The sequence below is a fragment of the Hyperoodon ampullatus genome (genome assembly GCF_949752795.1).
Source record: "Hyperoodon ampullatus genome assembly, chromosome: 11".
In the NCBI taxonomy this organism is placed as follows: Eukaryota; Metazoa; Chordata; class Mammalia; order Artiodactyla; family Ziphiidae; genus Hyperoodon; species Hyperoodon ampullatus.
The window spans coordinates 99,869,876-99,981,323 of record NC_136924.1 but is presented as its reverse complement, the minus strand read 5'-3'; the positions used below and the strand labels follow the sequence as shown (position 1 = coordinate 99,981,323).

The 111,448-nt window shown below is 41.0% G+C and overlaps 1 protein-coding gene across 1 annotated transcript; it reads left to right on the top strand.

The window, feature by feature from the left end:
* Window positions 1–12,087: 12,087 nt before the first annotated feature.
* On the top strand, window positions 12,088–94,834 carry KDM5A (lysine demethylase 5A; the record flags this gene model as incomplete). The annotated part of the gene is made up of 28 exons (XM_079716062.1): window positions 12,088–12,252; window positions 14,742–14,819; window positions 16,387–16,509; window positions 24,665–24,835; window positions 26,797–26,931; window positions 38,954–39,059; window positions 40,226–40,317; window positions 40,923–41,081; window positions 42,738–42,857; window positions 43,562–43,720; window positions 45,809–45,990; window positions 47,434–47,596; window positions 48,695–48,814; window positions 51,725–51,919; window positions 59,387–59,568; window positions 59,963–60,087; window positions 60,536–60,686; window positions 62,010–62,124; window positions 64,262–64,617; window positions 68,229–68,367; window positions 70,987–71,166; window positions 72,679–72,840; window positions 74,492–75,043; window positions 75,429–75,572; window positions 82,352–82,511; window positions 83,387–83,607; window positions 85,700–86,107; window positions 93,540–94,834. 28 exons carry the CDS (start codon window positions 12,088–12,090, stop codon window positions 93,744–93,746), a joined length of 5,070 nt encoding a protein of 1,689 aa, XP_079572188.1. The 3' UTR covers window positions 93,747–94,834.
* Window positions 94,835–111,448: the final 16,614 nt, after the last annotated feature.

Here is a 111,448-nt window from a genome sequence, read left to right as displayed (position 1 = left end):
CACCAGGGGACACCCCAGAATGTGATGTTTTAGAATGTAGTATTCTTTAAAGTAGTTCCAAATCCTGAAATTCTATGAAGGCATTCTTCCTCATTATTATTTTCAAATAAAATCAGAATGGCATTTAGTATTTCGATGGACAAGCACACAAAAGAACAGCCTTAGTATGAAGGTTTACTGCAACAAATTTACAATCCTTTTGCTGAAATTATAGGAGAGGGAGATGCAGAAAAGTTTCTAATAACCAAGAGAAATTAAGTGGATATTAAGGTAGAGGACCCATCATGCTAAATTTAAGGTAAATACAAAGCCATTGATATTATCTTTATTTGGTGTGCCGTGTCCATTGTTTCCCATCCTCCTCCACTCAACAAGTCACTCCTGGATTTGTGTGTCTGAGAGTGTTAACCTCCCTTTTAAAATACTGCTTTGTCGTTGAGAGCTCTGAAATCAGACGGACTTGGATTTGAGTCAAGGTTCTGTCCCCTATTAGCTGTGTGACCTCAGGCAAGTTTTTACTTAACCTCTCTAAACTTCAGTTACTTATTAGAAAATGGGGATAATAGCATTATGTCATAAGTTGGTGTAAGGATTAAATGAACAAAAGGGCTGAGCACGTGTCCAACACATTTAAGCACTCAATAAATGCAGATGACTGCTGTTTTCACTGAAAATTTTACTCCCTTGGTTCACAAGGTTCTGTCTTCAGGGACTTCCCTGGTGGTCCAGTGGTTAAGACTCCACGCTCCCAATGCAGGGGACCTGGTTCCATCCCTTGTCAGGGAACTAGATCCCGCATGTTGCAACTAAGACCCGGCAGAGTTAAATAAATTAAAAAAAAAAAAAAAAAAGGCTCTGTCTTCAACTTTCTTTACTACTTCCTCTATCCATTTCTTCAGGAACATCACTGTTCCCACTGCTTTTATGATTACCGCTATCATCTAAAACACTACCTGGCAAAGAGTAACTAACAAGTACTTGTTTAATGAATAAATGACATCTCTTTCCATCTCCTGACTTGAATTTCCAATTATGTAACAGACATTTTCACCTATATGTCCCACTGGAGCTTGAAATGTTTAACTTAAAAAAAAAAAAATCCCAGACTGAAGCACCTCACTCTTGGGTCACGAACCCAAAGATTTGGTCAAAATTTACCTATGAAACTCCTTAATATTAAAAAAAAAAAATCATTCAAGTCACATATTTTTTAGCACCTCAGAGCTAACACTTCCCAAATCAAATACAGCATCTTTGTCATCCAAACATATTCCTTCTTTCATATTTTAGTTAATAATTCAGCATCTTCCAAACTACCTGGACTTGAAATTTTACTTTTTAAATTTTATTTTTATTATAGTTGCTTTACAATATTGTGTTAGTTTCTACTGTACAGCAAAGTGAATCAGCTCTACACATACATATATCCCCTCTTTTTTGGATTTCCTTCCCATTTAGGTCACCACAGAGCACTGAGTAGAGTTCCCTGTGCTCTACAGTAGGTTCTCGTTAGATATCTTTTTACATAATATCAATAGCGCATATATGTCAACCCCAATCTCCCAACTCATCCCACCCCCGCTTTCCCCCTTGGTATCCATACTCTACGTTGGACTTGAAAATTTAAATTCATCATTTCATTACTCCTTCTCTTGACCCTTTCATCCAACCGTATGAAAATCCTCTATATTCGGACAATGGCCATGTTAACTCAGGATCTCCACATCTTCTTACCCACCCTACTACAATGGCTTAACTGTTTTACCACGCCGCCCTTCTCCTGGACCATCTTCTAATAAGTCGTAACATTCATCCATGGCTCCTGAGAGTCTAATGCACTAAATCAAACTTTGCCTAAACGTCATGCCTTTTTAAATTTAAGGACCAAACCTACCTCTCCTACCTTACTTCCCTCCACTTCCCTAACGTGCCCTTGGTTTCCAGATAACCTTGCCTCCGTGCCTTTGTTCATGAGCCTCCCTCCAGCTGGACCACATTTCCCTCCACTCTCATAATTTCACTTAATGAAATCCCATCTCAGCACGAAAACTCAAATACTACCTCCTCCATCTCTTCTCTGCATCTCTCCATCCAAAAATGAACTAACTGCAAAAGAATCCCATTTGTAATTGTCTAAAACTGAACACAGTAGAGTTCTTTATGGCTACCACCTCTCCCACGATGGTGTACGTTCCCTGTAGGTGGGAACATGGTTCTATCTCCCTAAAGAACGATACCCTTGTTTATAGACAAACTACTGAGTTTCAGCCAGCTTCTATCCATCCCTGTGATACCCCTGTTTAGGTATATATATATTTATAGCTTGTCTATTTACAATTAACATCTGCTTAGCACTTGAACATTTATTATTTTCTTTACTCCACAACTCTGTTTAGCGTTTTTATTACCCCTCAACTTTACAAGTGAGGAAAGTGAGGCTGAGACCGGCGGGGGTGAGGGAATTCCAGGAGCCCACATTCCGTACGCTTTTCTCCATTTCTCCCCGTCTTGACCCCTGGTGACCACAGCCCCCCATCCTCCAGCGCCCTCCCTCCACCCCCACAAGCCCTCCAGCGCCCTCCCCGCCCCCCACCAGCCCTCCGGCAGATGCTAACGGTTCCCTCCGGCCTCCCGACGAGCCCTCTCAGACTCACACCCCTCCCCTTCGCACTCTTCCCGCAGTTACTTCCCCGCACCCCGCCTTTTCCTCCCCAGACCCCTTCCCTGACCCCCCTTCCGGAACCCGGAACTCTACTCACGCCGCTCAGAGCCGCAGACGCCGAGAGCCCAACCGAAAAACAAGTCAAACTACCGGGCGTCGCGGCGCCACGGAACGTGCAAGAGCCCGTCCAATCGCCCACTGGTTTACACGGCCCTCTGGATTGCGCACCAATAGAAAAGCTGTTCACACAGAGGCCCGCCCCATTCCCGCTCTCCCTCGCGCGCCTTGCCCCGCAGAGGTCGCCGGGAAATGTAGTTTTCCTTCTGCACACAGCTCTCTGGATGGAGGAGGTGGCCCGGCAGCAACCCAGCGCCTCCCGGTACTGGTGGTGTTGATGTTTGGGGTCCGACGCCCTAGTTCTGGCGCACTTTAGGGCTCCCAGTTTAGGCTTTCTCAACTAGCTTGTTTTCATGAAAGATGATGCAGTAATGCTGTGCATAATCACAGGATTATTATGAGTTGGAATGTACGAGTTTATCTCAAGGAGGTGAAGAGTCTTAAGAAGATAGTTTCTCCTTCAATGACCTGATGGCGTAGAGCCAAGACAGGACCTGTGGATCAGTTTCTACAGTCAGAGGAGTATGTATATAAATGTTGTTATTATCAGGTAGCAGACACATCCTCCTTTTCCTGAGAGGTGTGAGAAACTGTCTTTAATCATATATGTTAGTTCAAAAGCTAATTGTGGTCTCATCTTTGCGGAAGAGTTGGGTGTAGGGGGAAAGGCACTTTAATCTCAGAGCTGCAGCTACTGAGACAGGCTGGGATGTGGGACCCTTTACTGCAATGCTTGCACCTGGACAAACGTCTCCTCCAGCAACAGAATACAAAGAAACTGAGAGACTAAAAATAACTGCATGCCTGCACAGTTGGGGCAAAACAGGAACAGGAAGATACAGCAAGGCCAAAACCCACCTGCCACGATCCCTGCACACAGCACTACCGGGGGGTGGGCAGACGCCCTAAGCCACCCCTCCGGCCCGGTATTGAGCAAGGGCACCTGTTACTTGTTTTCACTCCCTCCCTGCTGCAGAATGAGTCCCAATAAAGCCTTGCCTGAATTCCTCGTCTGGCCTCTTACCAATTTCTGTTGATTGAAAAATCCAAGGACCCTGGTTGGTAACACTACCGGTACGGAAAAGCTGGGACTCTTCACTGGTCTGAGACCTAAGGAAGTCTAAAAGGAACTTGCCATCTTCTAAATCTGCTTTTTTTCCCCCTTTGTGATTTTCTGTTAGTTACATCAAGATTTTCCCAGATACCTTGGCTCAGTATTTTTGTCTCTCTTTTGGCACCTGCATTTTTTTAAAAAACAAATCATGGTGATCTTACCTTCCTACTAGTTCTCAAATTTATATCTTACTTATTTATTTCCACTCTGTGTCTCATTACTTTTAACTTGGATTACTTCAATAGGTTTCTAACTGGTGTTTTTGCCTCAGGCTTTTTTTTTTACTTCTCCAATCCATTCCTTAAAAGCTGCTTTTTCTTTTTTTTTTTTTTTTTTTTTTTTTAAAGCACACTTCTGGATAGGTCATACTGTTACCGACCTGGGTTCTTGGACTCTTTAATCATTAGAAATTGATGAGGCCAGAAGAGAAATTCAGGCAAGGCTTTATTGGAGCTCATGCTTCAGCAGGGAGGAGTGAAAACAAGTAAACAGGTGTCTTTGCTGGCTCGCCGAAGGTGGGGTGGTGAGATGGTCCCTTAACTGGGGTGAGGGTATGGATGGATCGGTGGATCGGCTGGAGGGGTGGCTTAGGGCGTCTGCCCACCCCCCTGGTGGTGCTGTGTGCAGGGATTGTGGCAGGTGGGTTTTGGCCTTTTTATATCTTATTGTTCATAATTTGCCCCGACCACAGATGCATGCAGTTATTTTTAGTTCCTTATAGTTTCTTTGTGGTCTGTTGCTGGAGGAGATGTTTGTTCAGCTGCAAGCACTGCAGTAAAGGGTCCCAGGTCCCAGGTTCCAGCCTGTCTCAATACTCCTGCTCATAACTTCTGGTGACTCCCCACAGAGTAGAGAATGAAATCCAGATAGTAATAGGGTACTCAAACACTGCCACAGTCTGACCACACCTTCTCTATTATAATAACTAGTTATTTCCTGAATGTAGCGTGTACTTTCCAGCTTTGGCTCACACGCTTCTATCTGGATTGACCCTTTCCATGCATCTTCATACATTTCTACCAAGGCCAATGCAAATACCATTTCCTTAATTGGTTGTTATTCCTTCCCTTTGATATTCTGTAGCAAGTTGTCATTATATATTTTATAGCACAGCTTCTATTCAGATGTCATCAATCTTGAGTCCTTCTCTGACGGCCCTATCCCCCCCTTAACACCCTCCACACCCTCCCTTCTCTACTTTTTAAAAGACCTCATCACTGCCTAGAATAGTATATATTTGCTAGTGCTCATGATTTTGTCTCTCCTCACCGCTAGAATCTAAGTTCTATGAGGAGACATACTTTGTCTTCTTGTTGTTGTTGCTCACTGCCCATATATCCAGCACATAGAAGATTGCCTGGCACCTAGCTAAATTCATCGATAATGATGTTCCTCACCTTACAGCAGTCCTTTATTTGCTCAGTGGAAAAGGATAGGTGATTAGGAATCCATTCAAGGTCATACAAATTAAATCATAGTGAAGTAACTAATACTTATATCTTGGGTAAAGCATAAGCTGTGGACACTTTGAGGGAAGGTAGCCTTAGATTAAATATGAGTGTTTAAATATGAATGATTTGAAAGTAGTTGTTGATACCTTAATTAAGGGAGGACAATCAAAAGTGATAATTTGCAGGTAGTTTCTGTCGACTTCAATTAAGGTACAAATATTTTCATTGATTGTCTTGAAGAAGAGATAAAATAAAACTATCAATTACATATGAAGAATATGTCAAGGTTTAAATTTTTTTCAAAAATTGTGGAATTTTAAGGCAATGTTGAAGCCAATAATAAGTTCAGTTAGTACAGCATAGTATTCCAGGAGAAGAAAGAGAAGGCAAATATAGAGGAGCTTTGGTTAAGAAAATACATTTATATCAGAGTTGTTGTTGTTGTTGTTGTTTTGGCCATACCACATGGCATGTGGGATCTTAGTTTCCCAACCAGGGATTGAACCCGTGCCCCCTGCAGTGGAAGTGCAGAGTCTTAAGCGCTCAACTGCCAGGGAAGTCCCCAGAGTTTTTAACATAGTGATCTTTCATTTAAACATTAAGATACAGAAAAGGAAGTTATAAAGGAAGGGATTAATTCAATATTGCACAGCAGTAGTTCATAAGAATTTGGAGATCGCTTGTAAGTGTCAGGCCTACATCATATTCAACGGCTCTGGTAGGAACGTGATCTGAAGATTTTTTTCATGCAATATTTCAAGTGATGATTACAGTTGATCCTTGAAAAGCACAGGTTTGAACTGCATGGGTCCATTTATATGAGGATTTTTTTTCAATAGTAGATACTACAGAACTCCATGACCCCAGGTTGGTTGAATCCATGGATGTGGAATTGTGGATAAGGAGAAACTGCAGATACTGAGGAACCATGGACACAGTGGACTGGAAATCATAGTGGATTTTTTTTTTTTTTTTTTTTTTGCCGTACGCGGGCCTCTCACTGTTGTGGCCTCTCCCGCTGCAGAGCACAGGCTCCGGACGCGCAGGCTCAGCGGCCATGGCTCACGGGCCCAGCCGCTCCGCGGCATGTGGGATCTTCCCGGACCGGGGCACGAACCCGTGTCCCCTGCATCGGCAGGCGGACTCTCAACCACTGCGCCACCAGGGAAGCCCCATAGTGGATTTTTGATTGCATGGAGGGTTGCTGCCCCTAATCCCTGTGTTGTTCGAGGGTCAGCTTATTTCCTTATTAACATCATGATAGGGACTTCCCTGGCGGTCCAGGGGTTAAGACTCCATGCTCCCAATGCAGGGGGTCCGGGTTCGATCCCTGGTCAGGGAACTAGATCCTGCATGCTGCAGCTAAAGATCCCGCATGCCACAATGAAGATCTCTCATGGGAAAACGAAGATCCTGTGTGCGGCAGCGAAGACCTGGAGCAGCCAAATAAAAACAAACAAACAAAAAACATCATGATAAGGGAAGAAGGAATATTTTAAGCCATAGCTTTTCAACCTGTATAGTTCATAAAAATTGAATTTCTCCCTCCTATTCTGATTTGTCCCCTATGAAGTACTTGGAGTCTGTCTTCCCAAACCCCACTTAAAAATGTGTCTTAAGTATATAGTATATGTATTCCTATTAATTGACTCTGTTGGCTTTTACTTTCTCTACTTTGTAGTACAAATAACAATTTTTGTCTCTTTTCTAAATACTAAGTCTGGTTTTGCTAGGTCCATATACATGCCTTCCCCAGACTCCATTCTGACGCACGTTAAGAAGCACTGGAGTAAAGTGATCAAACGTAGCGTTGGGTGGGAACCCAATATTCATAGACATGTTTATTGAATTGAACATAATTAAATTCAATCACAGACCACCAGATACAAAATGAACTGTCATTATTTTGGCCTAAATGAATTTAAGGGTTTGTTAATTACACTTGCGTTCTTGTAATGTTAAAGTATGTCAGAGAACCCATTTTATTGCATCTTAGAAGAACCTAGTGACATATACAGTGTAAAAACTTAAATGTTTAAATATTTAAGAATCAAAGATCTGTTGTTGAGACTGTTGCTCTAATAGGTTATTTACTTTTCTTTCCTCTTTAAAAATTTATTTATTTATTTATTTATTGGCTGCATTGAGTCTTTGTTGCTGTGCGCGGGCTTTCTCTAGTAGCGGCGAGCGGGGGCTGCTCTTCATTGCGGTGCGCGGGCTTCTCATTGTGGTGGCTTCTCCTGTTGCGGAGCACAGGCTCTAGGCATGCGGGCTTCAGTAGTTATGGCACACAGGCTCAGTAGTTGTAGCTTGTGGGCTCTAGAGTGCAGCGGTACGCAGGCCTCTCACTGTTGTGCCCTCTCCCGTTGCAGAGCACAGGCTCCAGATGCGCAGGCTCAGCGTCCATGGCTCATGGGCCCAGCCGCTCCGCGGCATGTGGGATCTTCCCGGACCAGGGCACGAACCCGTGTCCCCTGCATCGGCAGGCGGACTCTCAACCACTGCATCACCAGGTAAGTCCCTCTTTCGTCTTTTTAAAGCAGGTCTTTTCCAGTCCTTTCTCCTTTATTATGTTAATTCAAATTATAGGATAAACCAGCAGTTTTCAAAGTGTGGTCTACAGACTCCTATTTGTCCCCAGACCCCTTTGGTTCCTGAGATACTTTCTGAAGGTCTTGCAGTCAAAAGTATTTTCATACTAATACTAAGATGCTATTTTCCTTTTTCACCAATGATATTTGCCCCAATGGTGCAAATGCGATGGTGGGTGAAATTGCTGGTCCTGTAGCACACACACATCACAGTGGCACCAACACACTGTAGAAGTGGTCTTCATCACATGCACTCATGGTTTAAAAAAAGCCAGTTTTACTTAAGAATACCAGATGAAGCAGTAAAAATGATTCATTTTAATAAACCTTGACTCTTTAATACATGTCTTTTCTAATAGTCTGTGATGAAATGGGAAGTACACATGGTGTACTTCTGCACACAGAAGTGGGAGTGTTTGCTCAAGGGAAAACACAAGCTAAACTAGCCATTTTTTCCATGGAACACCAGAAGGCCTAACAGACAAACTATAGTTATTCAGATCTAGGTTTTTGACAGACATTTTCTTGAAGATGAACAATGTGAGCCCATCTCTTCAGTGGAAACAATGGATGGTATTTGTTTTTTTTTTTTTTTTTTTTTTTTTTTTTTTTTTTTTTTTTTTGCGGTACACGGGCCTCTCGCTGTTGTGGCCTCTCCCGTTGCAGAGCACAGGCTCCGGATGCGCAGGCTCAGCGGCCATGGCTCACGGGCCCAGCCGCTCCGCGGCATATGGGATCCTCCCGGACCGGGGCACGAACCCGTATCCCCTGCATTGGCAGGCGGACTCTCAACCACTGCGCCACCAGGGAGGCCCTGGATGGTATTTGTTGATTGAATATTTGAGCTTTTCCAGTGAAAATTGTAATTTTGGAAACTTGTTTCTGTCAGTATGAGTTTGACAGCTTCCCATTTTTTTTATAAGTTCAATGGTAATATTTTTGTGATTTAAAAAATAATATATGATATGCATCAACATTTGGAAGATCTGTATAACTCAGTGAACCAACATTTTTGAAATGATCAATGCATGATGTTACAAAATGACTGGGTAAAAAGTCCATTCAAGGACAAATGTTGACTACCATTTTAATACAACAGAGTACAAAAAGTTCATTGATAAAATTTTAGATTCCACATTGCTAGCCTCAAAGAAATTACAATGATTTGAAAAGGCTAAAATTTTAAAAAATACTTGTCCCTTTTCCATTCACATCTGTGTGGTGTTGGATTTTCTTCATATATTTTAACCCAAACAACATATCACAACAGATTGAGGGCAGAAATAGATGTGAGAATCTAGCTGGATGCCACTAAGCTAAATATTTTTTTTTTTTTTTTTTTTTTTTTTTGTGGTACGCGGGCCTCTCACTGCTGTGGCCTCTCCCGCTGCGGAGCACAGGCTCCGGACGCGCAGGCCCAGCAGCCATGGCTCACAGGCCCAGCCGCTCCGCGGCACATGGGATCCTCCCAGACCGGGGCACGAACCCGCATCCCCTGCATCGGCAGGCGGACTCTCAACCACTGCGCCTCCAGGGAGGCCCTAAATATTTTTTAAAAATTTAAAAAACTGTAAACCAGGGCTTCCCTGGTGGCGCAGTGGTTGAGAGTCCGCCTGCCGAAGCAGGGGACACGGGTTCGTGCCCTGGTCCGGGAAGATCCCACATGCCGTGGAGCGGCTGGGCCCATGAGCCATGGCCGCTGGGCCTGCGCATCCGGAGCCTGTGCTCCGCAACGGGAGAGGCCACAGCAGTGGGAGGCCCGCATACTGCAAAAAAAAACAAAACAAAACTGTAAACCAATGCCACTCTTTTCACTAAATTTCTTTTGGAGAATATTGTTATTATTTATCAAATATATTTATGTTAACGTGTGTGATGTGTTAACTCGGAGGGCGTTTTTTTGGATGAGATTAACATCTAATCAATGAACTTTTAAGTACAGCAGATTGCTCTCCATAATGTGCGTGGGCCTCATCCAATCAGTTGAAGGCTTGACTAGAACGAAAAGCCAGCCTCCTCAAGCAAGATGGAATTATCCTGCAAACTGCCTTCAAACTTCATCTGATAAAGAATGAGTAGGAATTTAGCCAGAAAAGGGATATAGGAAACTGGGGGTGGGGAAACATTATCTGTGAAGGCTCAGAGGTGAGAAATCATGGTGCATTGAAGTCACCACAAAAGTTTCTGTGGGGCTTCCCTGGCGGTGCAGTGGTTGAGAGTCCGCCTGCCGATGCAGGGGACACGGGTTCGTGCCCCGGTCCGGGAAGATCCCACATGCCATGGAGCGGCTGGGCCCGTGAGCCATGGCTGCTGAGCCTGCGTGTCCAGAGCCTGTGCTCAGCAACAGGAGAGGCCACAACAGTGAGAGGCCCGTGTACAGCAAAAAAAAAAAAAAAAAAAGAAAAAAGAAAAATTTCTTTGTAGTGCATGGAGAAGCATAAGAGAGGAAGCTTGGGGGTAAGACAGCAAACAATAAAGGAGTTTGGAGTTGGCGAGTTTGTTTTTTTTTGTTTTTGTTTTTGGTTTGTTTTTGGCCCTGCCATGTGGCTTGCAGGGATCTTAGTTCCCCGACCAGGGATCAAACCCATGTCCCCTGCATTGGGAGCACGGAGTCTTAACCACTGGACCGCCAGGGAAGTCCCTGGAGTTGAGTTTGGAGATGAAAAGTGACGAGGTGAATTCTGGACTTTAGACCAAGCAACCTGATAAATGAGTGGAAAGAGATATGACAGGGGGCAAGAACTGAGCTGTTATCACAGTCCAGGGGAGAGAGAATTTAAATTAGGATCGTGATAATTTGGATGGAGACATGGGTGGATTTAAGGTTTTTAGGTGATAGAATCTCCAGACTTGACACAGGGTTGTATGTGGGTAGTGAGAGAGCAAGAGTTTAAGGATTACTTCTGGATTTCTGGATCAGGCAACTGAATAGATGAATGAAGTCATCCGTGGAAACTGGAAACACTTCAAAAACAGTGGGGAACTATGAGTTCAAGGCACATTTAGTTTACCAAAGTGGAGTTGTCCATTAGGTAGCTAGATGTACTGGCTTGTAACTCAGGAGAGGAGTCCAAGCTGCAAGTACAGATTCGGCAGTCATTAGCCATAGCTGGCAATTTAGGTCCTGGGGGAAGGTGAGATTGAACAGGGAACATGAGATCAAGCCCTGGGAAGTAAGTCTTCCTTCCAATAGATAATACAAGAACTACCGTTTCACGGTTTCTTCTTTAGTACTTTCTGCGTCATTCTCAGCAACTTGGGAGGAAGCGTCTATGCCCGCTGGCACAGAGATGTTCGACAAGCAGGGCCAGTACAGCTGCCGTAGCTGTCACAGAAAACTGAGAAAGGCTTCAACGGTTGGAAAAGCAAGGTCAACAGCCGTTGCTTCTCTGAGGACGAAATCAATTCCCGGATGGTGGCGAAGGCCGGCCCACGGGGAGATTCGGGCGGGTGGGCTGGACCCGAACCTGTTGCTATGGAGATGGGGCGGATTAAAGTGGCCGAATGAGATTATTCGAAAGGGACACTAACAGTGAAAGGACTAAAAAAAGAGCGATGCCGGAAAAGGTAGTTATCTGGAAACAGACAGACACGGAGGCTGAAACAGGCAGCCCTGCGAGGTCCGGTTGCTTGTGTTCCGGTCCATTTGTACACAAAGGGGGAATCGGGCTCCGCTCGCCGGAAGTAGAACCTCTGCCCCCGGCGCATTACGCATCCTCCGCGCCGGAAGAGCGCCCCGCTCGGTCCGGCCGCTTCCCCCACCGCCCAGTAGGAGGGGCGGCTGGGCCGCCGGGCTGTGCAGCCGGGAGTCGTCGGCAGCGCGGAACTTGGGCGCACGAGAAGCCAGGGAGCGACCTGCGTTGCCAGGAGAGGGAGGAGGAAGGAAGGTCGCGCAGCGGGGCGACACGTCGCTGCGGAGGGATCCTGTTTCTCGTGGCGGAGGGATTTGGTCGCACGCTGACTTCCGGTGAGCCCCGACCCGAGAGGAAAAGCCCCGAAGGAAACAATAACAAACGCAGGAGGAAGCGGTTTTGGGGTACGTGTGTTGAGCGGGTGTCGTCCGAGAAGATGAGCTTCGGCCCCTGTCAGGGGACGTGAGCGCGATCGCCGGGCCCCACCCAGCCCTTCTCCCCGTGGGCCCCCGGTGCCACCATGGCGGCCGTGGGGCCGGGGGGCTACGCGGCGGAGTTCGTGCCGCCTCCGGAGTGCCCGGTCTTTGAGCCCAGCTGGGAGGAGTTCACAGACCCGCTCAGCTTCATCGGCCGCATCCGGCCCCTGGCGGAGAAAACCGGCATCTGCAAAATCCGACCGCCCAAGGTACTGGAGTCTGATCGGCTTAGCTCGACTTCCCGGTCCGCTGCCCTTTCGCGTTCGCTTGCCCTGGTCTCTCGACACCTCGACTTTAAGTTTCTCCGTGTTTCCGCTTTGGTTTCTTTGGGGTCTTATGTAGGCACGTCTGTGGACGCGAGAGAGTCGTGTCCCGGGGCCTATCCGCCAAGAGCTTGGGAACTGATACTTTTCTTCCCCTCTTGGGTTGTGGGCAAGGGTAACAAAGGCTTTCGGCCTTTCGTTGGCCGTAAGGTGACTGAAGTATCGTGACGCGACAGCCCTACCCTCGCGTATAATTCTCGTTACAGTGCGATAGGAAAAACTGCCGTTCCGTCGGCTCTTGCTTTCTCCTAGCCTTGCTGACGCTTGATTTATTAAGTATCTGCAGGCCTCATCTCAGGGTTAAGGTTTCTTAAATGGTAATCTGAGCTCTAGTTGTCCCTTGGTGTGGTATCCCCAAACAAGCACCCCAGACTGATTACTGCTGCAGTGAAAAAAAAAGTCTTCCCGGGGGAGGAGAAGGAAAAAGCAGCAATTATTTTAAACATCTAGAGGTTTAGAAAAAATTTGTCAGTAATGGAGGTGGAAGAAAACGTTGAAATCTTACAAACATAAGAATCGCTGTTATTGCACATTAACTGGGTTTGCCTCTAGGTTAGTTACGATTCTCAGTCTTTACGGTGAGGAAAGCTGATACTACTCTTTGTTTTGCGGGAATTAGTGCTCCAAGAGGTTGAGGGTTTGCTCAAGGTCAAAAGGTTTTTTTCTCTACCCGTCAGGTCCAGTGCTTTCCAAATGATGTTCCTGGTCCACCTGCACTAGGGTCGACCGGATGCTTGTGAAAATGCAGATCCCTAGGCCTCATTCCCAGACTGGAATCAGTTTCGGGATATGGAAGTTCTAGAAACTGCTTTTCTAGCAAGTACTCTCTTGATTCTTAATGAACATTAAAGTTTGTGAACCATGCCTTAGTGCTCCTTAAAGGGATATCTTGCTTTATGTTTTGTCTACTAGTAATAAAATAAAATACAGTCCTTTTACACCTTGTTGCATTTTAAAAAGCTTCTGCTCTCACCACAAACTACCACAGAAGTGTGCAAACTACCACAGTGAATAAAAAGAGCTTAGATTGAGGGAGGAGGAGGAGCAGCTAGTGTAGCATTTACAGATGTTTTCATTTAATATTCTTTGAAGCCTCAGTAGGTAAATAAGGTCATTTTACAGATGCGACAAGTCTGGATAAGTTAAATAACTTATCAGATGTGTGATCGTGGGCAATGGCAAAGTAGATTTTGAATCTAGATCAATCTATTTGTTTCTAAAACTCAGGCAAGCCACTTCCCTTATGCTCAATGAATTTGATTAAGATTACAGACTATCAGTTGCAAGCAAAGGATTAACAAATAATTGCTATGATGAGTGTTGGTACGTGTATTGGCATCCTCCCCAAAGTTCACTTAACTCTTTTATGAAAAATTTATTTTCACTTAATTCTTTTTCTATCAAGATTACCTGATATTGACAAAACCTTAAGCACTGAGGCTTTTCCTAAACCATATTTTCATTTATTCTGTTGCTTTAATGAATTAGAAATTCTATTCAAGATTCCTTCTAGTTAAAAAAATATATATATATGTATAGCTTTTTGTTACTTACAAAAGGTTGAAATAATATACCTTCTCTTTGCGTCACAATGTTATTATTGAAAATAAATGTTGTTTACAAGCAGAATTTAATTTCAATATTGGTGGATTTCTTTAGTTTCCAAGGTAAGATAAAAATTTTTTTACTACTTTTCACATTTTTAAATAGATTACTATTTAGGCTAAATCAAACTGGTCTCTGGAACTCTACTTGAAATGTGCTGTCTCATTTCAGTTATACCACATCTCCAATCTGGAAATTGTCCTTGTTCTGTGGGTTTGCTAATTTTTTTAAAATTTTTAATAAAAAGAAAATTTGGGTGCCCAGAAGCTGGGCTTTGAACAAAACATTTATATAACATAGACTTTAAAGTGCTGTGTCACATTCCACATGAATGAAAAAACACATTGTCCAATTACATAAGTACTTTTAAAACATTACCTTTTGGTCTTTAATTTTACCTTTTTTTATTTCTTTCAAATTCTATTTTCTTTTTATTTTGATAAACTTGGATGTTTACTAGATGCTGTATTGAGATGAGCTTATTGCATTCCACTTGAGTAATTGGGGAAAGCGTAATTGTCAGATATAAATAATGGGACTGTGAGATTTGAGGAGAAAATTGATAAAATAAGCTTAGTATTAGAATGTTAGAGATAAGTAATAATAAATTATTTTATCTAAATATTATTCTTTCGGTCTCTAACTAAAGAAGACTTGTAAGTTGATCTGTTGTCATCTTGATTTGTGGCAACTCACCCCTTAAATTAAGGGAATGAATAGTGCATTCCTTGCTTATTAACCAACATGGTGAAGAAATTTTTTCTATTTAGGATTGGCAGCCTCCATTTGCATGTGAAGTCAAAAGCTTCCGTTTTACTCCCAGAGTCCAGCGTCTGAATGAACTTGAGGTAAGTGTTGTTACATCACCGTTTCTGTCTCCTGATCTGTTCTTTATATCAGGACTCCAGGTAGAGAACTTTAAGAAGTTCATGTACCAGGGCTCAAAATTAATGTTAATTGGGACTGAATGGAAGGAAGTTTCCGATTAAAAAAAAATGTTTATAGTAGTTATTACAGTTTTTTCTGCTTGACTGGGATTGTGAGACACTATCTGTAGCCATGTTTTTCATGGTGGAAATATCCAGTATTTAGCTTTAAAGAACTGGAATTCTTTTTTTTTTTTTTTTTTTTTCGGTACGCGGGGCTCTCACTGCTGTGGCCTCTCCCGCTGCAGAGCACAGGCTCCAGGCGCGCAGGCTCAGCGGCCATGGCTCACGGGCCCAGCCGCTCCGCAGCATGTGGGATCTTCCCAGACCGGGGCACGAACCCATGTCCCCTGCATCGACAGGCGGACTCCCAACCACTGTGCCACCAGGGAAGCCCAGAACTGGAATTCTTAAATTCTACTTTCTTCAGTGCCAATTATTCTGATAAATTTTTCTTTTGTTAATGTTGGAAGATTCTGTATCTTGTAGTCTTTGGAAAATAGTTTTAAAAATTCTTCTATTGGGCTTCCTTGGTGGCGCAGTGGTAGAGAGTCCGCCTGCCGATGCAGGGGATACGGGTTCGTGCCCCGGTCCGGGAAGATCCCACGTGCCGCGGAGCGGCTGGGCCCGTGAGCCATGGCCGCTGAGCCTGCGCGTCCGGAGCCTGTGCTCTGCAACTGGAGAGGCCACAGCAGTGAGAGGCCCGCGTACAGCAAAAAAAAAAAAAAAAAAAAAAAAATTCTTCTATTAAAAAAACCTAGTTTTCAAAAGTGTTTTTTTGTATGTTTGTTTGGTTTTTTGCTCTAACAGAACTTTTCTAGGACTCTTAATCTGATTTATTAAGATCTCCCTTTAAACATTTTGAATGTCTCTTAAACTTCTAAGTTGAAATCTGTTTACATAGTTGTTCTTCCTGTTTCTGAGATTTTTCAGAAGATTCTTCAATGTGGTAAAAAACTTCCAGAGTACAAAAGAGAAATCTTAGACAGCTAGGGCTTAATGTGTCATGCTGAGTTTGTTTTTTTTTCCTTGATGCTCCTAAAACAGTTATTTTTTGAGATTTTAATACCTTTTCCCCCCCCTTTAGTCTCTTATAAGATACTTGATGGAGGATCTTAATATCAGTGAGGTGGAGAGTTGGTGTACTTGAAGTATGCACATTATCTCTAGATGAAATGACAGGTTTAGAATGCTTAGAAAAAATAGTTCGATTTACTAAATTTTCTGATTAGCTTAAAGTTAACTTTTACCAAAAATTGCTTTAGTTGATAATAAGAGAACTTTTCGCATATATTAGAGTAACTTTTTTGTCTTAGTAAAGTTTAACAGAAGTATTTTGCTTCTTTTTTATTGACTTATAAGGTTGGACTAAGCAGTAATGAGAAGTCTGAATTTATTTAAAGAAATGAGTACCTTTGTTAAGTAAAACTCATTTACTTTCACCAAAACTTAATTCCTATCTCTCATTTCTATATTTTAATAATCTTAGGCAATGACCAGAGTGAGATTGGACTTCTTGGATCAACTAGCAAAATTTTGGGAGCTTCAGGGGTCTACCCTTAAGATCCCTGTGGTGGAGAGAAAAATTCTGGATCTCTATGCTTTGAGCAAGGTGAGGCTTGTACTTTGTTAAGAAATTGAACAGGGGCTAGTGAATTTATGAAATTAGGAATTTCAGATATACTTGATGGAAAACATCGCTTCCTATGTAGGATTTGTTTGACAATGAAATGCAAGCATGAGTAAATGGAAATGATAGATTTCCAAGTTATTTTTAAAATCTATAGTTTGTTATGAGATTAATATTTAATAACTACTCAGATTAGTAGGTTCTGTTTACACAGTATGCAAAAGAAATGACACAAACCTCCTAATATTATCTTGTATGAAATGAACAGTGTCCTATATTGAGCTTGTCAGCTTTTTTTCTGCTTCTTAATTGAAAATTTGGTACATTAAAGAGATTAATGTCGCTCAACATTCTCATGTGTGGTACATACCAGTTGTATTAATACCTGTAAGTAGTGTTAGTGGTTAACTGAGAGCAGCATTATCCAGTAGGATGAATATTAACTTTGTAATGTTACGTTCCCTAATGTGAAAAAAACTAACTGACCTGCAACAGGGTTTGTAACGATTACCTTGATGACATATTTTGTTAATACAATAAGAAAAACCTATGACTGCTCTGACTTGTGAATGAAGATAGCTTGATTATCTGAGGAATTTTGCAAAACAATTTATTTTTTATGTATTTATTTATGTACGTATTTATTTATTTATGGCTGCGTTGGGTCTTCATTGCTGCGCGTGGGCTTTCTCTAGTTGCGGTGAGCGGGGGCTACTCTTCGTTGTGGTGCACGGGCTTCTCATTGCAGTGGATTCTCATTGCGGAGCACGGGCTCTAGGCGCGTGGGCTTCAGTAGTTGTAGCTTGCAGGCTCAGTAGTTGTGGCTTGTGGGCTCTATAGAGTGCAGGCTTCAGTAGTCGTGGCGCGCAGGCTCAGTAGTTGTGGCGCACGGGCTCTAGAGCGCAGGCTCAGTAGTTGTGGCACACGGGCTTAGTTGCTCCGCGGCATGTGGGATCTTCCCGGACCAGGGCTCGAACCCGTGTACCTGGCACTGGCAGGCAGATTCTTAACCACTGTACTACCAGGGATGTCCCAAAACAACTTATTTTTGTGGCCTTTCATATGCTATGATTGATAGGCTGTTTTGAAGTAAAAATCTATTCTCACTTTAGGAAGCTTCCACTTTCAAGGGAAAAGCTAGAATAATTATACTTAAATTATTTTTTATGATACATTTAAAAATTAATGTCAGGTCAGAATTCTCTAGAATTTTTCTTTTATGTAGTACTAAGCATTTTGGAAAGTATAGTCTTACGCTAAAATAGCAGTGCTAGGCTTATTTTATCAGTAAGGTAATGATATCAGTAATTAAGGACTGTGTGAAAATCATCTCATGCAGTTGTATAAAAAAACTGTGATACCAACGGGCAAATTATAGTGAATTTGAGAGATAGGTTTTTGTCTTGTAGGAAACCACTAGGATAAAAAATTTGTTTTGAGAATTCTCTTTTTTGACATTTCTATTCAGTGAAAACTTACCTACTAACTTTTTTTTTGGCTGCGTTAGGTCTTCGTTGCTGCGCGGGGGGCTTTCTCTAGTTGCGGCGAGAGGGGGCTACTCTTCACTGCAGCGTGCGGGCTCCTCATTGCGGTGGCTTCTCTTGTGGAGCACGGGCTCTAGGCACATGGGCTTCAGTAGTTGTGGCTCATGGCCTTAGTTGCTCCGCGGCATGTGGGATCTTCCCGGACCAGGACTCCAACACGTGTCCCCTGCATTGGCAGGTGGATTCGTTTTTTTTTTTTTTTTTTTTTTCGGTACGCGGGCCTCTCACTGTTGTGGCCTCTCCCGCTGTGGAGCACAGGCTCCGGACGCGCAGGTTCAGCGGCCATGGCTCACGGGCCCAGCCGCTCTGTGGCATGTGGGATCTTCCCGTACCGGGGCACGAACCCGTGTCCCCTGAATCAGCAGGCGGACTCTCAACCACAGCGCCACCAGGGAAGCCCTGGCAGGTGGATTCTTAACCACTGCGCCACCAGGGAAGCCCTACTAACTTTTATTATGTGATGCTGTTTAAGGTTCTGAATATGTTTAGTTTGATTTATGCAGCTTAAATAAAATACAAAAACATTTTCAAAAATTAGTTATTAATATTAGTAGTGTTGTGGTAATCTTCAACCAAAACTCATGCCATGTACCTTATTTTTTTAATACCCTAGGGAATTTGATAGAATAAATATATAAGCAGACAATCTATTAGATTGAAGCTGTTCCTGTATCTTTAATTTCCCAATTAAGGGGTAAACATTAGGTTATACTGATGGTAGATTGCATTCTTGGTTTTACAGAGTTACAGCATTTCAAAATTAGGAAGAGGCTTTAGAAGTAACCTAATCTGAATACCTAGTTATTTATAATTCTGTGTAACATTTGCCATCTGGACTGTTTAACTCCATTTTGAGAAACCCAATTCCTTTTTGTGCAGAGAGGGACTACTGCTTATAAAGTATATATTGATCAACAAATGTATTGTGATTAGAGGTTAAGTTTGATTGTCCTGGGGTTTATTGGAGGCTCGTCTTTAAGTGCCCATGGACATCTCTTTCCCCTAACCTTGAGAATGCTTATAAACCTGAGATTTAAAGCTGAAAGGCAGACATTTTGATTTGTAGTTATTTTGTTATACTTTATAATACTTTTGTTCCTTAAATGTCATAGTGAGATTGCTGCTTCTCACCGCATGAACTTTTTTCTTTACCTTGAGGCTTAAAGTAGAGTGGGATGCACAAGTCTTAAATGTCCAGCTGGGTAGATCTTTCTGTATGTGTGCACTTGTGTAAGCACCACCGAGCGTCTACAGCACTCTCGTGGGCTCCTTCCTCTCCCTCCCAGTCAGTACTTCTCCCCAAAGGTGACTGCTGTTTTGCCCTCCATCACTGGTGAATGGCGTAGGGACATTTTACCTTCTAGCAAGAGGCTCAGGCTGAAAACTGCACAAAATACTGAGAGTTCTGATATTTTTAGGTTGTTAGGTATGCCCTTTACTTTGAAAAAACATTATTTTTGGCTCACAGCTGATGAGCATCTCTTGAATTTGTTATTTTAGACGTGATTTTGACACACTTTGATTTCCACTACTTTTTAACAGGAAGCAGATTTTCAATCTCCTGAGTCATTAAATTATCAATGTGATTGTTTCCTGTTCTGATTAAGTCACTTTGTCTTTCTCCCTGGTTATTATTTTTGATAGTAAAAAGTGTTACTTGGAATGTCTGTAATTTAGTGGAATTCTGCATTAACAATTACTGTTTATAATCAGTGCAGCAAGGAATATTTATTCTAGCCATTTTTCAAAGAAATTTTTGTCAAAGTAATACATAAAAAAAAACCTTAAAATAAAAACCAGCATTCTCCCTTCTTCATCTCTCCACTCGCTTTACTACTTCTTAGAGCTAATCACTTTCATTTCTTTTAGCTGTTTGATTTAGATCTCCATATTTCCAAAAAACATGCTCATTATGCTATTTCTTCATTTTTAAGTGTTAAATATCATATACGTACTGATTGCCTATTAGAGATTGGCAATGGGTATAAAAATTAAATTCTTATGTACTTCAGGTCCCCTATTCCCTTACAGTGTAGTTAGGTCAATTTTTTATTAATCAGAAATTATTGCTGTGACTGTGTAAATACAAATTTATTTGTACCTGTGCCTAATGGTGTGCTGTGGTTGTGTCTCATGTTAATAGTGTGCTATAATTATGTTACCAGTTTTTATTTTCCTTGGAGTTAATAGTCCCCTTGCCTTTTTTCATTTTGTAAGTTTTCTTTGTGACTATTAAAAATTTATTTTCAGATTTTCCAGAAGTATAAATCTCTCAGTATGCTTTCACCCATTAGAAAATCTGCCAGTTTCATTTCCTTCTTGGATCCCTTCCTCTGGAGTTCTTTCCTACTCCAGTCCAGACTAGTTTTTTTTTTTTTTAAGGCTCTCAGCTTAGAACTTCTTTCACGATTATCATTCTGGGAATTCCCTTTGTCTTTCTCCTTGTTTTAAGTCTTCCTATTACTTGGTTTATTCCTATTTTAGTAAAACATTTCTTCTGCTAGTTTGATGAGCAAGAAGGTAAATGGAATGTAAATTTTTTGCTTGTCTAAAAGTGTCCTACTCTTAAACTTCATTGGTAGTTTGGTGGGTTTAGAAGTCTAGATGGCAAATCATTTTACTTCAGAATTGTATTTTGAAAGCTTTACTTCATAGTCTTCTAGCTTGCAGTGTTTCTGTTGAGAAGAATGATGCTATATTAATTCTTGTGACTTTTTCTTGAAGACACAGGGTCTAATCTTTATTCCCAGTGTTTTGAGATTTCATAGTGGATATGCGCAGGTGTGTGTTAATTTTCAGTGAATACGTTTATTGCCCTTGATGACCTTTTTAATCTGAACTCACCTCTTTGAGTTCTTGTAACTTTTCTTGTGTTAATTCTTTGACAGTTTGTTCCACTTACTTTTTCTCTCTTTTTGAACTCTTATTGGTTGGATGTGAGACTGTTAGACCGATCCTCTCCTTTACTTACCTGTTTCTTTCTTAGGTTAAGAGTCCCTTCTTTTCAAACTCTCCTGAGAGTAAATCGCCAGTCTTCTGCTGTTGTTGGAGAGGGATGGTTGCCTGGCGTGCCGACTGGGGGAGGTCTGATTGCTTTTATACAGGTTTTCAGTCAACACTGTTGTTTTTAAATTTAATTTTAAAGGTATTGCTGCTTCCATTTCTTAAGCCTCTCCAGGTTCTATGTTGCGAAAGCTTCTCTTTAGCTTCCTTCCGTTGCAAGTGCTTGGGGCTTTTTTGTCTGTTTTTTGTTTTTGCTTGCTAGATTATCATTCCTACATCTGCTTTTCTCTTGGTCTTTTTGTCCTCTTGGGAGTATGCCTTTTTGTCCCTTCCTTTTTAGTGGAGCTTTGAGAGGGAGCTTTTAAGTAGAAGACGGCTGCTGTTTTTTGTCTGTTAAAATTGTCTCTTGCTAACTGGACTTAGTTTTTCATTGGACTGAAATTTTGGCCTTGAGTGACATTACTCTTTTGTTAAGTTTTAATTAAGGGGTTGTCTTCATTGTGTTCAGTTTAAGTGCATGCCATGTATTTCTTTATAGGGCATGGGTCCTGTGATGTTTTTCTAATGAGAGTGGTGTGATATAGTGCATGGCAAATGTTTGGAATAAATGGTTTATACTTTGAAATTATGCATGGTAATCCTTGAATCTCTCAGCTGAAGAAAAGCAAGTATTAAGGTTTTGTGTGTTTTTATAGTATTAGGCCCAGTTAGATTGTTATAGAGTATTTAAACATGAAGCCAAAGTCATGGCTTTGATTTCTTTGTTAGTTTTGTCTTACTCTTGGCCATCCCCGATTATGGTGCTGTCATTGTCACAGCTGTGTGCCAGAAATGGTCAGAGCTGGGTGGGAAGCATGACTGGATCCGTGCAGCTATATCATTACTGACGGAAGCAGATTATTATGTAATGGTGGTAATTGTGTTGGGAAATACAGGTTACTGAGAGGGCTTCTCTTTCCTCTCTCAGACTTTTACTGCTTCTCCCCACTTGCTTCAGCCACAGTGGTTTCCTTATTGTTCCTCAACATGCTAGGCAGGCTTCTCCTGTGGGCCTTTACTCTGGCTGTTCCCTGCCCTGTGTATCTGCTTGGGTAACTGCTTCACCTCCTTCAAGTCTTTGCTCAAGTTTCACCTTTATAATGAGGCTTTTTGTGACTGTTTGATGCCTCAATTTACCCTCATTCTCCTACTTTTGGGAGGCTTTAAAATTTTTTTCACAGCATTTGTCACTTCAAAATTGTCATGTTATGTTTAGTCTTCCACTAGGCTGTAAGCTCCAACAGGGCAAAGATCTTTATTTTATTCGTAGGTGTATTTCCAGCACCTAGAACAGTAGCTGACAGAGTAGAAACCCTGGGAAGCTATGAATGAAAGGCATTCTCACTCATCCATTTGCTTCCAGACAGCCCTCTATCCAAACCACCCTTAATGTGTCTTTCTCTACACTACAAAATTTGAAAAATAAATATTTTTCTCTACACGATTTTTCCCTGGTTGGCTCTCATTAACAGAGAGAGCTTGTCTGAGGATATAATAAGAAAAGCTAAAGAATTGAAGATGGATTCCACTCTTGTGCACATGAACTTCTGTGTTTCTATCAAGCTTTCAGATACTTCACTAGAGGAGAATTTTGCTTTGGCTATAGTTTCATCTTTGCTATAATAAAATCCTAAGCACAAGTAGAAAATGTGTCCTTTACTTATTTATAGCATGTATATTCTCCCCCCCACCCCCAACTTGACCCCCACACAGACATTTATAATACAGCCAACATTGATAGAGTGCTTGCTGTGTCTCGGTGCCATCCATTCATTCATTCATTTTGGCTGCGCTGTGTCTTAGTTGCCACACACGGGATCTTCATAGCTGCATGCGGAATCTTTGTTGCGGCATGCGAACTCTTAGTTGCGGCATGCATGTGGGATCTAGTTCCCCGACCAGGAATTGAACCCAGGCCCCCTGCATTGGGAACGTGGAGTCTTACCCACTGGACCACCAGGGAAGTCCCTGTCCTGGTGCTTTTCATGTTTTATTTCATTTGTCTTCACAGCAGCCTCATAATAAGGAATAGATACTGTTATTATTACTCTTTTAATAATGGTGAGGAATCTGAGATGCAAATTATGTAACTTACCCAAGGTCACACAGCTATTGAGTTAGCAGAGCTGGGATTTGAACTCTGGTAATCTGGCTCTGGAGTCCATGCTCTTAGCCTTTAAAAAAAAATTGTGGTGAAACATACATAACTGTTTACTGTTTTTCAGTGTACAATCTTACGGCCTTAGGTATTTTCAGAGTGTTGTACAGCCATCACTACTGCCCATTTCCAGAACTTTCCCCTCCCTGTAGCACCTGGTTTACCAGGTTTTAACCTTTATCATACTTTCTATGAATTTGCTTATGCTAGGTTATCTCATTTAAATGGGATCATACAATATTCATCTTTTCGTGTTTGTGTTATTTCACTTAGCATAATGTTTTCAGGGTTCATCCATGTTGTCACATGTATCAGAATTTCATTGCTTTTTAAGGCTGAATAATATTCCATGTATGCCTTTACCACATTTTTTTAATCTGTTCATCTCTTGTTGGATATTTGGGTTGTTTCTACCTTTTGGCTACTGTGAATAATGCTCCTGTGAACACTGGTATGCAAGTACTGTTTGAATCCCTGCTTTCACTTCTTTTGGCTATCTCCCTAGAGGTGGAATTGCTGGGTCATATGGTAATTCTGTTTAATTTTTCTCTTAACTTTTTGGTATAGTAGAATACAGTAGTGTACACTCAAAGAGGAAAATTTTTTTGAATTCAACTTCATCATACTCTTTATTCTGTCATCAGTGAAACTGAAAACTGCCTATATTTTAGAGTGTGAGAGATGTACATATCAGCTTCTGGAAGATGGGGGCCTTGGTACATGTCTGTTCTATACTGTGGCTGATTTGATGTGAGCATTCAGCAAAAATTGGCCAATTTATCCCATTACTTCCTACCTTAGTACATTCTGTGCTGCGTTCTAGTACATCTCCGGAATTTATTTTTCCCCATCATTTCTTTATAATCTTCCGTGTAAAACTTTTCTCTTTTTGAAAAATTATAGCCTCTTTTTCAAAATATCCTCTGAATCCACTGTTTGTTTGACATTTTTGTTAAATTCTGTAAGTTAGTTGCTATATTTTCTAGTATCGGGATTTACATTAATTTTACATTATATAATAACATTCACATGTCTATACTTGGTCTGTTTTTAATTTTTATTTATATTTTGAATTCCATGTGGATATAGAGTACATATATGTGTTTAATTTTCTCCAGTTGCATAATATGCAAAGCATAAACTCATTAAATATTTTTGAATGCTTGGTTCATTGAAGGTAGGCACAGTGACCAGTAATAGAGTTTAAAACTTCCAGAAGTTATTGTCTCTTTTCCATACTTTAAATGTTGATGAGTTTCAATTTTGTCACATATTTCTTGAAAGGAAATTTAAAATCTAGGCCCAGAATAATTTTTCCATTTAGCAGACAAGATGTAGAGTCAGAATACATGAATCTACCTCTTTCCCTAAATAATTTTTACTTTCTTTTCAGATTGTTGCCAGCAAAGGTGGTTTTGAAATGGTCACCAAAGAGAAGAAATGGTCTAAAGTGGGTAGCCGCTTGGGATATCTGCCAGGAAAAGGAACTGGGTCTCTTTTGAAGTCACATTATGAAAGAATTCTCTACCCATATGAGCTTTTCCAGTCTGGTGTCAGCCTTATGGTGAGATGCATCACTTTTCTTAGGAGTGGATAAATCCACTCTGCCATATATAAACTTTAGATTGTTTACTATAACAAGTTAGCAGTTGGCTATGATTTCACCAGGTACTGAAATTTGGGGGGAGCAAGGTGTAGTTTAAGAATCACAGCTATTTTTGGTGGTTTACAAGATAAAGGCTAATGGGAATGAAGAAAGTTTTCTTATTAAAATGTGTAAGCTTATGCAAGACTTACACTTTTAAAAAAATTCCTCTACTTGGTTTCATGTATTTTTTTTTAAACAGCTTTATTGAGGTATAGTTTACATACTATAGAATTCACCCATTGTAGGTACACAGTCAATAAGCTTTAGTAAATTATACATTTATGCAACTATCATCACCATCCAGTTTTAGAACACTTCCATCAGCCCCCAAAATTCCTTTGTGTTTGTTTATAGCTGGCTCTTGCTTCTACCCTCAAACCTGGACAACCCCTGATCTGCTTTCTGGCTCTATAGTTTTGCCTTTTCTAGAAATTTCACATACATGGAATCATACAGTATGATTTTGTGTATGGCTTTTTTCACTTAGCCTGATGTTCTTAAGGTTCATCTATGTTTTAGTATTCGTACTTCATTCCTCTTTATGGCTGAATAATATTCTATTGTATGGATAGACCACATTTGTTTATTCATTTATCACTTATGGACATTTGGATTGTTTCCAGTTTATGGCTGTTATGAATAATGCTATGAATATTCATGTACTAGTCTTTGTGTGGACATACGTTTTCATTTCTCTTGGGTAGATACCTAGGAGTGGAATTGCTGGGTTATACGGTAAGTTTATATTTAACTTTTTAAGAAACTGCCAAACTGTATTCCAAAGTGGCTGAACCATTTTACATTCCCGCCAGTAATGTAGAGGCTTCCAGTTTCTCCACATCTTTGCCAACACTTGGTATTGTCAGTTTTTTTGCTTACAGTCATTCTAGTGGGTGTGTAGTGGTATCTCATTGTGGTTTTAATTTTATTTCCCTAATGACTAATGGTGTTGTGCATCTTTTCATGTGTATATTAGCCATTTGTATATCTTCCTTGATGAACTGTCTGCTCAAATCTTTTTTTTATTGGGTTGTCAGTCATTTTATACTTAAGATTTTGCTAAATAGTCTGGATATAAGTCCTTTATCAGATGTATGATTTTATAAATATTTTCCTTTAGTTTGTGGTTTGTCTTTTCATTTTTATAATGGTGTCTATCTGAAGAGTAATCTATTGATTTTCTCCCTTTTTATGGATTGTGCTTCTGTTATCATATCTAAGAAAATCTTTTCTTCACCTAAGGCCAAGGTGTTTGTTTTTTTATAGTTTTAGCTTTTATGTTTAGATCTGTAGCCCATTTTGAGTTGTTTTTTTGTGTTTAGTCTGAGGTAAAGGTATAAGTTCATTTTGGGGGCAGTGGGGAGGGGGTATAGGAATATCCAAGTGTTCCAGCACCATTTGTTTAAAAGACAACCCTTCTCCCATTTACCTTACCAAGGTGATTTACCTTGGCACCTTCGTTGAGAATCAGTTGACTATAAATATGTGGGTTTATTTCTAGTCTGTTTTGTTCTTTGTTTGATCTGTATGTTTGACCCTAACACCAATACTATGCTGTCTTGAGTACCATAGCTTTATAGTAAGTTTAGATATCTGGTAGTGTAAGTCCTCCAGCTTGGTTCTTTTTTTTCAAAATTTGCAAACAATTTGCACTTCCACGTAAATTTTGGGATCCACTTCTCAATTTCTACAACAAAAGCCTGCTAGGATTTTGATAGGGATTGTCTTGAATCTATAGATCAGTTTGGTGGGAGAATTGTCATCTCGTTTCATGTAGTTTTAGGGATTTTTTTAGAAATTTATTATTTTTCTCCTTATTCTCAAATCTGATTTCTTATAAGTGAATCTGCCCTCTTCCTGTGCTCTCAATTCTTCAGGGTGTACAAATGCCTAATTTAGATCTTAAGGAAAAAGTGGAGCCTGAGGTTCTTGGCACTGATGTCCAAACTCCCCCAGAGCCGGGCACAAGAGTGAACATTCTGCCGAAGAGAACAAGGCGTGTCAAGTCTCAGGTATCAGTTTCCATGGGCCGCTTTTGACAGGCGTTTCTAGAACGTTGACTGTGCAGAACACTTACTTGGCTCTGGGAGGTCATTCACGTGCTGTCGTTCTTTAAAACTCGGAGACGTGTTTCCATTTACCTTGGAGATGAACGAGGAAGGGATTGTACACTTCAGTCTGATTTGATTTAGAGAGTTCTTTGTTAATTTTGAACAGCTTTGACAGGGGTGGTGGTTCAGAGAGTGACTCTGGATACTGTAGGGCCAATTTCATAGACATGCTGATGAATTCTAGTATATTTTATTTTCATGGTTAGTATAAGTGAGAAGAGTAGGGAAGAGTGGTTCTTCTCTTTACTCATCATTCCTTTAAAAACCAGTGGATAAGTTTCTTAGTCTCCGAACCATTCCAGTGTAATTTCTACAGTGTTCTTGTGACCTGGAATAATTTTAAAGCCTAATGAATACATCAGAAGAAAAATGCCCCAATTTCTTTCTGTCTGCCCCTCTTCCCCTCCGCCTTTCTCCTATTCCCCTTTCTTTGTGGTCCTCGAAGTTGTGTTTCTAAAGGTTTTTGGTAAAGACAGTCTGTAGGCTGGGGAGAGTGAGGTGCTCTTAGGACTCTTGAGATATGGCCCATATAAATTAACACATGGGTGAACTGGAATAGCAGCTTACCTGGGTCCTAAACACATTTAAGGATGGAAGTGGTTCACATGGAAAGTGGGTTCACTATTAACAAGAGATCCTGGGTCTAGGGTTGTGAGGAGTCCTGTCACTGTCGAGGCAGGCTAATGATACTTCATCTTGCTTTTCTGTAGCTCAGGGGATATGTCTCTTTCATGCCATGTCTACTTTCCTTGTTCCGAGTTTATGCTCGCTAAATAACCTCCTGATTAATAATTTAGCTTCTTAGGTACTCTGATAGCAGAAAGGTAGGTGTCTTGAATGGCGCATGTGAATTTAATGGAAAATTTTGGAAAGTGATAGCTCTATTTTATTTTTTTTAGTTTTAAAATTTATTTTTTTTTTTTGACTGCATCGGGTCTTCATTGCTGCGCGCCGGCTTTCTCTAGTTGCGGCGAGCGGGGGCTACTCTTTGTTGCGGTGCACGGGCTTCTCATTGTGGTGGCTTCTGTTGTTGTGGAGCACAGGCTCTAGGCACGTGGGCTTCAGTAGTTGCAGCACTTGGGCTCAGTAGTTGCAGCACGCAGGCCCTAGAGCATGCAGGCTTCAGTAGTTCTGGCACATGGGCTTCAGTAGTTGTGGCGTGCGGGCTCTGGGGTGTGCAGGTTTCAGTAGTTGTGGCTCGCGGGCTCTAGAGTACAGGCTCAGTAGCGGTGGCAAACTGGCTTAGTTGCTTCGTGGCATATGGGATCTTCCCGGACTAGAGATCGAACCCGTGTCCTCTGCATTGGCAGGCGGATTCTTAACCACTGCGCCACCAGGGGAGTCCCAATAGCTCTATTTTAAATTAGTAAACTCTGGTTTAGTCGTTAAGTGATTTTTATTACCGTGGTTGATCTCAGAAGTTCTGATCGTTTTTGGGTATATAGTGAAGATTCTGTCTTAAGACCTGAAATACTTGAAGAGTAGTCTCTTTGACATGGTGACTCAACTTTGAAGAGTTGCCCCAAGTGGGCCCATTTAATCAGTTGCCAGCTTGTGATGAAATCTCTTGATGTTCCTTCTGAAACCATGAAAAAAAAGTCCTGCTTATTTCTGATTGCCTTTCATCAGATTATATAATGATTGCCATTCATTATGTTAGAATAGGGACCGCACAGAATGCTTTTACCCATTGCAGTAATTGTTGCCATAGTCAGATTGGTTGATATTAGATAGAAAGTAGAACCATTTGAGGATTTGCAATTAAGAATTTCTTCAACTTGTAGTTTGTCCTTAATTAATATTGCCAGTCTGCCTCGTTCCTAGTCTTCTATTTCAGAAAGACAGTAAAGGCTTTCTGGTAGAACTTCATCCTCTTGCCCCATACATGAAACTCTCTGGTGTTCATTCTTAATCTCTACCTATCTCTGTGGGCAGAGTGTGCCTTTTTCTCCAAGGGTAATCCTTCTCCCATCCTTTCCGGCTTTAAAAACAGAAGCCCTCTTCCTAGATAGTTCCTTACTCCTTGCCTCTTTTCATGAAGAAGTTCCCTGAAAAATCATCTATATTTTCTCAGTTTCCTCAGTACCTGTTTAGCTTTTAAACCCTGTAATCTGACTTCGAGCTAAATAATTTCCTTGAAACTACACTATTCAGGTTACCACTGAGTTAATAATTGTCAGATGCTGAGGCCCCTTTTTCATTTCTTAACCTACTTCGTCTCTGATCATGTTTGCATTTCTTGAAATTTGATCTTTCTTTGGCTTCTGTGACACCTCTCCTCTCGTTTCCCTCGTCACTCTCTGACCACTCCTCAGTAATCTTTGTTATCTCTTCTCTCTGCCCTTCACGAAGTGCTCTCTGTCTTTCTTATCTTCACTCTACCCAGCTGTCTCTTCCACCCTGTGATTTCAGTTACCACCTATCTCTCTGGACTCCTAAATAAGTCATGACATCCGTGCTTCTTCCCTGTTCACCAGGGGTCTTGAGTGCATGTGTGTATATGTATGCCTTGGTGGCCACACACAGCTAAACTCAGTATGTCGCAAACATCACCTTTTCTAAATCTGTTTTTTTTTTTTTTTTTTTTGCGGTACACGGGCCTTTCACTGCTGTGGCTTCTCCTGTTGCGGAGCACAGGCTCCGGACACGCAGACTCAGCGGCCGTGGCTCACGGGCCCAGCCGCTCCATGGCATGTGGGATCTTCCCAGACCGGGGCACGAACCCATGTCCCCTGCATCGGCAGGCAGACTCTCAACCACTGCGCTACCAGGGAAGCCCCTAAATCTGTTTTTTTAAAAAATACTTTCTAGCTTGGTGATAGTGACAAGCACAGCCATCGAATAGTCTCCCAAATAAGAAATGGAAGTTAAGAAAGTTATCGTACTTCCCTTTCCTGTCTCTATCACATCACTTGATCTACTCTGCTTTAATTGTTTTTTCATCTGTGACCTCACTAGAACGAGTTCCTTGAAAGCTGAGATTGCAGTTTGTTTATATCAAGAATGACCAAACCCTTAACACTTATACATTAGAATGCCAGTATGTCCCATTTTTGGTGACACTAAGTTTGAGCCAGCATTTCTTCATTATAATGTACTATTCTCTTTGTAATAAAAGTAATCAGAGTAAACTGTAAGACTGTGGGAATAACTTGTTTTCCATTAACTTTCCATTATTTTTCAATAACAATATTTCCATTATTCCATTAACTTGTTTTACCCAATAGTTTTAACATTCATTGATAATCTTTGCCTCAGTTAATTATGTTGGTGGTTGCAAACTAGGTGATTTTCTGGTTCTATCATTTCTTCTACATTTATTAGTTAGCGTTTTTCTTTAAAAAACTCTTCTCCCACGCTTGATTATTTTTCATGCAGTAAAATGTGTATTTCTTAAGTGTACAGTTTGATGAATTTTGATGATTGTATATACCTGTGGAACCAACCTTGAGTGACCCTCCTCCTTTTTACTCTCACTATAGAGCATGACTGTTTTTTGATAAATGTCTTATAACCTATTACTACTTTTTATTCCTTTTTGATACTCGAATTGTTCCAAATTTGGCTGGTGGGAGCCCCTTCAAGAGGTTGATATGTTCTTTGACAAGTCTCCATCAGTTTTTTTTTTGTTTTTTAATTAATTAATTTATTTATTTATCTATCTCTGGCTGTGTTGGGTCTTTGTTGCTGTGCGCAGGCTTTCTCTGGTTGTGGTGAGCTGGGGCCACTCTTCATTGCAGTGCGCGGGCTTCTCACTGCCGTGGCCTCTTCCGTTGCGGAGCACAGGCTCTAGACGCGCAGGCTCAGTAGTTGTGGCTCACGGGCTTAGTTGTGCTCCACGGCATGTGGGATCTTCCCAGACCAGGGCTCGAACCCGTGTCCCCTGCATTGGCAGGCGGATTCTTAACCACTGCACCACCAGGGAAGCCCTCTCCATCAGTTGTTGAGCACTTACTTTCTAGCACAAAGAATCCCATTGTCTTCTTGCCGTGACTTAGACCTGGAATCAGCCATTTCTCCAAGGAATCCTGGTTCATTTTAGTGGGAAATGGTATTTAGAAGCCAAGATTTGAGCACAAGGTGTGCTTGTTCCTACTGGGATACCATTGCTTGTAGCCCCTTCTGGTGGTTAGGGCTGGGAAATCAATTTTTAAAAATTCTGACTTTATATTTTCAGCTTATACTGGTAATTCTAGTCCTAATCCAGCATCACAAAGTTCTTTTGATTTATGTTGTAATTGTTTTCTTAGCATTTTGAGTTGGGAACTTAATTCATTTATTCCTGCTCTTTTGCTTTGATTGCTGTGTTTAAGACTGAGAATTTCCTGTGATTACTTCTTTCCTTTGTTCCAGAGATTCTGATATATGGTATATGTGATATATGTATATATAGAGAAAAAATTCCAGGTGGAAGGGCCTTTTGACTTTTGATGTTATTTCTAGCTTTATTCCAGTAAGATCAGAGAATGTTGTTATATTATTTCCACTTTTGGGGACTTTATTGTCTGTCTGAAAAGGTGGTTGTAAGGATTAATTGACTAGAATACTTTGATATGGCACATGCTATGTACTCACTGTGTTAGCTTTTATTACTATGTACTTTGCTTTAATAGTGGTAAAGAATGTGTAGTGTTAATGTTTTTCATTGGACTGACTGTGGGTTAATATAACCAAGTCAGCCTACCAAAGTTTAAAGATAAATTTTGAAATGCCATTTTGGTTGGTTTGGTTCTTAATATGCTCTTTTAGTAGTCCAGGCTGCCTGTGTCTGTATGCTGTTAGGTCGCCGTAGACTTATAAAGTAGTCTGTATTTTATCCTGGTTTATTTTTATTCTTATCGACTAAGTATATTTTAAGTAAATTTTGGTTATTACCCTGCATTCAGAGATTATCTAAATTCAAGATGTAACAGTGGTGTCTGTCATGATGCTCTAATCCTCAAGTACTAAAATGCCAAATGACAGTAGCTTAAACATTGACAACACAGTTTTCACATGCGAACACATTTTCCACATTAGATTTTCAGAGATAAGTAGTTCTAGGATTCGTATAGCAACTTCACATTGTCATCAAGGGCCAGGCTCTTTCCATCTTCCTGCCTGGTCTTCTTCAGTGTATGGGTGATATATATATATCTCCTCTTAATTGCATTGTGGCTGCTGTAGAGTCCAGTGCTGTGCTTCCATCAGACTGAGTCTTGTAGCAGTGGGGAAGGAAGTTGGGTCAAAAGGACTTACTCTTTGAGATGCTTTCTCTTTCATTAGAAGGTGAAAATCTTGCCCAGAGGTTTCCAGTAGACCTTCCTTATGTCTCACTGGCTAGAACACGATAGCATTCCCACCCTTAGCTAGGTGATCGCCAACAAAGAGAAATGGCATTGGCATGATTGTCTTAGGACAGTCATTATTCATCTCCTAGGATGGGCATAATTGCCCTAATCAAAGCTGGGTGTCCATTAGCAAGTTAGAAGTGGGCATTTCTGTCGAGTTATTACCACTGTTACACCAGTAGTTACCAGTAGTGTCTGTCTCTGGACAGAACCTAATTGATAACTATGCTTTTTTTTTTTTTTTTTTTTTTTTTTTTTTTTTTTTATTTTTTATTTTTATTTTTTGCTTTATCACAAATTTAATCAGTTATATGTATACATATGTTCCCATATCCCCTCCCTTTTGCATCTCCCTCCCACCCTCCCTATCCCACCCCTCCAGGCGGTCACAAAGCACCGAGCTGATCTCCCTGTGCTATGCGGCTGCTTCCCACTAGCTATCTACCTTACGTTTGGTAGTGTATATATGTCCATGCCGCTCTTTCACTTTGTCACAGCTTACCCTTCCCCCTCCCCATATCCTCAAGTCCATTCTCTAGTAGGTCTGTGTCTTTATTCCTGTCTTACCCCTATGTTCTTCATGACCTTTTTTTTTCTTAAATTCCATTTATATGTGTCAGCATACAGTATTTGTCTTTCTCTTTCTGACTTACTTCACTCTGTATGACAGACTCTAGGTCCATCCACCTCATTACAAATAGTTCAATTTCATTTCTTTTTATGGCTGAGTAATATTCCATTGTATGTATGTGCCACATCTTCTTTACCCATTCATCCGATGATGGACACTTAGGTTGTTTCCATCTCCGGGCTATTGTAAATAGGGCTGCTATGAACATTTTGGTACATGTCTCTTTTTGAATTATGGTTTTCTCAGGGTATATGCCCAGTAGTGGGATTGCAGGGTCATATGGTAGTTCTATTTGTAGTTTTTTAAGGAACCTCCATACCGTTCTCCATAGTGGCTGTACCAATTCACATTCCCACCAGCAGTGCAAGAGTGTTCCCTTTTTTCCACACCCTCTCCAGCATTTATTGTTTCTAGATTTTTTGATGATGGCCATTCTGACTGGTGTGAGATGATATCTCATTGTAGTTTTGATTTGCATTTCTCTAATTAGTAAAGATGTTGAGCATCCTTTCATGTGTTTGTTGGCAGTCTGTATATCTTCTGTGGAGAAATGTCTATTTAGGTCTTCTGCCCATTTTTGGATTGGGTTGTTTGTTTTTTTGTTATTGAGCTGCATGAGCTGCTTATAAATTTTGGAGATTAATCCTTTGTCAGTTGCTTCATTTGCAAATATTTTCTCCCATTCTGAGGGTTGTCTTTTGGTCTTGTTTATGGTTTCCTTTGCTGTGCAAAAGCTTTTAAGTTTCATTAGGTCCCATGTGTTTATTTTTGTCTTTATTTCCATTTCTCTAGGAGGTGGGTCAAAAAGGATCTTGCTGTGATTTATGTCATAGAGTGTTCTGCCTATGTTGTCCTCTAAGAGTTTGATAGTGTCTGGCCTTACATTTAGGTCTTTAATCCATTTTGAGCTTATTTTTGTGTATGGTGTTAGGGAGTGATCGAATCTCATACTTTTACATGTCCCTGTCCAGTTTTCCCAACACCACTTATTGAAGAGACTGTCCTTTCTCCACTGTACATTCCTGCCTCCTTTATCAAAGATAAGGTGACCATATGTCCGTGGGTTTATCTCTGGGCTTTCTATCCTGTTCCATTGATCTATCTTTCTGTTTCTGTGCCAGTACCATACTGTCTTGATTACTGCAGCTTTGTAGTATAGTCTGAAGTCAGGGAGCCTGATTCCTCCAGCTCCATTTTTCGTTCTCAAGATTGCTTTGGCTATTCGTGGTCTTTTGTGTTTCCATACAAATTGTGAAATTTTTTGTTCTAGTTCTGTGAAAAATGCCAGTGGTATTTTGATAGGGATTGCATTGAATCTGTAGATTGCTTTGGGTAGTAGAGTCATTTTCACAATGTTGATTCTTCCAATCCAAGAACATGGTACATCTCTCCATCTATTTGTATCATCTTTAATTTCTTTCATCAGTGTCTTATAATTTTCTGCATACAGGTCTTTTGTCTCCTTAGGTAGGTTTATTCCTAGATATTTTATTCTTTTTGTTGCAGTGGTAAATGGGAGTGTTTCCTTGATTTCACTTTCAGATTTTTCATCATTAGTATATAGGAATGCCAGAGATTTCTGTGCATTAATTTTGTATCCTGCAACTTTACCAAATTCATTGATTAGCTCTAGTAGTTTTCTGGTAGCATCTTTAGGATTCTCTATGTATAGTATCATGTCATCTGCAAACAGTGACAGCTTTACTTCTTCTTTTCCAATTTGGATTCCTTTTATTTGCTTTTCTTCTCTGATTGCTGTGGCTAAAACTTCCAAAACTATGTTGAATAAGAGTGGTGAGAGTGGGCAACCTTGTCTTGTTCCTGATCTTAGTGGAAATGGTTTCAGTTTTTCACCATTGAGGACGATGCTGGCTGTGGGTTTGTCATATATGGCCTTTATTATGTTGAGGAAAGTTCCCTCTATGCCTACTTTCTGCAGGGTTTTTATCATGAATGGGTGTTGAATTTTGTCGAAAGCTTTCTCTGCATCTATTGAGATGATCATATGGTTTTTCTCCTTCAATTTGTTAATATGGTGTATCACGTTGATTGATTTGCGTATATTGAAGAATCTTTGCATTCCTGGGATAAACCCCACTTGATCATGGTGTATGATCCTTTTAATGTGCTGTTGGATTCTGTTTGCTAGTATTTTGTTGAGGATTTTTGCATCTATGTTCATCAGTGATATTGGCCTGTAGTTTTCTTTCTTTGTGACATCCTTGTCTGGTTTTGGTATCAAGGTGATGGTGGCCTCGTAGAATGAGTTTGGGAGTGTTCCTCCCTCTGCTATATTTTGGAAGAGTTTGAGAAGGATAGGCGTTAGCTCTTCTCTAAATGCTTGATAGAATTCGCCTGTGAAGCCATCTGGTCCTGGGCTTTTGTTTGTTGGAAGATTTTTTATCACAGTTTCAATTTCAGTGCTTGTGATTGGTCTGTTCATATGTTCTATTTCTTCCTGATTCAGTCTTGGCAGGTTGTGCATTTCTAAGAATTTGTCCATTTCTTCCAGGTTGTCCATTTTATTGGCATAGAGTTGCTTATAGTAATCTCTCACAATCTTTTGTATTTCTGCAGTGTCAGTTGTTACTTCTCCTTTTTCATTTCTAATTCTATTGATTTGAGTCTTCTCCCTTTTTTTCTTGATGAGTCTGGCTAATGGTTTATCAATTTTGTTTATCTTCTCAAAGAACCAGCTTTTAGTTTTATTGATCTTTGCTATTGTTTCCTTCATTTCTTTTTCATTTATTTCTGATCTGATTTTTATGATTTCTTTCCTTCTGCTAACTTTGGGATGTTTTTGTTCTTCTTTCTCTAATTGCTTTAGGTGCAAGGTTAGGTTGTTTAGTCGAGATATTTCCTGTTTCTTAAGGTGGGATTGTATTGCTATAAACTTCCCTCTTAGAACTGCTTTTGCTGCATCCCATAGGTTTTGGGTCGTCGTGTCTCCATTGTCATTTGTTTCTAGGTATTTTTTTATTTCCTCTTTGATTTCTTCAGTGATCACTTCGTTATTAAGTAATGTATTGTTTAGCCTCCATGTGTTTGTATTTTTTATAGCTCTTTTCCTGTAATTGATATCTAGTCTCATAGCATTGTGGTCGGAAAAGATACTTGATACAATTTCAATTTTCTTAAATTTACCAAGGCTTGATTTGTGACCCAAGATATGATCTATCCTGGAGAATGTTCCATGAGCACTTGAGAAAAATGTGTATTCTGTTGTTTTTGGATGGAATGTCCTATAAATATCAATTAAGTCCATCTTGTTTAATGTATCATTTAAAGCTTGTGTTTCCTTATTTATTTTCATTTTGGATGATCTGTCCATTGGTGAAAGTGGGGTGTTAAAGTCCCCTACTATGATTGTGTTACTGTCGATTTCTCCTTTTATGGCTGTTAGTGTTTGCCTTATGTATTGAGGTGCTCCTATGTTGGGTGCATAAATATTTACAATTGTTATATCTTCTTCTTGGATCGATCCCTTGATCATTATGTAGTGTCCTTCTTTGTCTCTTCTAGTAGTCTTTATTTTAAAGTCTATTTTGTCTGATATGAGAATTGCTACTCCAGCTTTCTTTTGGTTTCCATTTGCATGGAATATCTTTTTCCATCCCCTTACTTTCAGTCTGTATGTGTCTCTAGGTCTGAAGTGGGTCTCTTGTAGACAGCATATATATGGGTCTTGTTTTTGTATCCATTCAGCCAATCTGTGTCTTTTGGTGGGAGCGTTTAGTCCATTTACATTTAAGGTAATTATCGATATGTATGTTCCTATTCCCATTTTCTTAATTGTTTTGGGTTCGTTATTGTAGGTCTTTTCCTTCTGTTGTGTTTCTTGCCTAGAGAAGTTCCTTTAGCATTTGTTGTAAAGCTGGTTTGGTGGTGCTGAACTCTCTCAGCTTTTGCTTGTCTGTAAACGTTTTAATTTCTCCATCAAATCTGAATGAGATCCTTGCTGGGTAGAGTAATCTTGGTTGCAGGTTTCTCTCCTTCATCACTTTAATTATGTCCTGCCACTCCCTTCTGGCTTGTAGAGTTTCTGCTGAGAGATCAGCTGTTATCCTGATGGGGATTCCCTTGTGTGTTATTTGTTGTTTTTGCCTTGCTGCTTTTAATATGATTTCTTTGTGTTTAATTTTTGACAGTTTGATTAATATGTGTCTTGGCGTATTTCTCCTTGGATTTATTCTGTATGGGACTCTCTGTGCTTCTTGGACTTGATTAACTATTTCCTTTCCCATATTAGGGAAGTTTTCAACTATAATCTCTTCAAATATTTTCTCAGTCCCTTTCTTTTTCTCTTCTTCTTCTGGAACCCCTATAATTCGAATGTTGGTGCGTTTAATGTTGTCCCAGAGGTCTCTGATATTGTCCTCTGTTCTTTTCATTCTTTTCTCTTTATTTTGCTCTGCATTAGTTATTTCCACTATTTTATCTTCCACCTCACTTATCCGTTCTTCTGCCTCAGTTATTCTGCTATTGATCCCATCTAGAGTATTTTTCATTTCATTTATTGTGTTTTTAATCGATGCTTGATTCATCTTTAGTTCTACTAGGTCCTTGTTAACTGTTTCTTGCATTTTGTCTATTCTATTTCCAAGATTTTGGATCATCTTTACTATCATTATTCTGAATTCTTTTTCAGATAGACTGCCTATTACCTCTTCATTTGTTAGGTCTGGTGGGTTTTTATCTTGCTCCTTCTCCTGCTGTGTGTTTTTCTGTCTTCTCATTTTGCTTATGTTACTGTGTTTGGGGTCTCCTTTTTGCCGGCTGCAGGTTCGTAGTTCCTGTTGTTTTTGGTGTCTGTCCCCAGTGGCTAAGGTTGGTTTAGTGGGTTGTGTAGGTTTCCTGGTCGAGGGGACTAGTGCCTGTGTTCTGGTGGATGAGGCTGGATCTTGTCTTTCTGGTGGGCAGGTCCACGTCTGGTGGTGTGTTTTGGGGTGTCTGCAGACTTTTTATGATTTTAGGCCACCTCTCTGCTAATGGGTGGCGTTGTGTTCCTGTCTTGCTAGTTGTTTGGCATAGGGTGTCCAGCACTGTAGCTTGCTGGTCGTTGAGTGAAGCTGGGTGCTGGTGTTGAGATGGAGATCTCTGGAAGATTTTCGCCGTTTGATATTATGTGGAGCTGGGAGGTCTCTTGTGGACCAGTGTCCTGAAGTTGGCTCTCCCACCTCAGAGGCACAGTACTGACTCCTGGCTCCTCAATTTGGGATGATTTGTTGTCTATTCATGTATTCCACAGATGCAGGGTACATCAAGTTGATTGTGGAGCTTTAATCCGCTGCTTCTGAGGCTGCTGGGAGAGGTTTCCCTTTCTCTTCTTTGTTCTCACAGCTCCCGGGTCTCAGCTTTGGATTTGGCCCCGCCTCTGCGTGTAGGTCGCCGGAGGGCGTCTGTTCTTCGCTCAGACAGGAAAGGGTTAAAGGAGCAGCCTCTTCGGGAACTCTGGCTCACTCAGGCCGGGCGGGAGGGAGGGGCACGGAGTGCGGGGCGAGCCTGCAGCGGCAGAGGTCGGCGTGACGTTGCACCAGCCCGAGGCGCGCCGTGCGTTCTCCCAGGGAAGCCGCCCCTGGATCCCGGGACCCCGGCAGTGGCGGGCTGCTCAGGCTCCCGGAAGGGCGGTGTGGACAGTGACCTGCGCTCGCACACGGGCTTCTTGGCGGCGGCAGCAGCAGCCCCAGCGTCCCACGCCCGTCACTGGGCTCCGCGCTTTCAGTCGCCTCCGCGCTTTCAGTCGCCAACTATGCTTTTATGAAAGGTAGATTTTCTTTTGTGGAAAGGAATCTTGGTGTTGCAGAGTGCTTTGGTGACTGTTCAGCAATGAGGCAGCAAGTGGATTTAGAAAAATTAAAATTTTCCTTCATTTTGAATTGGATCTTGAGACTTTTCTTGGGTAAGAAAATAAATTTATGAATCACAATAATTAGACTAATGTGAGCTTATTTTTTTTTTTTAGTCAGAATCTGGAGAAGTGAATAGAAACACGGAACTGAAGAAACTTCGGATTTTTGGGGCTGGGCCTAAGGTTGTGGGCTTGGCAATGGGAGTAAAAGATAAAGAAGGTAAATCTGTTATTTGGTCACGAAAAGAAATAAGGTACAACAATATGGTTATAACAAGATTCACATGATATTCGATCGTAGTCTGCCTTGGGATTTTCTTAGGCAACATAGTTCCTAGACAGATCACCTTTTTAGTGGCAGATAATCTTAAGGTGTGAGGAGCCATATTATGTTGAATTTTTGTAATATTTTGGAAGAGAGAAAGTTCCTCCTCCATGTCTAACACATGACACAGAAATTGTAGTTTCTAAAGGCTAGTTTATAAGAGAATCGCAAAATTAATGGTTCTCACCTGGTGATCTAAAGCTTATTATTTTTAAATTTAAAGAGAAATAGAGGATTTCTCTGACCTTCAGTATCAAAATATACTGGGGAGAGCTAATGGTTTAGATTCTAACCGTAATTTTGAGATTTTCCTTTAATCGCCTTTGTATATTATGACACTTCATTTAAGTAACCTGTTTGAAGAATGCCTAGTACTCTCAGCTCAGCATGTTAGAAACTTCTGTGAGTAACATTGCTAATGCAGAGATCAAGTTTCACAGTTCTATGTGCATGTCAGTTTTAAAGCTCAGTTTAACAAAGATTGTGTTGGATATGTTTTTACTGTATAAGAATTTAATGAATTGCTATAATCACAAGTCATATTGATTACTGTGCATTTTATGATATGACTAAGTCTTTATTCAGATTATGGATTGAACTCTGGATAATCAGGTAATATTCTTCCATCACTCTCAAAACATTCAGTGTGATAAGACTTACTAGATACATTATAATGTTTACTATTGCTCTTTTAAAAGATTAAGTACTTTATCTTTTTCATGTTTGTAATTGTATTAGCTGGCAGTGATCTCAAAGCTAGTCCCAGATTGGTCCCTGATAAGTACTACATATGGGCAGTGTAGAATTAGTAGTTAAGTTCTCTGGAGTTTGATTGCCTGGACTAGAATCCCAAGTCTGCCACTGACTGGCTGTGTGATTTGGGGCAAGTTATCTAGCTTCTCTGTGCTTCAGATTCTTTATCTTCAGTGGGGGATAATAGTTTATCTAATAGTGTTGTGAGATTTTAACTGATTTAAATAATCTAAAATAGTGTCTGGTCAGTGGTAAGCTCTCAACATTAGTTTTTACTATTATTATTATATAACTATTTTTATTTCAAGATGAGGTCTCCCGAAGACGAAAAGTTACCAGCAGGTCAGACGCATTTAACATGCAAATGAGACAACGGAAAGGAACTCTCTCTGTTAACTTTGTAAGTGTTCTGAGATGTGTCAGGAGGGAAAGGATTTATTTATGTTTTTGTTTTGCACTTTTTACCTTGCTGTATCTTAGTATGTCATCTAGTTAGTTCATTTAGTTGTAAGACTTGATGGTGCATCTGAACTTGCAGCTTTGGTTTATATAATACTGACTTTGCTTTGTCCCGTATACACAGACTGTTCCCTGGGTCTTATACCTTGTAAGTGAGTGAGTGAGAGGATGAGGTGAATCTGTAAATCCTTAGCTGGATTAATGCTCAGTGTTCAGTCCTCTACCAGTAAAGAGTATTTGTGTATAGAAAGGGTGACATGGTATATTTTATTTATATAAATTGACTTTCAAGTACCCTAGATTTGTAGTCTTCCTTTATTCTCATACCTTGATAGGCTTTTATTAATTTGCTTGTAGAAGCTCTGAGGAAATTTAGGAAGTTTTATACAAAGCTATTTAAATACAGTTATTTAAAATAAATATTAAGGATTTAAGTTATGTTTACTTTTTAGTGTACATTATTTTGTTTGTTTCAATTAAGGTGTTCCTGGTAAAAATTTAATATTACTTATTACAGAAAATAAACTTTTATTATTTTTTTAACAGGTTGATCTTTACGTTTGTATGTTTTGTGGTCGGGGAAATAATGAAGATAAATTGCTGTTGTGTGATGGATGTGATGACAGCTATCATACATTTTGCTTAATTCCCCCACTACCTGATGTGCCCAAAGGAGACTGGAGGTGTCCTAAATGTGTCGCTGAGGTATAAGCCTAACCTTACCTTTTTAAATTAAGAACCATAACACACACATACACATGTACAGTGAACACATCCCGTGAAGCTTCTTCTCCTCTCTCTTTGTTCTAAAGTGTTTGAAATCTCCAGGATTTTTTTTTTTTTTTTTTTTTTTGTGGTACGCGGGCCTCTCACTGCTGTGGCCTCTCCCGCCGCGGAGCACAGGCTCCGGACGCGCAGGCTCAGCAGCCATGGCTCACGGGCCCAGCCGCTCCGCGGCATATGGGATCCTCCCAGACCGGGGCACGAACCCGTATCCCCTGCATCGGCAGGCGGACCCTCAACCACTGCGCCACCAGGGAGGCCCTCCAGGATTTTTAAAGAGTGATAGTGACTGGAAATGTAACAATTCTACTGTGGCAGTTTGTTTTTTAAAGGGTCTTTTTCTGACTGTTGGTTAGATAATTCTGTTTATTGCTTCAGACTTTGCTCAGAATATTCATATTCCTGGAAAACAATAAAAATGAAGGAAGTCTGTAGGTTATTTGTTATTTATTTATTTATTTTTTAAAGTAAAAATCAGACATGAAGCTCTAGAACTTAGGATTCATGCATCCAGTTTTCATGCTACCAAATAAACTGGTGGTATCTATTAACTTGTTTAAATTTTGACTTGATTGTACTAAATTGTTATTGAAAGATTATAATGATGTCATTATCATGAAATGTCTGGTCTGTTTACTTATTTTAACAAAATGTGATAGGACGTTGAAGGGAAAGAGATGGCTGGGTATATCTAGATGTAGTCAAAGATGGATATTTATGGCCTTTGAACTATTTATTTATTTATGGCTGTGTTGGGTCTTCGTTGCTGTGTGCAGGCTTTTCTCTAGTTGCGACGAGCGGGGGCTACTCTTCATTGTGGTGCGCAGGCTTCTCATTGCGGTGGCTTCTCTTGTTGTGGAGCACGGGCTCTAGGCGCACGGGCTTTAATAGTTGTGGCTCGCAGGCTCAGCAGCTGTGGCTCGTGGGCTCTAGAGCGCAGGCTCAGTAGTTGTGGCGCACAGGCTTAGTTGCTCTGTGGCATGTGGGATCTTTCCGGACCAGGGATCGAACCCATGTCCCGTGCATTGGCAGGTGGATTCTTAACCACTTGTGCCACCAAGGAAGTCCCTTGAATTATTTTTTATTATTATTCTCAAGTGTAGATGATTCAGTGCTACTCAAAGTCAGTATTTGTGTTAAGAAATTGGTCATGGTGGTTGATAGTATGAAAAAAACACATTTTTCTAGCTAAATATCCTAACAACCCGGTGAATATCCCTTTGTCCTTTACCTTTCCTCCCTCCGTGAACATTAATTTTTTCCACTGAGGATGATAGACATCCCTGGGCTTGATTCCAGGTTGGTAGTACTCCAGGTGTTTGTCTTGGTGCCACAGCTTAATGCCAACTCCAAAGCCTAAAACTGTCTCATTGCCACCTTCCTACTGGAAGGTGTGAAAATGCATTTGAAGTTTAATAACATTATTTCCTGATTCCACATTAATACTTGTTTTGTGGTCTAGAGTTGACTGGATTTGCTTCACCTAGGGAAATGATCAAAGAAGGTAGTACCTGAGGGCCTTAATGCGTCCTTCAGTTCAGTTTCAGTAAGTTAATCTTAGATATTTTTTCTTCCCAGGAATGTAATAAACCTAGAGAAGCCTTTGGATTTGAACAAGCTGTACGAGAGTATACACTTCAGAGCTTTGGAGAGATGGCAGATAATTTTAAGTCTGACTATTTCAATATGCCAGTTCATGTGAGTATCTATCTTTTAGGTCACTTTGGGGAAGTATGAAAGATTTATCTGATTCCAAAGCTTTTGTGTTGCTTTTTAAAAACTTTCCTTATTTTGTAGAAAACAGGGACAGCATAAAGAAGATGATAGAACACCAGATCTGAAGATCAGGGGCCTGGGATCTGTTTTTGTTTCTTGTACCCTCTGTCGTGGCAGTGTGCACTGTGGAGAAACTGACCTCTGTCTTCCACTTGTTCTTTAGTGCTCTGTGAGCGCTGTCCTTTACAGACAAGCATGGAGGATGTGGCAGTTGCTGCTTTGGTTTAGTTATTTGTAGTATGAGGTTTGCTTCTTTTCCTGGGGGATCTTGGACTTAAAAAAAATCCCTTTCGAAATAATTTTCCAAAGCTGTTAAAATTCAGCCTTGATGTTTGTAGTTCCTTTTCCTTCCTTATGTCCTGGGTCATCTTTATCCTTCTTGGTTGGAAAGCCGCTTGCAGAAGAAGGCAGTTCAAATTCGTTATGTTTTCCTGAACATCTAAGTTGTCTTTAGCTTTTTCCCATCGTCAGTCAGAAAAGCTAGGACTGCAGTCTTTTCAGCTCTGGGAATTGAGAAGGTTTTCTGTTTTTTCATGGGCTTTTGTTCACTTGACCTGTGTATTATGTCCTAGTGGGTTATGGTTATAGAGAGTTGGTAATCTGTAATCTTTGTTTTCCCTGTGTAGATGGTTCCCACAGAACTAGTGGAGAAGGAATTCTGGCGGCTGGTGAGCAGCATTGAAGAAGATGTTATCGTAGAGTATGGAGCTGACATCTCCTCAAAAGACTTTGGAAGTGGATTTCCTGTAAAGGATGGTCGGAGAAAGATGCTGCCAGAAGAAGAGGTGCAGAGCCCATAGTAGTACCCAGATTTCTTACCCTGAAGCTGATTCAGCCTTTACGGAGTAGAAAACTGCCTTTCTTTAATCTTAAGGGACCACGTTCATTTAAAATATTAAATATGTAGAATTTGGACAGTGAAAATAATCTTCAGTTTTGAAAACAATAAATTCAAAGTACCGTTAAATATTATTTAACTTTGCATTTTAAAACCAGTTAAATTGTTTTAAAACTTTAACTTTAGTTAAGATTTTGCCTAGCTCTTTCTGTTTGGAAATCTAGCAAGTGACTTAAGATTTTTTTAAAAAATTTCATTTTACTGGTAGGTCCACAATTAATTTTCCTTTAAAACCTGGGCAGGTAGGTTTTCAAATATGCATTTAAACTGTAACAGATAATGAAGTACTGTCACCTAGGAGATGACCTCTGTGTGTAAACCTGAATTAAGATGATCATTTATTTCTTTTTCTCTTTACTTTGGTCCTTGTCACCTTTTCTTTCCCTTTATAATTGGCAGTAATTGAGAGTTTTATCTCCTATTAAAAGAGTTAACACACGGTTTAAAAAAAAAGTTACATAGTGGAGAAGGATATACAATTAAAAATATGGCCACTCTAGGTCTCTTAGGGTTACCATTGGCATGGCATATCTTTTCCATCCTTCTACTTTGAAGCTGTTTGTATTTTGGAATCTGGTGTGTGTCTCCTTTTTTTTTTTTTTTTTTTTTGCCGTACGCGGGCCTCTCACTGTTGTGGCCTCTCCCGCTGTGGAGCACAGGCTCCGGACGCGCAGGCTCAGCGGCCATGGCTCATGGGCCCAGCCGCTCTGTGGCATGTGGGATCTTCCCGTACCGGGGCATGAACCCGTGTCCCCTGCATCGGCAGGCGGACTCTCAACCACTGCGCCACCAGGGAAGCCCTTAGCTACACTTTTATAATTTCCTTATCTCTGTGCTGCATTATGGATGATATCCTCAAATCAGTCTTCTGGTTCACAGATTCTCCCTTCAGCTTTGTCATTGGCTATTTAACCTCTTAATTTGAGGGTTTTATTTTTAACTCCGTATTATCAAAACTTTCAAATGTATAAAACTAAACATAGTAATGAACTTCCCTCCCTCCCTACCTGGCATCCAGGTTTAACAGTTCTCAGCCTTCTAATAGAAGGCGGTTGGATTCTCTTACCCGTTTTTGCATTCAGTCTGTTGCAATATCACATCACATATCCTCTGGAAAACTCACACTACACTTCTGCAAGAATGAGAGCGAAAAGGCAAATAACATCTTTGAATTATTATGAACGTAGTTTGACTTTGCAGGTCCCCTGAAATAGGCTTGGGTTCCTTAGACCCCACTTTGAGGACTGCTCTGCACAGGATAATAGCACTTTAAGTCTGTACCGCATACCACTTCAGAGGTGGGTGTTTGAAACTCATGTCTGGAGCTTATGTCCAGTTAGAAACCTCTATGAAAACTCAAGACAACAGCTTTCCATTTTCATTCTGGCTGTGCTTTCTTTCTTTGTTTTTGGAAACTGCGAATTCTTTTTTCTCTTGAGTTCATCTATGAAGCAAAATTTTTTTTGGTGTTGTAAATAGATGTGTTTGTAATGGGAGTTGGGGGTGCTTTCTGCACCATCTTGGTCTTCAGTGTTGCCAGAGATTCAGGATTCTGTATCTTATGTTTTGTCTTCACTGTATCTGGCACCATTCTGTAAATATAGTGGTAAACATTTTGGGAAGTTATGTTACCGGGGATAAAGTAGAAATATAATAGCGACCTATTAAAATGAGTTTTACAGTATTTTACTGGTAAGCTATGGGGGCGGGTGGGGAGTAATAAAAAGCCTTATATGCTTCAGAGTAAACCAGAGATATCTGAAATCATTAAAGGGAAATATAAATAACACTTAGAAGATAAGATTAAATATTTAGGAATATAACTTACATGTAGAGAGCAAAGAGCATAGATTCTATGGACTAGATTATTGTAATTATTATAAAATTTTTACTTTTGTTTTTGAAGACTCCCTTGAGGTTTCTATTGGGCACTTGTCATTTCTGATCTCTTATTTACATTTTTTTCCTTTTGTAGGAATATGCGCTTTCTGGTTGGAACTTGAATAACATGCCTGTTCTAGAGCAGTCTGTTCTTGCACATATCAATGTGGACATCTCTGGCATGAAGGTGCCATGGCTTTATGTGGGAATGTGCTTCTCTTCCTTTTGCTGGCACATCGAAGATCACTGGAGCTATTCCATCAACTACTTGCACTGGTATGCACAGCCTTTGTTACCAGCACACATACTCAGTGACCTTTCTAAAGGTGTAACAGTGTTAGATGATGTGTTAGGGAGAGCTTACTTTAACGTATTTTGTACCCCAACGTTGGATAATGTACTGTGTAGAGGTCTCAGGGTACAACATGTCAGACACTTTCCCTCTTCAAGTATGTGCATGCAGCAGCGCCTCGAGTTTCAGACCCAACTATACTTACATTTAGCGTACATGAAAATATCTTTGGTATAACTTTTGAAATGCAAGGCAGGATATTTTTTAAAGTTTATATAATTAAGATCTGACTAACCTTCAGTATTTAAGGTTGAAATTTGAAAAATTTCAAATGGAAATTTTTGATTTTTTTTTTCCTTTTTAATAACATTTTCTCTAAAAATGCCTATGTTGCATGTATATTCATTGAATCTTTTTGCTGGTTTTTTTGTGTCACACCCACAGCTTTTATTTACTTATCCAGTTCCTTGTCCAGTATTCTGATCTTATTAACCAAATGATGTATTTCTCTCCATTTGAAAGATACTGCTCAGATCACACTATGCATTGGAAAACTCTGATGATTTTCTTTCTCTGCTTCATTGCTGTGCTGTGTAATATGATAGCTTCTAGCCACATGTGGCTATTTAAATTAGTTAAGATTCAGTAAAATTAAAATTTACTTCCTCAGTTGCACTAACCGCATTTTAAGTGCTTTATCGTCACTTGTGACTAGTGGCTCCTGTATTACCCAGCATAGATGCAGAACATTTTCAGTCATCTCAGTAAGTTTCTATAGGATAGCACGGTTAATTGTATGAGGGTTAAGAAATTCAGCTGTAGATAGCATGACTAATTAAATCCAGTTCCTTAAAGTTCAACTTAGTATTATAAATAAAACTCTAGTCCACTAAAGTCTAGTGTATTAATGATGCCAAGTGTTTGGTCTTAAGATTCATAGAACTATATTCAGGGTTTCAACAATTTCTCGCCTTGGCTTATGTCCTTGGATAGTAAAATTGAACTCAATGAAGTTATGTAAAAGTACTCTGAAGGGCAGTGACTTTTACTTTGATCATTGTGGGGATAATTGGAATGTCCAGTGGACCCGTGAATCAGGCAGTATGTCAGTATCCTTTGGAACAATGCTTGCTTTTCATATAGCATCTTTCCTATTTGAAGATGCTTTAAGGTACCTTAAAGAGTTTATATACTTTGAATTACTTTTCTGTAGTGATAAGTACGTACCTACTTATCCATATACTCTTGCCTTGCCCCCTATTATGAATAATAGCACAGATTTTTGAGATGGTTGCTAGGATTCAGGGCATATAACCTATGGCCATGGAGCAAGACAAAGTTAATTATAATTTAGTGGATTTGAATCAGAGACCCTGGCCTCATTGGCACCATGCTCTACCTAGATAAACAGTTATTTCTTTTGCTAGGGGGGAGCCAAAGACATGGTATGGTGTGCCATCTCATGCTGCAGAACAACTGGAGGAGGTGATGAGGGAGCTGGCCCCTGAGTTATTTGAATCCCAGCCTGATCTCCTACATCAGTTAGTCACCATCATGAACCCCAATGTGCTAATGGAGCATGGTGTGCCTGTGAGTCTTTTTGCATCTCCCTTCAGTATTTTAAAGTTATGTATGCTTTTGATTAGAGTCACAGTATATGCTTGTTTTGTAATGGGAAATAAAAGATCACATCATCTTGGAGCCAAATTAGAATTTATACTCTGAAGGGAACAGCATTTATTTGATTAAGAATGGGGTGTTGTAAAGTATGAACCACATTTACCTTATGTATAGCAACCTATCAGAATAGCCATGTTTTCAGTATATCCTGCTTTTAATAAAAACCTCATATTCTTTATTATCCCCATTTAACCAAAGTATAAGTATTTTAAGTGGTAGTTCTAATAACTAATGCTTATCCTTGTGGAGATCATATTCCCATATTTCGTATAAAGATTTCATAGCCTCTTTTTCACATGAGATAATGAAGTAAAAATAGACAATGAATACCTTTTCTGCTTTTAAACTTTTAGGTTTGAAAATGATTATTAAATTTAAGCTACGAACACCTGATAAAGTATAAATTTAATGTTTGGTACATGTAGTCAAGTAGTCATCATAACCTTATTGAGAAAGTAGATCGAGTGATAGTAATGTTACTTTGTCTTTAAAGAGTAAATTTATGCAGAATCTGGGACTTTTCAGAAGACATAGTATGGTCATAAAACAAAGAGATTCAGGATAACTGATTTGGGGGGGGGTCTCTCCATATGACATATGAGCTAATCAATTAGTTTCCAGAAAAAATTATCCAAAAGTAGGATGAAATTCCATCCTTTCCCACTGTTTACAACACAAGAATGAAAGGAATAAAAGAAAAATTCTCTTAACTGTAAAAATTTTATTAGGTTAGGAAACTAGTAGCTCATGAGAGCAGCGTTTTCTCCTTGAACATTTCTTTAGGCTGTGAACTCCTGTCATGAATTACTATAATTTATCAGTGACTATTTTAAGAAGGTGAAACTCTGACTGCTTCTTCAACCCTGATACTGTTTTCTGGTCTGTGTAGGTTAATGCTTTATTGTTTTCAAGTTTGAAAAATGCTTCTGAAACTGACATAAAATATCTCCCTTTTTTGTTGTTTTTCTTCTGTTTTGTTTTTGTACCCTGTTCCCAATTTGCATTTAGGTGTATAGGACCAATCAGTGTGCTGGCGAGTTTGTTGTGACGTTTCCTCGGGCCTATCACTCTGGATTTAATCAAGGCTACAACTTCGCTGAGGCTGTGAACTTCTGTACTGCTGACTGGGTCTGTTCGATAGCAAGTAGCTGTTGTGTCTATTAACAGCCCCGGAAAATGCATCTTAATTGCTGTGCTTGCTTAGCTGGGGAGGGAGGGCCCATGGAGACTCGAATGTCTGTTGCCGTTTACAGAGATCCAGGTAGTTTTTATTTGGAAGATTTTATAGTTCGTTACGTCTCATTTGCTACTTTCTCATTTTATTTGAATTTTAAATGGGCAGTTGATGTTTTCTGAATCTTTTTCTGAGAATGTAATTCCTCTAGTCTTTGCTTTCTCTGAGCGCTTTTGGATTTTAGAAGGGTGACCACATCTTTTCAAGAATTAATTGTACCACGTTTACAAATATCTAGCTCTGATTTTTATCTTAAAATATCCAGTTCTTATTTTTATCTTAAAATATTCCTTTATTTTTTTCCTTCTTATAGATAATTAGGAGATTTTATTCTTCCTGCTATTTTATGTTTTCTATATTCTTTTAAAAAATTTTATTTTAAAGGGTAGCTGTAATATTGAGATCTTTGTGGGCTGCACTTTTGTGTAAATGGTATTGCCATTGATTGCTATTTTGCTTTTAAATGAGGTAGATATCAAAAAGTAATTAGTTATTTTTACGTCATGTCGGTGGGGAAAAGACTGCAAACCTATCATACACTCTTTGACTCTATTTTTCTTTTAGTGAGGCTGTTTTTTTGTCACTTCTCTTAACATCTGGGGGGATATTTTTTAGTAATATTGGATCTTATATTTTCTGTGGGCACCTTAATTTGTTAAATTTCATGATTAACCATATTGTTTCCTTGGCTAATGAATGAAATTGTATAATGGACAATCTTATATGACCTAGTAATTCTAAACTTCTTACTTGTTAGAAAGCAACAGGAGCAAGACTGAGGTTAGGACTTTGCCTTGGACTTGAACTCTATTTTAAAACCTCAGCTGACATGTACTATGTATTTATGATTTACTTGTTCCTTGGCTAGGTAGGTGTAGGGTGGGAAATGGAGGTGATTCAGAGATGAGTTAGAGATGATTTCTGCCTTTAATGTGATGACTATTATTGATGTTTGATCTTGGACGGCGCTTTTTTTTTTTTTTTTTTTTTTGGCTGTGCCACGTGGCATGTGGGATCTTAGTGCCCCAACCAAGAATCGAACCTGCAGCCCCTGCCATGGAAGCATGGAGTCCTAACCACTGGACTGCCAGGAAAGTCCCTTGGGCAGCACTTCTTGTTTTTTTGTTTTTTGTGGGTTTTTTTGGCTCTGTTGGGTCTTCGTTGCCGCACGCAGGCTTTCTCTGGTTGTGGCGAGCCGGGGCTACTCTTGGTTGCGGTGTGCAGGCTTCTTGTTGCGGAGCACGGGCTCTAGGCGCACAGGCTCAGTAGTCGTGGCTTGCGGGCTCTAGAACACAGGCTCAGTAGTTGTGGCGCACGGGCTTAGTTGCTCCGCGGCATATGGGATCTTCCCGGACGAGGGCTCGAACCCGTGTCCCCTGACTTGGCAAGTGGATTCTTAACCACTTCGTCACCAGGGAAGTCCCGGGACAGCACTTTTAATTTCACTGGTCCTAATTTTTTTTTTCCCCTACTATGTAAAGATGCTAAGGTTCACTTAACCTCAAACAAGTGAGATGATATTTGTGAGAGAAGGGTGATATAAATGAAAAGTAAAAGCAGCTTTATATCTAGAATGAAGTGATGGTACTGATTTTTATAAGCCACAATGGACAATCAGTTCTATTTTATGTGGCTTCCTTGTATATTGTATCAATAATAATTAAAAACTGCAAATCCTACAGTTTTGTTTTTCTTCTTGCTCTTGTTTTAAGTATTTGAGAAATGTTTAAAGAGTAAATTTCTGAGAATTAAGAAATGAAAGAATTGTATATTGTTATTAGACAAGATAGTCGCCAATCATAAGCTCAGTATATATATTTTCTTGGGAAAGATTGTTTCTTTGGAAGAGTATGGAAATAATGCTTGATTCAGAGATAGTCTTGTACTCTGGAACTCTGATTCCTGTGATTCCCTTCTGCCTCTCTCTGAATGGAGGCTAGCTCTAAAAGGTGTTCTTAAAGGTCCACTTTCTAATTTTTTCTCTTTTATATTACGGTTTTCAAATACAAACCAAAACTTCAGACACAAGGTTTTTCCACTTGAGGGAAGGAAAGAGGCTGGAGAGAGAGAGTTTGTGTAGCATAGCTAGTATCAATTTGTTTTAAAGCTTGATAGATTTTCAGAAGTTATCTTAAAAAGTGTAGCTGTTGATTTATGAAAAGTGATCATTTAGTGATTTATTTCACTTAGGAAAATTTAAGTATATAATCTCATGGTTTTACTTTGAATTCTCTTTAGGCCAGACTGGTAGTTTTAAAAATAATCTCTAGATGCTAAAATCTAAATTGTCTTTTGCTTTGGTCCTTATAAAAAATAAAGTTAGTCCATGTGAACTGCTTAAGTAGTGCTTTTTTCCCCTCCCTCCCTCCCTGCCTTGTATTGATAGTAGCATCTGTTGTTTGTTCTGTGGAAACATCAATGCTGAATATGTCCAGTTATCCCTTGATAGCCTGAAATTTTTTTTTCTTTTTCCTATAAGAGCAGTCTCATACTAGTCTGGTCTAAAAGAGTTTGCTGCCTCATTTATATATCAAGGAACTCATACTTCTTGAGGTACATAATGAGTAGAAAATCAGCTTAGGCCAGAAGCTCAACATCTCAAATTATGGGAATTTCCTGTGGGAAGGCCTTTGAAATTCTTGCTGGGTGGTAAAGGTTTAATACTTACAGTTACGTCTTATGTTCAAATGGACATTGTTATTCTCTGTTCTTTATAATAAAAGAGAGGATCTGGGGGGTAAGTAGTGGTTCTGTTCTGTAATGTGTTATAAGCAAGTAATTTAATTTGAGAATCTTGTTTTCAGTTGCCCATTGGCCGTCAGTGTGTCAGTCATTACCGTCGGCTGAGGCGCCATTGTGTCTTCTCGCACGAGGAACTAATTTTCAAGATGGCAGCAGATCCGGAATGCTTGGACGTGGGGCTTGCCGCCATGGTGTGCAAGGAGTTGACTCTCCTGACTGAAGAGGAGACACGGTTAAGGGAGTCTGTTATGCAGATGGTGAGTTTGCTGAGCACGTTGCCTGTAGTTGATACTGCTCACGGGATATACCAAAATTTAAACCTGTGGAGAGAATCCATTTTCATCTTTGATCCCTCTAGAAGTTGAACGCAGAAATTACTGGTTTGGGGCTTCCATGGTGGCGCAGTGGTTGAGAGTCCGCCTGCCGATGCAGGGGACATGGGTTCATGCCCTGGTCCGGGAGGATCCCCCATGCCGCGGAGCGGCTGGGCCCATGAGCGATGGCCGCTGAGTCTGCGTGTCCGGAGCCTGTGCTCCGCAATGGAGAGGCCACAGCAGTGAGAGGCCCGCGTACCGCAAAAAAAAAAAAATTACTGGTTTGGAGAAGATTTCACACTTCTGTACTTGCCGTTTTGGTTTCTTTAAGTTGAAAAAGTTCTGGGAATCTTGATGTCTTCATCGCCAGAGTTTTAAAAATACAGTCCTATCAGGTAGAATTTCTTAGGTGTGTACGTATTTTTTAAAATCTTCTACATGTAGATTACTTCTTTTTTTTAATGTTTTTTTTTTTTTTTAGTGTTTATTTTTACTTGTTGACAGTTTGCTTTATCTATTTATTTATTTTTGGCTGTGTTGGGTCTTCGTTTCTGTGCGAGGGCTTTCTCTAGTTGTGGAGAGCGGGGGCCACTCTTCATCGCGGTGCGCGGGCCTCTCACTATCGCGGCCTCTCTTGTTGCGGAGCACAGGCTCCAGACGCGCAGGCTCAGTAATTTTGGCTCACGGGCCCAGTTGCTCCACGGCATGTGGGATCTTCCCAGACCGGGGCACGAACCCGTGTCCCCTGCATCGGCAGGCAGACTCTCAACCGCTGCGCCACCAGGGAAGCCCGTAGATTACTTCTTTAAGCAAGAAAATTCAAATTCTTTTTTTCTCAGCTTTGTAATTGAATAAAAATTATGTTTCTGGTGATTGCAGACTGTCAGAGTTAATCAATCTGTGTTTCCCTGCATTCTGAGTTTTTAATGAATATAAGAAGGACTGAATAACCCAGTGTTGGGATTTTGAATGCTTAGAATAAACTAAACATTCATCATATTGAAATGGATAGTAAATGAGAAAATCCATGTCTTCAGCCACATCTAGGCCCATTTTCCCTAACCCTCACTACATAGGTAGCCTCACTGGGTTTGTACCATGCTTCCTCCTGCTCTCGTACAGTCCACTTTCTTTCTTTCTTTTTTTTTTTTAAATAAATTTATTTATTTATTTTTGGCTGTGTTGGCTCTTCGTTGCTGTGCGCGGGCTTTCTCTAGTTGCAGTGAGTGGTGGCTACTCTTCCTTGTGGTGCATGGGCTTCTCATTGCGGTGGCTTCTCTTGTTGCAGAGCATGGGCTCTAGGTGTGTAGGCTCAGTAGTTGTGGCTCACGGGCTCTAGAGTGCAGACTCAGTAGTCGTGGCGCGCGGGCTTAGTTGCTCCGTGGCATGTGGGATCTTCCTGGACCAGGGCTCGAACCCGTGTCCCCTGCATTGACAGACGGATTCTTAACCACTGCACCACCAGGGAAGCCCTAGATCTGAAGTCTTAAGAGAATGAAAATAGGTTTAAGCTAAGGAAGAATACAGTGGACTAGCAATTTGGATCTGAAAAGTAAAGCTGATCCAATTTAACTACTCTTCTTATCGGCACAAATGGGGGAAAAAAATCTATAAACCAAAATATATAACTATACATTTAGAAATGATATAAATACTATTATTACAAAATATTTAATGATGGTTATTTTTAAGAATTTAAGTTAACTTAGAAATAAGAATATTTGCTAAATGGTTAGAATTCTTTTTCTGTTTACTTGAATTACCTGTGAAAGAAACAAGAAAGAGTAAGATACAAATGCATCTTCTTAAAACATTTTATTTTACATTTTGGGGATATGTTAATATATGCCTGATAGTTACTATTCTCATTTTATACCTGTATTCTTAAAGCTTTATTTTGATTATGTTTATTTATTTATTTTTAATAAATTATTTATTTTTGTCTGTGTTGGGTTTTCATTGCTGTGCGTGGGCTTTCTCTAGTTGCAGTGAGTGGGGGCCACCCTTTGTTGCAATGCGAGGGCTTCTCACTGTCGTGGCCTCTCTTGTTGTGGAGCACAGGCTCCAGGCGTGCAAGCTTCAGTAGTTGTGTCACGCGGGCTCTGTAGTTGTGGCTTGCGGGCTCTAGAGCGCAGGCTCAGTAGTTGTGGCATGCGGGCTCGGTAGTTGTGGCTTGCGGGCTCTAGAGTGCAGGCTCTGTAGTTGTGGCGCATGGGCCTAGTTGCTCCGCGGCTTGTGGGATCCTCCTGGGCCAGGGCTCGAACCCATGTCCCCTGCACTGGCAGGCAGATTCTTAACCACTGTGCCACCAGGAAAGCCCTGATCATGTTTTCTTATTAACCTTTTGTATTTTATTATTTTTTTTAACAATACTTTTTTTTTTTTTTTTGCGGTACGCGGGCCTCTCACTGTTGTGGCCTCTCCCTTTACGGAGCACAGGCTCAGCGGCCATGGCTCACGGGCCCAGCTCTGCGGCATATGGGATCCTCCCGGACCGGGGCACGAACCCGTATCCCCTGCATCGGCAGGCGGACTCTCAACCACTGCGCCACCAGGGAGGCCCAAGACTTTATTTTTTTAGAGTGTTTTAAGTTCACAGCAAAGTGAGAGAAGGTCCAGAGAGTTCCCATTTATCCCCTGCCCCACCCATGCACAGCCTCCTGTGTTACCAGTATCCCCCACCAGAGTGGGACGTTTTTTATAATTGATGAACCTACATTGACGCATCATAATCACCCCAAATCCATAGTTTATATTATGGTTCACTCTTATTGTTGTGTATTTTATGGCTTTGGATGAATATATAATGACATGTATCCATCATTAAGGTATCATACAGAGTATTTTCACTTCCCTGTTTATCTTCTCTGCCCCCCAAACCCCGGCAAACACTGATCTTTTCACTATCTATAGTTTTGCCTTTTCCAGAATGTCATATAGTTGAAATCATACAGTATGTCGCCTTTTCTGAATGCCTTCTTTTATTTAGTAATATGTGCTTCAGGTTCTTCTGTGTCTTTTCATGGCTCGATACCTCATTTCTTTTTTTTTTTTTTTTGAGCCTAGTTTTTTTATTTGATCATTTTTTGCATTTGAAGCACTCCTCGATGACATCCTTGGCCTGAGACTCTTTGCCATAGTCCTAAAAAAAACGTGATTTATCTAAAATTTAGAAACTCGACTAAATTGTTAGCACTAGTTTATAATGAAGCTTTTAAAAAAAATCAGCACATCTCGTGAAAATGCTTCCCACCATTAAAATGTCTTATAGCCATTTTCAGGGACCTTAAAGACTTCAATGTCTTTAAGGCTCTTAACATGGCTTTCCTATTGCCAGCATTTTCTAAATTTCTGCAGAAACACATTCAGGTAAGCAGATTCATTGGCTGGCTTCCTCATTTCTTTTTGGCACTGAATAATAATTCGTTGTCCGGGTGGTTTATTTAACCATTCACCTACTGAAGGACATCGATTGCCTCCACGTTTTGGTAATATGAATAAAGCTGCTGTAAACATGTGTGTGCAGGTTATTGTGTGGACATAATCTTGCACCTGTTCATGGGCTCTCTATTCTGTTCCATTGATCTATTTGTCTATTTTTTTTGTTAATACCACCACATTGTCTTGGTTACTACTGTAGTTTTTATAGTAAGTCTTGAAGTTGAGTAGTGTCAGTCCTCCAACTTTGTTCTTCTTCAGTGTTGAGTTGGATTTTATGGGTCTTTTGCCTTTCTATATAAATTTTAGAATTAGTTTGTCAATATCCATAAAATAACTTGCTGGAATTTTGATTGGGATTGCACTGAATCTACAGATTTAAGCTGGGAATAAGTGACATCTTGACAATATTGAGTTTCTCTATCTGTGAATGTGGAACATCTCTCCATTTACTTAGTTCTTTGATTTCATTCATTAGCTTTGTAGTTTTCTTCCTTGTACATATTTTGTTGGATACCTTAGTACAGTTGACCCTTGAACAATGTGGGGGTTAGGGGTGGCAACCCTCCACTGAATTGAAAATCCACATAGAATTTATAGTCAGGGCCTTCCCTGGTGGTGCAGTGTTTAAGAATCTGCCTGCCAATGCGGGGACATGGGTTTGAGCCCTGGTCCGGGAAGATCCCACATGCCGTGGAGCAACTAAGCCTTTGCACCACAACTACTGAAGCCCTCACACCCTAGAGCCTGCAAGGCACAACTACTGAGCCCGTGTGCCACAACTACCGAAGCCCGCACACCCTAGAACCTGTGAGCCACAACTACTGAGACCGTGAACCACAACTACTGAAGCCTGCACACTCTAGGGCCCGCGTGCTGCAACTACTGAGCCCACGTGCTGCAGCTACTGAAGCCTGCGTGCCTAGAGCCTATGCTCCACAACAAGAGAAGCCACCGCAATGAGAAGCCCACGCACTGCAACAAAGAGTGGCCCCCACTTGCCGCAACTAGAGAGAAATCCCACACACAGCAAGGAAGACCCAGTGCAGCCAAAAGATAAATAAATAAAATTACTTTAAAAAAATTTATAGTCAGCTCTCTGTATACGCTGTTCTTTTGCACACACGGTTCTGCATCTGTAGATTTAGCCAACCACAGACTGTACAGTACTGTAGTATTTACTATTGAAAAAAAATCCGAATGTAAGTGGATCCACAGCATTCAAACCTGTGTTGTTCAAGGTTCAACTATTTCATTTTTAGGGGTGCTAATGTAAATGGCATTATGTTTTTAATTTCACATTCCACTTGTTCATTGCTGGTATATAGGAAAGAAATTGACTTTTGTATATTAACCTTTATCCTGTAACCTAGCTATAATTGTTTATTTTAAGAGTGTTTTTGTTGATTCTTTCAGATTTTCTACATAGCTGATTTTGTCATCTGTGAACAAAGATGGTTTTGTTGTTTTCTTCCCAGTCTGTATACCTTTTATTTCCTTTTCTTGTCTTATTGCTTAGACTTAGCTAAGACTTCCAGAACGATGTTAAAAAGGAGTGGTGGGAGAGGACATCCTTGCCTTGTACCTGATGTTAGTGGGAAAGTTTCTCATTAAGTATAATGTTAACTATAGGTTTTTTTTAATAGATACTCTTTATCAGGTTGAAGTAGTTCCACTCTATTTCTAGTTTATTGAGAGTTTTTACCAGCTATAGGAGTTGGGTTTTGTTAAATGTTTTTTCTGCATTTATTGATGTGATCAAGTGATTTTTCTTCTGAAGCCTATCAATAGGATTACTTTAATTGATTTTTGAATGTTGAACCAGCATTGCATACCTGGGATGAACCCCACTTGATTGTGGTGTATATACAGTGTTGGATTCAATTTGCGTACATTTCATTGAGGATTTTTGCATCTGTGTTCACGAGAGATATTGGCCTGTATTTTTCTTTACTTTTGATGTTTTTGTCTGGTTTTGGTATTAAGGTAATGCTTGGCCTCAGAGAATGAGTTAAGAAATATTCCATCTTCTTCCATCCTCTGAAAGAGATTATAGAGAATTGGTATAATTTCTTCCATAAATCTTTGGTAGAATTCACCAGTGAACCTGTCTGGGTCCAGTGCTTTCTGTTTTTGGAGGTTATTAATTATTGTTTGAATTTCTTTCTAGATACAGACCTATTCAGGTTGTCTATTTCTTCTTGTGTAGGTTTTGACAGCTTGTGTCTTTCAAGGAATTGGTGGGTGTAGAGTTGTTCTTAGTATTCCTTTATTATCCTTTTAATGTCCATGGCATCTGTAGTGATGTTCTCTTTTATTAGTTAGCCTGGCTAGAGGCTTATCAATTTTATTGAATTTTTCAAAGAACCAAGATAAAATGAATAGAATTCTTTTTTTTTTTTTTTTTTTTTTTTTGCGGTACATGGGCCTCTCACTGTTGTGGCCTCTCCCGTTGTGGAGCACAGGCTCCGGACGCGCAGGCTCAGCGGCCATGGCTCACGGGCCCAGCTGCTCCACGGCATGTGGGATCCTCCTGGACCGGGGCACGAACCCGTGTCCCCTGCATCAGCAGGCGGATTCTCAACCATTGCACCACCAGGGAAGCCCAATGAATGGAATTCTTTACTCTAAAACTTCTCTGATCCGTTAATATGCTGGTATTTGTTAATCTCTAAGTTGGAAGGGATATAATACACAGCATTTACCTTCCCCCAGATTACTTCTTTATTTACTGGTGTATAAGTACCTTGCTCAAGTAAGTAGAAACTGTAAACGGAACCCCCTTGTCTATTAAATGGAAGTCTTTGTAAAATGCACTTCAAGTGCCTTTACTTTGTTAAAGTGGCATGCTGAATTTGATAAGCTTTTTTTTTTTTTCAACTTTGATTTTTTTTATTGACATACAGTTGATTTACAATGTTGTTAATTTCTGCTGTATGGAAGAGTGATTCAGTTTTACATATATACTTTTTTCCATTATGGTTTATCACATGATATTGAATATAGTTCTTTGTTCTATACAGTAGGACCTTGTTGTTTATCCATTCTGTATATAAAAGATTAACTTTCTTGGTAATCCCCTGGTGGTCCAGTGGTAGGACTTCACACTCTCACTGCTGAGGGCCCAGGGTTCAATCCCTGGTTGGAGAACTAAGATCCTGCAAGCTGCAGCAGGGAAGCCAAAAAATAAAAATAAAAAATAGAATAAAATTTGTTAAAAAAGATTAACTTTCTTTTCGATGCCTTTTTGAAGGAGATTATATTTAGATTTGTATAGTTTAATTTTACATTTCTTTATCCTTGCATATGTTTGATCAGTGTTATTTTTAGATTATAGATTACTAATATTTCTGGTTCAAGGGTATATTGTCCCTGGGGACAGTAATTTTTATTTTCGATTTATCTTTTTCGTATTTTATATAGGAAACAAAACCACATAAGACAAACAGAACTTCGTGAATTATTATGTAGTAAACTTTGTTGTCATCACAGGTATGGTCAGGAAATAGAACTTTTATCAGCTAGCCAATATTTTGTAATAACTATAAATAGAGTGTAACCTGTAAAAATTGTGTATACAAAAAGGCTTTTTGGGCAAAATATATTAGAAAATAATACTAGTAAATAAAAAAATATTGGCTTACTGTGTAAAAAAAAATCTGTCAGCCATCTTCAAAGTACCTCCCAATTACAGGTTCCTTTACTTCCCTCAAAAAATGACTTTTAACATTTGTAGTAATCATTTCCTGTATTTAAAAATGTTTCCTCAGTCACATGTGCATTCTTAGACACTAAGATTTAGTCTTGCTCATAAAAAAAAAAATTGGTGGTGTTTTCAGAAAGTATTTTGATGATGTGCCATTGTACCTCCCATGTTTATATTGTCAGAGTAGAAAAAAATTTAATAACTTAAGTTCTCTGATGCTTGAAAGACTGGAAAGACTTGATGTAGTGACATCAGTTGTGTTTCAGGGCGTCCTGATGTCGGAAGAAGAAGTGTTTGAGCTTGTTCCCGACGATGAGCGCCAGTGTTCAGCGTGCAGAACCACCTGTTTCCTCTCTGCTCTCACGTGTTCCTGTAATCCCGAGCGGCTTGTGTGTCTCCACCATCCAGCTGATCTGTGCCCCTGCCCCATGCAGAAAAAGTGTCTTAGGTATCCAGAAGTTTCTTGTAAAACTTCTGTACTGTCTTTTAAAATTCATGTCAGTACTATCCTTTGTAAAGCCCTTCCCTGTGTTTGGACTGGTAACCTCTTGTCTGTTTGCCTCCTTGCTTGAGGACCAGCCCATTAAAGTTGGCACTAAACTTGGCACCTAAAGTTAGTTGTTTTATCAAGTTGATATCACATGTTCCTTGTCTCTCCCTGAATTAAAATTCTGTGGACTTCTGAGATTTTCTCTTTATGTGTATACTAAAACCCCGTTCCCCTGGCCATTTTACTTTCCTTAAGCTAATTGTGTATGTCAATTTTAATTTATTTTCAAGTTGTTGGTTTTTGGAAGTTTTTATTTTCTTGTGTGGTTTTTTTTTTTTTTTTTTTTTTTTAGATATCGCTACCCATTAGAGGACCTCCCTTCTCTGCTGTATGGTGTGAAAGTCAGGGCACAGTCCTATGACACTTGGGTCAGTCGTGTTACAGAAGCATTATCTGCCAACTTCAACCACAAGAAAGGTTAAGTTTCTTCCTTTTTTAAACATACACTGAAATGGTTGTCACTTTGAAAGAGGTGTTGTTTTGTTTTATGTGTTTTTCCTCCAGGAAGGAAAAATCCTAGGCTTCATATGAGATTTGAGACTAATGGGTTGGTCCACTACAGAATTAATTTCCTGTTTGAGAATCTTCTTTTAAGTGAAAAAGTTGATGTAAAATGGGGCAAATAGCTAACTTGCAGTAGATGTATCATATATTTTGGGGAACCCCATTGTTACCAGTGGACTAACATTAAAGGCTTATAGAGAAAGAGAAATTGTCTTATAAGGATTAGAAACGAGCACCTGGTCATAAGCTTTTGTTGTATTGGTGAGATTTTCACAGCTGTGGTGTGTTTCTGCTAATTGGTTGGTGAATGGTTTTTTATTTTCTGTGGTCATAGTATATGGCTTTTTATTTATCCTTACAGATTTGATTGAATTACGAGTAATGCTGGAAGATGCTGAGGATAGGAAATATCCAGAAAATGATCTCTTTCGAAAACTCAGGGATGCTGTAAAAGAAGCTGAGACCTGTGCTTCTGTGGCTCAGCTGCTTCTGAGCAAAAAGCAGAAGCACAGGTAAGACTAAGAAGAGCTGAGTTCTCCAGTGGTTTTCTGTTTTGTTTTGTTTTGACCAGAATAAAGGCAAAGTCTTAACTGGCCTGTGAGGTCCTGCCCTGTCTTTTGAGGCTGTGTTCTCCCTCCCCCAGTAATGCCCTAACCTTGTCTCCTACTGGTCTCCCTTCTTTCTTGCTCCACCCTGAACCCTTTCCCTCTGTTCTTCGTATACACCAGTGTCTTCCTGCTTAGGGCCTTCACGCTTGCTCTTGGCTCTGCTTGGCGTTCTCTTCCCCTGATACCCAGGTGGCTTATTCCCTCACTTCTTTCAGGTCTTTTTCAGACGTTGCATTCTTGGAGAGGCCTTCTCTGATAACCTCTGTAAAACTGCAGCCTTTTTATTCTTCTTTCCTGCTTTGTTTTTCTCCTGTCCCTGTCACCTCCTGATAGACAGATTTACTTATTGATTATCTTACCTCCTTCTTCCTTTCCCAACCCCACTAGGAGGTATGCTAGGACAGAATGTTGGGGATTTTCATCCTTTTTCTTATTGCTGTGCATTGAAGCATGCCTGGCACAGCGTAGGTGTGTACTAAGCATTTGTAAATAAACGATACTACAGGCTGAAGGCAGGTGGCAGCAAAGAGTAACCTGGGTGCCGGGGAGGCTGTTGTTACGGAGCTGGAAGTATGTGCCCTTAATTTCAAGTAATTCATGTGTGTTTAATTCCCTGTGGTATTGTTTCTTAGTAATTCCAACACGTTTCTTGTATCTGAATGCCTTTTTCTATAGCAGTTCACATTGGGTCTCTAATTACTTTATATGTTTTTTTATATTCTGTTTTATCAGAGAACTTAGCAACATTGATCAGTGACCCTTCACCTGTCATTGGGTCACTGACCCCCTTGGAGGATCTGGCAAAAGCTTAGAGACCCTTTTCTTAGAAAAATGCACATACTGACATAGTTTTGAATCAGTTTCTGAGGGTTTATAGTCTCCTAAGCCAGGTTTTAAAGGTCTTTGTTCTATATCTTAAGTTTCTTAAGGTAGAAGATTTAGTTTTATCAGTGAACTTAACATTTTACTGTGAGGAATTTATTAAATGTTTGAAATGTTTAATACTTGTGAGATTGGAGGAACTGTAACTTGGAGAGTTGAATCTTTGAGTCATTACCCGAAGAGCTAAACACTTAATTTGGAAGTGATCACCATTGCAGTGAAATCCCTCACACACTAGTATTCTGGGATTTCTTGGGTTAGAATTCTAAAGAGACTAGAAGCCCCTTTGATATGGGAATGACTGTGAATTTTTCTTACTTACGTCTCAATATTATTTCACATCAGGCAGAGCCCAGATAGTGGGAGGACTCGGACCAAACTGACAGTGGAAGAGTTGAAGGCCTTTGTCCAACAGCTTTTTAGTCTTCCATGTGTCATCAGCCAAGCTCGACAAGTAAAGGTGGAGTATCACATTCTTTTTTGGGTAATATCCTTTGTAGTATGGGCTCCTGTTTTGGGTAAAGAGAATAGTGTGTCTAGATTCATTTTTTTGTTCTGTTTGTTTCTTTTCTCAAATAAGTGCTGCTATTTAAGGTTTTTTAGTAGGCAGTAAGAATCTCTTGGCTTCATTCTTAGTCTTTGATTCCCCCTTTAAAATTCTGGAACTAAGGCTAGTTTAGAGTATTTTTTTCTATATTAATTTTAAGCCAGAACCTCCATTTAACTTAGATGTAATTGAAATGTAAAAAATTAGTTAAAGGAATCTGAATGTGTCAGTGATTACTAGTTCATGAACTTTTAAAAACGCAGAACTCTGAACTTACCAGGGCCCTCATGGTTTAATGAATATGTAAGATCTCAAAAGTATCAAATACATGAATCTGCATAGTTAGTAATCTTTTGATAGTTTGTGGTGTGTTTTTGTGATTTGGTGATGGCTGTGTATCTAAAATGGTTTTTACCAAGATTATCAACCATGAAATCCAGTATCACTTGTGTTGTCTTAACCCCGTGTCATAAGAGCGTTTTGCTAGTTGACCATGCTTTCCTTCTTTTTTTTTTTTGTGGTACGCGGGCCTCTCACTGTTGTGGCCTCTCCCGTTGCGGAGCACAGGCTCCGGATGCGCAGGCTCAGCAGCCATGGCTCACGGGCCCAGCCGCTCCACGGCATATGGGATCCTCCCAGACCGGGGCACGAACCCGTATCCCCTGCATCGGCAGGCGGACTCTCAACCACTGCGCCACCAGGGAGGCCCCATGCTTTCCTTCTTGAGAGACTTTCTTTTCTAAGCATCTGACACCGTACTCTCTGGGTTTCTTAGATTCACAATTCACAGTTCCTTCTCTTTAGGGAAGCTGTTTGATTTCTCCTTGGCTTGGCTTCTAAGTTTGGAGTATATTGGGAGTCTTGGCCCTTTCTTTGATATCTTCTTTGGTGACGTTAAATATCCAGCTATGTCTAGCTGATTCCCAGCTCTGACTGCCTTTCTTCTTTTCTGCAGACTCGTACATCCAGTTGCATACTCTGCATTTGCCTTTGGCAGACTAAAAGACATCTTAAAAGCCTTCTAATGAATCAAAATTCTTGATTCCTTTGTTTCCCTTATGCACACCACATTCCATCTCTAAACAGGTGTTCCTATTGTATTATCTCCAAAACGTCTCCCAGAGTGAACTGCTAGTCATCACCTCCACTGCTTCAGTTAGGCTCTGAACCACTGGAATCTGCCACTTAGGTTACTGCAACAACTTCTTAACTGGTCTCTGTTCTTCTGCTCTTGCCCCCGATAGTTTATTTTTTATTCAGTAGCCAGAGTGATTATGTAATAAAACAGGAATAAAATCATACCACTTCCATGTGGTTAAAATCCTCCCAGTGGTTCCCCAAAGCCATTCAAACGAAATCCAAACTCATTGTAATTAATCTACAAGGCGCTATGTAATCTGACCTCTGCTTATGCCTTAACTACTTTCTCCTGCTTCCACTTTGCTCCCCATCAGCCACTTAGGAGCAAGACACAGGCTCATTCCTCTTTAGAAGCTTCTGCAGTGATCATCTGCCCTGCCTGGACTTCTCACGTCCAGGTCTCCATGCGGTTCCCTCCTCTACCTCCTCATGTTAGTTTTGGTTCATCAGTCTTTTGTGACCGTCATTGTGAAGTAATATACCCCTCCCCCCATCCCCTCTGATCACTTTTGCATTATATTGTATTGTATTGCCCTATTTGATTTTCATAGCACTTAAAATTAACCGAAACATTTTATTCATGTCTTCACTGTCCGGCCACTTACATTAAAATATGTGTTCCTTGAAGACAAGGACTTTGTACTTTTGTTTAATGCTGTATGCCTAGAATAGTGCCTGTAACTAAGTCAGCAGTCATTAAATATTTTTTGAGTGAATTAATCATATTTAAAAGTAGGAGTATGTAATTACAGAGAAACATATTTTTGCCTTTATCATATCTATTTGGTGCTATGATGCTGAGATTATTAGATAGTCTAGAATTTGGTAGTTTGCCTGAACTGTATGTATTCCATACTTATTTTGTATCTTTTAAGTTTGTTTTTTTTTTTTTTCCTTTTGATCTTTTCAGAATCTACTGGATGATGTGGAAGAGTTTCATGAACGTGCTCAGGAGGCCATGATGGATGAAACCCCAGATTCTTCCAAACTGCAGATGTTGATAGATATGGGCTCTGGTCTCTACGTGGAGCTACCTGAATTAGCCCGACTAAAGCAAGAGCTACAGCAGGCTCGATGGTTGGATGAAGTACGACTGACCCTGTCAGATCCACAACAGGTCACTTTGGATGTCATGAAGAAATTGATAGACTCTGGCGTGGGGTTGGCACCCCACCATGCGGTGGAGAAAGCGATGGCCGAGCTTCAGGAGCTGCTCACGGTCTCTGAGCGATGGGAGGAAAAGGCCAAGGTCTGCCTGCAGGCAAGGTGAACACATACGTTAGTGACTGTCACGTCTTTAATAACTAGGTTTGAGAGTGGAAAGGGAGGAGGAACATGAGGGTCTTAATTAAATGTTTTGTGCCTTCCCTGACTGGTCACTAAGTTACCAGATTGGGCTGCATACAGACAGTTTCAAGTATTGTGTGCACACTGTATGCAGAGTACTTGTTTTAATAAGAGCCCTTCCATTACTGATACTGTAGTTAGGAGCTAAGAAATATAAAGCTGTGTAGCAGTATGTTGTTCACTGAGAGGTCCAGACAAATGCTAGAGGGATTCAGAGGAGGAGAGGTCATTGTTAGCCTGGGTGGTCAGAAGAGACGCTCGAGAGAAAGGTAAGAACTTACATAGAGCCTTGAAGAATGAGTGGGATTGAAGTGGAAGGGGAGGTAAGAGAAATATCCTAAGCTAAGCTTAAGGAACATGTAGGATGTGCTCAGGTGACAAAAGTGAAGTGGTCTTTACATGAGTGGGGGATTCGTGCAGGAAAGTAGAGGGAGATGACCATCAGGCAGGAGAGTGTGAGGTGTTAGCATCGGCACCCATTGGACTTGTGAGATCGAAATAAAGTGTCCATCGGTTTGACTGTAATGCTCTTTATGAAAGTATTTTTTCAGCACCTAAGATTAGTAGGTATGTAATTTCCTTTGTGAGGATGAGGAAACCGGGACGCTTACAGAGATCACATAGTTGTCAAATAACAGCACAAATTTAAAGCCTTTTCCACTTCATTCCAAAGTCTCCATGTACTTAATTACTTTGCCAGTCACTTATTTTGGATGCATTTGATAGGCTTTCCCTTAGATGATTTAATCAACACAGTTCTGTTCAGCCAAGAAAAGGCTCCATGTGTGCTGGATATTTTGCTCTCCAGATGCCACTGAGAATACATAATAAAGTTTATAGCTTTTCCTATCTGAAACATTCAAATTACTCTATGTCTTCAGATTCATGATAGTTCTAGGAGGTGGGAGTGTATTAAATGGGAAAAGTTAAATAACTTTAGAATGCAGACTATGATTTGGTATACCTGATACAACTGACAGTAGTCTGCTGAGTGAAATTTTATTGGTAGTGATACTTGAAAATTTTCTTTTTCCCATTTTCCTACATTTAACCAGTTTTAGTGATTTTTACCTCCAGAATGCCTTTTGAATTTCTCTTCTTCAACTCCACTTTCACTGACCTAGTTACAGAACTGTTACATTTTCCCTTGATCTTTGCAATTCAGTGAGTATTTATGGAGTACCTACTACACGCCAGGTGCTGTTTCTAAGTGCTGTGGAGGCCACAGGGAAAAGACACACAAGGTCCCTGCTCTAAAATAGAGCCGACGTAGTGGGGAGAGACAGGTGAATAAGTGAATGAGTGAGCGAATTTCAGATAGTGTCATGAAGAGAATAAAGTTGGTAAAGAGAGGACTGATGGGCTTGGTGGGGCTAGTGGGAAGGTGAATCCTCCCTTTTCTGGCTCCTGTTGAGTTGTCTTTCTGAAACGCATACTTCGTATTCTTCATCTCTTAGCATTGGTTCACTGCTCACCATTCTTCCTCCTTTGTCTTTGACCATCTCTCTCTGCCTCTTTCAGAATGGCTTTCCTCAAGATTCTGGCCTAGACCACTTCTCACTCTTACACCTCCTTGGAAATTTCATCTAATTTCTTGTCTCCATTTACCATCTTTATATTGATTAACTCCAAATTCTCATCTGTAACATAGATTTTTTTTTTTGTAGATACCATCTGCCTGTTAGATAATTCCACAGGATGTCCCATCGGTACCTCAAATTCCCCATATTCAAAATTACCCTTGTTAACTCCTTCCCGTGCTCTTTCCCTTTGTTCCTGTTTTCTTTGACTTATACCCTCTTTCACTCATTTGAACAAGCCAGAACTTTGGAAATTAACTTTGACCCCACTCTTCTATTTCTTTGCCGTCAGACTCAGTTAGCTACCAAGTCATGCTGATTATATTTCCTCGGTGTTTTTCACTTTCATTCTTTTTCTCTGGACTGTTGTTACGGATGGCTTGGATCACAGCACCAGGTTCTGTCTATGACCTCACCCCTCTGTAAGCCATTGTCCGCACTGAAACTAGTATTTTCCTAAGATACAGGAAAATGACTGTTTGACTGTTTGACTCCCTTGCTTAAAGCCCTTCACTGTTTCCCATTCCCCTTGAGATGAAGTTCACATTTCCTTAACCTGACTTATAAGGCCATCTGTAATCTAGCCCTTTGCGTAAATATCTACCCTCACCCCTTGCCATCCTCCCTCTTGCATTCTGTGTTCTAAACATAGTGATTCCTCCCCCCGGTTCTTCAGACCTGCCGTGTTCTGTCTTGTCTCTGAACCTTTGCACATGTTTATTTTATTCCCCTGTGGAACACTCTTGCCCTCTGCCCACCCCCTGTGGCGCACCTCCACCACCCCTACCCAGTGTCTGGTCCCAGCTTTCCTGAATAGTTCCTATTAAGAAAGGGTAAGCAAGCTTAGAGGTCACTTCTGGGAATTCTTCCTTCACTGCCAAGTCAATTAAGTCCCGCTACTGTATATTCTGATAGCATCTTTACTTTCCTTTAGCATTGCACTTACAGTGTATCGTAACTTTTTATTAATAATCACCTCCCCCCAGATGAAAAAGTTTTTGAGGCAAGGACTCTGTCGGTCTTGTGCATTCATCATCTCTAGGACCTAGCACAATGCCCAGCACATAGCAGGATTTATGGATGGTCAAACTGTTTCCATGCTTAGTAGCTTCCTGTTGCTCACACAGGAACATTCATGTCTCTCAAGACCTCTCAATCTGCGTCTTTCTTTCCTGCCAAGTTCCCCTGCTTGTTGCTTTTATTCCTGCCTCACCTCCCATTCTCACCATTCCCCATCTTAAACTTATTTTTAACTTATTTTAAAATTTTTCTCTATATCTTTGTTCATTATATTCCTGTTGTTTTTCCTTTAACCCTTCACTTGACCACATTATACTTCTTTAAGGCCTAATTCAAAAGCCTTTTCAACTCTCCCAGGCAGAATTAATTACTGCTTCTGGTGGTAGTGAACCTTTAGTAATTTGTTCTTAGTTCCCAGTACAAGTATCATTCTTACCGTGTATTTTGATGAGTTGACGATAAGGTCTATGTTTTATTCATCTTTGTGTAACAAGGTGTTAATGAAAGTAGTTGAATTAAATATACTTGGTCAACGTTAATGGATTTCTAGCCTACTGCTTTCTGCATAGCTGTTTAATTGCATCTCTGACAATTTCAGATATCGTGGAGAACTAAAGTAGAAGTAATTTAGTGTAGTGAAAAAAAGAGCATGGGATCTGAGATTCATTCTGAGTCAGTGTTTCATGTGTGCCATTTACTGCTTTAAATGACTTTGGGGAAAATAATTGATCTACTTTGACTTAAACTTTTCTTGTCTGTAAAATAGAAATAGAGGTAATATCTGTTTTGCCTCCCTTATAGGATTATGGTAAGAATTAAGTGAAGTCATGTGTATGAAAGTTCATTACACATTCTAAAATGTTATTTAAGTGTCGGTAGTAGTAGTTTGACTTTTCCTCATGCATCCACCCTATTTTTGTGTTTTTTAAGACCACGGCACAGTGTGGCAAGTTTAGAAAGCATCGTGAATGAAGCTAAGAACATTCCAGCCTTTCTACCCAATGTGTTGTCCCTGAAAGAAGCCTTACAAAAGGCTCGAGAATGGACAACTAAAGTGGAAGCTATTCAGGTAAAGAGCCTTTTGAATTGTCCTACTGTTCAGGTAATGCTGTCTCATAGATGAATCCTTTAAGCCTTTAATTCTTAGAATAGAATAACTATACTAAAATAATTATGTACTTAAAATTCACTTGTTTTTCCATCTGATTTTTATTTCAGAATATATATTACCTGTTTAAACTTTACTTGTTTCTGTTGACTCCCTGCTATGAAAGATGACAGAATTAGCCATTTAGTTAATGCTTAGCAGTAGGAGTTTATTTCCCGCTGTGTTCTTTGACTTTTTTGCCATGTACACCAATTACTTTTTTTTTAAATTGAAGTATAGTTAATTTACAGTGTTATACTAGTTTCAAGTGTACAGCAGAGTGATTCAGTTGTACATATATTTGTATTCTTTCTCAGATTCTTTTCCATTATAGGTTAGTACAAGATATTGAGTATAGTTCCCTGTGCTATAGAGTAGGTCCTTGTTGTCTACTTATTTTATATATAGTAGTGTGTATATGTTAATCCCAAACTCCTAATTTATTCCCCCCACTCCACCCTGCTGTCCCCCAACTACTTTTAAAATAAGTGGCAGAAAAAGAAAATGAAATCAACATTTACTGAACCCCACAATACTCTTGGTACTCTTCTGGTTGTTTGGGAGCAGAAATGTAAGGGAAGGGTGTAAAGATAGAACCCTGGACCTCAAAATTGCATATTCTAGTTGGCGAGACATATCATACATCTGTAGTTCAAAACAATGAGTTAAGTGTTAGAGATGAAAGTGTGCTTGAATACATAATTTTTCTTCTGAATTACAAAACCATTAAGCAGCATTTACCGTATTGAGTATGTAAATACTGTTTATTGTAGAACTACACTGAAAGAAAAAGGAAGCCAACTCTCCCCCTAAACTGCTGGCCTTAGAAAGAGTATTCTAAGTGTCAAGTTCTAATGACTTCTCTTTTACTTTCTTTTCAGTTGACTTTTTCTGAGACCTGCTTAACTGCTACTCTTTCTGTTCTGTTTTTTAAAATTATCTATTTTCATCAGGACAGCTCCTCTGTTTGTTTCATCTTCGACCTATTTCAGGCAGTTGGTTGTTCTCAGATGACTGATAATCCTTAGTTGGCTGCTTTTGATTGAAGGACCGAGCCTGCAAGTAGAGGTAGCTGTCATGGTTTTCCTGTGTGATTATAGAGGACTGTTCCTCACCAAGCTCTTCCCTTCAGTGGGAGGACTGGCTTGTCAGCTCTAAGAGAGTGGACAGCTTCTGCTGCCCTTTAGGGTACACGCCTGGGCGAGGCTGTCTATGTCTGGGCTTAGCCAGAAGGTATTCTGTAGTCAGATGGCTATAGTTGGGCACGAAAGGGAGTAATAGTATGATATTTCTTGAGCCTGTCTGTATCCGAGCTTTCTTTTCTCTTTCAATTATTCTCTGTCTATTCTTATCCTAGTATCATAGTGATTCAATGATACCACTATAATATCTCTTATGGCTAGAACCTTCTCATTATTCTTTTTAAAAGTTGGACTTAAGTTTCTTGTCTTTGTGTTTCACTGTAACTTCTAAAATGGATATATAGGCAAATATGTCAGTTAATACCTGAGAAGTAACTATTGGAATGTCTATTTAGCACGAAACACTATGCCATTCCCTTCATAGCTTCTGAATAGTGATGAATGTTATGGGGATATACACAGTTTCTTATAGGAAAGGTTAGGTGTTCTGTCTGCTGGGGGATTGATGCCCTCTGAGCTGTCATGCTGAATTATTGTCTGCAGGCTGCCAACCTACTACTTCTGATATTCTTGCCAAGTCCCTGGAATGGATTACTCGTTAACTCTCACTTCCTGTAATGATTCAGTTATTTGGTGAATTTAAAGCCGTATAAATTCGAAAGACAATAATTACTTCATTACGTGGAAATATTGAAACATTGTGATTTAGAAGGAAAATATCCATTCTTGTTTGTGTTTGTAGGACATAAAATGGAGGTGGTTATCAGAACTAAAATACTGTTCTGTAGTAGTTGGAAAAATTGTGAAAGACTTTGAAACAGGCAGAAGAGATTACTGATGCCCTTTCTGTAGAACGGTGGATGTTGTTTAGCGAACCATCCAGGATTATTTGATTCTAGGAGTGTACGCCTTAGACTTTCTTTGACCAAGCTATTTTACAACTCTCTCAGTTGTTTAAAAATGATAGTAATGTGAATTAGTCTGTGGAAAAGCAATTAAATTTGTAAGGAACAAATGATTTTCCACACTGTAGAAAAGATGATTCCATTGACGGGTATGATATTAAATACCTGTTTCCATCTACTAGCAAATTCCTTTCCTCATTCCTAATTGCATTTATATATGTTTGTTTTTAGATTGTCCTTTGAACTAGTTTTTACATCTCACTGGGTCCCTTGTTAATTAATAAAACAAAAATCTTTGACTGTGAATTTACGCAAACTTTTTTTAAAGGACGTTGGAAGGCTCTGTTAATTCAAGAGATATTGATACAGTTAGGTTCAAAGAATAATATTTAATGAAAAAATTAACGCTAAAGTCTTTGTGAGGTCTACCAACAATATATTGCCAGACTTCCTAAGAGATTGCAAATTGTGTAAGGATGCCCTTTGTTCTCCAGAGTGGCAGCAATTATGCTTACTTGGAGCAGCTGGAAAGCTTATCTGCTAAAGGCCGCCCTCTCCCTGTGCGTCTTGATGCGTTGCCCCAGGTGGAGTCACAAGTGGCGGCAGCACGGGCCTGGAGAGAACGGACTGGGAGGACCTTTCTTAAGAAGAATTCCAGCCACACGTTGCTCCAGGTGAGGGGCGGTTTACTTTATGTGTGTGCACTTCAGCACCCTCATCAGAAGTTGCTGATTTAATACCTGAGGTGAGGGTTGTTTTCAGTTTATCTGGTCATGGTTACACAGGTGATTCCGTTTTGGGTAATATCAGATGTTGACCAGTAATCTGGAACCTTGGGCAGACTTGTTTCCAGTTCATCTATGTCTAGAAAAAGAAGTCAGCCTGATCTTATCTCTGCTGTTATAATGGACTCTGTCACTGAAAGATCTTATTTCTCAGAGGCACAAACTAAAAAAAAAATCTTTTTTAATTGAAGTATAGTTGATTTACAATGTTGTGTTAGTTTCTGGTGTATAGCAAAGTGATTCATTTATACATATATATTCTAAATTGATTGATTGATTGATGGCTGCGTTGGGTCTTCCTTGCTGTGAGTGGGCTTTTCTCTTAGTTGTGGCAAGCGGGGGCTACTCTTCACTGTGGTGCACTGGTTTCTCGTTGCTGTGGCTTCTCTTGCTGTGGAGCACAGGCTCTAGGCACACAGGCTTCAGTAGTTGTGGCTCGTGGGCTCTAGAGTGCAGGCTCAGTAGTTGTGGTGCATGGGCTTAGTTGCTCTGAGGCATGTGGGATCTTCCCGGACCAGGAATCAAACCTGTGTCCCCTGCGTTGGCAGGAGGATTCTTAACCACTGCGCTACCAGGGAAGTCCCACAAGTATATATTCTTTTTCAGATTCTTTTCCATTATAGGTTATTACAAGATGCTGAATATAGTTCCCTGTGCTATACAGTAGGACCTTGTTGTTTATCTATTTTATATACAGGTAGTATGTGTCTGTTAATCCCAAGCTCCTAATTTATCCCTCCCCCCACCTCTTCCCTTTGGTAACCATAGGTTAGTTTTCTATGTTTGTGAGTCTGTGTCTGTCTTGTAAATAAGTTCATTTGTATCATTTTTTTAGATTCCACATAGAAGTGATATCATAATATTTGTCTTTCTCTGTCTTTCTTCACTTAGTATGATAATCTCTAGGTCCATCCGTGTTGCAGCAAATGGCATTATTTCATTCTTTTTGATGGCTGAGTAATATTCCATTGTATGTATGTACCACATCTTCTTCACCCATTCCTGTTGATGGACACTTAGGTTGCTTCCATGTCTTGACTGTTGTGAATAGCGAGAAGCACAGATTTCAATACTCAGTACCCTTTTCATGTTGAACAGTTGAACATAGTAGTTAAGAGCATAGACTTTGGAGTAAGATATTTTCCTGTTTGAGGACTGGCTTCCTAGTGCTAACCCTGTGTCTGTGGGCAAGTTGTTGCCTTTCTGGTTTCCCTCGTTTGTACAGTGCCGATAATACCACCTACTTCAGAGGCTTGTTGGGAGTTTTGAATTAGATAATGCATATGAAGTTCATAAGAACATGTCTAGGACATGTGAGTGGTCAGTAAGTGGTTCATTTTATTTTCAGTTTTGAGATTTTTTTTTTAAACCAGAGCTCCATATTTGGTTTTATTTTTGTAGGTGCTTAGTCCCCGAACTGACATTGGTATTTATGGGAGTGGAAAAAATAGAAGGAAAAAAGTAAAAGAACTAATAGAAAAAGAAAAAGAAAAGGATCTGGACCTTGAACCTCTGAGTGATCTGGAGGAGGGATTGGAGGAAACCAGAGATACAGCCACAGTGGTAAGAAATTATGTAGTGCATCTTGAATTTGCTTGGTGAATACAGAATTCTGTGAAGATATTAGCAGAATCACTGTTTTTTAATGTTCTTAACTATTTTTATTTTTGTGTACTTTATCTTTGGCTTTATGGTTATACATATTTCACATCTTTTTTCATATTTGGAATCAAAGAATATAAAAAGTTTACTGTTCTCTCTCCCTAACATTGGCTTTTCCATCTCTCTTCTTTGTTGCTATTTTAATAGTCATCTAATATTCCATCAAATTATCCATAATTTTCTGATATTGACCATTTTTGTTGTTACTAGGAGTTCGCTGTTGTGGATAATAGCAAAGTGAACTTCTTTGTATAGCCTTTTCCTTTTTTTCAAATCATTTTCCTACAGTTGACTCTTAGGAATGGGATTACTGGGCTAGAATTTCAGAGCATTTGGTGCTTAGTGCTATTGTGCTTTTCAAAGGACTCACACCAGCTGACTGACAGCAGCTGCTATTTGCAGTGTCTACCTCTTTTAGTAGCATTCATTAGTATAGTGAGTGTGCAATAAGATGTTTGTAGCTACTTAAAATTATGGGTTTTATTGGAGAGTAGGAGGAATATGTTACAATTACAAGGAGACTGAGGAAGTAGAAAATAAAAGGAGTTTGGGCGATATGTAGTAGTAGTGACTCACGTAGACTAAGTGACTTCACGTGGCTCTTCCTGCCTACAAATGACCCTGTTTCGAGGCCAATGGAAATAATTTCTTGTTAGAGAGCCTGCCTAATAAGTTAGTCTTGCCAGAAAAATAGCACTGGACATTATTTCAGAATTGCTTCAAAGCTGCCAGAGTTTAAAAAGAAAATGCCCTGACAATATTCATAATAATTAAATTCTGTTATTATATACTTTTTTGAAATGAGTTACTTAAAACCTTGTTATAATTAGTCATCAGGCTTTGTTATTCTTCTTCTACATAAGTTGGAAAGTCCTAGAAAGAAATAAAAATCAATTTGTATCAAACTTTCCCCCAGAGAATGACTTACAAGGGGGCGAGGAGTCAGTATTGATTGAATATTTAGCTTGTGCCAGGCACCAAGTTAGGCATTCCATATGTTATCTTATTTAATCCTTGAAACAGCAAAAAGAGGTTAGTAGTGGTCTCATTTTTCGGAAAACTGAGATTCAGAAAACTTGTAACCCGGATCAGGGGTCTGTTAAGTGCAAGAGCCAGGCCTCCTACCAAGGCTGCTTGATTTCACGGCGCACCATCTTTCTGCTGCGCCCTGTAGAAGAATTACAAAGTACTCTACTGAGGCGAATTGTGAGTACTTGTGGATTCTGCAGGTGAGGAATGTTTGCACAGAAACTGTCACGCTGCCCCAAATTTTAAGACATTGCTGATTTTTTTTTTTAAAGGACAATGCTTTGGACTTCCCTGGCAGTCCAGTGGTTAAGACTCTGCGTATCCAGTGCAGGGGGGCGGGTTCGATCCCTCGTCGGGGAACTAAGATCCCACATGCTGTGCGGCGTGGCCAAAAAAAAAAAAAAATGACAGTGCTCTGTCACTGTGAGGCTACAACATGGAGGTGATCCCTTAGCCTTGAAGATTTGGTACTTTTGGAGTATTTTGCAGTGACTCCCTTCACTTAAATGTTTGTTGTACACAGGTGGCAGTTTTCAAAGAACGGGAGCAAAAAGAGATTGAAGCCATGCATTCCCTCAGAGCAGCCAACCTAGCCAAGATGACAATGGTAGACCGCATAGAAGAAGTAAAATTTTGCATTTGCCGCAAGACAGCGAGTGGGTTTATGCTCCAGTGTGAGCTCTGCAAAGACTGGTTTCATAACAGCTGTGTTCCTCTTCCTAAGTCAAGTTCCCAGAAGAAAGGGTCTAGCTGGCAGGCCAAAGAAGTAAAATTCCTTTGCCCTCTCTGTATGCGGTCTCGAAGACCGAGGCTAGAGACTATTCTGTCCCTCCTGGTATCCCTTCAGAAGTTGCCTGTACGGCTGCCTGAAGGAGAGGCCCTTCAGTGTTTGACAGAACGTGCAATGAGTTGGCAGGACAGGGCCCGGCAAGCCCTGGCCACAGATGAGCTGTCCTCTGCCCTGGCCAAGCTCTCTGTGTTGAGCCAGCGGATGGTGGAGCAGGCAGCTCGGGAGAAAACTGAAAAGATCATCAGCGCAGAGCTCCAAAAGGCTGCTGCCAATCCAGACTTACAGGCAAGTTTAGAATTTTCTTTTTTTTCCTGTTTCATGGGATAATATTTGTCAGCGTGTAAGTAGTAAATCAAATCTATCTTACCAGTAGATTAGGAAAATAACAGTAAGTTGCTAGCAACTATATTACGCATAATTTCCTCTTTGCACGTACGCCCATAGGATTTTCTTTGGGTATATACGTAAGGTCGTTTCAGTGAAGTATTACCTGGAAATATCATTCAGGTGGACCTTAGCGTTATAATCAAATAATTTGATTTGTACTAACTGTTGAATTCTGTTAGCCAGTTTGCAAGTTTGTTACGTTTTGGTGGTCTTAAGCGTACATTAATTACTCATGTTTTTTTAGTGTGTCTCTCTGCTCATCTTGGGATTGCTTGTTGTTTAGGGACACTTACCTAGTTTCCAGCAGTCTGCTTTTAACCGGGCGGTGAGCAGTGTATCTTCTTCCCCTCGGCAAACGGTGGACTATGATGATGAAGAGACAGATTCTGATGAAGACATTCGGGAGACATATGGCTATGACATGAAGGTAATTACAGGGACAGGCTGTGTGGGTACGTACTTGATCACTGAGTTTGTTAAAAAAGCTGTTGAACACTGGTGTTTGAAGCCTGAAAGTGGAAGAGAAAGCTAGTCATCTATCTATCCTAGTTTATGGTGATAGCATTTTTTCAGTGCTCCAAAAAAAATATAGATTGATGAAACTCAATTTTTTTTTAAAGGATGGAATTTTTTAAAATCTGTATTTATTTTCCTCACCCTGTGGCTTAGAGGGACTAGAAAAATTATACATTTAAGTTATTGAAAACTTTCGTGGCTGATTTCATTGTTTTTTCCTTTGGGTTGTTAAAAAGTCTCTGTAGTTTTAAGAATCCCATTCTAGCTTTGCTTCGAGTCTTCTTCTCTGATCTCCTATCTGAATGGTGCTAGACAGCATGTCATATTCAGGGATGGGTTATACTTGGGCCCATGGTTCGAATTTGTGGAGTTACAGTCACAGTTAGAACAAAGTATTTGCCCTCAATATGATTGTTTTGATAATGACACCACACTGGGATGAAGGGAAGGTTTTGTGTTGGATCCTTTTGGCCTTTTATTGTTGTTTTGTGTCAGGCCCAAGACCTTTGTCTTTTGTCTAGTAATAACATCATGATCTAGGCAGACACACTGCCAGCTTACAGTTAATCTCTTGATCTGTTTTGTATTATTCCTTGTTGAGCTAATGTTTAGCATCTGTGCCTGTAACCGGGGAGTTCGTACTCTGATGTATGAAAAAACTAGGGTGTATTCTCTTCCCAGTCTGTTCACTGTCTTTTCCTTTGTCTTTTCAGCATACTAGGTAAGCTCATTCTTAGAGCATGAATACCATCAGCATTAGAACTCCTAGGATATAAAGTTAAACCATCCATCATAGATGCTTGTAAATTACCCTCTGGAAAATGTTTTTCTCAAGATAAAAATGGATCAAGGGGATGCTTTAATGAGGGAATTTTTAAAACTTACATGAATTAAAGACTTGAGAAAAGTTGCAACTTGAATTAGCATTTAAAATAAGGTTCTAAGTGACTTCCCTGGTGGCGCAGTGGTTAAGAATCCACCTGCCAGGGCTTCCCTGGTGGCGCAGTGGTTGAGAGTCTGCCTGCCAATGCAGGGGACACGGGTTCGTGCCCCGGTCCGGGAAGATCCCACATGCCGCGGAGCGGCTAGGCCCGTGATCCATGGCCGCTGAGCCTGCGCGTCCGGAGCCTGTGCTCCGCAACGGGAGAGGCCACAACAGTGAGAGGCCCACGTACAGCAAAAAAAAAAAAAAAAAAAATCCACCTGCCAATGCAGGGGACATGGGTTTGAGCCCTAGTCTGGGAAGATCCCACATGCTGTGGAGAAACTAAGCCCGTGTGCCACAACTACTGAGCCTGCGCTCTAGAGCCTGTGAACCACAACTACTGAGCCCACGTGCCACAACTACTGAGCCTGCGCTCTAGAGCCTGTGAGCCACAACTACTGAGCCCACGTGCCACAACTACTGAAGCCTGCGCGCTCCAGGGCCCGTGCTCTGCAACAAAGAGAAGCCACTGCAATGAGAAGCCTGCGCACGGCAAGAAAGAGTAGCCCCAGCTCGCAGCAACTAGAGAAAGCCCGTGTGCAGCAACAAAGACCCAATGCAGCCAAAAATAAAATTAATTAATTAATTAATTACCAAAAATACCAAAAAAATAGTAATAAGGTTCCTAAGCACCTTGTTATCCTTGCGGTTAATGACCATCTGTATTTATAAAGTTGGTAGAATGACCAGGAGCAGCTGGAAGGGAATGCTGCCCACGCCACGTATAAGTTAGCCAGTACTAGAATTGCCTGTTTGCCGTGGCTTAGAGGCCCTCAGTACCTGGGTTGTTATCTTTCTAGCACATTAGGTATCAGCCAGCACTCTAGAATTGCTAAACAGGATGGACTTCGCTTAGAAGCAGATTGGTAACCTATGAAAACAAAACATCACAAGTATTATATGATTTCAGGGCTAGGGATCAAAGCAGTGGTTGATACAGTTGTATGGAGTAGTCCTCTGTTTGCAAAATATATATGGGTGTCTTAGCTTACAATCTGAGGAGAGGGTGTTGGAAGGGTAGAAAGATAAAGATTATGGATTTTATAATGTTAGTGTATTTGACAGCTTAGGACAGTGGAAGAATGGCGGCAAGACATGGTAATTCAAGGTCAAATTTACCTTGACAGCGGTAATCTTTGCACTAAAAAAATTATACTCTTGAGGATTTTCCTACAGCTCAAGCACCGATTGTGTAATGAAAATCTTATTTGCCAGTTTATTTGCAGTTGGCTTGGTGATTTTTCCCTTTATATGATCTCCTCTGCTTGTGACCATGAAATCATCCTTAAAATAGTTCAAATTTAATATCTTTGCTAGGTTGAAGAGCCCCTGCTGGTTTAGGAAGAAGAGTAGGTAATTATAAAGAAAAATAAAATCAGTCATTTAATCCTAGTTATCATAGCGTTGAAATGTTTAAAACAGACAGTTTGTGCTTTGCATTGTTTGATTACTTCATTTTGCATGTGATACCCTGTGATCACTAAAATAATCGGAGCAAGCAATTCAAGAAACTCGTTACTTAGGAAAATATATATTTAATGAAACAAAGTCTGTCACAGATGTTTTGTGATTGTGTCTGGGATAACCTTTCAGATATTCATATGATTATTTCCTTTTAAGGCATAGTGTTTACCTTTACTGGAACTGTCTGTCCATATTACAGTTTATATTTTTCAAATGCATACATGTGTACAATTACACACCAGAAAGGAGGGTATAAAATAGTAGTAGGTATTATCTCCCAGGAAGTTCTTTTTTTATCCTGGTAATTGCTTAATTTACAGAAAGGTCAGTTAAGCAGTTGGATTCTTTCATTTTTTTCTTCTCTATGCTTGTTAACACTTGGGTGGCTTGAGCTTTGGTGGAAATACAGTAAGTCCTCTATATACGATCCTTCAAGTTGCAAATTTTGAAAGATGTGAACGTGCATTTGCATATCCAGTCACCTAAGTTTGTTCACGTGTCTGGCGTACATTGTCACATGTGTGACAGCTAAGCCCACACATGGGCTTAGTTGCTCCACGGCATTTGGGATCTACAAGTGGTTGTGCTTTTGTGTACTTTACTGTATAGTACTGTATAGAGTACAGTAGTACAGTATCTTTATTTCAAGCCCAGGATGTCCAGAAACAAGCGTAAAAGCTGGTACTACTGTACTTCTCAAGGTACTGTATTTTAAAAAGGTACTGTAAGATTAAAAATGTTTTTTTGTGTGTTTGTTTTTTATGTATTTGTGTGAAAAGTGTTATAAACCTATTACAGTACAGTACTGTATAGCCGATTGTGTTAGTTGGGTACCTAGGCTAACTTTGTTGGACTTACGAACAAATTGGACTTAGGAAGGTGCTCTCGGAACAGAACTCGTTCGTATGTAGGGGACTTACTGTAGAGTAGATTTTGTCTGAGACTTTAGTCCTGCTAATATCAGATAAGGTGGAGTGACAGATCTGTGTGTGAAACATTTCTCACTGAGAAGCCATTCCTCCTTTCCTTGCATATTTGCTATTAGTGGGGCTGAACTGTAATTTTCCTTCTTAGGAAGAGTAATTTGTTTAAGCTTGCTGTTATCAGTTGTTTTACCTTCAGCCTATCTGTGTCTTTATATTTAAAATGTGTCTTTTGTAGACAGCACATGTGGTAGGGTTCTTTTTGGTGTGTCATTCTGCATATATATGCGTTTGTAAAATACATAGTTAAATCTTGGTTTTTAGGCAGTATTACAATCTCTGTCTTTTAATTGGGGGTGTTCATTTACATTTAATGTAATTGTTGACATGGTTGGATTTAAGTTGACCATCTTTATTTTTCTTTTTTTTCTGTTTTTGTTCCTCTGTTGCTTTTTCCTGCCTTCTTTTGGGTTAATTGACAATTTTTTTAAGGTTTCATTTTATTTCCTTTATTGGCTTCTTACCTATACCCCTTTTTATTTTTTTCAGTGATTGCTCTGGGGCTAACAGTGCCTCCTTAACTTACCAACGTCAATGAGTACTTCTTCATATTTCATACTTCACCCTGGGGAAGTAATTTTTTTTTAATTTATTTTTACCTATCTTTACTTTCCATCATTATTTTCTATGTATCTATCTATTTATTTATGGCTGCCTTGGGTCTTTGTTGCTGCGCGCGGGCTTTCTCTAGTTGTGGCGAGCGGGGGCTACTCTTCGTTGCAGTGCATGGGCTTCTCATTGTGGTGGCTTCTCTTTGTTGCAGAGCACGGGCTCTAGGTGCGCGGGCTTCAGTATTTGTGGCACGGGCTCTAGAGTGCAGGCTGAGTACTATGGCGCACGGGCTTAGTTTGCTCCGCAGCATGTGGGATCTTCCCGGACCAGGGCTCACACCTGTGTCCTCTGCATTGGCAGATGGTTTCTTAACCACTGCACCACCAGGGAACCAGGGAAATCCTCAATCATTATCTTCTGATCACTTTCCTTCCTAGTTAGGAAGCTTAACAGAAAGTTTCCTGCATGAGTTACAATGAAGTGAGTAGAGCCAAGGTTAGAAAACAAACACTGCAGTCAGTGAGATGACGCATCTGGGGACTGCAGTAGGCGAGTACTAAAGGACTCTCCTATCTGTTGCCTTTTAAGACTTAACATTCTTCAATAGGAAATAAGACTTACATGAACTGCGCTGTTCCTGAATTCTCAGTGAGTGACACTGTCTTCCAGAATCTTTTCATGAAACCTTTTAAGCATCCTGTTTAATTAAGGATAGGCTCGTGATAACAATAGACCTTCCTCTCATGCACCCTACAAAGAAAATCAGGTGTTACGTTAGTCATTGAGCTGTTGTCTCTCGTCTCCTAAGCTACTCATTTCTACTCTGCTAGGTGATGCTAGGTCTGGGACTCTACACCAGGGCTTGGTAAACTTTTTCTGTAGAGTAATACATGTATATATTAGCATACCTTATATGTAGTGATATTCTATAGGTATATAATGTAAAGTAAATATTTTGGGCTTTGCAAGCCGTATTTGGTCTCTGTTACACCTTCTCCTCCTTACTCTTTTTTTTTTTTTAACTAACAACTCTTTAAAAATGTAAAAACTATTGTTAGCTCACACTCCAAACAAACAAATAGGCAGCCAACTGGGTTTGGCCTGCAGGCTGTGGTTTGCCAACCCCTGCTCTACACATTTATCCTTTGCCTGCTGCCCTCCCCCTCCCCCCGCCAGCAAAGGGCATTAGAGAAAATTAAAAGGCCTGCGCAGTGAGAAGGGAGTTGATGCTTCCCCTGTTTTATTCCCCATTCCTGTCATCATTGAACTACAATTGTTTTTCATTTGGGGGGGGGCTTTTGTTTGATTTTTGTTTTTTGACCCTGGCAGTGGCAACTGGTTCCAATTTCTAGTTGATGTTTTTTTCACACTCCAGAAGCCAGCCATACTGTGTTCTGTTAGGGATAGCAGGACCAGCACTTCCTCCTCAGAGGTCTGCGTCCCCACTCTGCAGGCCCCTTCTCTGAGCTTCTTGGTTCTAATAACCCCACTTCTTTTCTCTGTTACCTCAACCCTTAGGGATGGCAACTCTTTTCTTGCAGTCGCCTTAGTGTTACTTTGGTGTTTCTGTTTTGCCTTTTCAAGACTTTAATGTACATTTAACGAGTTCACTTTATTAAATTCTCCTTGTTGCACTTCCTGTGATTTCTGTCTGCCTGATTGCACTGTGACCGTTGAAGCTGTACTTGTGGGTTATTCTCTCCTAACTGCAGGGGAGGATCGTCTGAGCCCTAATTAGACTTGTCAGAATTGTATAGCTCGAATACTGTCAGGCTCTTTATTATATTAAGAGCAGTTGGTAAGCATCTAGGTTTGAAAACCTTTAGAGAGGATTAAATAATTTGTGTCCTTAAGATGTCACATCTAAACCTTTATTCCCCTCCTAAGTCCATTTTATTTTTTCTTAAAGGGTCAAAGTTCCTTAACTTGTGGCTACAGGAGTTTTTATGAGTTGTAGACTGTAGAAAGTTGATTATGTAATCGTAATTTTCTTGTAGGTTTATTATCTCTGAGGATTACTTTTTTTTTTTTTTTTTGCGGTACGCGGGCCTCTCACTGTTGTGGCCTCTCCCGCTGCGGAGCACAGGCTCCGGACGCGCAGGCCCAGCAGCCACAGCTCACAGGCCAGCCGCTCTGTGGCATGTGGGATCCTCCCGGACCGGGGCACGAACCCGTGTCCCCTGCATCGGCACGTGGACTCTCAACCACTGCGCCACCAGGGAAGCCCTGAGGATTACTTTTGAGCTTTACTCTTTCCCTTTTGGCTTGAAAAACTGGTGATTTCTGTTTTTTTCCCCAATGGACATTTTCTGTCTTACTAAATACCATATATTTAATTTTAAGATCTTTTATTTATTTATTTTTTTAATATATATACTGTGTTATATTAGAAACTTTAACCTGAAAGCCTGTATTTAGATTCTTTTTTTTTTTTTTTTTTTTTTTTGCGGTACACGGGCCTCTCACCGTTGTGGCCTCTCCCGCTACGGCACACAGGCTCCAGACACGCAGGCCCAGCGGCCATGGCCCACGGGCCCAGCCGCTCCGCGGCACGTGGCATCCTCCCGGACCGGGGCACGAACGCGTGTCCCCTGCATCGGCAGGCGGACTCTCAACCACTGCGCCACCAGGGAAGCCCTGTATTTAGATTCTTGTCACGGGATCAGTTGTTTCTAATTCTCCATACCCGCTTCATTTCTTCTGCAGGACACAGCCAGTGTGAAGTCCTCCAGCAGTCTGGAGCCCAGCCTTTTTTGTGATGAAGAGATTCCCATCAAGTCCGAGGAGGTGGTCACGCACATGTGGACGGCACCCTCCTTCTGTGCTGAGCATGCTTATTCGTCTGCTTCTAAGAGCTGTTCTCAAGGTATTACGGCCCTTGGTAGCGGTATGGAGAAGAGAAGCCTGAAACCATACTGAATCTCTCTTTCAGTACAAATCCTGGCAGTGAAATGCCATAGAACCTGAAAATATGCAACTTTGGAAAAGCCAGTCTCTGTTAGCATTTTTCTGTGATTAGGTCATAACCTGAAAATTTCCATAGAATTATTGAATCCTAATTAGAAGGACTTTAGAGGCCATCTGGTCCCATTCTAGTCCCATTTTATTTTTATCAAATCCCTGATAGGTAGTTATTTATCCTCTATTTGTTTATTACCGGTTGTTGAGGAACTTGCTGCTTTTTAAGAATATTCATTCTGGTTTTGGAAAGCTTTGTTAGTTTTTCATCCCTTGGTAAATAATTTCTCTATTATGTTCACTTTCTTTGTCCCTAGTGAAAATAAGACTGCTTTAGGTCACTCCTCTGGAAAAAGGAGAGTATTTCTCTCTTCACAGTAAAATTCAGGATTTTATGGAACAGCATATTATTGCTGTTTGTTAAGTAGATATTATTCATATGGGGCAGTTATATGCTTAGTCTTTTGGTATTCTCTGAAATGGAGAGAGCATGGGGTAGGAGATTCTCTCCCATTCCCCTTCCCCTCCAGTCACAAGGTAAAGAATCAATAAGGAACCTGTTTTTTTACTCTAAACCAGGTTTTTAGAGTGGTCATTAGAATTCTAGGTCTTTCTGTTCTGTATTTTTAAAAATTTTATTTTCACTTTCATACTGATGCAGTGAACCCAAACTTCTAAATTAAATGTTGGAGGAGGGGGGACCATTCTTCTAAATATTTACTTTCAAAACATTACATTTTTTCAATAGTTTTCATTTTTTTTGTCTTATATTTTGGGGGAAAGGTTCTAGCACCCCAAGGAAACAACCTCGGAAGAGCCCTCTGGTGCCCCGTAGTTTGGAGCCTCCGGTGCTAGAGTTATCGCCTGGAGCTAAAGCCCAGCTGGAAGAACTTATGATGGTTGGAGATCTCCTGGAGGTGTCTCTAGATGAGACTCAACACATATGGCGGATTTTGCAGGCCACACACCCACCCTCTGAAGACAGATTCCTGCATATCATGGAGGTATGGCTTTGAAGCTTACTTACAGTGGTTTTAAAACCAATTAGAATGTCCAGGTTCCTTGGAGGTACCACAGATTGCCACAAGGGGTGGCTGGGTGGGTAGTACTCTGATTGTCCTACTTTCTCATTAAGCCAAAGTAGTTCTGCTTTGTGGTTTTCTTTATTGAGATTTTATGTAATAATCAATTTTTAAAAAGGCCATTTCTGCCGAAAAGAAAGGGGGGTACTGTAATTCACAACTTGAGAACAGCTTCCTTAGCCCAGACTTACACTGGTGAAAGGCCCAAAAGTTAGGCAGGGGGCAATATAGTGGTTGAAACAGGAAGCAAGGGAATGGTTAAATAGAAGTGGATTGGGTGGGAGGAGGAGTCCACATACATTTATACAATTTACACACTTTTATACAATTTTAAATCACACAGTTTCTTATTTGTACAGTTTATACATGTTGTTCTATCCATGATCTCATTCATCCTCACCATAATCCTGAGGGGGAGGGGGAAAGGATAGACATGGCGAGTATTTAGCTCATTCTACCTGTGAAGAAAGTAAGGGTCAGAGACGTAGAAACTTGCCTGAGGTCACACGTGGAGTAAAAACAGAGACCTGGGTTCTCTCTCTGGCATTAGACTCCGGTATCCTTTTCATTATTCTTTTCCATGACTGTTTCCATGAGGCGGAAGGTACACTGTCAGCAGCAGTTGACACGGATACGCCTGGTGCACTGTGGTTTGTCTTTGGTTTGGAAGTCAGACTGAGGGTGCCTAACTTAGATAGTATTTTCCAGTCGCAGAGCATTTTCTTCACATCCGTTATCTCATCTGATCTTTATTTTACATATAAGGAAACACAAAATGTTGAGAAGTTAAATATCTTATTAAAGATATGATAGGGGCTTCCCTGGTGGCGCGGTGGTTGAGAGTCCGCCTGCCGATGCAGGGGACATGGGTTCGTGCCCCGGTCCGGGAGGATCCCACATGCCGCGGAGCGGCTGGGCCCGTGAGCCATGGCCGCTGAGCCTGCGCGTCTGGAGCCTGTGCTCCGCGGTGGGACAGGCCACAACAGTGAGAAGCCCGCATACCGCAAAAAAAAAAAAAAAGATAAGATAGACTTAAGACACTTGTGACCCAGTGTTCTTTACGAATTTGCAGATTCTGAGTTCCTGTCAAAGATATTCCAGTATCAAATCTGTGGGAAAATAAATTCTCAAGTGTTATTTCTTAAGTAATTATCAAGCTTATGTTTTTCAATATTTCTTTTTCTACTTTACCCCTTGTTCTTTCTGTTACTAGACACACTTTTACTATTAAAATCTTTAATGTTTACTACCTTGGCACATAAATAGCAACAATATTAGACAGTTGGTAAAAAAAGGCAAGTGTTTTTGCTTCGTGACAGCAACTGTTTTCTTGTGAAAGTCACTACATACCCTTTGTAATGAGATCATGGATAAAATTTTGTGTTTTGCTGACAGTTTTGATAACTTCTTAACCACCAAGGATTTATTGAGTTAATAAAGAACTTTAGTACTGGTAAGTGGAGACCCAAAGAGTTATTACATAATTATTTAGTATACATTTAGCTTTCTGTGTATGTTTTCATCTCAGTTACGTAGAGGTGCTACAGACTATATTAATATATGCAGACACTTTTTTTTGCCTTTTTTCCCTCTGATAAGCTAAAAATAAGTCAGATATTTTATTTAGGGCTTGCCATTATTTTCTGCTGTTATCTTCTTTGAATATTACATTTGCCTTCTTAAAATATCTTCAGAATACTTATTGTGGTATAATGTACACAACATAAAATTTATCATTTCAACTATTTTTAAGTATACAATTAAGTTGTTTTAATTACATTTATAATAGTATACAACTGTTATCACTATCCATTTCCAGAACTTTAAAATTATTCCTAACAGAAACTCTGTACCCATTAAATAATAAATCCCATTTCCCTCCCCCCAGCCCCGGTAACTCATATTCTATTTCCTGTCTCTATGAAATTGCCTATTCCTGATACCTCATGTAAGAGAATAAAACAGTTTTTAAATGTCTTGCTTTAAAATTGTTTCTATTTTTATACTTACGAAGGATGACAGCATGGAAGAGAAACCATTCAAAATAAAAGGAAAGGACTCTTCAGAGAAGAAACGGAAACGGAAGCTAGAAAAAGAACAGCTTTTTGGCGAAGGAAAGCAGAAGTCCAAGGAGCTAAAGAAAATGGATAAACCTAAAAAGAAGAAATTAAAATTAAGTGCGGAAAAATCAAAGGAGCTGAACAAACTGGCCAAGAAACTAGCAAAAGAAGAAGAGAGGAAGAAAAAGAAGGAGAAGGCTGCTGCAGCCAAAGTTGAACTTGTGAAGGAGAGCTCGGAGAAGAAGAGAGAGAAGAAGGTGCTGGACATCCCCTCCAAATACGACTGGTCAGGAGCGGAGGAGTCTGACGACGAGAACGCTGTGTGTGCCGCGCGGAACTGCCAGAGGCCCTGCAAGGACAAGGTGAGTCTAGCTGCACCCGCCAAGTGTGCGCGGGGACGTGGAGCAGCGGCCGGGCACACCTGGGTTTGAGGTAATGATGGTCTGTTTGGCCTTGTGACGTCACACGTTTAATTCAGTTTCTAGAAACATTTTCAGTTAGGAGGCTCTTAGTAGAAGAAATGTTGTGTTTTAGAAATCATATACGTGGTGATAGTCTTGACCGAGCAGAGAGAAGCTGTGTGCTACCAGGAGCGGTGCGTCTCATGCGTGGGCACAGCAGGGCTCAGAGCAGTCGTGTCCCTTCCCTGCAGGTTGCCTCGAGGGACTAGACATCTTGTCAGTTAGCCACAGTGGCCCGAAAAGTCCTGGGCCGGTATCCTAAGAGCTGTGGCAAATTGCATTGAGATCAGTTCTGAAGACCTAAAACTAGGGGGTTAAATCTTCCCTTTTGGTCTGTGTCTTATCCACACCCAGCCCTATGTATATACTCTCCTAAATAGAATATGATTGTTTTCACATCCCTTGCAAAAAATAAAGACCTTTAAAGGTATTATTTTTAAAATGTCAGCCCTCAATTTTAAATATTAGCAAGGATATGATGGTCTTTCTTAAGGTAATAATTGATGTTATAGACTTCTGAGAAAGATAGATGGACTTTATGAAAAATCCTAGTTCATTAAATGGCTGAAGGTATCTATTATAGTGTTCCCATCAAGATTATTAGTAAATTCATGGTTTTAATTTTATTATCTCCTTACACCACTTGATGTTTAGAATTTTAATAGCTCCTCAACTTGAATATATCAACAGAATAAACACAGCTGCATCACTATTCCCTTACTTTCCTCCTCAGTAAAATACTTGTTAGAGCTTGAAGAGGTCCCCTTGTCCAGCCTCTTCATTTCACAAATGATGAAGCCAGGACTGAGTGAAGATAAATGATGTGACCAAAGTCACAGAGCTCATTAGTGGCAAAACCAAAAGTAGAACCCTGGCTCCCAGACCAGGTGCTCTCCGCTAATATCCCTACCCCTCTGGTAACTGAGATGCAAGTACAAAAACACATTGCAAAACTAAATGACACGTATTTAAATTATACTTATTAAAGGTTTTCTACTCACTTTTGGAAAATGAATATATAGTAAAATATATATCCCATAGTCCAGCTTTCTGAGGGCCACAGCTGTAAATATTTTAGTGTGTTTCCTTCCAATTCTTTTCCTGTATAGTTTGTTTTATATCATGTCATACTGTCCACTTTTGTATCTGCTTTATTAGTTTCGTAAGTATTTTTCTATATTTTAAATATTTTAAAGCATTTTGGTAGATACATTATATGTGCGTGTATTATTTTATCTTTCATTTGAATTTATTCTCATCTGAATCTGTTTATTAAAAGAGGCTGATGACAGGTTAGCAGTTTCTCCTTGGGTCTGAAGTATTAGCAGCCTAGTGCTGGCAGGACCTTCTCCCTTTTCTTCCTCCTTTAACTAATTGTGTGGCAGTTGGAGGACTGGCAACAGGGTATGTTTCTTCTTCAAGCTTTCCTATCATCCTTCCTACAGTGTTTATATCCATCATGAACCTTTCACTTTTTTTCTCCTTTTCACTTAATAACCTCTCCCCTCTCCTCTGTTCAGCATTTAAAATACAGTTCAGTTCATCTACTATCCCTGTTCTTTTCCTGTAGCATATAAACACTACAGGCAGTTTTTTTCTCATCTGCCACAGAATTGTTAACACATGTCCTGCTTCCTCTCAGGGTGGTCAAGGAGTAAGGTGAGATCATCTATATGAAAGCACTGGTTAACCAAAAATGCAACTTAAGTGTTAAGATGTGATCATTATTTTTAGATGAACCCTGGGATTTACTCCTAACATTATAGGTATTTTTTTAAAAAAATCTAGAAAGGATTCATCCCCTGGAAGTCCACTGGTTAGGACTCCACAGCACTTCCACTGCAGGGGCCCTGGGTTCAATCCCTGGTTGGGGAACTAAGATCCTGCATGCCACATGGCGTGGCCAAGAAAAAAAAAATCTGGAAAGTTATCATCTACATTTTGATGGAGCAAAAGTAGATTTAGCTGAATATTTAGAGAAAATGTCTATTGTTTAAAACATACAAAGATTTGTACACATTAATTTGTTAAGATTAGTACAAAAATTGTCAGAACACATACACAGGTGAGCAGGTGTGCCTTAACCTGTCAATAGCTACATGAAAGACACTTATGAATGATGTATTTCTATAATGTGTTTCTTTTTTTTTTTTGGTGGTATGCGGGCCTCTCACTGTTGTGGCCTCTCCCGCTGCGGAGCACAGGCTCCGGACGCGCAGGCCCAGCGGCCATGGCCCACGGGCCCAGCCGCTCCGCGGCACGTGGTATCCTCCCAGACCGGGGCACGAACCCACGTCCCCTGCATCGGCAGGCAGACCCTCAACCACTGCGCCACCAGGGAAGCCCAATGTGTTTCATTTTAAACAAATTATTTCAGATTATAAACATTTTGCCCGTCATTCCTGTTTTGCAATTTTTATGGTTCTCCAAGTCTGTTTCTGACACCAGTTTTACTAAGTGGAAGGTATGTTTCTTTAGAAACTTGGTAAAGAATTTTACAACTTTCTCAATTTGAAGTATAGTGTTTCTCTAAGGAAAACAAATTAATGCATGGTACGCATCTTCAGAACAAAAGGATGACAAGAAAAGAATGTTTTTTAAGGAAGTCTGTGTTCTTTAAATATCATGTAGCGAAAAACCCACACAACTTCTTGGGTTCATTTATATTTAGGTAAATGTATTCTAACTAGTAATTACTATTATTTTTATCTAAAAATGTGCAGATTGAGAAAACTTTGAAGGATAACTTAAATGTACCTAGCTTCAATTTCAAGATGTTTTAGAAAGAAAAAAGAAAAATATTATCAGAAAATGTAAAAGGTTTAAAAAAAAAACAAAACTATCTCTTCCATCATTATCAAATTCAAGTTGAAATTAATTTTAAAAATAATAATGAAGAATTGTTTTCAAAAAATTAGTTTTAAGGTTCAGAATCTTTTTCTCCTTGAACTTTGCCACTTTCATTCAATCTTATTGGTACCAAGAGTTAAACGAGTTAACTTGAAGGAGCAAATTCTTTCAAGCTAATATTTAAGTAACAATTTTTCTGCATTAAAATAAATATTTAATCTTACTTATGAAAATAGATTTTTTTCCCTTTACTTTTTTTTAACCTTCTTACTATGGGCTTTTTCCCATTACCCATTACCCATTACTACCTCCCTAAGAAGTTTGGCATGATATATAAAGAGAAACTATGTTTATAAACTTCTGTCTCTCACTTTTACTATTTGTTAGCCACTCTGATTTTTTTTAAAATAAATAAATTTATTTATTTATTTATTTTTGGCTGCGTTGGGTCTTTGTTGCTGCGCACGGGATTTCTCTAGTTGTGGCGAGCGGGGGCTGCTCTTCGTTGCGGTGTATGGGCTTCTCATTGCGGTGGCTTCTCATTGCAGAGCGTGGGCTCTAGGTGCACAGGCTTCAGTAGTTGTGGTGCGTGGGCTCAGTAGTTGTGGCTCGTGGGCTCTAGGTGCACGGGCTTCAGTAGTTGTGGTGCGTGGGCTCAGTAGTTGTGGTTCGTGGGCTCTAGGTGTGCAGGCTTCAGTAGTTGTGGTGCACGGGCTCAGTAGTTGTAGCTCACGGGCTCTAGAGCACAGGCTCAGAAGTTGTGGTACACGGGCTTAGTTGCTCCGCGGCATGTGGGATCTTCCCGGACCAGGGCTCGAACCCACTGCACCACCAGGGAAGTCCCAGCCACTCTGATTTTAAAAGATTTTTGTGGAGAGTTGTCTCAGCAAAAGTGTTTGCGTTATCAGTGGCTTTATCATTCATATCTCCTTTTGGCATAGGTAATCAAAGGTTGGATTACTTAAATGAGGGAGTCACACACACAGAAACACACAGACACACGCAGAGACACACACAAACTGGTGATGTTATGATAGGGCAACCAACTGTCCCAACTTGCCTGCGACTTTCCTGGTTTTAGCACCGCCATTCCTGTGTTTTGGGAAACCTGTTAATCTTGGGCAGACTGGGAGGGTTGGTTACTTATTGTTAAGATCACCAAAAAAACATACACGGGGATTGTGAACATGTGTCATACTTGATTAAGTTGTTTTAATTTTGAAATCTGGCTTTTGCAAGAAACTTCGGTGCAAAAGAGATTGAATGCCAAAATAAAAAGAGCTCAGGTGGGTAACTAAGCTAAGACTGTCACTAAATCACGAGGCTTTCTTTTTTCCCAGTGTAGTAATATGCGCTAAGAAATGAACAAAAAATGTAATGTGCCAAATATATTTTTTTCAAATATTTTTTCTTAAGTGTAAATATGAAACCATATAGCAACACGTGAAATGCCAAACTAACATTATATTTCTCATTTAAGCACACGTTTCCCCCAATCCAAACCCAGTAAGCTATTTTTACTATAGTTAAATGTCTTACCAGTTAATATCTGAACAGCTCATTGCTGTGAAGTTTTTCAGTAATTACTTTTTTTTGATTTGATAAGTATATCTCCCAGAAGTACTGAAAGGGGAAATGACTATTAGAACTTACTATGCGGTTAGCCAAATTCTTTGTTCTTGAGTGTTCAGGCTACTGCATAGTCTGCAGATTCAGTTGATATTCCAGACAAAAGTAGAGCTGGATTTTGATTGTAAGTAGATGAACATGATAGGAAGATATTCGTAAAGAGGGCTATTTTTTAAAAATAATTTTATTTATTTATTCATTTAGTTTTGGCTGTGTTGGATCTTCGTTGCTGCATGTGGGCTTTCTCTAGTTGCGGCGAGCGGGGGCTACTCTTCGTTGCAGTGCGCGGGCTTCTCATTGTGGTGGCTTCTCATGTTATGGAGCACGGGCTCTAGGTGCACGGGCTTCAGTAGTTGCAGTGCATGGGCTTCAGTGGTTGCGGCGCACGGGCTTCAGTGGTTGCGGCACACAGGCTTCAGTAGTTGCGGCTCGCGGGCTCCAGAGCGCAGGCTCAGTAGTTGTGGCGCATGGGCTTAGTTGCTCCGCGGCACGTGCGATCTTCCCGGACCAGGGCTCGAACCCGTGTCCCCTGGATTGGCAGGCGGATTCTTAACCACTGCGCCACCAGGGAAGTCCAAGAGGGCTATTTTTTCCCTGCTAGATTATTAGGGTGAATTGTTGTGTAACATGTAGGCTGGGACAGCATCTCAAGAAAAGTTATATACTTTTTTGGGATGGTGGGAGAGCTGGGCTTAGGAATGGACCTCTAGCCAAAATCACAAAAGGAAAATTGAAAAGACAGCAATAGATGTGATTTTGGGAGACCGGAAGCCAGGGCGTGTAGTGCACAATTAGATTCTAAAAGACATGGGGCCGCTTTTCTCGGCAGCAAATAGTGGTGAACTGGTAACCCTCTTACCCGGTGGGGGCTGGACTGGTCAGATAACTGGAGGCAGGAGTAGTTACTTGTTGACTCAGGGTTGTCATAACCAGGGTGGCACCTCCAGGCTGGGCGGCCCAGAGAAGCACAGCTCTCCCAGTTCCGCTGACCAGCTCCAAATTGCCGGACAGTTGGGCTGAGCTCGCCCCCTGTCAGATTAGCACTTTATAAATCTTCACCTGCTGGTAGCATGTGTATTTTTGAGTCATTGTCTCCCTTTTTTGTCTCCAGGACAGTTTGCCACAGCAGGGACATTTAGATCAGTTGTTTTCTTCACTGCACAGACTTCAGAAGCTAAATATCACACAAACAATTGCAGAACAAAGCTAACATTTATGTTAGGAAGTAATTAAGTCACTCCGAACTTACAGAAAGCAGGATCACATAGTGCCAGCGATGGTCAAATTTAGAATATTTAAGAATTAACCTGGGAGCTGGTCACAGTGCAGGATTCTGGTTTGTCCCCCATGATATCCTGAGCCTGTGGGTTTGGGATGGGTTTCAGCTACGCTTTTAACAGACGCAGCAGGTGATTCTGACACCAGTAGTGCCACAGGCAGTTGCTTGAAGGTGGAGAATGCTTTGTGGAAAGTAGGATAGTGAGTAGAGCCAGGAGACTGTGATCTTAAAAAGTGCCTTCAGTGTCCCAGGCTGTGGACCAGGTGTCTTGCCAGACATTATTTTACTTGATCCTCTAAATAATCCTGTGAGCAAGATTTGATCTCCATTTTACAGATGGAGAAATGGAGCCTTAGGGAGATTAAATGACTTGCCTCAAATTTTACACCAGAACTCTAGGAATGGTGAAAGCAAAAAGATTATGTTGACAAATGATTTCTCCCACCCTTTACTAAAAACCTGGAAACTACTAACCAGGAGTATCACACTTTTGATAATTTTTATAGTATATGGACACTGGTTTTGAAAACTACTCACTTTTCCTGAGACTCATTTCCCTAGCCCAAACCTCCTTTCTCTGTTCTTTCTCGTAAGCTGTACTGAAGTACTTAATTGATCCCTTCAGACTCCATACTTTGCCCTGTTTTCTGGCAAAGCTCATTGTTGTTAAGTGACTTGGTTGCTAGTGAAGTTATCAACTTCTGTACTGGGGAGAGAAGGGCAAGTAGCTCTTTTATCTTAAAGGTTCTAATCCGCCGTAAAAACTACCCGAATCAGCTGCCAAATAGGAAAGCCCCAGATCACCTCACTGTTCACTATATGCCCCGGGCTTAAAGTCACCAAACAGTAGTCCTTTTCTAGCCTCCTATAATCACAATGTCCTCTGAAGGGTCAGAGCTTGCCTGGCATCTGCCACTGACCTATCAGTTCCCCAGACTTTAATTTTAAACCTCAGAGTGATCTATTGACCTGTGTCTTTGACTGTTTTAATTGGTTAATTTGTAAGATTTGACCTCTGATATTTGCTGACTTTTTATAGGGAGTTGTATTTGTAACGGAAGAAGAGAAGAATAAAAAATATTAGTTTAAAAAGTGGCCTATGTGACTGCTTTTCTAAAAAGGTGTTTAATGCTCTAAGTACTTTGGCTTATATCTTTGAAATAAAGCTAATACACAGGATTGCCTTCACATTGTTGTACTCTTCTTGATTGATACTTGCATTGTCTTAGAGCCTAGAAATTGTTAATATTAGCTAAAACTACTTGGCTGCTCTATTAGAAGTTCCTTTTTGTCAAATTTTCTCAGACATGTTTCTGCCTCACAAGGAGCCCCAGGTATTGATGAGGTAATGGAGAACCTAAGAGGCCTAATTTTGTGGACATATGGGAAAAATAATTTGGGGGTATTAACTTCCCAGCTTCTTTCTTTAAAAAATAACCCCATAAGAAGTCATTGTCTATCTCTGGGCATCCCAATTATTTGCTATCATTTAAGCCAAGAAAGCTTTTTGGTTTGCTTGTATTGCAGGCTTAATGTGTATGTAACCTAAACATTCCCTGATCTTGTCTCCAACAGGTAGACTGGGTGCAGTGTGATGGTGGCTGTGATGAGTGGTTTCACCAAGTTTGTGTGGGTGTATCTCCAGAAATGGCTGAAAATGAAGATTACATCTGTACAAACTGTGCAAAGAAGCAGGGGCCAGATAGCCCAGGTCCAGCACCACCTCCTTCTTTCATAATGAGCTACAAACTACCAGTGGAGGATCTTAAAGAGACCAGTTAGCAGATGCTGGGTTAGTTTGGGACATGGGGGAAAACGGACCACACAGAGACCGTAGTCAGTAGAGTGGTTTAGATCCACTCAGAATGTTGCTTCCAAAGATGAATGGCCTTCTGAGCAAGTCCTCCCAGCTGACTTCCTCTTTGCATGGACGTGGGATCTGCATTCTCTGTCAGCACATCTGTGCCGAGGGTGTCTGCTTTGGTCCAGCAGCCAGCGTTTCAGTTCGTGTCTCCTCTCAGATTGCTTGTCACATTAAGGCCAGACATTTGAGCGCTAGGGTGGCTGGTTGGCATTAATGCATTGGTGTGCTGGCAGGGCATGTAGGCTGCGGCTTCTGGCCAGTTGGTACTAGTTAGAGGTATGCAGCCAGCACCATCCAGAGGTGTGATCACTTGGATCTCCTTAGTTAGGCCAGTGGGAGAGGAGTACAGTAGCAGTTTCCTTCCACTCTGCCCTGGCATTCGACTCCCTACACATCCAGCTAGGAGAGGGCCAGGGCTGAAGATAGTCCTGTGAGAGGCCATGGGTAGTGGCACAGCCTGTAGACCTCAGCTCCATGTGCTTGTTTGTACCAAGAAGAAAACCCCAGTTGAGAGGCAGGTCACCTCATCTTCCTAAGGAGGAGGATGGCATCTCGTTCTGACGTCTGACTAGATTGGATTCTGGGAAGAAGAGATTTTATCTCAAGGCAAGGAGCCGTTTTTTGGCTTTGAGAAGTCTTGCTGCCTTGGGTCTACATTTTAAAGAAGAGCAGGTACGTGGATCCAGGCTTCTGCGGTAGCAAAGAAGACAAGTCAGAATGTTTTACTGAGCCACAGCGGTGCCTGCTTTTCGGGGAACCCTTCATTCACAAGTGCACCAGGTGCCACCAGGCTTCAAGCATGGCCCCGAGCAAGACCAGCAAATAACAGCTCTTGCCTTGCAGCCCGGCCCCCACTGGCTGTGGTTTCCAGGACTGGCCGTTTCTGAACGTGGCCCGCGGCAGATGCTGTTGCACAGCACGTGGCTTCATCAGAGGACGTGGGCTTAGAGTACCTCTGGGTGACAAAATTGTTTTAGTAAATCCATTTTTAAAAAAAAAGAAAAAAGGACTTGTTTTTACTTTTTTCTAAATGTCTCTGACTACTGACTGTTCTATAAATAGATTATTTTTCCTTTTTTAATATACATATATGAATATATATATATGTATATATATATATACATATATATATATATTTACTGTTACCAGCAGCTTATGACAGAATTTCAGCATCAAAAATCCATTTGGGAGCTTGCTTTCTTGTCTTGCTTTTTAATAAAGGAATCCCATTCCTTCCTTGTAGTACAAGGAGTTAGCACTTCCTTCTCCATCCTAGCCCGACCAGATCTTCCATCTTGGTTTTGTTCAAATAGGTAATTATATTTCGTTTGTGTGTTGGGACTTGTCCCTTTCTGTGGGGAAACCTGGTCATACTGTATCTGTGATGGTAGTTCTGTTTTGTATGTGAAAGTTTGGAACTACGGTGCTGTGTTCTCCTCCCTCCTGTTGTGTTCCTTGTCCTTGTGAAGGTGTTAGGTAAGCTGTATGGAAACTCTTATTAGAAGGGGACTAAATTTTTTTTTTTAAGGACAAAAACCCCCAAAAACCCACCAAACAAACTAAAAATGGTGTTTTGTCTTCACTATCCTGTGTCCCTTTATTTTGGTTTAAAGATCTGTGGTTTGACTTAAATTCATCAGTTTTCCTTTTAAAAGGGGGTAGCAGGGTGGGCCCAGAGAGCAGCTTTTAGTCTTGTCTTCCCTTTTTGCCCCGATCTCTTAAAGAAATGTCTTCTAGTAACTAGAAGTGAAATGTACTGTCCAGTCACAGTTTGCGTGGGTATGAGATTTAACTCAAAAGGCATCTTACTAAAAAAAGTAAAACCTTTCCTATAAAATCCAGTTTCTGGAAATGCTTTCTCTGTGGTTCTACTACCTATCTTTTAGTCATTTCTCCCTTAATATCGTATAACATTTTGAGTGTCTTGGCCTGTTCAGAGGTTCATAAGTGTTGGTGTGCATGGATCTTAAAATCTCATCTCAAGTGTGTGTGTGATTTAAGATTTCAATGGAAATTACAAGGTAACTAAGTAACCAGTTTCATAAGTTATCATTTTGCCAGTCTCTCAATACATAAAGATACTACTACTTAGTTAAGAATTTCATCTGGTTGATATTACAGAAGAAAGCACAATGTTTTTTGCCTTTCGGTCTTCTCTGTAAAAGTCTTCAAGTGCTTGTGGGTTAAAAATTGAATGCAGTCTTAAGTGATGGCTGCCCGGAATACATTTAAAAATACCTTATTTTTCCTTCATTCCTCAGCTATCAGTGGAGGGGCATGAGGTGCTGAGAAAGACAGCTAAGGTGCTCTGCTTGGAGTGTGGTGGATGGATAGGGGGCTGTTTAGGGAATAATTTACGTTCATGATAGGTATTTGCCTGCATATTTGACTGAGAGAAAAACGCAAGGCAGTCTCCAACCATGAATAGCTCCCTGTTTATCTTCTCCAACCATGAATAGCTCCCTGTTTATCTTCTGACATTTTGAAACTCAAATATATCATTTAATTGATACTGTGGGATTTTCTGTATTTATTTGAAAGTCACAGAGGATTTGGTCTGACTTTTGACCATTTAGACCAAAGGTTGAGAACAGATGAGAGACAGTTAAAAAAAAGAAAGAGAAGAAAAATATGTAGAAGTGTGTAATTTTGTAATTAGTGAACTAAGATTCATCTTAAAGAAATGATGTTTTTTTCACTTAGAGGAAATTACTTATTTTACAACGTAACTCCATTCTGTGGTGTTGTAACATTGCATATTAAAACGATTTAAAATGTTTCTTTACCCTTCGTATCTCCTCAGAGTTGCAGTTCTGCACCACTCGTTCTTTAACTTATTCGTTAATTCTTTCAAAGGTATTTTCTCACTACGTTCATTATAAACCATTTTGGCAAAGGTTATAGAAAGGAAGATGAAAACTGGTAGGTCAAGAGTAGGTCCTTGGAACCGCGCAAGTGCAACGACAGCTCTCTTGTGGTCCCTCCAGCCGGGGTTGGCCTCGCTGCCTGTAGTGACCCTGCAGAGATGTGTGGAGATGCAGGGCCAGGCTCCTTCCTGAGCTGCTGCCTCCCAGCTCTTCCTGACTCACACGTGGGCATCATGGAACAACAGCTACTGCACGTCACGCTTCAGATAATTGAAACGGCAGATGTGAAACCTGGGTCGCCCGTGATGCGATGTACTTGAATAATCAAAACCCCAGCAAGGGCTGTCCTGTGAGATGAGAACGATTTCACCTGTGCTTCACTTCTCTACTTTTGTCTTCAACACGTGTCCAAGAAACGTCAGTTTGTTTGTTTCTCTTAATTTTTAGATTCTGATGTAATTCAGTGGATGTAAGAGAAACTCGCTACTTGGCAATATTTTAATTCTACAGTATATTTGTGTGAATATCAGCCAGTGCTTAAAAGTAGGAAGGTGAAAGGGAAAACAGAAAGCCCTTCTTTCAGAGGGAGGGATTATCCACTTTTTAAGGAGAAAGTGGCAATTTGAAGTGGGATTTGAAAATTGTGGGAAAATTAAGCGAAGTCCCACTCATAACCAGGTTCAGTAAAGGTATACATATGAACTAGCTTCATATGTGTGTAAGAAGTTGCTTTTGCAGTACGTCCCTAAGTATAAATTTTCAAAAGCAGGCAATTGGTTTGCCTTTTACCTTTTGAAATCCCACTTTTTTTTTTTTAATTAAGGCATATCATTACTTTGGATGTGGTTAGTATTTACAGCATGAGAGGAAAGAATGGATATTAATATATTTTGGAATTCTAGTCTTCTCTTGGTCTGGATCATATCCAGTCACCACTATGCAACGAATGATGTGCACTGGGAAAGGATGTGACGGGTTTTTAAAGATGTGTCCTGCTTATTCTTACTTTTGCAATACTCCAAGATGTCTAAACAGGAATATCTTTTGTAAGCCTCAAGACCTATTGATTATTCTCTTACATGTTTATTTACCTGTTAGTGAGACACTTAAATATTATATGGACTCTAATTTACCAGGGATTTTGGTGGTGCCTTATGAAAAGTATAACTTGATTTCTTGTTTTTTGAGCATGTTTTGCATTTCTTTTGTTTTCTGAAAGAATGTTAGGTATGGCTATTTGCATTACATCTAAAAAATTAAAAAAATTGTGTGTGTGCTCAGGTCCCCCCTACCCTGTCATTCACATTGGTGGCAACTCTAAGTGGTAACCAAGTAAAGGTAGATTTTGGTAATTGATCTGAGAGCCACTTTTAACCTGTTGCAGAACAGTTTCTAATGTGCATTTGCTCTCTATAAAATAAAGAACTGGCCTCAAATAACTTCACCAGTGGTGTGATTAGCCTGTTACATTGCTGAGAATAGTGTTTTCAGAAAGTGTGAAGTAGAAGAAGTGATTCCTGCAGATTTCACGTTTCTCTGTTTTCAGCAAGAGTCCAGCGATGGCCAGCAGACGTTTTCCCCACTGTTGATTTCTTAAGTGGTTTATCCCTTTGTAGCGAACCAGTAATAAAAGCAGGAAAGATGAAGAAATACTTCCTTTTTCCTTTGGCCTCCTAGTACTTAAAACTAGCTCAAACTGCACCTTACACTTCAGAGAAGTAAATGGCCCTTTTCTCTCATTGCCAAGGTTATCAGGTCATGCAGGCGTGAGGGACAGATCATTGCTGAAAATGTGAAGGTTCTGCCTGCAGTGAAGTTGGCCTCAAACATGAAGTGTTTGATTGTGTATATATGTGTTAGGGAGGAGAATTAGTGGGAAGGAGGAGGAAGAAAAAACTGTTTATCGCAACTTGGAAAAGAATTTTCTTGCCAACAAAAAAACCACGAAATTTCGTAAGATTGACAGATTCTTTTCTTTTTGAAAAGTTGTGTGGAATCCACCCAGTTTAGACCACGTATTTCTTGGCGCCTTGGCATCGTGGTTGATACCAGTACGTTGAAGATCCAGAATCTCTTCATGGGAAGCTTAGCCTTGCATTGGGAAGTCTCAGATAACACAACGAACAAACCATACAGAAGAACACACTCAAGGACTGTATGCTGTGACCAAACAATTTGGAATTTCTTGACTCTTCTCACCTATTTGCTCTTTAAAGTGTGTTTCTGCCCTGCTTTTAGTAGGCAGAAAGATGATTTAATGTTTCCATGTGACAAAGTCCCATGAAATTTCTTTACTAGGCAAGGATTTTCTCTAAGCTCGTCTGTGGAGCCAGGATGTATCTTTGTCAGTGCAAAATAAAGATGCCACAAACAGCCTTAAAGATGGTTTGGTGGTTCCAGCTGGTGAACCTTGTAGTAAGGAACTCTGGTGAGTTGCCAGGGACATAGCGGTGAGCTCAGAATCTAATGTAGTTTCAAAAACAACGCCCCCTCAAAACAAACAAAAACTTCAAAAGCCCAGGTGAGGACTTAGGGTTACATAAGAAAGAATGTTGGATTTAGGAATGAACTGATCTGGGTGTTAGCTCTTTGTATGACGTTCTGTTGCTTACTTCCCTTTTTGGAATCTGTTTTCCACCATGTGTGGGTTAGTTCTTGTGGATACAAAGACATTTAAGTTACAGCCCCTCTCCCTGAAGGAGGGTAAGACAGACGTTTCTAAGGATGTTTCTTACAAAAACTTTGATGGAATTGAGAAGGGAGGATAGTAGAGAGGTTTTGGATATGTAGTCCAAATTCCCATTCCGTACTCCTGAGGAGGGAACACACAGGCTCTACTGAATATTCTGTTGTTAGAAAATGTAAGTCTCGGTCACTAACGTTCATATTAGAGCACACCCATAGTCTCCACTTGGGTCTGAATTTTGTGGAGTTCATCACGCACTTTGACGTGCGCCCCAAGATCAGTATCTTGCTGTGCTATTCAGTAAGACGAGTGTATCAGACATGTTCCGACAGACCTAACTGTGCCCCTCCCTCCTCCTGAGTTGGTAGCTACCTGGCCTTAGTGAGAAATTCGACCCCTCGCCAAAGCATCGGCCCCTGCCCTCCTCATTCTGGGCCGCTTTCTGCTGAGACCAGTAGGCCACCCGGGCCTTGGTGGCTTTAGTCTCCTGACCGAACCCTGCCATCCTTTCTGCTTGGCACTAAGCTTCGTGGTCGGTTGTTTCTCCGTCACTCTGGCCCTGCAGGACCTCATCCCTGGTCTGTTCCGCCATCCGATGTCGTCGCTGCTAAATACTGCCGAGTACATGCCCTTGATGGGTAGCTCTACAAACTGACTCAAGGAGGCCGGCTGTCAGAGCAGGGCAGCAGCCCTGAAGGTCCAGCAACCCCTTCCATTCTTAAAGACACTTCAGACCTTGGTCTCTTGTCCAGTCCCCATCCCACCACCTCTCTTCCCTCATCAGAGGCCTCCCCTGTAACACGGAGGAAACTGAAGCCAGCAGGAGGGCTCGGCATCCACATCTGTCTCAGGACAGGTGTCTGTCCTCTGGCCAACACAGACCGTAGGCAAACGGGCGAGCCGGTGAGTCCCATCCCACGTCACCTCCGCAAAGACCTCGCACCCTCCCTCAGCGCGTAAGCTCAGGTCTCTCCCTCTGACGTGCTCCTGACCCTGTCTCCATCTCCTGCTCTCTCAGTCCGTCCTTTGTAGCCAAGCCCCGTGTGTCCCCCAACCTCACTTTAAGATCCCTCAATCTGCGGTAATCTGGACCCTCCACGTTCCACTGAGGCTGCTCCCACGGAGGCCGTAACTGACCATACGTTGCCGAGTCCAGTGGGCACTCCACTTCATATATGACATCTGACACTTGTCCACTCCCTTGGTGAGACTCCTCCATTGGCTTCTTGGCCACTACTTTTTCCTAATTTTTCTTCTCTGCAGCTGCTCGTTAGTCTTCTTTTCTGTTTACCCTTCGAACGGTGTCATCAGAGGCTCTTCCTGTATCTCCTCGTCCCCCGGCCCCTGCCAGCTAACACTAATTCAGCTGTTTCCCAAATCAAAATCACCTGCCCAGGCTGGCTGGCTTTGCTCTTTAATCAACTGGTAAACATTTCCACTTGTATTTGTTTTAATCACTCCACTCCAAACTCTTTGTGTCAAAACCTGAACTTACCACCTTCTCACCCCCAAACCAGTTCCTCTCTATACCCTAACCGAAAGCACAGCTAGGTGCCCAAGCCAAAACTCTGCGAGCCATCCTAAATCCCTGCTGACCGCTCGCTTCCCGTGAGCAATGAGGTGGTCACTGAATCCTTTAGATTCACTCCCATCTTCATCTCCGTCTCCTCCGTTCCTGTTGTGATGCAGCACTTCAAGTCCTCACCACTCTCACCTGTCTTTTCGGACTAGTCTTTAGCCTGGTCTATCTCCAGTTGATCTTCCAAATTTTTACACAATAAACCGTCTAAAGAGCCGATATGTTCACTGCGCTGTTTTCTGGAATCTGCTCGTGTTTCTCTTTCTACGTGCATCTGCTTCCACACGCTCTCAGCCACTGTACTTCCAACACGTGGATTTTCATTTCCTAAACACGCCACGCTTCTGTCTCATGTTTGAGGTGCGGGCGTAAATGCCTCCTCTTCAGAGGCCCCTGTTCGCTCACGACAGCTGGTTCTGCTCCCTCGTGGGACTTTGCAGCATGCGACGTGATTGTTTATAAGTTCCGTGAGAGCAGGGGCTCTGTTCCCTTTACCTCCACACCCAGCACCTAGAACAAACCCTGTGTAGAATAAACATCCAATAAATAACTCGAGAGGCTGCAGGTTTGTGCCTGTGTTCTCGCTGTACATTCACCCTCGCTCGCCCTGCGCATTACTCTGTGCCTTCGTACTTCCTCCAAAGTTCAGCGCACCCCAAACCCCTGCTGAGAAGTCTTTTCACATCACTCCTCTCCTCCTGGTCTGATTTAGATGGCCTTTCACGGAGCTCTGATAACATTTAGATTTACAGCTTCTCAGAGTGTGGTCCCCGGATCCGTAGCATCAGCATCACCTGGGAGTCTGTTAGAAATGCAGATTCTTGGATCTTACCCCAGACCTTCAGAGTCAGAAACTCCAGGGGCGGGGCCGACAACCTGCGCGTGAACAAGCCCTCCAGGTGATTGCAGTGCCTGCTGGCATTGGAGAACCTCTCAGTCACTGCGTTTGTATTTCCAGGATTAGCACAATGCCTAGAACAAGATTATTGTAAAGATCTTCCTTGCAGAGAGCTGAAATCCATCCTCCTGTGGCCTTCTACGGCAATCCTGATTCTTTAGAGAATCTGAAAGCTAGTTCAACTGCCCTTGTTTGGTAGCCTTTCAGCGTTTGGCTATTATTTCTACTTCCCGACCTTCATCCTCAATCTTCCCATTTAATATTAATTCCTTCTCATGTGCTGTGACTTTGAGTGCCTTCGAATTCAAACTCATTGGATTTATCTGAACAAACTCCAACATACTGCATACCCACCTTAAGCATATATATTCAGAGCATCCTTTTAGCTTTCAAGCTACAGTTCTAAAAGTGGAACCATATGTCTGTATAGTCACCCCAACAAGGTGGCATTCGCGATGACCATGACAAGGTTCCGTTGTAGAGTTGGGGATGGACAGTGGAAACCAAAGGTGGTCCAAAGCTCCGTATACGCTCCATCTCAAAGAACCTGGCCGTGGTAACCTGCAAGTAATTTTGTAAAGTGGTTTCATGTCACTGCCTTGGTGGTTCTCAGCCGTGGTGGCACATTTGAATCGTCTGGAGAACTTTTAAAAACCATTCCCGCCACTCTCGCCCCAGACCAGTTGAATGACAGTATCCCGGAGTAGAGCCCAAGCAGGAGTATGTTTTGGAACAGCTTTACTGAGGTACAGCACCATGACACTGTTTTATGTACAAGTCAGGGACGATCAGTAAATTTACAGAATTGTGCAACCATCACTCCCATCTACCTTTACAGTGTTTCCATCACCCCAAAAAGAAACTTCATGCCCATTCATATCACTCCCTGTTTCCACTCCCCAACCCCAGGCAGCCACGAATCTACTTACGTTTCTATAGATTTACCTTTTCTAGACCCAAGCATTAGGATGTTTAAAAAAGCTTCGAGGTGATTTTAAAAATGCAGCCAGGGTTGAGAATCGCAGCACTAAATGCATGATAAGGAATCAGTGTTTTTTTCAGAACTGTGTGTAAGGAGGGTATTTCACACATTTTCACATTTTTGTCTCCCTCTTAGCCGGCACACATAACCATTACTAGTATGAGATCATTAACTTGATAATGGGAGTTGATGGGCCATTCTATTATTTTCCCTTTATACCTTGTAGCATCAGATTCAAAATTGTCTCCCATGCTCTCCCCAGGCTATTTAAAAACATCTCTAGTCTGCTTTTTCCCCTTTGGTTCATGAATTAACAGCGACGGAAATTCTCTTAGAGCATTCTCCCTGAGATGATGATGTCTCCAAAGATGATTGCAAAGTATCTGTGTCGATCCAGTGTATAAAGTTACCTTCCTTTAAGAATCCTTCACATTGGTGTTTCTTTGTCAGATGTTTTGCTGTCTGACTAACTTCTCTGCCAAATATAGATTTTTCTTTGTAAATACGCTAATATTTCTAAAAATTGGGGGGGGGGGAATATATTTCTTGTTTTTTAAATAAACAGTACATGCACATTTGTTTCAAAAATATTTAAAAAAAGAAGTAAATGAAAAGTCATCCTCCACCCAAAAATGACATTAAGATTTAAGCAAAGTTACTTTCAGACAGCTCCCTGTGTATATTTAGGTATGCGTATCTACAGATATGTACACCTTTACATGAATGTACCGCTTTGTAACTTGCTTTACTTAATGTCAACATTTGTATATGACAATAAATATAGATTTGTATTGTTTTTAATGGCTGTATAGTTTTGCATTCAATGGAATCTTAATGATTTTAAGAGTTATGTATATTGAGGACATTATTTCTTTGTCTTGTGTTGCAAAATTTTGACCACCTTATTAGTCTTTTAACCTTATTTATATTTTTTCTCTATAGACGTTATTAAATCTCATGCTGTAAACTTAACCTCTTTAATTTTATAATTCCTAATTTTCCTGACATGCTTAGAATGACTTTCTCTTCTACAAGATAATAAAAATACCTCCACGATTTTGCTTAGTACTTTTATAGTTTTATTGTCTACACTAAATTTTTGTTCCATCTTGAATTAATTGATGCGAGGAATGACAAGTTTCTTTAGATTATTCCTCTCTTGGCTATGTTTCTCAGGTGTCTACAGCATCTGCATTCACTCTTCAAAGTGTTTGAGCATCTACATAGCATGTCTCCGCGTGTGGAAAAGTGGTCATCCCCAAACTTCTACCTGCTCTGTGTGTGTGTGTGTGTTTACACTCAACGTACCCACTGCGTTGGCTCTCTGTTGCTGTGTAACAATATTACCACAAATGTCTCAGCATAAAACAGCAGTTATTACCGCACAGTTTCTGTGGGTCGGGAGTCAGGGCTGGGCTCTGACCTCTGCTTCGGGGTCTCCCGGGCTGTCATCAACGTGCTGTTGGATGTTGGCTGGGGAGGGATCGCTTCCAAGCCCACGTGGTTGTTATCACATTTAGTTCCTTGTGGGCTGTCGGACTGAGGGCCTCCGTGTCCTGTTGGCTGCATCCTCAGCTCCTGGGCTCATGCGCTTCCCCAATGGGGCCACTTGTTTCCTCAAAGCCAGCAAGGCAGGGGGTGACCAGCAAGATAGACATCACAGTCATGTATAACACGGTCACATACATGCGATCACATACGGCCTGTCACCTGTGCCACGTTCTCCTGGTTCGAAGTCACAGGCCCTGCCCACACTTCAGGGAGGAGGTCACAGAAGCCGTGAACCCCAGGAGGCAGGGGTCCCCAGGATCTGTCTGCCTACCTCACACAGTCCCTGTGAGCCAGACGCTGCATCAGATTCACACTGCAGTGCCCGAGAAAGGAAGCGCAACGGAGCTCACTCTGTTCACGTTAGATTGAAAAGGAAAAGTATGATGGCTTTGTTTCTCTCATGTTCGTAAGAAGAAAAGCAGTAACTTTTTTCACTTGGGCTAAATGTTTATAAGACCGCCGCAATTTGGGATAATCATAACTGCTTTCTGGCATTCAGGAGAACAAACATTTTCTCTTCTTAGAGAAACAGAAACCTCCAAATCTCATCAAGTCTATTTCTAGTGTTCTGAGTTCCCTGATCTTACTGGTGGTTCTCTTCTGAACACACTCCAAATTGTTCATATCCCTTTTAATGTCTATGCAAAGCGTTCTTTTAATCTTTAAGTCACAATTCTGGATGAAGAAATCAGGTTTCCTTGAATTTTTTAATTCATAAGACTCACAGTATGCGTAATTAAGAGGCTTTGCAAATTTGTTTCCTCTCTGTACGTTTTTCTTTTTTCCTCTGTAGCCTCAGGCTTTTGGAGGCTGTCAGCAAAAATTGTTCTATTTTCCATTCCCAAGCTCCATTCACAGATACGGAAATGGGAGGATTCCCTCATCACGGAAATGACTCTTATCTTTCCCATTCATCCTGAGAGTTCCTATTTTTTAGTTCCTAGGGATGGGTAAGGCAGCTTAGTAAATTGATTTCTTGGTATGTGGTAAGAAAGGGTAAGGCGAGAGAGGAGACTGGAAGCCGAATTCAGAGTTTGAAAGTATCTCATCCCAGGTTTCTAAACTAATAATAATTCCTTTCCAAGGTAATAAGGTAATAAGACTGTCATCTCTGCTACTGACAGGCAATTCCTGTACATTCACTTGACTATGGCAACTTTACCCCTCAGCAGAGCGTGGGTCAGGGCTAGCTGTGTGTGTTTGCTTTGCATTTCTTCTTCTTTTTTTAATTTAATATTTATTTATGTATTTGGCTGTGCCGGGTCTTAGTTGCGGCACATGGGATCTTCGTTGACACGTGTGAGATCTTCATTGAGGCATGCGGGATCTTTTAGTTGCGGCATGCAGGACCTTAGTTGTGGCATGCGGGATCTAGTTCCCTGACCAGGGATCGAACCCTGTGTCCCCTGCATTGGAAGGCAGATTCTTAACCACTGGACCACCAGGGAAGTCCCCTACTGCTCTAGGTTCTATGGATATCTATCTATCTATCTATCTATCTACCTGTCTATCTAGATCTAGGTAGATCTACTAAATCATGTCTTAGTATTATATAGTCTTAAGATTTCCAGGCATCCTAATATCAGTTTTTCCAAGCTTCTGCTGCCAGTAGGGTAGGATTGGGTTAGCCAAAAAGTTTGTTTGGGTTTTCCATAAGATGGTACAGAAAAACCCAAATGAACTTTGTGGCCAACCCAGTATCTAAATTATTCCTCAAAGATGGCTAATCTTTGTGTGAAAAATGTGTCTGGGAAATATTATGTGTGAATAGCTAAGTTCTCTCTTTCTCTTTCTAAGATTTTTCTGATATATGAGATGGCTGCCATTGTGCAGGGGTATCGAGGCTATGGAGACAGTGAGTGGACGGGTGGGGGGAGAAGCAGGTGGTGTTCTGAGTTCACACAAAATCCCCAGTTGCCAAGGTATTTCTTTTCTAAGCTGTATTTTTCCACAGTTGTATCTGCACTCTCTCTGGTTTGCAGAGAGGGGAGGAAAGAGGGAAAATTTGTTTTAATCTAAAGAATAGGGATCCGATAACTAAGGTTTAGATGAAGGGAACCTAGATAAAAAGTAGTGTTAAAATATTTTGATGGGGGGGGACTTCCCTGGTGGCACAGTGGTTAAGAATCCGCCTGCCAATGCAGGGGACACGGGTTCAAGCCCTGGTCCTGGAAGATCCCACATGCCGCGGAGCAACTAAGCTTGTGCACCGTAACTACTGAGCCTGTGCTCTAGAGCTCACGAGCCACAACTGCTGAGCCCGCGTGCTGCAACTACTGAAGCCCACTTGCCTAGAGCCCATGCTCTGCAACAAGTGAAGCCACCACAATGAGAAGTCCATGCACCACGGCGAAGAGTGGCCCCCGCTCGCCATCTAGAGAAAGCCCGCGCGCAGCAACGAAGACCCAACGCAGCCAAAAACAAGAACATTTTGATGGAGTTAGAGAAGAAGGTGGAATGAAATGTGAAAAATTCTGGGCCCATGTAACAGAAATTGAGGTATAGAATGCTTTCTCTTTTCTCCTCTTTTTTCAAGTCATTCCTTTCCAAGTGACCAACAGGCAGTGCCTTGATGGTTACTAAAAGCAGCTGAGGCTCAATCCCCATCAGCCTCAGGCTCTGGTCCAAAGAGCAGACTGTGAGAACAAGGCAGCAGGAGGGGCGGCTCTGGGGCAGAATAAGGGGGCTGTGAAAACCAGAGTGGAGAGCCCACAGGGTGAAACTCCTTCTAGCAGGCCCGCCCCAGGGAGACAGGAAGGAAACCCACAGCTGTCATGGGGGAAGAATCCCATGGGTACCAAGAAAGGGTGGGAAAAGAATGAGTAGTGAATGACCCACGTTCAAATGGTACAAGGGGAATTCACATTCTGTTGCTTCGTTAAAGTACCAGCATCGGGCTTCCCTGGTGGCGCAGTGGTTGAGAGTCCGCCTGCCAATACAGGGAACACGGGTTCGTGCCCCGGTCCGGGAAGATCCCACATGCCGCAGAGGGGCTGGGCCCGTGAGCCATGGCTGCTGAGCCTGCGCGTCCGGAGCCTGTGCTCCGCAACGGGAGAGGCCACAACAGTGAGAGGCCTGCGTACCACAAAAAAAAAAAAAAAAAAAAAGTACCAGCATCGTTCACAGAGCAGAAAGCCAGCACGATTCCTCTTGAATTCATGTTTTTAAAATGCCCTCAGACTGAAATTACTACACAAGATGGTGTTTTTGTGAACTGGGGAAGCTGCGTGCAGGGCTAGATCTAGGTTTTCTAGGACCTGAAGTTTAGTCAATTGTGGAGGCCCTCCTTATGCAAAATGGTGCATAATTAAGAATTCAAAATTAGCCATGGGATTGGAAGGCACCCTATGCAAGGGAGGGGCCATGAAGCTCAAGCTTTATTAACTTCACTAACGTTCGTTAACGGTGTATCGGCCTCTGCTGGGTGAAGCGGGAGGGTCTGCGCGAGGCCTGAGCTCAAATCCTAACTGTGTATCTTAGTAGGTTTGGAATCTTGGGCAATTTGGTTCTCCTTTCAGAAGCTCGGTTTCTTACCTATAAATCAGGGATGATGCCAGTCCTCCTGGGTTGTCAATAAAGACTAAGGAAAAAGTATGTTGAAGTGCCCAGCACAGGGCCATCACTGCAATATGGATGGCTTTCTATGGTGCTGCGTTTCGGTGGGTATAGCTCTTGATGAAGAGGTGAACACTACTTACTGCAGTCATTATCTACAGCGCTAATTCTTTGAGACTGAGAAAAATATCTTCAGTTCATTCAAATGTTTCAAGTATCTGCTGAATGTCCTGAGTGCTCTGAGACGTTTCTGTATTCGGGAGGGTGCAGTGTACTGCCTTAAAGAAGCTCATTCTAGTGGCGCTAGGTCTGGACTTTACTCCCTGCTCCTCAGAACTGGGACAGTGATACCTCTTGGAATGACTGGAGTTACTGGGAAACAGACTGGGGGCAGGTCAGGGAGATGCGGAATGAGCAGACCGTCTCTTTTTTTATCACAGCCTGAGATCAGCTGTGGAAGATTCAGAGCCAAGGGAAACCAAGAGATGACCCAGTCTCACTCTCTTATCCCACGTGTGAAAAACGGGGGGACTGAGGGGTGGAATGGATGGCCCAAGGCCGTCAGATCCAGGACTGAATTGTGGCTTCTGCCTCTAGGATATCCACTGTTCTCATCACACCGAAATGCTCTCTTGCCTCATTTTCCTTATGCTCTTTCTTTCTGCCTTTCCCCCCACATGGGTCGCCTTGCAGAGCTCACTGACCTGTATCAATAGTCACTTCTTCAGGCTTCTGCCTAGTAGTCTGCTGGTGTGTGCAGAGGGTTCCTCAATTGCTGAAATCGTCATCGCTGGAAACCAAGAACTGAGTCAGCAACTCAGAGCCACCGCTGGAGCGAACACAGCCCAGCGCGTCAGCAGGACACGGCTTGGGGGAGTCAGGAGGACGTCCTGGATGCTCCAGCCTGACGGGGGTGTTTAGCGCCTGGAGAGCGTCCAGAGAAGAGAGAAGGGAACAGTGGGTGGGGTAAGAAATAAGGCCTCTTAGGAAAGATGAAAGGGTTTGTGATTATTTATCTTGGATAGGAAAAAGCTGAGAGTGGGTTTCAAAAAGAGTTTGAAATATAAGACCAGCTGTAGTACATCTTCCCTGAGGACAGAATGAGAGATAGGGAGCAGCAGCCGGAGGGTTTAGGCTGCAGAGATTTCCAACGTTAGTTCCAGCTCCACGCCCAGTGGAGTCATCCACGGAGCCTTAAAAAACCTCAGTGTCCAAGCTACACCTCAGGCTCTGGCGCCCAGTCTTTAGGGTTGGGAGCCAGGCATCAGTCACTTCACGTTTCCCCGGTGATTACAGCGGCAGCCACGGCTGCAAACATAGGCTCAGGGTGAAGGTAAAACGCCTAATTGCTAAGGATCATGTGATTTGGGAGGGGGAGTGGAGTGGGGGGTGTGACCTGACCTTCCGCCTTGCAAATGACGTCAGCGGATAATAGACTCTTAGCTCTGTGGGTGTTTAGGACAAAGTCTGAGAGCCAGGTTTCGACGTGGGAACTTCTTCAGATGCAGTAGCTCCAACCCTGGTTGTGCATTAACAGCACCTCGTGGGGCTCAGAAAGTACGAGAGATCTGGACCCCAATCTGGAGATACTGGCTCAGAAGCTCTTAGGCTGGGCCCAGGCTACAAATTATACATAAGTTATGGACAATATGTATATGTAGCCAGCTAGCTAGACAGCTGTGCATAAGTACACTCAGCTCTCTATAAATTATACAGCTCTACAGTGAGTTTGCTGCAGTCCGTGCTGGGAATCACTTTCCAGGGAAGCATCACGTGCTCCCGGGTTAGCTGCCCCTCCCCTCGGCAGGCGCTCTGTGAAAAGCACTGCATGTGTGACAGCATGAGCTGCATGATGCCTGGGGAGAAGCGCATGCTCACCCCCGCCTCCCCCTTCCTCAGTTTTCACATGCACATCCCACCCCGGGGTGGGAGCCTGACACGGATCAATCGGCAGGTGTGTCCAGCACCATGGTGTTCCTTGGAATACAGAAAACTAAGCTTTTTCCCTTAAGGAGTTCACAAACTCCCGCAATGGAACCAGTTAGAGAGCAACCCAGGAAGGACTAAGGGCTGAATTAAATGCACAGAAGGTTGGCTGAGGTGGGGGGGCAGCTGAGAGCTGCGTGGAGGGTGTGGGGTGTGAGCTGGGTCTTGAAGCGCCAGGAGGGGGTTGGAGGAGGGAGGCCCGTGAGACAGGAGCAAACGGGGTACGTCGAGGAAAAGAGTTTTACTAGAGGGGGAAGTGGGGTGGGTGGGACCAGATTACCACGTGTGTGGCCATCAGCCATGACGTAAGGACCCTTAACAAAGCAGGTGACCCCTGGAGCAGGTGGGATGCTAGTGAAAAGGAGTGTCAGCAACGCAGGGGCAAGTACTTGGCACGACATCTGTCAGGACCGCATCATCTTTTTAAAAAAGTTTTTTTTAAAGTTAATTCTGGACTTACAGAAACGTTGCAGAAATAGTACAGAGAGTTTCCATATACCCATCACCCATCTTCCCCTCACGTTAACAAATCACGTAACTATTGCGTCGTTTGTCAGGATATTACCACCGGTAGAGTACGATTAAACTAAACGTAAGACCTCTTTACATCGACATCCCTCTCTGTTCTGGCATCCCATCCAGGACTCCACCCAGGACCCACGCTGCACTCAGTTGTAATTTCCCCTTAGTCCCCTGTCCTGAAGAGTTAGTGGTCAGTTATTTTGCCCAGTGTCCCTCACTTTGGGTTTGTCTTATGTTTTCTCATGAGTGAAGTACATTTTTGGCAAGAATACCACAGAACCGTTGTGTCCTTCTTAGTAATTGTCTGACACGGTTCAGGATGTGGATATTGATGTCTTGTTACCTCGGTCACTCGGTTCAGGTGGCTTCTGCCACCTCTACTGCCTTCTGCTTTCTCTACTGTGAAGTTCCTATCTTTCCTTGTAGTTAATAAATATCTTGGAGGAAATACTTTGGAACTGTGTAAACTCTGTCCCTCTCAAACTTTTACCCACTGATTTTAGCATTCATTGGTGGATCTTGTCTACAACAGTTATCATGGTGAAATTTGTCTAGGGCTGATTTTCAATTTCTCTCTTTCCTTCTGCATTTATTAGTTGGAATTCCACTGTACGGAAGGGCTGGCCTTCCTCCCCCCATTTATTTATGTAATGGATTATGTATTTATGTTAGTGTGAACTCGTGAATGTATTTTATTCTTTGGGGTTAAAATTCAGGACCAGCGTCATTCACTTTTTTGCTCAAATTGTTCCAGTTTTAGCAAACCATGATTTGTTGTTTAGTTTATTCCGCTTGCTCCTTTCTTCCCTTTTGGTGTCATCTTTGAAAAGAGATTAAAAAGGTCAACAGGGATCAGAAAGGTCCCTCACCCCTGTGGTTAAACGAAACTATGCCCATTAATTTACAGGATCTCCCAAGGAGAGGACCACCCCCGCAGGCCACTTCCTTGGCCAACCCATTCCAATGTTGAAACCAAAGCTGCTTGGAAAAATCC